The sequence below is a fragment of the Platichthys flesus genome, chromosome 1 (assembly GCF_949316205.1).
Source record: "Platichthys flesus chromosome 1, fPlaFle2.1, whole genome shotgun sequence".
Classification (NCBI taxonomy): domain Eukaryota; kingdom Metazoa; phylum Chordata; class Actinopteri; order Pleuronectiformes; family Pleuronectidae; genus Platichthys; species Platichthys flesus.
In genome coordinates this window covers 12,445,463-12,567,358 of record NC_084945.1, presented here as the reverse complement: position 1 = coordinate 12,567,358, position 121,896 = coordinate 12,445,463, and the positions used below count along the sequence as shown (strand labels likewise).

The 121,896-nt window shown below is 41.8% G+C and overlaps 8 protein-coding genes across 17 annotated transcripts in view; 6 read left to right on the top strand and 2 right to left on the bottom strand.

The window, feature by feature from the left end:
- Nucleotides 1-6,925: 6,925 nt before the first annotated feature.
- On the bottom strand, nucleotides 6,926-16,179 carry LOC133951048 (switch-associated protein 70-like). Its single transcript, XM_062385095.1, has 12 exons — nucleotides 16,043-16,179; nucleotides 14,150-14,290; nucleotides 12,805-12,978; nucleotides 12,479-12,703; nucleotides 11,835-11,981; nucleotides 11,553-11,661; nucleotides 11,270-11,451; nucleotides 10,147-10,254; nucleotides 9,543-9,709; nucleotides 9,230-9,428; nucleotides 8,660-8,756; nucleotides 6,926-8,197 (listed from the first exon to the last, which is right to left on the bottom strand). The coding sequence occupies exons 1-12, from the start codon at nucleotides 16,136-16,138 to the stop codon at nucleotides 8,079-8,081; spliced, it is 1,764 nt and encodes a 587-aa protein (XP_062241079.1). The 5' UTR covers nucleotides 16,139-16,179; the 3' UTR covers nucleotides 6,926-8,078.
- A 1,527-nt stretch (nucleotides 16,180-17,706) lies between these two features.
- ipo7 (importin 7) lies at nucleotides 17,707-32,512 on the bottom strand. Its single transcript, XM_062385094.1, has 25 exons — nucleotides 32,289-32,512; nucleotides 29,404-29,485; nucleotides 27,108-27,261; nucleotides 26,837-26,995; nucleotides 26,589-26,745; nucleotides 26,233-26,322; nucleotides 26,009-26,103; nucleotides 25,841-25,925; nucleotides 25,603-25,737; nucleotides 25,253-25,352; nucleotides 25,083-25,159; nucleotides 24,880-24,996; nucleotides 24,295-24,384; nucleotides 24,004-24,169; nucleotides 23,711-23,871; nucleotides 22,634-22,762; nucleotides 21,684-21,750; nucleotides 21,414-21,539; nucleotides 21,230-21,327; nucleotides 21,034-21,129; nucleotides 20,611-20,831; nucleotides 20,241-20,449; nucleotides 19,947-20,153; nucleotides 19,738-19,854; nucleotides 17,707-18,779 (listed from the first exon to the last, which is right to left on the bottom strand). Exons 1-25 carry the CDS (start codon nucleotides 32,370-32,372, stop codon nucleotides 18,682-18,684), a joined length of 3,120 nt encoding a protein of 1,039 aa, XP_062241078.1. The 5' UTR covers nucleotides 32,373-32,512; the 3' UTR covers nucleotides 17,707-18,681.
- A 1,751-nt stretch (nucleotides 32,513-34,263) lies between these two features.
- On the top strand, nucleotides 34,264-41,829 carry tmem41b (transmembrane protein 41B). Its single transcript, XM_062385093.1, has 7 exons — nucleotides 34,264-34,500; nucleotides 36,288-36,405; nucleotides 37,395-37,523; nucleotides 38,193-38,286; nucleotides 38,513-38,617; nucleotides 39,095-39,233; nucleotides 39,319-41,829. The coding sequence occupies exons 1-7, from the start codon at nucleotides 34,404-34,406 to the stop codon at nucleotides 39,486-39,488; spliced, it is 852 nt and encodes a 283-aa protein (XP_062241077.1). The 5' UTR covers nucleotides 34,264-34,403; the 3' UTR covers nucleotides 39,489-41,829.
- A 3,263-nt stretch (nucleotides 41,830-45,092) lies between these two features.
- Nucleotides 45,093-74,433, top strand: dennd5a (DENN/MADD domain containing 5A). 3 transcript variants are annotated; one of them, XM_062385092.1, is made up of 24 exons: nucleotides 45,093-45,289; nucleotides 54,037-54,108; nucleotides 54,921-55,030; nucleotides 55,613-56,297; nucleotides 60,149-60,336; nucleotides 60,789-61,100; nucleotides 63,360-63,575; nucleotides 63,676-63,910; nucleotides 64,308-64,458; nucleotides 64,613-64,706; nucleotides 64,906-65,010; nucleotides 65,344-65,475; nucleotides 66,028-66,180; nucleotides 66,298-66,385; nucleotides 66,483-66,570; nucleotides 68,721-68,849; nucleotides 69,369-69,490; nucleotides 69,598-69,743; nucleotides 70,267-70,385; nucleotides 70,473-70,654; nucleotides 71,198-71,280; nucleotides 72,005-72,128; nucleotides 72,262-72,430; nucleotides 72,977-74,433. In XM_062385092.1, the coding sequence occupies exons 1-24, from the start codon at nucleotides 45,190-45,192 to the stop codon at nucleotides 73,158-73,160; spliced, it is 3,987 nt and encodes a 1,328-aa protein (XP_062241076.1). In that variant the 5' UTR covers nucleotides 45,093-45,189; the 3' UTR covers nucleotides 73,161-74,433. The 3 variants fall into 3 exon arrangements, with proteins under 3 accessions (XP_062241076.1, XP_062241074.1, XP_062241075.1); XM_062385090.1 differs by lacking the exon at nucleotides 64,906-65,010; XM_062385091.1 differs by lacking the exons at nucleotides 54,037-54,108; nucleotides 64,906-65,010.
- A 1,129-nt stretch (nucleotides 74,434-75,562) lies between these two features.
- On the top strand, nucleotides 75,563-78,426 carry sinhcafl (SIN3-HDAC complex associated factor, like). 3 transcript variants are annotated; one of them, XM_062385089.1, is made up of 6 exons: nucleotides 75,563-75,714; nucleotides 76,806-76,966; nucleotides 77,071-77,170; nucleotides 77,269-77,383; nucleotides 77,996-78,146; nucleotides 78,250-78,426. In XM_062385089.1, exons 2-6 carry the CDS (start codon nucleotides 76,839-76,841, stop codon nucleotides 78,416-78,418), a joined length of 663 nt encoding a protein of 220 aa, XP_062241073.1. In that variant the 5' UTR covers nucleotides 75,563-75,714; nucleotides 76,806-76,838; the 3' UTR covers nucleotides 78,419-78,426. The 3 variants fall into 3 exon arrangements, with proteins under 3 accessions (XP_062241073.1, XP_062241070.1, XP_062241071.1); XM_062385086.1 differs by having other exon boundaries at nucleotides 77,993-78,146; XM_062385087.1 differs by lacking the exon at nucleotides 75,563-75,714 and having other exon boundaries at nucleotides 75,799-76,966; nucleotides 77,993-78,146.
- Nucleotides 78,427-81,690: 3,264 nt separating this feature from the next.
- scube2 (signal peptide, CUB domain, EGF-like 2) lies at nucleotides 81,691-101,713 on the top strand. Of its 5 annotated transcripts, none has more exons than XM_062385078.1 (23): nucleotides 81,691-81,943; nucleotides 82,417-82,533; nucleotides 82,824-82,949; nucleotides 83,252-83,386; nucleotides 84,240-84,365; nucleotides 84,486-84,602; nucleotides 86,553-86,642; nucleotides 87,340-87,456; nucleotides 87,590-87,712; nucleotides 88,662-88,778; nucleotides 88,935-89,057; nucleotides 89,363-89,479; nucleotides 90,448-90,537; nucleotides 90,678-90,800; nucleotides 91,456-91,623; nucleotides 91,986-92,192; nucleotides 96,490-96,660; nucleotides 97,644-97,811; nucleotides 99,044-99,205; nucleotides 99,305-99,502; nucleotides 99,601-99,753; nucleotides 99,855-99,934; nucleotides 100,540-101,713. In XM_062385078.1, the coding sequence occupies exons 1-23, from the start codon at nucleotides 81,856-81,858 to the stop codon at nucleotides 100,684-100,686; spliced, it is 3,063 nt and encodes a 1,020-aa protein (XP_062241062.1). In that variant the 5' UTR covers nucleotides 81,691-81,855; the 3' UTR covers nucleotides 100,687-101,713. The 5 variants fall into 5 exon arrangements, with proteins under 5 accessions (XP_062241062.1, XP_062241067.1, XP_062241055.1 ...); XM_062385083.1 differs by having other exon boundaries at nucleotides 82,414-82,533; nucleotides 91,989-92,192; XM_062385071.1 differs by having other exon boundaries at nucleotides 82,414-82,533.
- A 3,251-nt stretch (nucleotides 101,714-104,964) lies between these two features.
- On the top strand, nucleotides 104,965-110,225 carry tmem9b (TMEM9 domain family, member B). The gene is made up of 5 exons (XM_062385060.1): nucleotides 104,965-105,166; nucleotides 106,293-106,387; nucleotides 106,475-106,583; nucleotides 106,863-106,997; nucleotides 108,884-110,225. Exons 1-5 carry the CDS (start codon nucleotides 105,095-105,097, stop codon nucleotides 109,037-109,039), a joined length of 567 nt encoding a protein of 188 aa, XP_062241044.1. The 5' UTR covers nucleotides 104,965-105,094; the 3' UTR covers nucleotides 109,040-110,225.
- An 874-nt stretch (nucleotides 110,226-111,099) lies between these two features.
- dennd2b (DENN domain containing 2B) overlaps nucleotides 111,100-121,896 on the top strand; it is a 46,431-nt gene continuing 35,634 nt past the window's right edge. Inside the window, exon 1 of one of the 2 annotated variants that reach the window (XM_062385050.1) lies at nucleotides 111,100-111,182. The gene's annotated coding sequence lies outside the window, so the exon portion shown is untranslated. Of the gene's footprint in view, nucleotides 111,183-116,054; nucleotides 116,281-121,896 lie in introns of those variants that run through there. The other variant, XM_062385041.1, reaches the window with a different exon arrangement.

Here is a 121,896-nt window from a genome sequence, read left to right as displayed (position 1 = left end):
ATTTTAAAAGACTGTGGTACATAACCTGATGATAATGACAGATTGATAATGTTAAGTAACGAACTATCAATTAGGGGCAGAATGTCTTTAAGTAAGTTGGTAGGAATGGGATCTAAGATACAGGTTGTTGGTTTAGAACCTGAGATTAATTTGGTAAACTGATCACGGGTGATCAGAGAGAAGCTGTCTAAGTAATGGGTAGGATTCTCAGCCGTTTCTGAGATCTCTGTTCTGGAAAGACAGTAATCACAGAAGAAACACACATAAATCTCTTAAATTTAAGCTTTGAATAAACGTTCTCAATGAAAGAGTTTCAGCGAGTTGTCTTGGTAAACTCAAAGCTACCGTTATTATCAATAATTACTTCAGACTTTCTCTGCAAAACTCACCTGTACCTGTGTATTGCACCACAATGGACAACTTTTCAAATCATGCCACTGCTACCTCCACCAAGATTTTGGGGCAAAATGAGTCGGCGAAAAAACACACTATTTAAGTTTGGACGGGGATCTAGATTTTTGTTCCCCTTCTTTAAAATTGTGAGATAACGCATTTTTTTCATTTTCATTGCTGAAATCAGTGTGTGAAATAGTGCAGATCCAAATACAAACTAGTGAATCTTAATACGGGGTCTGTTGGGCCTTGACGGAGGTTTGTGCTCTCTGAATTATTTGATCCTTCAATGTGAATGCAACAATAGATTTGCACAGTCTAGCCAATGACACACAAACAATTAAAGCCTTTTGTGTCTTTACTGAATATAAAGATGAAGATATTGATATTGTAGAAAGATACTGTAGCTGATACATAAATCATTAACCTGAACAACAAACGGGAGGAAGTGTGAACGAGTCTCTTGAGGTCGCTCCCCAGCTCCTCTGTCTGGTTCAGGTTTCGGCTCCGTCACATTGTCTTTGTTTGAAGTCATTATGTTGTAGATTTACTTTGATGTTCTCGGACGTTGTCCTGCCGTCCACCCTAACATTATCCGGGTGATACTTGAATTTATTTTCCCCTCGATGCTGTCCAGGACCAGAGGAAGCAACAAAGACCCCAGATCACGATGCTCTCTCCGCTTCACCTCAGGATGATGATTCCCTGTTGGTATGCAACGCCCTTTTCACCCCACGCGTAGCCCTGCAAAACATCTCACCCATAAGCCTTTTCCCTGCAGTGTTGTCTAGTGTCAAACTGCTCTTTGGAAAACTTGAGGCGAGCATGATGTTTTTTTGGAGAGCTTGGAGACCATTCCTGTTCAATGATTTGCGCTTTGTAGACTCATAAACAGAGATGTGAAAAAGCTTCTCTGGGCTTTTTACGTCACCAAGTGTCTGTGTTGTGATTTCTGAGTCTTTGTAGCTGCGCGCCACTTGATGGGAGGATAACCACAGAATGAATTCATCTCTGTTTACAAACTGTTTGTCTGACGGCGCGTATAAATACGTAATCTCCACAAGAGGACTTTGTGACCCCCTTAAATCAACAGCTCTTGTGTGTAAGTACTTCAAGAAAAGAGGAGGTCAGTTACAACAGATTTGATTGGCAGATGTGTGAGTACACAGCTCCAGCAAGTTTCACGTTAGGAATTAAAACTATCGATGCAATAGATAAATGATTTACTCCAAACTTGATTGGCAGTCAGTAGAGCTCATTAGTCCCCTTAAATTGAATCGAGCCGCATCTAAATGAAACACACTCATAGATATCAGTGCATTAATGTGACTGATTTGTTTTGGGAAATTGGTGAAGATGTCAAAAAGCGCACTAGGCGGTGGACTAGAGGCAGAAACTTGGACTATGGGCAGAAAAGGTCTCTGGTTCGTCTCTGGTTTGACTCCACGGAGAAACAACAAAAAGACGAGCCTGGATTGATCTTTCCAAAAATCCAAGAGGATTCTCCCTACCCTGTCTAGTGCCCCTGAGCAAGGCACCTTACTCCCCCAACATCTGCTCCCTGTGCGCCGTACATGGCCGCTCACTGCTCTGTGTGTCCTGCACCAGATGGGTCAAAAGCAGAGGTTAAATTTCCCTACCTGCATGAGTGTGCCTTTGCCTGTCTGTGCATGTGTTTGGGACTATTCTTAATCTTAATCTGTCTCTCAATGTTAAAGGTTCAGTGTGTGTAATTTTAGTGACATCTAGTGGTGAACTTGCAAATTGCAGCTGAATACCCTTCAGCTCAGCCTCCCCTTACAAACATGAAAAAAAAAAAAAACTGTGGCAGCCGTCAGTCGTGGTGTTTAGTTTGTCCAGTCTGGGGTACTGTAAAAAAACATGGCAGCCTCCGTAGAGAGGACCTGCACCCAATGTTAATATAAAGTACTTAAATACAAAGGGCCAATTCTTGGGTAAAGAAACAATTTGTATAAATTTAGAGGAAACACACTAGTGAAAACATCACTAGGATTATTCATATTCAGTTTCTGCCAATAGATCCCTTTCACCTAAACCCTACACACAGCAAAGCAAGTGATATAGAAAAGTTCCTGGATCTGCCCCCTGATTCAGATCCTCACCAAACTGAATGGGTTCTTCCCTGACCCATACCAGGCCTGTGCCAAAAGTTAATGGATTCTCCCTTGTGTTCTGTTATTTGCTACTTTTTTATGATTTGCATGTCGAAGTTGCTGTAATTCAAGGGTAGATAAATATTAAGTGGCTGGGTCCCTCCTGAGGTCAGGCCTCAGGGTCACAAGGTTGCAGACTCTTGTTATGTTGGAAAACAGGACACCACATTTCTAGCCGCCATGTTTTTCTGGCCTCTTTGTTCGGCTTCATCTTTAGTAAAGATTTTCTCTGAATGAAAAGGTAATGAAACACCACCGCAGCTCTGAGCCAACACACGGTCTTTGGAGAAGATGATGACGGGTGTCTCCCTTTCCAGCAATGAATATCAGCCCCAGCCTGGGTGGCGTTGCTGAGCCGGTTCCTCGTGGTCGTGGGGAGGTTCGTCTCCGAAGGGAAACTTGACGAGCAGAGGACGAGCAGTGGGGGCTTCTCTGGGAGGGAGGCGCTGGTTGATTGTCCCTCAGTGTTCTCTCCCAGCTCGCTTGCACTGGCAGCAGGTGCAGAGCTGCAGCGGTCCAGCGTCTTGGCAGAGCTTCGGGCTTGTCAGTATTTAGACCCTTGCTTTAGCTCTTTCACGGAGATTAGGACCCCCAGCCACAAACAGAGGGGATGCAGGCGAAGTTATTCAGCAGGAATTATTTCATCCAGAGATAGGAATGGTGGTTTGGCAATTCTCCCCAGTTATTGATTTCATATAACTACGCTCCTCTGACATGGGCCACAGCACATCACATTCACACAAAATGATCGATCCACAGGTTTTTAGGAGACGAAAAGCAGAGCTGTTGCATCACCGTGACGTGAGTTGGGCGAGATCACCTCCTCTGAAAGAGATTTGTTCTCTCGAGGTCGGAGACAAGCGGCTGATGAAAGCGCCGGTTACACCTGAGATCAGCCAGGCTTTAGAAAACCCTGTGATCCTGTGTAACTCGGCCAAACGCTTCTCCTGAGCTCCGTGTGATTGGTCTTGGTCGGCTGGAAGCGTGCTGCTCTCACATAAAACGGCCAGATCAGACGAAGCCTATAAATTCAAGATTGCACGTATCTGTTGCTCGTGGACCCCTGATCTCTTCATGCACATTCACAGCTGCAGTGAAGCCCCCCCCCCCCCCCCAAATAATACTCCACTGACAGATGATAATGATTTATTTCATTGGAACTCCAAATTCCTATTGTCCATTTCCATTTCCTGGGTGCCTCTGCAAAATGTTGGTTCTCCCCATCGCTGGGGGCCCTTCAGGCTCAGCGGGCACCTGCTCCAGAATCCAAAGCCTCCGAGCGCTGATCTCACTGTGTCCACACACATCACATCATCGGGTCGCACCCTACAAAGCGGGATGATGTCAGCGTCCTGCAGCGCATGGGGGTCCATTCGGGAGTTTTTCAAATGCATGAGCTCCAGATGATCTTATCTGGACACCACCCGCTCGTCCACAAACAGAAAGCACAAATTACACATTTGATTTATAGCTTGAGGGTATGGCAGTGAAGGGGGGGTCAAAAGTTTACATTAACGTCGCTCTCCTTGACCCACTTAGAGGTTTCTTTGTCCGAGCTCCTGATGTTTTTACTCCACAGTGTAAGTGACCCCCAGTTTATCTGCAGCTCAAGCCAGAAGTCCATCCCTACATGTGAACATGCTCAGAGCTGTGAGGTCACTGTGGGAAGTCGCCTAACCCAGCAAACAGGCATCTGCCAGACAACATGTTCCAGCTTCAGTTCAGCTTCCATGAGGATATTTTGGACAGGAATTAGATGAATCGGTCACGGGGGTTAGCGTATTTTTTCGGACACATGGTGTGAGGGTGAGACAGCTAGAGATATCCTTATTCATGGAATGTCGAGGGCTTTAGCCACGGAGATTGGAAACTCCCAATTCTGAGAATAGTTTAAAACCAAAAGGCACCGCGTTCCTGGATATAAATACCTCTTATAGGGGAAACGTGAACTGAAGAACTATTTATCATATACTCCAGAGGTGCTATTCAAGACAAACCCTGCACTGGAATAATTTGTTTGAAACTTTTTGAACATTTCTTTATTCTACTTAATGCATTTAATGTTGTCTTGGGGCAGCAATTAAAGAACTGCTGCTCACACAAACAGAGACGTCCATAAAAGGAGATTACTTGATCTGTTCTGGGGATGAAGCACATTCCGAGTTCTAGTATTGGATTAAAGATTTGGACATTAAGTCTCAACGTGTGATCTTATCAGAAACCCACTGGTATAAAGAGATCTGCATGGTGTGGACTGTTGACTCGGGGTATGAATGCAGGTTCTTATCTCATCTCCTGCTCTGACAACCCTGAACTCAACTTGAACCGTCTCTTTGACTCCAGGGACGAATGAAGGTGGGTTGAGAGTCTTCTCATCGGAAACTGAAGACTCTCGCTGTGCGGGCAGACACGAGACAAACAAGTACCCACAGCCGATGGTTCCAGCCAGTTGTTCCTGTAACCTTGTCTTTGTCTTCTCTCACTGAGACGTGAGGGGGGGGGGGGATGACAGGACGTGTGCGTTAGAACAGTCGTCCTTTGTTGCACAAAACCGATTTGTGTGTGCAGCGAAACTGACGCCTGGATGCTGCGCGTCACGTGCATCAAGTGAGATGAATCTTGTTTTTGTGATATCTTAAAACAATGACGTCATAAGCTACAACACACACAGACCTGTCATGCAAACAGGTAACTGCGGACGCACTGCACCTCTGTCTGTTATGTGACGATTCCAAACACTGATGTGAATCTGGTGCTCTCCTGCTCCAGATTGAAGAGCTGCTCACCAGTGAGAGGAGCGTGTCGAAGGGCTCTGAGGTAAAATGAGGTCAATGAGGGCTGTGGCTCTAAAAGCTGAATCACAGTGTCTGAACCAATGTAACAAAGAGACTGTATTCAATACGGATCGGACACGTTGGGGCTGAAACCTGATCTGCTGATACACATCTGCCAGATTGAATCTGTGATTCACTATAGGACACTGCAAAGCTTTCTGCAAAACATGAAATCAATGATTCAACTGCTCAAAGTACAAGGCTGATAGTCTGTTTGTTGGTTGTTGGTACAAAACCAATGAAAAGTCGAGTTGATGATAAATTGAATCAACTGACGGGTTCGGGGGTCGCATCCTTCTGAGGCTGCATTTGAAGACTGATTGCAATCAAAGACTTCACTGTGCCGCTTCGAGGGCTCCTCCAAATGTGTCCTTCCTGTACTGAGTGAAGGAGACTCATATATTGTTGTTTTTTATTGTTGTTATATATTGTTATTTATATTGTTGTTTTATGTACAGTGCACCAACCACACCAAGGCAATTTCCTGTGTGTGCAAATTAACTGGGCAAAGAAAAGAATTCTGATTCTGATTCTGACCCTTCCCCACACAAAATATCCCATGATGCACTTCTGTGACAAACTGTTTTTCAAGACCGGACCATCTCATTTCGGTTTAGACAGGGTCCACCAAGGGCTGCAGCCCCTGAACTGAGACACAGCTTGTGACACAGACTCTATCACTGGCTGAAAATATAATCTCCAAGTAAACAACAATGTCCAGCCGCTTTAGAAATGATTGATCCTTTTGACCTCCATCAAGGAGGTTATGTTTTTCACCCCTGTCCAGTTGTTCATTGGTTTGATAAGCAAGATTGCACAGAAACAACCTAATTTATTCAAGGCAAATTGGTGGAAGGATGTGACATGGGTCAGGGAAGAACTCATGAGGTGCTGGTGTAGATCTGGATTAGGAGGCGGATCCAGGAAACTTTCTGTGATAGGGCATTTTTCAACATTTTCACAATTTCCCCAGAAAATAATTCATGTATCTTGATGAAATAACTCACGCTCAGGTTTAACGAGGGAACCGATATCTATGAGTGTGTGAAACCTGGTGCAAGTCGATAGGATCTAAAGGGACTGCTGGGTCTCGTGCTCTACTGAGGACCGTTCTAGTTGAAGAATAAACTAAATCAAATGAACCAATGACCCATCTTTTAATATGTGTGTCCTACGGAACAAAGAGTTCTGAGGTTGAGCGCCACTGACCTCACTTGGGTCAGAACAATATTCGTTAGGAGTAAAAATCCAGAGTATCCTGCAACATCTGGACAACGTGGCTCTTCTTATGAATCCCTCACACTCCTGGGAACAGTCAGGTAAAAGGCTGAAAAACACACTGAGGTTCCAAAATAGACTGAGGTTTCCCCCCCCCCCCCCCCCCCCCCCCCCCCATGAGCCTGTAGCTCCAGCTCAGTGAGCAACAGACTGAGGATCCCGCTCCTATGGCGCCACCCGGTGGACACGCTGCATCATGATCAGGAGGCGAACGTGTGTCACAACAGGTGTCTTCACTGGCACACACACACTTTATGAGTTTTATTTTTTTGTCATCTTGGTTAAGGCTTCAACAAATGCTACTGACTCATCTTTACAAAAGCATATTTTTAAAAACACATCACACAGCTCTTACACACAGCTCTTATCCATCAAAGGTCAGTACGTTTGTCACAGAGAGGAGATTTGAGATGGAGAGGAGCTGCTCCACTGAACTCCAATAGGGTTCTGCAGTATCTACAGAATGTATTTCTTTACAGTAAAAGCTATTGGAAGTGTTGCTCTTGTATGGATGTGTTCACGTGTAGACAATCTTTAAGATTAGTCAGCGTTAGATGTACTGTTAAGTGATGACAGTTTAAATACACTGTGTTTTAAAGCAGTCTGGAGAGATGGTTTAAAAAATTACAGAATTAAATTACTTGTATTAAAAAATAAATATTCAACTGTTTTAACTATCAATTTGCATTTTTTAGAATGTTGTGAAATGAACACTTTGTATTTGTGGTGACAGAATGAAGAAATGGACTATTGTAATGTGTTGTATTCATGGTATCTGTGGTGGCATTTTGATTTCATGTTGGATAACAGTATTTTGTATAAGGAAACTGGAAACAGCCTGATGAAGCCATGATACATGTTTGGGATAAACCACTGTGGACTGGAGTAGAGCTTGGACAGAAACTTAATCTTGTCCACACTGCTCTGAGCGTGCACACACAATAAAGAAAAACACAACACAAGAACGGACTAAAATTACCAAAGAAGAACATGAGCCGAGCAAAAACACAAGTGTTAAAGCATTTATGACTAAATTAGCTTAACTCACTTTTCTATCTGTGGATGAATCTATTGAATGTTGATGGACGGTTGAAATGTCATCACATGACCTTCATCCCCAGAGAAAACTAAGTGCTTGAACTTGATTTAAGTTTACTTTGTCACACTATTACGTCTATGGTCATGCCTTTTTTTTTTTAGATTGAACATAATTTAGAAAAAGTCAAAATGATGAAACGTAGTTAATCCAAACTGTACATTAAAAAGGAACCTCAGAAAGAATGAGTGAAACATGTATTTTGCAGTTGTCACGCGGCTCAGTAGGTTCACGTTACAGAAGCTCTGGAATGGGACCGTTTGGGCTCCACTGTCACTTTCAGTCCCTGAGCGTGGGGAGTGGTCACTGAGCCTGGGGCCCCTGGTTCTTCCTCTCCTGCCACGACTTCTTCCGGATCTCCAGCTCTGTGTCAGTGAACGAGGCTGGACCCCAGTTGGTGATTCTCTGAGGTGCTTTATCACCTGAAACACCAGGTTACAGGAGAGAGGATCAATGCCTTTTAACAAATGTAAAAAAATATCACTAAGAAGAAACATGTATGTTTGCTGTTTTGTTTTATTTTTGAGTCGGTCTGGATTTGTGCACTGACCGAACTGCTGCTCAGATGCACTGAGACTGTTAATGAGTCTGAAGTGAACCAGAGAACTACGGGGGACTGAGCTGCAGCCCAGTCAGTACACGACCAAAGTACTGTGCTGCCCCTTGTGTATATACAGGGTATCTGTAGCGTTCCCCAGGTTCAATTCAAGACACCTAATACCACATGTTACCTCTTCAGTACTTCAGTGGAGTTATCGTTACCACCGGTAACTATTGTCAAATACTAAGACAATTATAAAACTTACAAAAATACTTTCATCAAGTTAAGATTAGGACTATTTTCTACGCTCTGTAACGGCAAAACTGGGTTAGGGTCCCCCTACCTGGCTGGATGAGACGCATCAGCCCCTCATGTTTGGCCACCTTGTCTTTCCAAGACTTTGACTTGTTGGCTGCTCCCTTAAGCTTCCTCGACACCTCCTGTATATGAGAGCAAAACAGGGTTGGTTTCATGTGAGCTGAATCAGTGCTTAATCTTCTGCCTTAAACAGCTCTTTCAAACTCATTATTATATATTTTGAATATTAATTCAAAAATATATACAAATCTATAGACCTGCTGGAATATAAATAAACATATATATTATACATGCGCTACACAAAAAAATATACATTCAAGAAAAGTGAGCTATGAGAGGACACATTTTGTACAAATGTAGCACAAACAGAACTAGGTGAGGTAACATATATTTGTTGTGATCAATAATTCCAGTGTAATCTTTTATGCATTTCAAACATTAATGAACTTGGGGGTAAATATGTGTAGAACAGTTGAGTTAGTTGTTTTACCAGATGCATGAAAACTGCCTTTAGTCTAATAAAAGACTTTCTGATCTGAAGGGACAATGTAATTCAAATCAATGATTCTTTCAGAACTTCCAGGTGAGCCCTGACCTCATACTGCTCCAGTGCTCCCTGCCGCTCCCTCTCCAGACTCTCCAGCTGCAGCATGGCTGTCCGCAGCTCTCGCTCCTTGGCCCGCTGGTCGGCCACCAGCTCCTGCTTCTCAGCCTCGGTCTGAGACAGCGCCCTCTGCTGCTGCAGGTGGATCTGCTCCAGCTCGACCCTCTTGGCCGCCTCCTCCTCCAGCAGCCTGCGAGGGAACACAGCAGGGAAACTTCAAGGAGGAGACTGACAAAAAGAGAACATGTAAAAAAAGACATACCTCCTGTGAGTGTTAATATGTGTGCATGTGTGCGTGTTAGACCTGGCCTGCAGTTTTCGCATTTCCTCCTCGTCCTGCTTGGCCTGTCTCTCGTCCTCTAAGGCCTCCTCCAGCCGGTGGTACATGTCCTCCAGCTCCCGGACGCGCTGCAGGTACTGCTCCAGTTCAAAGGACTTCTGCGCCACCTGCCTCTCCATCTGCTGATGAACCTGAGCAGCACACACACACACACACACACACACACACACACACACACACACATACTTATCACTCATCTCCTACACAACTGTACATGCAGGGCTTGGAACTGAGCAAACATCTGTTAATAGTCAGAAAATCTTCACATTCCACACTGAATCTAACTTCCACTTTCATGTTATTTCATTTCCCAACGGCATGTATCAGTATAGTCATTCAATTATGATGATCTTAAACAGTCAGTGCATCTGACACTCGAAGATGACTCAACAACTATTTTTAGCTTGTTTCCTGGAAGGACAGAACAACAGACGGATGATTATGATGACTACTTTGTCACAAGATAAAAACTTCAGTTCATCATCTCTTTTCTGGCCCTTTGACATGACCACGTAACTTGCAGTTTATCACAAAGACCCTGCAGAGTTGTGGGAGGTGCAGTGGATACCATTTTCTCTCTCTCCAGGTCCAGCCTGTGGCGGTCCTGTAGGTCTAAATGAGACTTCCTCCTCCTGTTCTCCTCTAACACTGCTTGAGCTGCAGACTCTTCCATTTTCTGTAAAGCACAAAAGAGGAAAGAGTTGTTGCTTCTCTGCTTGACCTGGAGGTGTAACCTGGCTGGTAACAAACAAGACATTGTTTAATGTAATTTATCAGTAACATCTGGGAGTGTTTGGCAAAAGTTCTTTTAACAACATCATGTGACTTTTTGCATAACCATTAATTCGCCATGGAAATATATTAGTATCAAACCAAAACACCATCTGGCAGAGTGAAAAGAGAAGTGAGAGGAGGCAGATAATGTGCTGCAGATCTGAAACGACTGAGTTCACACATGTGGTCGTCTGATGGATGCAGGTGTCCCTGAATCATCCAAAATGTCTTTGCATAGCAAGTTTTACTTCCTTGTTCTTTGTCAACTTTCTGCTGCATCTTGTGTTAATGTGTGTGAGAGTGTGAGTGACTGTGTGTGTGTGTTTGTGTGGCTGTAGGAGTTGTCCCCTCCCTCGGGTCTTTAGTGAGTTAGATAAGTCCTCACATCTTTCCCCCTTGAGGATTATCTTAAACATCCAGACAAGATAGAAATTTTGTGTATCCTCTTAAGTTTGGTCATTTAGATCCAAAATGTTCAAGGTTTCCAGACAAATCGCGCATTTCTACTCATAGTAAGCTTTGTTTAATGTTTGATTACATCAAGCATTTAAAATTGGGTTTAAAAAATATATATTAACTATAATCTATAGTTAATATATTTATTTTATATTAACTATATTCATATTTACTATTCCCGTGGGGCCTTGGCGGAGGTGTGAGCTCTACTGAGTGGCACTATAGCAGAATGTGTTAGAGTTAGTGACTCATCTTTAAGCTCTGATCTTTATATATTTGTGAAGTTGCCAATTGTGATGTTGTATTACATTGCAAACAAGAATTCATTATATTTACAGAAGTTCAAAATAGGACTTTGGGGACACTGATTGGTGGTACACACTCTCCCTCAGAATGTTTCCCCTCTTCTTGTTTTTTAACCTTCACTTTTTAAGTTGTGGGAGTTAAACGTGGAGCAGTACCTCCCTCATGGCCTCCAGCTCTCTCTGTTTGTGCTCGTTGGCCACCTGGAGCCGCCTCATCTTCTCCTTCAGGTCCTCCTCCTCGGCGTGCTGCTTCTGCCGCAGCTCCCTGCGCCTCAGCCGCGCCTCGCGGTGAGGAGACGACAGCCCCAGCCTCAGCATCTGGATGCACGTCTGAATGGCTGCCGCGAAGCAAGAGCAGAACCACTGATTGATTAAACCTCCCCAACGATCTGACATGTTTGATCCATAACCGCGACATTCAAAGATGACTTATCAATACCTTGGATCCATTCCTGCTTCTTCTTTTTATCTGAAGCATTGATTTCGAAGCTTATGTCAGGGCACTTGATGAGGAAAAGGCATTTCTTCCCATCTTTTTCAGAAAGAGACTGAAGGAGAACAAAATATTACGGCTGCATTCTTCACTTTATACCAGATGTGAAAAACCTTGGGAACAGGTCATTAAAAAAAATATATTACTATTATCATATCATAATTGTTTTATTTTACTATTTAGTAAATATAGCTGATACATTATATATTACACATTAAAATTAAATACCTCTACACAGCAGTTTATGTCCAAAAGGATTTTTCCTTTCTGCTCCAGAAGATCCTCACAGACGAAGTAGGACAGGGTGTCGGGTCGAAGGACAAACCAGCGCTCAGTCCAGTTCTTCCTCCTGTGGCCCTTCTTCATCATGTATCCCTTCAAATCACAGAGTGGAGTTCAACACAGACACCACTCACTGAATCACTCTGCCATTATAAAACTAAACTACTCAGATGATTCACTAGAAACGGGGAGAAGTCCTCTGTCTCACAAGACAATGTCACTGTTCAGTAAAAATCTGTCGAAATAAAGTAAACAAGTACATAATAGAACATATCTCTTTGAATCTTTCTGTATTATGAATACTCTTGCAGTGCTTACAATCACATTTAGTTTAACTGGTGGACACCTGCTTTTTTTTTTGCTCCCTATCTTTTTCAAAGATATATTATAATTGCAAATCGCGTATTGAAAATATATATTTTTAACCATTTAAATATGAATTTAATAAAGGTTCTTATTTTGTTCTATTTCTTTCACAGTTTTCTTTCTACTCTGGGCTTCTGTGTTTTAGAGAAAGGAAGTTGGTGCAGTAGCAGCACAATGTTCAGAGAGAATCGATCACATTGAAAGAGCTCTTCAGCCAGTCAGACCTGTTTGAGCACATCCAGTATGAGCTCCTGGTAGACCTCATTGATGCCCAGGGACAGGGTCTGCTGGTTCATGCCCTTGCTGAAGTATCCCAGCCCCACCAGTTCGATCAGCTCCCAGGCGGTCAGGCAGTTCTCCGAGCCCAGCTGCAGCTTGTAATCTGCAAACTTCTCCTCACTCCATTCGCTCCCCATGGCCTCCAGCACCTTACGCAGAAAGTACTCAATCTAAGGAGATGGACGAGATATAATGGTGGTTAAATATCGAGCTTTCCGTTAAGACTGTTTCGTGCTGGGTAAAAGTATGACATCGTAAGACCATCTCTCACCTCTTCAATGATTATGACCAGTGGGTAGTTGTCTTCTGACAGAAAGTTGAAAATGCACCAGACCTTGAAAGCATCGTCCTGTGTGATGAGCAGATGTTTGGTGCAGATATTTTTCTTGAAACACAGGGTCCAGCACATCTTGTAAAAATCCTGCACGTCAAAATCCTCCCGCACCTGAGAACAAAAACCAGACTGCAGCATTCAGTCGGCGTCAGAGTCACACAGACCACCAGCAGGGTGCGTGTTTACAAATGCTAAGCAGGAGGCCGTTGTTTGTGTCCTTTCAGAACCCCCAGTCTGCAGGATGTGAGCTACAAACCGGATTTAATGAAACGCTTCATTTCTATTCAAGTCAGAGCCAACGAGAGGAGAGCAAGAAAACAGCTCCTGAGAACGAGGAGGGACAAGCTGTTTTCTAGCTGACATGAGAGTCACTTTTAGAACGCTTCACATATATGTGCTTGTATTAATAGATAGATAGAGATAGATAGATGTACTTGATTGATCCAAATTAGGAAAAGATTGTGTTGCAGCAGCATGTCAAGGGCATTGCACACAGGGCGAAGAACAAAAGATTAAATACCAAAGACCACAAAAGGACACAAGTGTTCAAAATTGCAGTAGTTGCTGTTTGCAGAGGAGAAGTTGGTAACATGAAAATAAATAAATATGAATATTGGATGTGCAGTAAAAATAGCTACCACAGCAAAACCTCTATCAGAGATATGGATCCTATATTTAACAGAACATTCGGTGCATTATATCTACACACATCATTTTCTCTCCTATCGAGCAAAATCCGGTCACAATTAGCGTGTGTGTGTGTGTGTGTGTGTGTGTGTGTGTGTGTGCGTGCGTGTGTGCGTGCGTGCGTGGTTGTCTGTATTGTATGGTGCTTTTCCAGTCAACCTCTCAAAGTGCTTCAACACACAGCACTTTTTTTATCACACACACCATAGCCATGCTAATAGAAGCTTCTTTGAGACATGCACTGTCAGCAAAGCCCCCAGCAACAATTAGAGGTTCTCTATCTTGCCTAAGGACACTTCATAATGTAGACTGGTGGAGCCTTTTGAACCAGTAACCATCCAGCTGAGAGGGAACACTGCTTACCACTGCACCTTCTCTAGATTTGTGATGTTGTTGATTTATTCTTTGATACAAGTTGCTCATGCTCTTGTTTGAAACATGTACTTTGTCTTAACTTTTTAGCGATTTCCTGAAACCTCCATTAACCATTTTTATAATGTGTTTGGTCCAACTCTTGTTTATGGAAATCTTTAACCACCATCATTTAATTTGTTGACAGCTTCACAAACCACTCTTCCAGCATCTTCATCCCCACCTTGTCCAGTATGAACTGGTTGAGGTACGGCATGTAGCCTTGGTTGGACAGAAGCCCTTTGTCGTCGTTTTTAAAATGTTCTTCGAGGGACACAGGGTCGTGAGGGATCTTCATCACTGTGCACAGGTTGTGAGACAACACCTGAAGAACCACAATATGAGCATTAGATGACAAATACTTCAAACAAGGGGGGTTTACACAGGACACATTACTGTACAGTTACACATTCCTGCTTAATGAACACACATTGTATGAAATGAAAAGTGACTCAAGATTCAGTGAATCAAGATTTGTCATGCAAAACCAAAACCCTTCGGCTGCCATGTACAAGCATTACTGGTCAAGCGTTACAGATGAACTTTCACTCCTCAGACTAAAGGTACTTTCTACAGGTTTGTTCAGCTGTAAGAACAGAGGACTACACCCAGACATGTTTCATTTTTAATGTACACGTGAGCGAGGACCAGAACCACCCCTCTGACGTGACACAGGGAGATGGTGAAAGGTTCTTAACTTGGCCCATCATAGAAAAGCCAAAGATCAATCTCCTCAAATATTGACTTTTAGAGTTCTCCTGGTCACTCTGTCTCATAATCTGGCAGAGGATGTGTGAGGGATGGAGAACGCTACAGGATTCTTGAGTCTTTGTCAGGCTGAGCACACAGACATCAGAGCCGGCAGGAAAAGCCATCCAGACCCGAGCTGTCACAAAACACCACCACCCATTTTCTTGAGTGTTAAACACACAGAGACAGAACGAATAAACTCAGATTAAAGGTTCAGCGTGTAGAATTTAGTGACTTCTAGTGGTGAAGTTGCATGTCGCAGCTGAATACCCCTCACCCTCAAAAGGGGATTTGTTTTTCCGGGCTACTTTAAAAAAGGTGTACCGTACAGAGGTACCAATCTCGACCCAATCTAAATATAAAGTATTGAAATGTATAGGGCCCATTCTAGGGCAAAGAAAACCAAAATTTGTAAAATTTAGATGAAACACTAGTATTCATTTATACTCAATATCTTCCAATAGATCTCTTCACCGAAACCTTACTCACTGAACCTTACAAATCGTTTTCCATGTCCCCAATTCAAAATATTGGGCACCTGCCCCTCTACAGGTCTCTGCACGGCCCTGCTTCAGGAAACTATCAAATCAAATCAAATTATTTCAAGTTTCATAAATAATATATTTACTTTCTATTATTTGTTAAATGTAAAATATAGTAAATTGTGGTTAAAGGGATAGTTCACCCAAAAATGAAAATTCTCTCACTTTCTATTCAGCGCTATGCCAATGGAGGAGTGGGTGAGGTTTTTGAGGCAACAAAACACTTTTGGAGTCTCAGGGGTAAACAGTGTTGCAGCCAAATCCAATCCATTCTAAGTAAATGGTGACTGATGTAATAAAGAAACAACATAGGAAAAACAATGTGGCTCTGTGGTGTCAGACAAGTGTCTGTTAGCCTCGACATTCAGGTTTGACTTGAACAGGCTTCATTTACACCTTTTTTTTGGCCCCACTGTCTGTGATCTACCGAGAAGGATTGTTAAAGGAAAGTATTGAGACATTTTCTGTTTTGTTTTTTTCTGTTGTTTTCTTACGTTTGAAGAATCGATCACCATTTACTTCAATTGTATTCGGCTGCAACACTCTTTACCCCGGAGACTCCAAAAGGGTTCACCAACCCCTCCATCTACAGAGTGGTGAGTATATAAATATAATTTTATTTTTTGGGTGAACGATCCCTTTAGTGAACGGTGATGGTTGAGAGACTTGTGACGTCAGCCTCAATGCTGGGGACAGATGTTGCAAAACGTCCTGATGTTTCACTGAAACTTGAGTTTATTCTCCACAGAGTCTGAGGAATCAGTAAAAACACAAGTGAAACTGACCTTTAACTGAGACTTGGAGACCTTCCCTCGACTGTCCACGTCCAGCGCAGTGAACGCGTGCCATATGGACTTCAACAGCTCCTCTCGCAGCCACATCTTCAGCAGGGACGGGATCTGAGGTGTGAGTGCGCGTGAGAGTGTGTGTCCGTGGTGGAGGGTGGTTTTCAAATATCCGCCCCTCATAAACGACAGCATGGAGAAGTGTGTTGACAGCGCCACCTAACGTTTAAAAATCCAATAAACCACCCTTCATGTTCTAAGACTAGAGTACTCGTGCTGGCTGTTAATGAACATGAGGATGTTAGCCCCAAAATGTATACTCTACGTTTTCTGATTTAAAATGTGGGCACTAATAAGATATTACAATTTGTCATCAATCCATTTGATTATTAAGTGTGCCTCAGGAAAACCTTTTTAAAAATACCCATCTTGGTTTAAATTTCACATTGTTGGTCCAACACTCCAAATGTTCCATTTACAATAACAGAAAAATAAAACAGAATTGTAATACATTGGTTCGATTAGCTCCAATCTGATCAGGTACATTCAAGCTGCTTACAGTTTAATTCATCACTAATTATAAAGTAATGTAGTTTAAAATAAACCAGTGTGCCAAATAAATACCTTTACCATTTATATTCCAAGTGCATTCGCTGCTGATGTATAAACCCACTTGCTCTGAAGAGTATTTAACATTCTCCACCTTATTCATTTGATATGTTTAGTAAGATTCAGTATGTAAATAGTTAAAATTAGCAGAGCTGCAATGATTTGGGTCAATTCAATCCAGTTTTATTTGGACAGTGCCAAATCACAACACACATTATCTTTAGGCACTTTACACAGTGGTGGAGACTCTGGCATCGAACTCGACCAGTTAGGTTGAAAGGACAGAAACTGGGGGAGAGGAGATGGAGAGAGGAGCAAAAAGGGAGGCAGAGGGTAAAGAGAGGGAGTAGACATGTTCCTGTTGTATTTAACACTGTCAGACTGGTTATGATGTCGTTGAAGACGCCTGAAAAATAAAGCTCAGATGGTCATTAACCATCAAGGGTTGGATTTTGTGAATATTTCACATTTCATCTGTGACAGTGAATTCTTTCCTATAGTAAAAGTGTCCGGGGGGGCGGGGATACACATTTATTTAACAAGTGTATTCCTTTGTGAGCACAGCCAGCAGTGTTTGATAGGCGCTAACTAAATAGTGTGCACACCCTACCTGTAAATACAATGGCCAAATACTTGAGGCACAACAGAAACATTTATTTGGCTGAACAGGTCCTCCTCAATATTTAATATGCACATTACAAACTTCGCCCGAGTGCTAATGTGATTATAAACACTTGAATTAAAGTATATTTTAGTATAAAAAGTAATAATGAATGTAGATACATTCTCAGTTAATCCTTGAGCCTTCCTAGAGTCTAAGTCCATAACTAAGACTGGATTACAAACTGCTTTATGCAGTATCATCATTCATGTCTCACTTACTGGATTCCACAGGTTTCAGGCCACTGTCTTAGTTATGGAGGCTCTGTAGGGGGCAGTGTTTCAAACCAGGCCTGTATGAACTGACGAGCACACGTGTGGTGATTCTGTGCTCACAGGAGAGCAGTGCCCTCTGGTGGACAGAAATGTGCATGTATAAGGAAACACACACGGTCATGAATTCCCTTAGCTTTTTTTAATATGTTGTTGTATATATAGATGGGTAATCCATACACCAACCAAAAGCTTGAGACCTTCACGATGAGTCCAATTGTACATGCTTCAAATGATGTATCCAACTGTACTTTCAGTGCTCACAAACACATCCTGTAAGCAAAGCGAACACCAAGAGCATTCTCTTTTTTTCCCCCTTGAATCAATGTTTCCGAGTTGCCCACTGATCCACTCTGTAAGCAGATGCGTGACAACCAGCCATTACAGAAGTCGCTTCCTGGGTAACAAAGTTACAGCGGTTTTCATTTTAAATAGTCTTCAATTAAAAAAATTTGCAGTCTGATACAGAAGGCTAGGAGACCTGAACAATATGAAAGTGCTAGTCATTAATTTACAGAGATCAGGCATCACATAGTGCTAAGAAGTATCCAATATGCTACATATGAATACAGCTGCTGACACCTTACAAATGCCTCTGGTTGTTTTTCAAGGCTACCTGAAAAATCAATAACCTTGGCTTGTATGTACATAAACGTGAGTGTTTATGCAGAAAATAACGTAGATATCACCACTACCAGAGGTATAATCTTATCACGGCCGTATGGCCACAACAGTGATAATGAAATATTAAGTCCCATTATCAATTTCTAAACTGTTAATCCCCCAATTTTGTTTAAGTGGGAAAAAAAACAAAAAAAGAGTTGCCGTCGTGACATCCCTTCCACACTGGGCTCCAGAAGACAACGTTGTTCAGAGCTTCTTCTCTTGCATCGTGCTCAAGTTCTTGGTTTGTTTTCCCCAGCCATTGGTTGCATTTTGGTTGCTTTCCCACATCTTCTGGTGCTATTTCCCCATTTGACAGATTGAAGAATGACTGAGAAGAACCAGTTCTGGAACCACTACTTAAGGGAACAACACAAGCTTTTTTTCACTTCACTACAATCAGTCACAGAGTAATAAAAAGTAGAACGGAGGACTCAATTCATTCCTGGAGCAGTGCCTCCAAAGTTGAAAGTAGATGGCACCACTGGCGGCGTGAACTTGTACCCGCCGTGTTTCTCGATCATCTTGGATTCTGAAAGTAGACGATAAGCAAAAGAACTTTAAACATCAGTTATCTTTCTCACTGTTCATATACTACAGCTTGTGATGAACACCTCCTAAACATTTTCATTTTAACAGCCATTGGTTAAAGACTGATTTCATTAGCAAAGATTTGTTTTCCTCTTTTCATAATTGTCCAGTGCATAACACAGGAGATTTGGTTTGTTAATGTTTTTATCCTGTTAAACTCCAAGTGATAGATAAACTGTAAAAAATAGTGAAGCCCTAAAATATAGTTCATGCTTTTAATTTGTTCACCCTTAGCTCAGGTGATGAGGCTTTATCTAAAATGTTCAGGTCAAACAAGCAGAATGATCCAGTATATTGGCTTTTTCTTATTGAATGATGATTACAATGAAATTCCTAATTATGAATATAAAGTATTATGTTTAACAAACTTGATTCAGTAGAGACCATAGACAGGATGGAGCCACTGTAGCGAGGTTCCACCAACAAATGCGCTTGATCAATCATGACGTTTCACACTAACTTATTAAAACCACAGTTACCAGAGACATGGACAGTAACATACATCAGTGTGATAAGAACTACATACGACTGAGCCATTTTTGAGAAAAATGTGTATTTCGACTTTAGTTTGTTTATTCCATGTCACATTTGTGAAAACGGATGCAGGGTTTATACCAAACAGTGAAGCCAGTGATTTAGATGCTGTAACTACAGGTTTGTGAGCCATCGTGTTGTCTTTGTATTCAGCCTATGGTCGAGGCTATGAATATTGTAGTGCTGCACTTACTCCAGGTCAGTATATGGATACAAATTCATTAAAGATAATTTTGTCAACGGAGAGTCCGTATAAATAACAAAAAACAAGAAATGGTACGATGTAAAAAGTTGCTTTATTGTGTCAGACAGAAAAACCACGTCAGGTTTTCATTGAAAATGTGAGCGTCTCAGCTGGTTCTCACCATGTGCTGCCCGTCTCTGATCTGCGAGTGTGCCAATGTCCTGAAGCTGTTTGCCCTGCTCCTCATCAAGGGCTTGTGTTAGTGCCTGGTACCACGCTGGGTCACGGCTCTGGATATCTGCATCACAAAGGCAGATTAGTGATTGATGTACAACATGGACACAAACTGATTCCCACAAGCTTTCATATAACACGTCCTGGTTGCCTTACTTTGTAGTATGGCTTTGAAGATCTGATACTCGTCCACCAAGTTGTCTTCATCATCTACAGCTGTATTGTAGCCTTCAAGTGCCGTCTCCTCAGCATCATCCTCCTCCCAGTCTTCATCGTCTCCGTCCTCTCCCGCCTGCTTTGCCAGCATCTCCAGGTACTCCTGACCCTCCTCGTCAATATCGTCTTCGTCACTGCCCAGCTCAGCTGCGTTCATTCAGAGTCATGTTAACACCTTAACTCACCTTGCAGATATGGGTTATGAAACACTTAATAAAATGATCTGGGCCTTACCATTGTCGTCCTCTTCCTCCCCATTTTCATCATCATCGTCCTCGTCATTCTCATGCTCTGCTCGACAGGCATAGGCCCTCTTGAGGCCACTGAACAGTAGGATGGCTGCTGGAAGAAGCTGACCAGCCACCTGGTTGATAGCCTGAGGTCTGTGGTCGAGGTCGATGAGGGCACAAAGTCCGAGAATGCACATCTTCCTGTCATGGAGGCTGTGAGAGGAAAACGCGGAAGAGCAGGATTTAATAGGGCTTCCCAAAATAACAGCTGTTACATTGCTGATGAGGATGAACATAGTTTAGAAAGATAATTTGTCTCCTGTTCAAATTAGGCCTAAGACTTTTGTCGTGACACTAAGGAACAGTTCTCTCACCCAAGGAAGCAGTCGACATCTTTGAGCCACTGGGTTATGAAGTGGTTAGTGATTGGCTCAGTGTTGTTGGGAAAGCGCAGGTTCTCCAGGGTGTTGAGGAGAAGAGGGGGGCTGTAATAAAGTGCTGCGATGGCCACCTGCAGGCACATGGTCCTCAGCTCGCTGGTTTTCACCTCCCGCGTCAAACGCTCCAGTGCAGCAGTCACAAACAAGGGAACAACCTGCAACAAGTTATTCCTTTAATAAAATGAAACCAATTACAACATACTTATATTAAAATTACATACAAAAGACATTATTTTAAGCTCTTAGCCAAGTGGATGTCGTTGTACATCCTGCAGACGCATGTTTAGAGCGTGTGTAATTCTCTCACTAGTTCAGTACTCTGAGCTAAAAATTGGATTATCTTCATTAGTCACTGACCTGATCAATGCCACGCCCTTTGCACTGCAGGATGATCACTTCCAACAGCTTTGCAGCATGGCACTCTGGATCCTCACCTGGATCACCTGTCAGGACCTGTGTGAAGTGACAAGCAAAGGTAAGCCTCACAACAACTGATCTCTGATGGGCAGAGTTATATCTCTTACACTACGTGTTCACTACTGCTGCACTTTACCTTCTTGCACATGCTGTACATAATCTCCAGGTATTTGGTGTCGGATAGGAGGGTGTCTGTGTCAATTGTCACATAGTTGTGAAGGAGGGGCATCATATCTAAAACAGAAATAGTAATTATTCCCTCATAGAAAAACATGGAGGTCGTGTGACTGCCAAAAACAAAGTAGTCTCCTGCGCCAGACCTGTGAAGTAGTCAAATCCATCCTGCTGGAAGACTTCGTACACCAATGGGAGGAGCTGCCACATCTGTGGCGACACCTGCTGGCAGGTCAGGCTGTGAGCCAAGGACAGGATCTCCTCATAAAACTCTGATAGAAGAACAAACACAGAAGTCAGTCACTGGGTAAATATAGTTTTTTATTGATGTCTCGTCTAATACAGGCAGACAGAGAGAGCTTTAGTGTTACATGCAGGTAGAATGTGGAAAAACCAGTGGAACCAGTCCTGCTTACCCAGTACATGTTGCTGCAGCACAGTGCCAATCACCTGCAGGCAGATGCCCTCTAGTTGCTGGGTGATCTGAAAGAAAACAGGGATTCAAAGGAAATTAGGATTTCAATCATTAGTTGAGACAAAGTTGTACAAAGTTTCATCTGTGAGCAACAGCATGTTGTGAATAATAAAAAATATTATGTAACTTCAAATACCAGGCACTTGATTAACACACATGTAGTAAATGATACATTTGGGCAAACATTGCATAGACTGTGTCTTGTGGAGCACTTATTAAAAACAAAGTACAAGAAATGTACTTAAATGTTTCAGAAAAAAGCACATTTTATCCAAGCGTAAAAAGGATATTTCAACGGAGTACTTAAAATATTCCTACTTTATATAACTAAATGATAAAGATTTTCAATTTTCATGATAGAATCTCTATAATTCTGACTGATTCCATTCATCATCCATTCTGGCCCTAAAATCAATGTTAATCAGTGTTGAGGTGTGGAACAACCTTAAAAAAGTTATTATTTTGAGTTTAATGTTCTTCCATGCATCAGTCCTGTGATTTCACCTGATAAAAACAGATTGGAGTAATTCCGGTTCTTTGTAATAATGTGAGGAACAAAGATGGCTGAAACCTGTATATGGTGGAAAATCCTCAGTGTAAAGCAAATCGAATTCTTGGCTTCCAGTAGCAGCAGTCCCATGTTTCAGCAGACATGGTGGCAGGGTGCTCCAATACTATTTCTAGTGCCTGCTTCAGCATCATTGAGTCATTGGACATGGAGAGAATAGAGAGTGTTCCCGGCAGTAAGTGGGTGGCTCGAGTGTGTGCAAGAACATTACAACAGACCAGAGCTGCTTCTGCAGAGGAGTGGCCCTGAGATGAGCTTTCAGCCAGAAGAGTGAGAAGGAGTGTGTGTATGTGGGCAGCATGCTTAGCAACTGCGATGCTAACCTCTTTATGGTCTTCCACCACACTTAGCAATGTGTCAATGGTGTTGAGGATGCCCATAGCGGTCACTGCCTTGTCATCTCCTCCTTCCTCATCAGGCCCCGTCTGAATCACCTGGTTGAACGTCATTGCCTGTCGAAGAGTGAACAGAGAATATTACGACTGCGTCTGTGGATTGTATTAATATCACGATATTTCACCATTAAGTAGTACATCCTGGAACCTAAACGTAGTAATTTGTGTGATTGTTTGGATTAGTCAGAGTGACTAATTTCTGCTGACTGTACTCAGTCTTGTAAGTAGGACAAAACATTCTCAATCTCAGACTTTTAGATATTTTATCCTAGGATTACAGTTCTTCAAAACAGCCTCCCTTTGTCAGCTGTACAAACATGAAGCCTATCTCTCATTCTATCCTGTTTCAGACAACTTATGCTTAGTGACATGGTGCATTATTATGCGGTTAGTCTCAATATGAAGATGGTAAATTGTGGCCATACATGGATACACATAGTCAGAAGCAATGCTCAGACTGTAGCATTCAAACCATGATTATTTGGTACAACACAGGTTGGGTCCTTGGATTCATGCTGCAGAAATCCAGATATCAGTTCAGGTTACGCATTCATGTCTTCAACTGTTCACGGTTTGTGAGTCTGTGCCAACAGAAGCCTCAGATTTCTGTTCTTGGCTGAGAGGAGTGAAACCTAATCTCATCGTCTGCTGTCGTCATCAATTTCAGGGTTTAACTTGTTGTTCATTCTGAGATGCGTTTCTGCTCATCCCAATTGTAAAGTGGGGTTACACAAGTAACCATATCTTGTGTCAGCTCCAACAAGTCTGTCCTTTCTCCTCAGACCTCACTAGTTATTTTATTTAATGGCAATACTCTGAATAAAACCTGGAGACTCCAGTGTGTGAAAATCCAAGAAGATCGGCTGTTTCAGAGATAATCTACCCAGTCCATCCGGTACCAACTGCCACAGTCAAAGTCACTGGCATCACATTTTCCCCCCCGAAACAGAGTGTGTGCGGTGTTCCTAATAAAGTGCTTGGTGGGTGTATAATGATCGTACTCACCAAGTGCTGTGTCATCTCCACTGCAATTGGAGTGACCTCCTCACTGTATTCACAGATCATCTTCTGTATGACATTGGTGAGATCATCGTTCTCCGTCTCCCTGACAATGTGCAGGAGTGCCTGCATCACTGGCCGGATGAAGGGGACGATGTATTCTTTGGCTGAAGAAAACCATGCATCGGTTTAGTCGGACATTTATTATCTAAACTACTGGATTACACTTTATAAAAAAGGAAAATCATCGTATGTAGTCCAGGTAAAAAACTATGAGCTGTATGACCGTGCTTTCTCACCTTTCTCCTGGTTGCTGATGAGGACCTGCAGCGCAATAGCTGCCTCCACCTTGACCGGCATCTCGTTGTCATTGATTAGACAGAGACGGGTCAACTCCAGAGCCGTCTGCAGGTTCTGGTCACTTTTGAACTTCACCTCACAGAAGTAATGGAGCACCCAGCAGGCCTGTGAAAACAGACGGGTTGAGAAAAATGTGGCGGGACAAATTAAAGACCATAAACTAAACTAATATTACAAGTTTGTGGTATTATAAAGCCACTTTATTCTGTCTGTTGGGAAATTGTACTTACTCTGGCTCTCATGTAGCCCAGTTCATTGCGAAACAGGGGGAAGACATGATTCTGGAGCATGAACTCCATCTGGTCTTTATATATTTTTTTCTGTGTGAAAGAAATAAAACTGTCAAATTTCACAAGACAGTCAAACACACTACATCTTTTACCCCATATGTTTTGCATTTTCATCCTTTACCGAAAGTCCATCTATTGCATGTTTGATACGTTCTAGAAAGATTCTGCTCAAATCAAAAGGAGGCACATCATTTTGACAACTTCACAGCATCAGCACTTGAATTTTTGGTTAATAGATAAATATTAAACAACGTGTCAAACCACACCTAAGTAGGCAAACTTGTTTTCATCATTCCCAAATATCCCACAGCTAAAACGACTTCTTCACAATCATCTCTTTAGGCACTTTGACCATTATTTACAAATGACTGCTCAAAAGGGTTAACACAATAAAGGGCACTGTGTGATGAATGTCCTGTTTGCTGCAATACGTTACAAATGCTCAACATCTGCTTCGCTCGGCAAGAATGTGTAGCATAGAGAAACTGTTAAACAGTGTAAATTAGTCTTTTAAGAGCTGGTTACCTTCAGCAGGATTTCAGCCAAAGAGCCTATCATATGGAGGGCACCATCCTTTTTCCTGGGGTCAGAGGCGGGATCAGTGAGGATCTGGTAGCAGTAGCCCATAGTCTTTTGCAGCACCTAAACAGAGATAAGCAAAAAATTGGATCAATCTTTAGCCTTCATTAGTTGAGGGAAATGTCTCTTACCAACTTATTTCAGCTCACCTCTTTCCTCTTGTTGCAGGCAGTGAACAGGAGTGTCTGGGCTGCTGTCGTTGGGGAGATGAAGTCCTCGAACACATCTAAAGGGGACAGCAGAGATTGAGAGTAATTGTTAGTTCTCACTGATGAACCAAATTACTTTTGGTTTACAGGCACCGACTTTCTCTGCTTACCAAATTTCATGCGGATGTACTCGTATGGATCCTCCTGCCACAGTTCCTCATCACTATCTGTGTAACACATGAGTGGGAAAACCACATCCTGGATGATGCCCTGAAAAACAAAATTAAGAGGTTACAGACAGGAAGTGGTGCGTAAACTATTTGTTTTTAATGTGTTATTTTGTCCAACGTTCTTGAACTGATTAACTGTTGGTTGAAAATGGATAATTAGTCATTGTAGAAGTATTATGGTAAAGCACTACCAATCACTTGAACAAATTCTTTCTGCACAACTAACATGACATGACTTTTCATTTGCAGAATTGTGAAACACTTCCGGGATATTGAACATGCTTTATTACCTGGATGTGTGGTTTGAGGTTTTTCCAGGTCAGAGCGTGTGCTATGCCCTGGTTGATGTAGTTGAGTGTCTGTTGGAGTACTCTGGGAGCCACATATTGCTTTTCCTTATACTGGTATAAGACTTTCAGCAGCACCTAGACAAACGCATTAAGAAATTAACTATGTGCATTCAAAATACACAGTTCATTCAAACTTTAGAGCAGGTGCAGCTGACATGTCATCTTCTGAAGTCCTCACCTGTTGTGCAGGAACTGCATATTCCTTGAGGAAAAGTTCAGCAAACTCTCCGTACTCTTTGGTTGTGTTGCCTGGGCTTCCATACCTGAATGCAGGATACCGTTAAGTTATTGTTGAAACATTAGCAGGATTTATTTAAAAAAAAGCCAAGAATCGTTAGAGGATTACCTTTCGAATAGGCGAGCCAAGATGTGAAGGGCCCACTTCTTACACTTCCACCATGGCAGCTCAGGCCGCTCATCTTCATCTACCTGCATTGTTTCCTGTACAGACCAAAGACCACGTCAGTACAGTCGGCTTGCGGAAGAATTTAATGTGTGCATCTCCGAAACAGAACAATGTCAGGAGTGACGGATAATATTAGGATGAATGAATTAAAATTGTCTCATTACCGGAGGAACATCTCTATCAACTACTGCTTTCAGGATCTCCATCCATTCTGTCAGGTTTTGTCTGTTGATGAGTTCCAGGGGAAGATTGTACTGGAGAGACAAACCAAGAGTCAGTGTTATATAAAATCCTAAATCATACTGTAATTAGATTATACCTACAGGTGGATATTATGAATAAAGAGATTTCAATGAACAAAGCAGGTGTATTTCAACTCTAGTTAGACTTTTTCAGCTGGGGCTGTGCTCAACTTTGTCGTAAGGTCATGGCAAGGTCTCGACCTCACTATGACCTTATGAAAACTTAAAGAGTTTGTGGTCCCGAGCTGAGAGGAAGGTGTTCGGTGTTGTGACATTACCTGGAAGAGGGCATAGAGGATTTTGAAGATCTGCTTCTGTATGAGGACAGAGTCACTGGAGTGGTCTGGGAGCAGCTGGATAAAACGATCTTTCAGCATGGGCATGAAGATGTGCATGGCGGCTACGAGAGGCTGACGCTCCTCTGGTTTCTTATATCTGTTTCACAAAATGGCCACAGGAGAACAACATTAACCTAATGTCATGTACCCACGATGTAATGTGAAATCAAGACTGAGAAATGGCGTACTCGTAGTTTTTGACAAGCTGGTAAAGGCAGAGCAAGATGCCCAGCCACCCTGCACTGTTGTCTGACTGCAGGTAGAAGCCGATCTTGTCCACAATGGCCGTCCACTTGCCGGGGTAGTCGTGCTTGATCATGTGGTGGATACATGTTGTCAACTGGACCCTGACGAGTTCAAAAGGGAAGGATGAAACAGGGGATCAGGAGGGAACATGGATTAACAATAAAATCCCCTGACCTCCTCTCACTCTACTCAGTCTACAAGGTGAGCGTTTACCTGATGCGCTCTGGGGAGTGGATGATGGCCTCTACGATGCTGTCTCGAATGAACTGCCTGTCCTCGTCAGGGATGTTATTGACAGGTGGCTCTGTGGCTGAAACTTCTCCGTCACTCCAGTGCTGGGTTATCATGTTCTTAAGGTAAATCACACCTAGATAGAAAAAGATAAAAAGTCCCACATGAGTCAGCCTTTTAATGGCACGTTCAGAGCCCAAACCAAACTTGTTGTGGTCAGCTTGGGCAAAGCATTCTGTGACCAAGATATTTAAAACGTTTGAATATTAAATGTATGCATTTATCATTAGTTTTAAGTGCGATAGATCAAAAAATCTCCCTCCCTCCTGTACTTAGCTGCCCATTAAAAACCTTGCGCTCCCCATTAAGCTCTCTAAACTCTGTTGGTGCACAACCAAATTTTTACCAAATTGACTGCATATATATCATTATGACTCCATTACGACACAGTAGTGTGATTTCAGAGCCGTGTGAAGCCTAAACTGGGGGAACACATTTTCCATTTGTAGTTCAGTAGATTTGAATGTGGCCCCAGAGTGTCAACTGGGATCCAATGCACAATGTGGGGCCCCACCCTGAGTTGTGTGGCTTCGCAGAGTGAGGCATCGGAGGGAGTGGAAGAGTGAGGGCTGGGAAGCAGACGTCAGACTGCTGACACAAATGTCCACACCGCTGGCGAGGCGATTTTAATCTAGCCTATCAATGCTGACAGAGCATTAAACCACCTACCTCTGCCTAATACCACCAAACTACACTGACGTCCCAATAATGGAAATCCACTGAGAATCTGTCCTTTAAATTCATTGACAGGGGGGGAATTTGTTGAAAATATATCTCAAATGACAAATAATAACATAATATAGGCATGACATAAAATTGGCATAAACATGGTAAACTACATACTTTAGTGTCAGTATTAGGCTTTAATTTTTTGTATTATTATTATTAGTTAACTGCGGCTCCAGACCAGAAGCAGGAACATATGTAAACTGTGCTCACTGATGAAGCCACAGATTAACCATTTCAAATGACCTCAATCTGTGTTTTAAAAATCACGTATTGTGGGTCAAAAAAATCCTAATTTTGTGCAAAGCTGTGACAATATGAATTTTAAGATTTAAAGTCCACATGGCAACACATTGGAACCTTAACTACGAGGCTTAATGACAAAAAAATAGAATGAACAGTTCTGGTAGCACTGCTATTTGCAGAATTCTTTATGTTTTGTTTGCCGAGTTTAAGGTTACATTTTTTTTCTGCCATCACAGTGACACACTAAGAGATAGAAGCTTAATGAGCCCGGCCCAAGATAATGACTAATACAGTAAATGTAGACAATGTACATACTTCACTTGTGACCATATTCTGACAGCTACTCTGAACACCGTCAGAAGTTCTCTTCCTACAGCTGGAAAAGTAATTTATTGCACCATAGCACCCAGCTCTAGAACTGCTTAATTTACTCGTACAGTTATTAATACTAGGGAGGCGGACTCAATGATTGTGATCCTCTCAGTGCACATTTTTGGAACAACTGTTCAAGTTTGTAACTCAGACCATTCATTCTTTCCCCCCCTTCCATCGATACAAATTCGACAGAGGCATTTTTGCTTAAAGCAACAGAGGCTATATTTAACCAACTTCATGTGTCCCCTGAACTTCAGCCTAAAAAAAACAGAAGTGTGAATCATGTCATCATCAATAAATTGTCTTTTGTGAAACCATTATATAAGTGACCTGTTTTGCTTGGGGTCATGGCAAATATCAAGTCCATTTCTGCTCTAATGCAGTTTGACAAAATTGGAGTCAGATGCACAAAAAAGCAGCAAGTCACAATAGATTCTGGGGGGACTTGGACTGAATAACATGACCTAACATACAATATTACTCTGAGCAGATTAGGTGGAGGGAAAAAAAAGATTTTTACCTTTATCCCAATAATAAATGTGTGCCTTCGCCGTTTAGGTAGTTTGGGAGAATATTTTTACTTTCTGCCTTCTTAGTATAACCTGTATGTATTAGGGCACATCCTGCACATGTTTGCATCCTCCAACTCAGCTTTTAAAGACCTCCTTCACCCAAATCTGATTAGACAAATCAGTTCATTGAGAAGATGGGCTGGTCCCATTCCAGCAGAAAGAAGGAACTCAATCTTTATGTCAAGTGTTTCTTATAAAAGAGAACCTGACATTAATACACAATGAATGTGTTTCATCTAGTTATATTTCATATCAACCTTGACAGAAGGTGAAAACTGTTGACAGGAGTAGAGACTCACCTGCTTGCCTGACAGGCAAATCCAGTTGATCAGACATGGTGACCCGCAGCAGAGTGGACACAAAGTTCACCTGTGTGTGACCCTATAAATCAGAATAAAAAACAGCTGAATGTAATCCGGTTACAAACAATATTTAGGAATTGTTGGCATTTTTACATCAAGTAAAAAAAAAAAACATGGACTATAGTCTCCTTTAGACCAAATCTATCATTAAAACTCGAAAACTTTGAGTTATCAGAGAAAAACAACACATTGAGTTGTTTAAAATGGTCAATTATCATAAAAACCAATGATCAGATTACCCAGCTGTGATCCACAATACTGCAAGTCATTTTAGCCAATACTGTGGCATTACAATAAATTTTCTGACCTGAAATAAGATTAAGGGTTTACAGATAAATCCATTTTCTTTTCCTGAATATAAGCTGCAATTTGTGTTTGCCTTAGAAATTGCAAAGGTGGAAAGTGACATGAGATGTACTGAGCGGTTTGTTTTGTAGGGATATCACCGTATGTCATTCGTTTTTGCTTTGAGCCACGCTGCAGCACCAATGAAGCATATTTTTTTAGGTGCATATAATGATTTAAGCATTTTGTTGACTCTTATTTACCATTCATTTGGCCCTTTTTCCCATAAAAAGAGCCACCACTAACGATGCATTTGTTAGTGGCAATATGCTCAATTCCAACCCTAGGTTTTTATTCTGGGACTCAACTAGAGTAGGTTCGCATGATTCACAGTTAGAAAAAAGGTTCTTATTTATTGTGAACTTCCTGTGATGCAGTCCCTTTGTCAAGCCTCTTAACTGCAGTGGTGAATATTAGCCCAGGCCTCCTGAAGCCTCCTTAAGGGCCCAAGTTCTTCTGATTGGCTGATAATCTGGCAGCTTGCTGAGGGGCCGGACACACAGTGATCGTGAGCCCCGCCTTATCCTCTGACCAATGTAGAAGTAAACTGAAAGTAACTGACTGGTAGCTAAAATCAAATAAAAGAACATTATGGAAACTGCAACTTCTCAAATTTTGTAGTGCAAGTTTTATCCCGAATCATAAATTGTTAGGGTTATCCAAAGTGGACACTTAATTCCCTGCAATCCTCAGACCCATGATAGAGTCCAATGAAGTGGAAGCAGAGAAATTTGTAGAACTGAACATGTATGAAGTTAACTAAGGAAAGTTCCCGAAAAAGGAAATAAAAACACAGTAGACTGCCACAAACGACGGAGGAATCATTGTTTGGTTGGAGCTGAACATCTACCATGACTGACATATTATGAGTTGATTATAAAAATAAGATAGACCTTACTTTGTAAAAACTGTTGGCCATGGCATTATGATCGGACTGTGTAACACTGTGTCTTATGTAACACAATCCAGGCATAAAAAAAATATAACCATTAAAAGTCTCAGTCCTGTATTCACTTAAATCACCATAACCTAGACAGGTAGTCATGATTTACTAAGCCGAATGTTCTTATATGTTGAACATAGAACATACTAAGTGATGATGACCCTGTTAAGGAGAACAATGTGCCCCCCACAGATCCTCACAGCATTGATTCCGTCTTGGATAACATAATACAGAACAGCTTTGGCAAGTCAGGGCTGGTAATAACAAATGTTATTTATTTATACATATATTGATAAATTGCTTATGCATGTAAAAGCACAGTAAGGATGTCTAACACATAACTGATCTACCTCAGAAGAAGATGCTTTGCTATTGATTGAGTTTGTCATTCTCTGCCTCAACAGAGATTAAAACCACTGAGAATCAGCCTTTAAATTGAGAACACATTTATTTTTGATAATTATTGATATCGACAGATGTGAATTTTCATAATAATATAATTATTGCCCTTATTCCCCAGTGACAAGTTGCGCAACAGCCTGCTGCCTTAATACCAAGAAGACGGAATAACTGTACCTTTAAAAAGGTAAAACATTAACACAAAATATTAATTTGATCTGGGATTTGTGACTCTACCCAGGAACGCAGTAAACAGGCTTTTAAATTTAATAGTTTATTCTTGGTCATTTCAATTATTTACAAACGGTTTAACTGATGGATTTGATTAATTTATTAAAGTATAGCAAAACTGGCGGTTGAGGAGAGACAACAACTTTGTAAGCACACAACATTGCTAACGTGCTCACATGGAGGTCGGCTAGCTTAAAACTCCATTTTGTGACGTTTTTCACGAAGTAACTTCACTCACCGAACATATATCAGGTGGGACTGAGGCAAATAATAGCTTTGAAAAGGTCGTTGGTGCTAATTTACTCAGTATTTTGAAATAAATCATCACTTCGGGGCTTGTCACAGTGACACGTGAGCAGCAGCTATGTAGCAGCACATCCAACAAGTAGCTCTGGTAGCTGGTGTTAGCCACAAAGCTACACATCACTAGCCTCCATTTGACATGCTCAGTGCTACATGCCCCGCGGCCACTCCGTTTATTTTACCTCTCGGGACACCGGTCACATAATGACGGTGCCGTGTCAGCGCTGGTATTAACCGTAACCCGGCCGAGGCTGCGTGTGACGAGCTAGCAATTACCTCCTGAGCATGACAAGAATGGTTAGCTTGTTTAGCATTAGCTACACAGCTGGCTCAGGCGAACACTGACGTCGGTTCCTGGAATCGACGTTATTTCTTATCGCGGCCGGATTCGTGTTATCGTCCCCGCGGTGGTGTTGGGGGTGAGGCCGTGAGCCACTGGGTTGTTATGTGGATCGAGTGGTGGAATTTCGCTCCGGCTCTGTCACGGGCAGCGGAGCGCCGTCTGCGTGATCGCACCATCTTGATGTTGTGAACGGCCCAGGCCCGAGCCGAGACCGCGCCACAACTGCCTTCACCATTACAGGCTCGCCTCAACTTTTACCTCGTTCAGCTGCCTCTCCGCGGCCTCCCGCAGGATGGGGTCCATCGTCCCCCGAAGGGCCTCGACCAAATGCTCGGGATCCATGGCGAACGCTCTGTTTTACGGCTCGGATTTTAATATTTCAGAGGACTCTCAATTCCCAGTCACTGCGCACATGGACGCACGGCTCTCCGGTTACCAGCGATGTGTCCTCCCGTGTCGAGGCTTCGAGGCTTGTGTTGATGACGTTTGTGGTGACGTCCAAACCCTCGCGAGCCGGCCGTACCACGTGACGGAGTCAGGAAATGGTTCGCGGGTTTGGCGTGCGATTCGAAATATAAGGGGCAGCGAAACTTAATGTAACCCCCCCTCACACGTTGTGGACTTAAGACTTTATTGCGCGCTTGTTTGCAAAAAATTAATCGTCTGAAACCCAACACTGTAAAAAAATATGTAATTTTAAATAAAAATGAATAAAATGATGTCCATATTTTACGTGTTAAATGTTGTCCCTACTAGTAACACAAGCACATTAACATCACAACCCTCTGCCCAATTTGTTTTGACCCCACCATTGTATCATAAAGACAGACACCATAATAATGAGTTCATAATTGATATATAGGCATCACATTTTTACATTACATTTACATTTTTCATTTACTTGACGCTTCCAAAGCGACTTACAATAAGTGCATTCAATCCGAAGATAAAAACCCAGAACAACAACAATTAAGAAAGTACAAAAAAAAAAAAATAAAGCAAAAATACAAAGTGATATAAGTAAGTGCCATTTAAGTGCTACTAAATTGTTAGTTTCAAAATTCACAAACATCATTCATTCATTTATTCGATTCAAAGCTTCACACACCAAAACCATGGTGTCATTATAACTGGAGTGCCAGCTCAGTCTTGGGATACCGCCTTGACCCGGAGGAGGTAGAGATGATGACTATAATAAGCAGTCATTTGTGATGAAAAACAGTCCCACCCCCAGCAGGACACCATCATATTACTGGGAAGCTCCTTTGGTCTGCCTTTGTATTGTTTAATGGCTTATGTTATATATTCTGCTCATAGTGAATATATTCTGGGATGAAGCAGTGAGAGATGCTCCTAAATTGAGTGAGGTGCTTCACTGGATCTTCGCTGATTTAGTGATGTCTCTATTTTGACTCTCCTCTTAGTTGCTGAGATTTCACTGTTGTGGAGCTAATTAATGTTTATTTAATTTCATAAAATGAAATCTTATCTTATGTACAGGGTCCCACACTATTTATACAACAAAAACAGCATTATGCACAAGTCAGAAGGGAACAAAGTGCAGGCAGGAAACTGTGATTTCGGCTTTGCACACTTGAGAAGCAACAGGATACTACAACTTTTAATTGGGCTATTTTTTTGAAGAAATACACTCTTCCTGGTATAACTAATGCATTCTACATAATGCAACAGATCTGCGATAAATCATCCTTCATAAAGCTTAACGTTCAGGTGCTGATGTTCCCATTTGATCAGTTCAAATGCTGCAATTTGTGTGACTACTGAACTGGGTCATTATTTGAAGAGATTTAGCTGTAGTTTGCCATATGTTCATTGTTTTGTAGGTGACAGAATAATTGAAAAGTAGAGTTTCATTCAAGCTGAGATACTGGCTGATAAAATAAAGACCCAGTGAGCCATGGAAGCAGCTCAAACTTCTTCAAACCCACAGGTACTTCTGCTGCAGAGAGGTACAGTGGCCGACAGAGATCAACGCACTGCAAATTACGCAAAGACATGCAAATAAAAATAAGGATGTTTTTTTTTTCTATTTGCTTGTGTTGAGCTCTCTCGGCCACTATAGGAAATCTTTAGAGGCCATTAGTAGCAATGACTGTCCTACACCAGTGGGGTGGGGGGGGGGGGGGGGGGTCTGGCATGTGAGGATGAGGAGGACTGCAGAGGGCGCTGTGGTGGGCTGCGGTGGATGGTGCTGCTGGGTGTGAAGGTAAAAGGTCAGCCTGTGTAACGTGTCTGTCAGCGGGCTGTCACAGCACCGGTGTCGGTCACCAGTCACTCCACCCGCCGGTTCCTGCTGTCGCTACACACTTCTCCACTGGTGCTTCAGCCGAACTCGACGTTAACTACGAAATAATGGCGAAAAAGCGAAGGGAGAGACGAGAGGCGGAAGGTTCGTCCTCGTCCCAGGACGAGGTGAAGCCCAACGACAGCGACTCCCAAGCGCTGAAAGGTGGGTTCAGACTGCGGCGGCTAACCGCTGTTAGCTCCTTCTCGGTTTAAAGGGGAACAAAGCGGAGGAAAGCAAAGCGAGCACTTGGATTTCGAAACGCAGCCTTGCACCATGTCTTCATTTAGCCGAGTGGTTGTTGTGAAGCTGGAGCTAGCAGCGAGCTGTAGAACCTTCAATGGCTGAGATGTTAGCTTGTATCCGCAAAGCTAATAACACACACGCTATGGTTTGATGAAGCAGCTATACAAATACACTTCAAACCGAGTTGGTGAGCTCTAGATGAGCTGTGGGTAGGATTCAAATAGCCCGAGTCAGCATGAGAACAAAATGTTAAATAATCGAATGTTTTTTGTAGCTGGATGTCTAACAAAGATCACAGGGTTTCATGCTTAATGAGATTATCTACTGAAAGAAGAGGAAGAATAATAAATTAAACTCTGCTAAAATACTCCATTACAGAACATCTGTCTATAACCTTATTCTACTACATTTAAAGTGTTCTTTCATGGATATATTCAAGTACCGACAAGTACCTCAAACATGTTGTGACTACAGTACTGTTGTCGATGTACTTATTATCATGTCACTGTTGCTAATGACGCGCCGGCCGAAAGGGATAAAGGGTAAACAAGGGTCACATGGGAAATAAGATCAGTCACGTAAAAGTACAACAGATAAACACACATCTATATAAAACCACAAAAAAAAGTTATGAATGAGATTCAGGGTAATTTCATTAATCAGAAGCACAAATCTAAACCTCCATTATTTCCCAGTGTCCACAAAACCTTCAGGGGAATTTGTCCACAAAGTCCAAGATCTTCCTATCAAAGGAAACTGTGACTTCAACAGTAACATATTTAGATTTACAATTTGTTCCTGGCCATATTACAGTCACCCTGTTAACCTGTATTTTCACCGTAATAATTGACATACGTTGTGACCGTTGTAGTACTGTTGTTTGCACTGTAAAGCCTCTTCATGCATGACCGTTTGGTTTAGGTTGCAAATCCTTTTCTAAAGGGTCGGCAGTACAAAGAGCTGCTTGTTCAACAAAAACCCTGCAGCAATACCTGACATATTATATCCACGACCATGACAGGAAGAACAGGAAGAACCCCCTCGGAGTTTAGTGACAATGCTTCTTGAAGCAAATCTTGTTTTTGATTCTATCAAGGCTATAGGACCCATAACGTGTTTTTGTGGGAGTTTTGTTGGTGCGAATTACCTTCAAAATACCATTCATAATAGTCTATTATGTTTACATAATAATTTATAGTTAGTTTAATTTCATAGGTTGCTCGCCTGTTAATTCACTACTGAGAGTGCTTTCTGTAATAAAACAATTATTAATCTTAAATAGCTAAAAATAACTTGAATACATTCTACACAAATAAGAGATAGCATTTTCAAAAAGGTAATTCTGTTCATTTTTTGTTTCAGTAAGTAGGTACTGTTAATATGTTATTTGGAATTAACCTCAGGCGTCTCTATTCATTTCTGTATCATTTCACTAGTGAGCTTAAGGTGATAAGCAAAAAGTAAATTTCTACCTACAGTATGAAATAACATCTTTTACTGACTTCTTAAATTATTTCAGTTGTCCCTTTCTATAAATCATTACACAGCAGATGGCCTCAGCACCAGCAAGAGTCTGTCTCATGGGGGAGACTCAGTTCTCTGTGGGGTTGGACTAATGATGCAAACTTCATAAGAAAATTACACTAGGCCCTCTGGTAGCTAGTTAGTCTGATTCAGGTATAAACTCTTTTTCTTCTTCCCAACAGAAGCTCAACATAGTGTGGGGGGCTCAACACGCATGTCTCTCCTCATTCTGGTCTCTATCTTCACCTGCGCTGCCTCAGTCATGTACCTGGTCTACAGAAACTTCCCAGAGCTTCAGGAGTAAGTTGCTTTTTGAATTATTCAACTTTTTTTATATGCAAGAGGTGATAATGTTTGTCTAGAAAAATATAACAGATTTATTTTATAAGGGGCTGTTTTATACGAGCACTGTTGGTGATGTTTATTATGGGTTAGGTTATGCTAATGATCCTAACTAAACCAGATGCACATATATCACACTAAAGGAAATGATTATTTCAGGATAATAGAAATGAAAATAAGTAATGTAAGATTCCGATGACCTCAAGTTTTGAGCCTTGATGTTAGTTGAGTTCCCCCACTGTGAGTCACAAAACTCTTTTGTTGAGTAAAAGAAGATCATTGAGATAAATCTTAAAAGTTAACCGGTCACCACACACTAAGAGGCTGGTGCAGTGTTAGAGCGTGACAGACCTTTCTGCAAATCGTTAAACTTGGTCACTGAATTGCAGCTTCACTCTCTTGTGGTCGCCGTTTTGTCTTGTCTCTCTCTACAGTTTCAGCTTCGTGGCGGCGAAAAATAGCTGAGAAATTACTTAACTGTGGCATTTTGAACAACCCATTTCTATAAAAATCTATATATTTATAATCAAATAAAAAATGTAAATCTCTTTTCTGGAATTTGACTGACCGGGAACATTTGAAAAGTAGTTGGACTAAATGAGACGTGTAGCAGTTTGACAAAATCTGAATTATGTATTTATACAAAACAGAACAGGATAAGATCAAGTCTTGAGCAACGGAGACGAAAAGGACTTTTAGAAATATGATCTTCGAAAGGGACACTGACTGTTTAGTTTGACTCATGAGATTAAAACGAATCATGTGCACCTCAGCCACTCAACGTTCCTTCTTTCGGAATTAGCCAAGCAGCAGAGACGAACAAAGGTGCAAGCTATTTCCAAACTCTGCTCATTAGTGTTGTCAAAAATGTTTGCATTGTGATGAAAACAAAGAATATTTGTGTAAAATGTATATGGCTGACGCTCTTGTTGTTTTCTTTTTTTCAGTGATGAAATGGAGAAAATCAAGATCCCTAAAGACATGGATGATGCCAAAGCTTTGGGAACTGTGTTGTCCAAATACAAGGACACCTACTACAGCCAAGTGTTGGTGGCCTACTTTGCAACATATATTTTGTATCCTTGAAGAAGATATATACAACTCTGACTTACTCTGGAAAATAAATACTTTACAGAATGATTTTAGAGCGCACCAGGAAAGGGGCTGCATTGATAATCTGTAATAATCGGCTCTCGGTCGTGGGATGTGACCATGACAAACATTAGTTACAGCTTCTTGCTGTTGTTGATTTTTGTCTGGAGTCTTCCACCAGGCATTCCTCAAAAGTATCATCATGTCTGGACTTACAAAACTGGTCCTGCCGCATCTGATTCATCTGAAACATCTTACCATCAGATGGAAATGATCTGAGTCATTCCTCACAGTGCCAGAAGTGTATGGTTGAAATTGAGCCAATGATACTGGCTCATAATTATGTCTTATCTTGTGTACTGGTATCTCTGTGTGAGCATTGCCTGGGATGGGCAGTCAAACATTAAGCTTCTCAAATTATAAACAAAGATCAGGTATCAGTTTCGTTGACCTTTGCTTTAAGAAAAACTGTAGAAACTAGAATGAACTGCTAAACATGGCAGGATCAGATTTTAGATAACGATCAGCAGGCTAGAGAGCTTTGAGGATTATGCTTGATTTATTTATTATTGCTGTTGATTTATCTGTTAACACTCCTCCGCCTGGGTGACTGTATGTTTTTGTTAAGCTGTTTACCTTGACGCTTTGGTCAGCCTCCAGACATTTGCAATCCCTGGATCTATCTTCCTCAGCATCCTGTCCGGATATCTTTACCCGTTCCCTTTGGCTCTTTTCTTAGTCTGCTTGGTGAGTAAGAACACTTTGAAATGTGTGATTGAAAACAACAGTTGCCATTTCGTTGCAAAGGGGGATGTAAATACACACATTTCCGTAGAGTTAGGAAAGGCTTGGTTTCACTTCTCCCAAGGCTACATTAGCTTATGTACACGCACACACTCATAGCTTGAGATTGTGATCCTCTTTACTTTATTGTCAGCTTCACCTACTGATCATGTGTTTTATCTGTTTGCAGTGCTCTGGCCTCGGTGCTTCATTCTGCTATATGCTGTCATATCTGGTGGGCAGACCGGTGGTCTATAAATATCTCACAGAGAGAGCACAGAAGTGGTCCCAGCAGGTAAGAGCTGTAACACCAGATGTACGGTAAACTGGAGGAATCTAAGTATAAACAGATTTCTCCTTCAGATGTTTGATTTTAATGATAATTTAGTTTTATTCATGTAAACACACAAATTTTGGCTCATTTTCCAGTCGTTATTGCCAGTGTGTGAGTGACTTACAAGGCTGAAGTTTTACCTTAAAGAATTGCTGGTTTTGTAAATGTCAACTGTTTCTTCAATTACTTTTAAAGACAAAACTTTGGCTTAAATTAATGATTATTGTCAATACCAGTGAATCTTGTCATTATTTTCATGATTAAGGAATTGTTTGGTTTATTAGAAAGTGAAGGAGCCAAGTGTCTCATTTCTTGTGTAATTCAACCATCTAACCAAATACCCAAAATATTCAGCTTATGATCAGATATAACTGTATAATTGTATTAGAATATTTTGAGCCTTAAAAAAAAACTTCTGCTCATGGTGTTGACCCATAGGTCGACAAGCATCGGGATCATCTAATCAATTACATCATCTTCCTGAGGATAACACCCTTTCTTCCCAACTGGTTCATCAACATCACCTCACCTGTCATCAATGTGCCTTTGGGGGTTTTCTTCATCGGTACCTTTCTCGGTAAGACTCTCTCCCTCCTGTTGTTTTTAATTTGGTATCATGTCTTACCAGTGACTCACCTGTGTTCCACCTGATTGATTCACAGGAGTGGCGCCGCCATCTTTTGTAGCGATCAACGCGGGTACAACACTGTACAAACTGACCACCGCTGGCGAGGCCGTGTCCTGGAATTCTCTGGCCGTGCTCGGCGTCCTCGCAGTGCTCTCCATCTTGCCCGTCTGCTTCCAGAAGAAGCTGCAGCAGAAACTAGAGTAGACCACTGTAAACACCTCAGAACCTCACCTGCTGGCTGATCCCGACACCCCCTTCACTCAGCTCAGGAACACGCAGCTCTCGCCCAAGTAGCTGCTGGGACTGGTGTGGTGCTAGTGGGAGAATCTCTGCCCGCTGGCACGAGCACTCATTGACTTCAGAATGCATGCAGTGGTGGGTCGTTCCTGATGTTGAGTAAAGTATAAAAAAAACTGGCCGCTGCTTGCACAAGTTTTTTTTTGTTTTTTCTGTGAATTATTTTGTTGATTATGGCACATTGCATTTTTTTTATTTATAATCACTGCTTATTATCATGATTCTTGCCAGACAATTAAAGGTGCTACTTGTAGTTTGTTGAAGTAGAACACATTATTCTGATACTCACCAGTTGTTTCATAGGACCTTCTTTTCATGGGGAAACTGCTGAAAGCAATGTCATCATCACCTTGCTCAGGCTTTTGCTAACAGCTTCCATCTGGCAGTAGCATATCGGTTACTTTGTCCTTTTGTAGCACCTTTGAAAGTCCACTTCCCTCTTTTAATATTTATTCTGACTTTTGTTTCAAATGTCAACGTAATGATGTGCGCCACCACAGCAATAACTGTCACACAACTTTTGAAAGTGTTTTTTTGTTTTTTAAGTCCCTTTTGATACTGGTGCTTGACTCGGCAAATGTACGCAGCGTGAGGAAAGGATGTAACTGCGGTGACGAATGACCGATCTCAGTAAATGCTACTTTTGTGGACATGTAGGTGAGTTCCCATGTTCTTCCTTGAAAGGTGCCTGGATCCACTGCGTCACAACTCCCTCACACATTTAACCTTTTTCCGTTCATATAAGTAGCTACTTGGACTACACACTGTGGATGTGTCTCCTCACAGAACATCCATGATGCAGTTTGCCAAACTCTAAGCTTTGCCCGATTCAAATGGGTGTTTTTAATGAGGAAGTTGGTGTGGATTATACCAACACATGCACAGTGATGCAGTGGGCAGCACTGTTGCCTATTTTTATGGAGTTTGCGTGTTCTCTCCGTGTCTGTTTTCTCCAGGTCGTCAGGCTTCCTCACTCAGTCCAAAGACATACAGGTTGAGGTCATAGGTTATTGGAGACTCTAAGTGAGTGTGACTGGTTGTTTGTCACTGTATGTTGGCCCTATATCGCTGGCGACCTGTCCAGTGTCAGTCCGGATTTGCTCTCAACAGTTAAGATATTGGATGGATAGTAGCAATCTGCAAAGCCAATTCATGTAGGTCTGTAATTTCAAAGATCACGGTTTAGATGGGCTCGCAGGACTTGTGATGGCGATCATAATGTTTAACACAGATTGGGTTTATTAGTCTCCGCCCCACATCTCTTGTTGTGCCAGTGTAGAAGAGGAGAGGTCTGTGTCAAGGATCATGCACCAGTGCCCTCTAATAGACCGCCAACGGACTTACCCTGCTTTACTGCTTCCTTCTTCACCAGCAGAAAGGTATTACGATGCCTGATTTATGTCCTCACATTGTTTTGAACGGCTCATTTCATCCTGTGCTATGAGAGATTACTGTTTTTTCTTTTCTTTTTCATTTAGATGTTTCTTTTGCGTGTGTACCCTGGTAACTTATTGCTGTTGCTTAAAAATGTTTCTGGACAGTTAATGCAGTGATTGTACATGAGGGTAAATCTTTTTATTTAATCTCTTAAAACATTTTTTTAGTCACAGTTGATTTAGTGCATTTTCGAGATTTCATGTTTTTATTTTAATGTCTTAAATATTCAGCAGAACTGCAGCATACTACTGTAAGACTATTAACCTTGTAAAACTTCAGTTGTACTATGGGAGGCTACTATTATCTTAAAATGAACTGTTCTCATTCAGTTCCATCCTTAATTGGATAACGCAGGACCTGCTCTTGCTTATCTGAAGATTGTTATCTTGGAAACTCCATATTTTAATAAGGTGATGAAGTCAATGACTCAATGCTATAAACTGGCCCTAAATGTTTATTTATTATTATTTTAATCGTGCTAGATAATCTTCGCATAACTCCATGATATTCAATCAAATGAAAAATGGTAGTTTGATTTTTTTTTTCTCCTGTTCTCTTTCAAATATTGAAACCTTTTCTGGACAAATACTCAGTTATTGCGTTTCTTTATCCGCTTACCCTGTTAAAGTAATTTTGAGGTTCTCCTTCTGTAACCCTCTGTTAACATTTCAAATATTAATACATATAGTATTATTTTGTACTTAGCAGGGATTTGTTGCAGTATGAAGTGTTTACAGATGCATATTTACGTCCCATAAAATTTGTGATTATTTACTGAGGAGCTTATTAAACGTCTGATGATAGTGTTTTATATAGGTTCATTGTCTTATTAATAATAAACCTGTCTTATTATTACGGATGAAGAATAGCTGATGCTACTAAGTATGAACAGCAGGTGGCAGCAGTGCCAACTAAATGTCCAATTTTATCTGTTTAATTTGATCCTATGATTTTCTCAATTTTCTTAGTCTGACCCACTGCTCACTCACTAAGTTTCTTATTCTACTACAAGCAAATAATTTTGATTCCAATTATTCTTAAGGACATGACATTCAACAACCTATAAATATTCAAGTGTGACTGTTTTTTAAATATGTTTATCAGGGGAATTTGTAGTCATTTCAAATACCAAAACAAATACTAAAAATAAATTTTTAATGAATTGATAAACTATTATGTTGGGATTAGTAAAACGAAATCAGTGTGTAGATATAATCAAAGTGACCTTTTTCTCTTCTTTGACATGTGAGGGCATTGTTTTAATAAGTGCCTAATTCTGTGAAACTTTGTTTATTCTTTAATGTAACCCGAAGGCTCCTGTTAAGATATATCTCCTCTGCCAAGGAGCCCTGGTCATATATATATATATATATATATATAACACTTAAGCACAAAATAGACAGAGGAACATACGAGAATCAATCAAATAGAAAATATAAATCCCATCTTAAAAACATGTGTTGGTAAAAAGATTAATTTGAACTCAACACTCCGATGATTAATGTGGACAAAGAGGGCTTTAGATAAAAGCCCGCCTTTTACAATTTTTTACAGGACTCTTGATAGAATATAGACTTTTACCTTTTGATCTGTGTAAAAGATGATGTAAACAGAGGGTGAATTATTGATGCCTACCGAGAAGTGAGTAACTTAAAATAACTCTCAGTCTCAAAGCAAAGCAGCCTGGTAAAGTGAAACGATGACTTTGCGAGTGTAGCTGCACTTTGGCTGCGGAGTATAAATAATCAGTGTAAGGTTCATGCACAAACAAAGCCTCATGTTACACTGTGGATTGTTGCCAGAGGATTACAGCTGTGCTGCTGCTGATGGACCACAATGCTTTTCGACTGCAAGGCTCTTCTGATTTCTATAGATGTGTCAAACTAAAAATAGTTAGTGTAACTAGAAACTAGGGAGAGTTCTTTCAAAATAAGAGATAATTTGTCCCAGTCAGAAAAAGTACATGTAAACTCCAAATGGAGTGTTTTGAAATATAGTTTGTGGAGTAATAACAGGAAGAGTGGCTTGTATATTGCTGAATTTGTACACTCCTTATTTTTTATTCTTAAACATTTCAGATTAAATGGTAGTTTGGGGATAAATCAGCATTTAGACATTTAGTAATGAGGAAAGGTTAAGGGGACCTTACTTGTTTTGTTTTTATCCATCAAATGATGTGGTCAGAATGGCCTCTCACTGGTCCCGGTGTGAGTGACATCAGGCACGTGCATTTTGGGGGGCAGGTGCTCAAACCAAAAAAAGGGCAGACATCGCCGAAATTGTTTATGAAATTAAAATGAATAATAAAAAATAAATAAAAAACACAGGATATTTTCAACTTATCTATTTTTGTTAACAAACTAACTCAAATTATGTAACACACTGGCAGCGTAGTGCCGGGAAGAACCGGGATGCGCCGCGGCCACACACATATTTATTTAATTTAATTTAATTTAATTTAATTAAAAAAAAAAGAACGCGCGCAAATCCTGCGCAGCAGTCCATTGCGCATTTCCTGCGCAGAAGCATACTGGGCACTTCCTGCGCAGAAGCCCATTGTGCACATCCTGTGCAGGAATTGCACGCGCAGTTTCTTTTTCTTTATTTTTTTTATTAAATTTTTTCCTGTTTTTATATTTAATTAATTTAAATTTACATAGTGTAAGATATTTAGCAATTAGTAGGAGATATCCTGCCAATTTTAAGAGCTCAGTATATGCCAGCTAGAAGATGGGAAGAGTCGGATTTGTACCCGGGTTTCTCTTGTTAGATAGCGACCGCCTTCCCGACTAGGCCACACAGCCTGATGATTGCTACGAGGAATTAAGCACAATAATAACATTGACAAATAATCACTAAAACTTCAGAGAAAATATTTTCTACTTTACTACATAAATTTGACAGCCTTACTTAAAAGTTACTTTTATATTTTTGGCTTTTAGATACTGGATGATTTAACATACTTTAAAAACCTATTGTTAGAGAATAACCCAGTTCTTTCTAACCTTGACTTTGGACGCCTTACAAGAATCACAGTCTGCTTTGATGTCCTGAGAATGCCCCCTGCTGGCTGCTGGGTTCCTCTGCTGCTCTAATTTGGTTTGTGCAGCTTGTGATTAACCAAAGTTGTCCATAAAAGAAAATCTTTAATATCCTTCAAGGGCAATTAGATGTACAACCAGCAATCATCAATTGATGACGGAGAGAGTAATTTTTATTCTTAAATATTGATGAATGAAGAAAAACTTGGGCTCCAGCACATTTCTCATCCAGGGCAAAAGGGCCAGTGCTTGAGCACCACTAGGGGTCTATCTGTGCACGTGCCTGAGTGACATCAAACAAACAGCCAGTCATTAAGAAAACAGTGGGTGTTCCAAGATAAAGTTGCAAGATAGGCAAATGGTGGTCACACTAAGAATGATTAAATTAAAAGTTTTTTTTTAAAGTCAAACCAAGACATCACACTGTTGAATAAAACATAATAAAGGTTACTTATATAGAAAATACATATAATTTCGAACAAAATCCTAACAGGCACGTTTAGTTCTAAATGCACAGCAGTGTATGTGGCATTAAATGGCTATGTGGGATAAAGACAGGGTTTAAGACAATGATTCCTGTGGTTTGGTGCAACATTTTAAATTAATGTTATATTAATTACTATCAAATTATCATTAGCACTGTAAAAATCCGAATAGTCAACTAGAATAATGCACATCTATAAACATTGCTGCAAATCCACCAAAGTCAGCCACAAGAGGCTTTTAATTTGTTAATCTGGACAGATTTAGTGTAACCTTCAAAAAGGAACACAGGCTTCAAACTACAATTCGATTGACATAATCCATACGTATGTAGAGAAACCAAAAAAAGCGGTGTTGTATGTGTTGCTCAGAAACATAATTATACTGCAGCTCCGTGTTTTACGGTTTGTTACCTAATTTAACGCGCTCGTGTTTTCGCTGCAGCGTTTTATTGTGAAGGAGCCCGGCCGGATGTGGTCTGTGTCAGCGCTCGCTTGTAGGATCCTGGCTAGCTTTAGCCTCGGTTGTGATTTTTTTCGCAGTATCGCAGCTGTAGCATCCATGATGGCAGCGAGAACCCTTCTCTCCCAGCCCCTCTAATATGCTCCCTGTCGAGGGGAGAAGGGAACCACCGGGCCAGTCTCAGAATGACCACCGGCTTCAGCTCCGGTTCCTGCCGGTTCGCAGATTATTTCGTGATCTGCGGACTCGACACCGAGAGCGGACTGGAACCCGACGAACTGTCCGGTAAGAGCGCTAGCTGTACGGGGAGGACGGGGGGTGGGGGGCGATCGTCGGGCTGGTGCTGGAGGCGAATAAAGAAGGAAGCGGCTCGTGTCGTCCTGCTAACGTGGTTGTGTGTGTTTTCACAGCATCTCAAAGTGGCTGTTTGTTCTTTACCATGTGTGTAACCACGGGATGCAGGTTACAGAGATGAAAACACAACACGGGGCCTCGCTCCTCTCCTCTCAGCCTGTTTGTTTGTACCGATCGGAACAGACAGGATTATGATCTCTTTTGTTTTTAACTTCAAAATATCATCTCCCTCCTGTTTTTCCTCTCCCCCACGTTCAAACATCAGATCGCATCGACGCCGGCTCTGCTCCGTTTTACGAGATCAACACTTTGTGGTGTTGATTGGTATTGTTTTAATCTAAACTGTGACGTCGCTGCAGTGTAATTACACGTGAGAGGTGTTGTCACCGTGGCTGTCACCGGGTTGTATCAAGCATCAAGCTGCCAGGTGCGCCAGGCTGTTAGTGGACCATGCCCCCCCCCCCCCCCCCCCCCCCACCACCACCACCTCCTCCACCTCCATCATCGACCCCTGACAGCATCCACCACACTGTGCATGAGAGCATCGTCTTTAACTCACCTCCACAGAGGGCACACCCTCCCCTCACCATCTTTTTCAATACACTAAGCTTAGACATTATTGTAAACACAGCACAGTGGGTCGTGACACACCTACCCCCCCCCCCCCCATTTGTTTCTGTGTCTCTGTCTTTCATGATTTATCTGCATGTGAATTGAGGCGAATTGAGAGGATGTGAATATCTGCACGAGGAAACGGTCCACGGATAGACAGGGAGATTACAGCATGGCAACACTGCTGGTTTTGTTCTAACAACACAGTTCACGGTTTATTTTTTCAGGCCGAAAATCACATTTGATTTCCTGGAATGGGCCACATAGCTTGGTTCTAATCTCAGGTACAGTTGTACTAGTTACAGGAACCAGTTCCTAATGGTACTAAATACTAATGGTGCTAATTATAGGTTAAATAGAAAGTGACCAGATGGCATATTTTCATTGAACTCTTTCAGCGAAGCTCGCACTACCGTGAAACGTTAACTCAGAGGACAGCAGTTGAGCTACATATGAAAAGTGTGTCAATAAACAAACGACAAAAGAATAAATCATCCAATAACAATTGAAGTAGTGATGTGGGGTTTAAATGAGTTTCTTAAACAATCTGTTTGTCAATAACAATCAAAACAACAGTCCCCCCCCCCCCCCCTGTAATTACCAAACTGTATTCAAATATTTGGTAATAATGGACTTGTAATATGTATTTATCATGTGAGGATATGTCATTTTAAACTGTTGGTAGTTTTAATATTTATTATATATATATTATTGAGTGTTGCTAGAAATGGTGCAGTTTTATTTCCTGTTTGTCTAATACCATTTTGTTATTTCTTATGTATGAGGTAGAGAAAACATGATAATTGCATCGCATCCCAAAATGTTTTTTCATTTCATTTTACGATATCATAATGTAAAATTTGATTCAATGCAACAGATTAATTAATCCGTGTTGCCAAATGGCAGTCTGTTATCTCTGTGTATCTGGGGCTTGTGGACTGTTTGTGATTATCTGGTATCATCTCCCTCACAGATAATGTCAGGGTTTTCCACACCATCACTTCTTCTAAGATAATATCCTGGGGAAACCCTGGGTTTCAATCAGTTCTACAACGACATAGTGAAGCGTCAACTCAAACTATGACACTGCATTTACACTCAAATGTAATAGGAAAGTACAGTATTGCAGTACTGTAGTATAAGAAAGTACTGATACTCAAGGTCAGACTGCTGCTAACAGTCATGGGTAAATCTACTAACGTGAAGTAGCTTTAAGCCTGTTCTTAGTAACTGTGTTAAGGTGTATAAGCGCTTACTCCTCATACACTCTAATGGCCCCTGACATTAATCCAATTTGTCTGATTCATTTTCTTAAATTCTTGTTAATACTATTATATATATTTTTTTTTTTACAGCACAGTGATAATAAGACGAAACTGTTTCTGTGTGGTTAACTGTGACTCAGCAGGTAGCGAGAGGTTTGCAGTGTTGCTGTTGTGGTTTAGTGAAAGTTTTTTTTCCTCCTTCAAGCAAAAACACTCAACCCATGCACTTCCCTTTTTTTTTTACTTCCTTTTTAATACACCTTCCCGTTTACGAGATGGGTTCATATTTACTTGAAACGATTAGAAGTTCAAGAACATGCTTGGCTCTATTTGGACTTGAGCTCAACCATGAGCAGAGCACAGGCGCATCTGTTCAACCAGACTAATAGTGGCTGACCACACTGACGTGGGTGCATCTGGATTGACATATTTTGTTTTCCTCTTTGTTGTTGTTCTCCATCCTCACTGATCATGTTTTCCTCAGCTGGAGATGTAGCTTTTTGAAAATGCTCAAGTGAATTCATTTGAAAATGTCAGCCGTGCATCAGTGGGCACAGAAAAATAACATAAGTGTATAATTATCCCTCATCAGTGTGTAGTTCTGAACAATGGCAGCAATATAGACAGGACAAGTTCTTAGAATACATGATTGAGTAATTCCCCATTTATTGGCATTCCCTCTCACCTTTTTATATGAATTTACTCATTAAACTGTTCCCAAATAACATCTTTAAGTTGCAGTTTTACTCTGCTATTTTAAATCAATGGTAAGGTCAGTTATAAAATCTCCTTCAGGCGTTTTTACTGTCTAGATACAACTGGAACCAACCCCATCGTTGCAGATACGCACTAACAGGGACTCTGTGGTCGACCATGGCTGACGGTGTCCTACTTACTTGCAAGACGCGGCTGTTTACTGTAGAGGCTTTAGGTGCTTGCCCTTATCTGCTGTTTCAGTTATGAGTTGAAGAGAGGAAATGCTGCGGAAATTCCACTTATACAGGTTACATATGTGCACGTCAGCCAAACAGCTGCTTGAAGGTAATCTAGATAATATACCTTGATCTTCAACACAAAGGTTGAGGTACAATTTGTGATAGCATTTTTTTGTCTTCACCATTTCAACATGAAATCAAGAATACTGTTGATGTTTCAAACTAAAATAATATTACTGTTGTCATTCATGTGAGAATGCAACCACATTCTTTAGAAAAGAAAGGTAGGAACTCGGTAATGAAGATGTGTCTCAATGAAACGAAACAGTACATATATGTGGGAAGTAAAAAAAGGTATTTAGTCTAAGTTTTGAGGACGTCTAGGCAAAAAAAACGTCTATGTTACCTCAGAATTGAGGATGTGTGGTTTCCTTTGTAAAATAGTGAATTGGATATCCTGAGATCTTAAACAAAATCTGAAGAGGACACCTCAGGCTCAGTGGAATGATATTGAATGGCTTTTTTATTTGAGCTGAAACCTTTATTGATAAGTCTGCAGTGAGAACATTTATCATTTAACACTTTTTATGGTCATAAAACTCACCAATATTACCAATTCACAGTTGTTGGAATGGGCTGCTTTTCTTTTTCATATCGGACGATGGACCGCCAGGCTTTTTGTTTGTGCAAAACAAAACTTTAGGGAAATTGTGGCATGATTGTTTATGGATGTAAAAAGGACCCCAGTGTTTGATAAACCCAACATAATAATCAATCCTATAATTAATCAAAACTAAAAAAAAGAGTGTCAGTTATATTCGAAGGACATATTAATGAAAATGCAGTATTCAGTATATAATAGCTTACAGAAGAATCATTGAAATCAGTGAACAAATGAAACAGATTGTATACACTCATTGATTGGTTTTAAAATAATAAAAGCTGCCCGGCCTTAAATTTTGCTTCCAAAAACAATGAATGAAATGATCCACATTAAACCCTCTTGGGATTCAACAGAAGCATGTTGAACATGATGGAGCGGTGATTGGTGTACAGTGACACACAAAGACAGGACGGAAACTTCCTTGAAGCGCAGTGAGGACCTGATTTGCATATGTATGACCCTGCAGCCTCACAGGCCACACTGGAAACACAGGGAGCTGAGGGACATAAGTACACTCGTACACAGGCTCCGCTTATTCAAATGCTAAATATCCTTTTGAAATTTCCAGGCAGCCTCGCTCCCCTCCTCAATCCTACTCTGCAAACAAATGAGGATCAATGGCTCAACGTGGAAGCTAGCTTTAAATGCATAATAGGTTTTTTCATAATTCCACTCCAGAGTTGTGTATTAATGGGCATGTAAAGCCTCCCCTGTCAGTGTTTTTTAATCTTGCTTGAAAATGTATCTTGGAAACGATAGAAATGATAGAAAATACTGCCCTTTCATTTGTTTTTCATCACAGGCTATTTCTGCTTTCAGAATTTAAAGCCCCATCTAGATTCTCAAGAGATGATGTTATGCGGCTCACAATTGGAGCTCTTCTGTGGCTGTAAAGGACTTGAGATTCTCCTGGTTGAATCATCTCTATAATGTGATTCTTTGATTTAAAAATATCAGAAGCTTACTGATGACGTTTACTACACTCCCCATGGTGCATTTTGACAACAAAGAGCCAATAGAAGAGTTACGAATTTACAGTGTTGAGCAAACTAACAATACAGAGCGTGGCTTTTCTTTGTTAATTTTTGGAATTCAATGAAGGAATTCAGCATCTATGACATTGTTGTATGACACTGTTGCCAGGTTTTGTTTGCAATGGCTATAAAATATAGACAAACCACAATTTGTTCGAGATAACCTTGGAATTGATAAAACTGGTTCACATAATGCACGCTTACATAGGACACTGTCAATGGTCGAGTAAGCTCTGAAAACGGTTAATTCCCTTTGGAGAAATGTCTCTTTCTCTTGCTCATCAGTTCGGATCCTTGTATTAACAAGACTTTTATCCTGGTACCTTTTAGATTTTCTACTGAAACGTGACGGTTCACATTCTTTCCCATCACGTCAGAGTAATTAAACCTGCACATTCTTGTCTAAAAGACTGTGGGCTGTCTTTGTTGGTTAAGTTTCTCTGAAGACCAACCCTGTGGCTGCTAACAGATGTTTGCTGAGCTGAACCTTCAGGCTGTCATGTAACGTGTGTTTGATATTTGCAATTCTCATCTCACTGATTCTCAAATTCAGGCTTTTTACGGAGGCAGAAACAAAGGGCAATGGGTGAAGTGCAGAAAGACTTCAATATAAAATGATATGATGGTTGAGGTCAATCACCCAACTTCATAATGTTGATGCTTAAAGACTATATGATGTAACATTAACAGGTTGGGGGTTGAGAGGGACTGTGCACTGAACTGAGAATTGCTGCCTAAGTATTTGTACAGATGTTATAGTAGCTGTGAGAAGAGCAAGAACAAGAAGCATGCTGAGCCTCTGTATATCAGTATTTTGGTTTCCCACTGGTTCAGTGTGATGTTTGAATTCCCTCTTCAATAGATTACAAACCCCTGTTTTGCCGAAAGCCTTCAAAGAAACATGATGCTGAAATTTTGGCAGCCCGCATGGTGTTAACCATAGATGTAAATGATGGATGACAGTGATGCTAGTGGCAGCTCTACTTTAGACTAATGAAAACTGGCACACCAACATCACTGTCGTTCAATGTTAATCTCAAATGAAAGTTTATTTTGTCTGACCAGAGGTTCAAAGCCCAATATTCAGTCTTTATCATATAAGATAGTTGTCTGTCACATATGAGAAGTCAGAACAGCAATTGTTGATTTTCCTGAGAAAAATGTATCATAAGATTATCCATTATCTAAATATTTAGATAATTTTTCTGTTGATTCACTCATAACTTAAGATCTGAAATGTAGAGGTAGCTTCAAATCCTTTTTCAACACTGACAACTGAAAAATCCTAAATCTGAGAAACTATTTGAGAAATGCCGTCCTCCATTGAGAAAACCCCACATTGTGTCCACTGTGAGTATAAACTGTGAAGACTGTGCGTTAAAACTGTAAGTGAGCGATCATGTCCTGTCAGCCGTGGGTCCTCTGGGTGAACAAGTGTTGATGTCTTTGCTGCTGAGCTTTTTTGAAGCGTTAGCGGAGTCTTCGCCTCTTTCCGCTGCAGGCTGTCGAGTGGACTACAGCTCTCCTTTTAGGGTGGTGCATCCGTTTCTGTCTGAGCAGAGTGAGCCGTGCTACAGGAGGTGTGAGGGTGTTAGCACAGGGGGGCTGCTGAGCGGCCACTGGTCCCTGGCTTAGAAACCAGCATGATGCCAGAGCTGACGCTCTACTCCCACTGCTACCGGTCCACACTCTGATGGCATCACAGCGCTATTTGATAAAGAAAATGAAAAATCAATAACATGTTTACACTTGAGAGGTTGCTGGTGCTGAGTTGACTCCCCACGCTCAATGGTTAGCTCCTTATTAGCATGCAAGACGTCTGCGAAGCAATCACCTCTGTTGGACGAAACAATTTTTCACTTAAGCCTGCTGTGAAGAACAAGGAGAAAGCACAATGTCAGCAAAATAAAACGCCTTCTAACAAAATTGCTTCTAATCATAACAACATCAAAATGAGTCGTGTTCCTGGCCTACTTTCCGAAACTGTGGGCAGTTTGCATATGAAAGTAGGCGACAGATTAAACCACCTTATCCTCAAGACAGTTACTCCCTCGCTAGGAACTTTTTCACTTTACCTAATGTGAAATAGTTTGTTGCTGCACTCAGCACCTCCTGTCTGGATGTGTCGACTGCACCTACTCGACATCGTTCTCACTGTTGGGTCAGGGCCAATAAACCTGATATCTGAATCGCTAATAGATTTTGTGTTCGGACATTGTTGGGCTCTTACCTGACTGAAGACAGCACCATTATTGCCCCTGTGTATGATTGTGTGAATTTTCAAGATATATCTCTATCCTATATAGGACTATAGACACAAGCTAAACCGTATATATCTCACAAAAGTAATTTATGATCATATATGGTAGGAAATCATGCACTAGGAAATCACAAAGTGATGTCATATAGTTTAGTAATGCGTTCACTTTAGCAAACAATAACATAAGAGACATGATCTACAGATTATTTAGATTGATCAATCATTAATAGTCATTTGTCATCGTCACAATATATACACAGTCCATTAACCATATATAATATCATTGACCTATTGATGATGCCATTTCTACTATACAGAACTTAGCATTGACTCATTGGGGTTTTAAAGAGCGTGCACGGGGAATGCATTGCCCCTCCGATGCTTTTCATTCTAAAAGTTACAATTAGAATTCACAGGAAAAAAAAATCTTGATTTAACATAATTGTCTTGTTCAAACAAAAGCAACAGAGAGGACGATTGTAATCTTTGGGGTGGAGAGATGAGTCAGTGTATCTCTCTGTGTGTATCTGTGTGTGTCACCACTGAGAGGTTTCATAAGAGCGATGAAATGGATTTTTCTCATCCCTGACCACACGGCCTGTAAAAGGTTGTGTGAGGAAAGTCCTGGTTTCACATCTCACAAGGCTGCATTCGCCTGAGAGCAGCTTGAGTTTGAAGCTGACATGGTGGAAATAGAAAAGAGTCGATGTGTGTCAGCACACATTTGGCTTTGACATGCTGCCTGGTTGTATGTTTCTGCCAGCAGGAATGTTTTATCCGTGCTTGTCAAATGTCCTGCATCAAGAGGACAGCAAAAAGCATTGCACGGCTCCATATAAAGGCTTTCTTTGATGTAAAAATGTTAGATAATCCAGCTCCAGGGATAGTCAGTCCACAGTAGAGGCCATTCACTGCAGAGTTTAACCCATCACCGTCTACTAATGGATACACGCATTCGATCAATCTGCCACACTTTATATATAAGAATGTCCTGTTTTTCAGTTGGAGAGCATCTATAGCAATCAGCAATCATGTCTACTTTGTAACTTGAATAATGAATGCCTCAGAGATATGTTTACAAGAATAAAAGCACCCAATCATTTCTTAAACAATTGGGCACTGTGAGGTTCAGCAAATGTTTAAAAATAACATTTTATCTCTGACTATTTAACAGCTCCGGATGAATATACATTTTGTGTAGTAGTTACAGAAGTGTGATATTACAAAATATATAATATAAAAATATTGAACCTGTGGTTTGATAATTGAAATTCTAAGGCTATGTTAAAGATGTTAATTGTTAGGATTTTATTATCGTCGGTGAGGGCATTATTAGCATGCTAACATTAGCAATAAGCTCAAAGCCTCGAAGATAATCCATATCAGAACAATATGGATCACAGACTGCGTATGAAGATGGATGACAGTTCCTCAGACTAGCCCAAAATTAAGCCAAAATATCTTGGATATGCACATTGCCATCTTGTGCTGGATTAGATTAGATTAGATACAACTTTATTGTCATTGCACAGTACAAGTACTTATACAACGAAATGCAGTTTAGCATCTAACCAGAAGTGAAAAACTAGAGTATTGTGCGATCAAGATGCTTTGGCTTCACCTTTGGGACGCGACATGTCGTCCATCTTTATATACAGTCTATGATAGGGATATACGTGATCTCCAGAAGAAGAAGGAGAAGAAACCAGACACAAAACAAGTTAATCTTTTATCATAATGCAACCTGCTGGCTTGAATTTGCACACCCACCTGACAGAGAAGCCACATCTGCGGGCAGCTTGTTCTGAGGACACAGCTGTCAGGATGTGTCTACACAAACTGAGAAGTGATGCTCTACCAGTTCAGAACCAGGCTTTTAATTATATTTTTGTTTTATTTGTTGTGTAGCTTTATGCCAGTATATAGAGGCTACTAAATTCAGAGATGGGGCCAGAGGAAAATTGGCAAATGCAGAAGAAGGTAACCCTCCCACCACACACACTCCTACCCCTCTTAGCCTGAACTCAGCTTTAACCCTTCAGCCTTTAACCTGGCACAATTTGTGTTTTCTCCCTCTTTTGTTCCTTCAAGTTTTGAGTTTCCACAGTTACTTTCTGCAAAGGTTGTGGGGACTTGCCCTCTCTGTTTTGCGCACTCTGATTTCTCTCCTCCTGGTTTCCCCTCCCTCCCTCCCTCCCTCCCTCCATCTCTCACTTCCTCCAGCAGTAGCTGAACGAGCTGATGTTTGACAATCACTGCTTCTGTTTCTCTCTCACACACACAAATCCAGCACTGCCTGTGCTGGCATTGCTTGGGCAATGTTTACTCTCCCCCTCCACTCTGAATGACTTTTCAGTGCTGCCTTGGTGTGTGCATCACTCCTGCTTTACTCTGGGCTCAAATCAACTCAGTTTGTCTTTTTTATGATTGATTATTTTCTGTGCTGTTTTGTATTGCCATTAAAGCTGTCAGGAAGCATTAAGAGCTATAAAGTTTGGTTGATTCACTTTCTCTGATGATCTGTTTGCACAGATGCCATTTGCATCATCATATTTACTCGATCTCTCTCTAGAACAGGATGCAGATGACAGCTTTAAATGTTGCAATACAATTTCCCTCCCACGACAAATATGCTGACTCGCTCTTCTTCCTGGAATTGTGCCTGGCACCTGCTTCTGATCAAAATGTTTTTATTTTTACACCTGGACATGTGAGCTTGGTGCTTGTCTTATTTGTGCTTTTGCTCTCTATCCCTCTCTCCCCCTCTGTCTTTCTCTTTGTTTGACTTTCAGGTGAGAATTTTGAGCAGAGTCCGTTGCGGAGAACCTTCAAATCCAAAGTTCTAGCCCATTTTCCAGAAAATGTCGAGTGGAATCCATTCGACCAGGATGCGGTTGGCATGGTACGATCTTTTTACAGTTTTAACACACCAACCTCATTCTTAAAGAATGTTAGCATGGCTGAATCTATAAATTGAAGACATTGAAATGTGTTCCACTGCTTATATATAATACCAACATAGAAAATAAGAAACATTTTGGCCTTAAAATTATGTAGTATTTATAAATCCTTTTTGAACTTTGTAGAAATTCCAGACAACTTATACAGAAGTAGCAGCATTAGTAATAACAGCAATAGCAATAGTAGCATTCTCTAACATCTCAAACTGTCAATAAACAAACAAAATGCTTTTTAGTAGGTAATGCTGGTAAGTATAACTTTGAACTTTTGGCAGGGCCCGCTGTTTCCCCCCTGTCTGCAGTCTTAATGATAAGCTAGGCTAATCACCATTTAACTCCATCTCTGTACTTACTGTGCAGACAGGAAGATGGTTGTCATCAAACTCTAAGAAACTGGCATCTTCAATAGGACAGACATAATTTACTGATGTAGTCTGTAAGAAATCTTCTCTTTTCAACAGTGATTTGTGTTCTGATGTGGTCTTTTATCCCTCTCACTCTGCACTCTGTCTGTCGTCTCACAGCTCTGCATGCCAAAGGGTCTGGCGTTCAGGACGCAGGTCGATTCCCGGGAGCCTCAGTTCCACTCCTTCATCATCACCAGAGAGGACGGCTCGCGGACCTACGGCTTCGCCCTCACCTTCTTCGAGGAGGTGACCAGTAAGCAGATCTGCAGTGCCATGCAGACTCTTTACCACATGCACAATGCAGAGCAGTACGACATCCTGCACACTCCCACCTCACCACAGGGACTCGAGGAGCAGCGGCACCAACCGACCCACCATCGTCACCTGCTCCACGCTGCACCCGCCATCTCCCGCCTGCAGCGCTTCAACTCATATGACATCAGCCGTGACACGCTGTACGTGTCAAAGTGCATCTGCCTGATAGCACCCATGGCCTTCCCACAGGCCAGCAGGAAGGTGCTGCAGCAGCTTCACCAGGCTGTGTCCTCTCCTCAGCCCCCACCCCTCCCGCTGGAGAGCTACATCTACAACATCCTCTACGAAGTGCCGATGCCTCCCTCCGGGCGATCCCTCAAGTTCTCAGGCGTCTACGGGCCTGTGGTGTGTCAGAGGCCGAGCACATCTGAGCTGCCTCTCTTTGACTTTCCCATGTGTGAGATGTTTACTCTGCTGGGGGTGGAGAACGTTCTTCAGCTGTTCACCTGTGCCCTGCTCGAGATGCAGATTCTGCTTTACTCACAGCGTAAGTAGCTGGTCGATGTTTTCACATAACCTTTAACATCTAGTCGCATCAGGACGCATTGATTACAAATATCCAGGCATCTGTCTCACATTACAACCATTTGAGAAAACAAAAGAGAAAGATTTTACTAATAGTAGAGACACACTTCATAAAACCTAGTATCTAAATGGATGGTAGAGAGGAAGGAGAGGAGGAAAATCATTTGCATAACAGCTGTTTATTGAGCATTATGAGGTCATGTGATCCCGGTAGTGGAGACTCTGTTAAGAGACGTATCAGTGTCATGATTTTAGAGTAGATATTGTCAGGGGACATGTTCATTACTACCAGATGAAGCTTAAGGCTTCCTCTCCGGTTTTACATTTTAGATGGATGGAAGAAAGGCATAGGTTAGTATTTACACAAAAAAGCAGTTACAGTTAAGATATTTAGTTTTATTATGCCATAAATATCATGATTAAATCTATTACTATTTTTTGACTTTGTAGAAACACAGCGGAAAACATTGGGATTGTCTTTGATAGGTTTTCATAAGTCCAAAGGTCTGCTCAGTTACAACTATGGCCTATGATGTTTTTTCAACCATTTCAGAAATCGGTAAAATCTAGTGTTTACAGTTGTTAATGTGCAGAGTCAAAGCTTGCAGAGTCTTTTACACGTGCAAGAAATAGTTGTGTCAAGAAAGAAAAAAACTATAGCTAAAATCTAAGCTAGATTTTCGTTTTGACGTTCAATCCCCAGATTCTTAATGTCAGAAAAGTAGATGATAGAGAGATACTGTATTGATCTTAAGAGAAATTAAGGCATCCAGTAGCACACAAAACAGTCAGATACAAGAGCATAAGAATAATAAAATGTCAAGGGGCTGGGATTTCTGAAGCTGTTAAACCAAATCATCATGTTAATGGTCTGTTTCACCAGACTGTCTCTCCATAAAGGTGCTCTGTTGCCAACTTCAGAAATGTTCAGCTTTAAAACATCCGGATGGTGTTTGTATAGGAACAAAAACAACAACAATAACCTGAGGCTACGACAAATGTTTTATATGCTTGGCAGAACTACTATCTAGGAGATTACATAACCTGTTGTATGTCTCTATTAGCGTGAAGTTGTGTGAGGGTGAGCTTGAGTAAATGTTAGTCCTCTCAGCCATTACAGAACTCACATGTAAGAGGTTTTTCTGTGAGCAGGAAGTTCTTTTCAGATCTGATTCGTCTTGAGTGTGATTGTTCCTTTTAACCAAACACACAGTAAGTCTGATAATCATCGCTTAATTTATTGAAAGCTTTTGATTTAAAAATGTTTTGATATTTGTTAGTACTTCATCAGCAGTAAATATTCAAATGAAGTCACATGATTCTTTGCTGTGTGTGTGTGTGTGTGTGTTAGTGTGTGTGTTTGGATCCCTTACAGCGGCGATACAAGGCAAATGGTTTACAAATCGCCAGGGGACAAGGGGGAGCAGCTCTTTAGGGGGAAAGCCATGGTGTTGCTAGGCATCCCAGAGACAGGGAGGATAGCTGGGATGCTGGGTGATCATTATTGGTTGGAAGTGACATCATGCCCTCCCCCCCAAGCGGCTCATCGCTGCAGAACGTGTGAAGGATGTTGTGTGGAGTTGAGCCCTGGCAATCCTCCACTGAGAAGAAATGAGGGGTTGTTAATGAAAGGACACTTAAACACTCTGAGGAGAGGGATGCTCTGCGAATAAGGAGGCAACTGAGTGTTATGTGCTTTAAATAGCAAAGTAATTCAAAACTGATTTCACAAGAAGAAGTAGAAAAAGACCTTGGCCTACACCTCCTCCGTGAAGCCATAAATAATATTCTGAAATGCTTTTCTGTTGCTACTTTCTTCCCTCGCAAACAGGAAGCCTGTCATGTGTCACTCATGTGTCAACAAATGGGACATCCTATAATTTAGCTGTTATGTGTTGTTTTATTATTTCGTGGACCTTTTCTGTCTTGCGAATTTGTCACAGGATTGATCAGAGGATAGGGCGATTGCAGTGTGATCTGATTTGAGGATGTTGCAAAAAAGAAAAACATTTCAACCGCAGAGATTTAGACTTCAACCGTAACTAAATTTAAAAGCACAAAATCGAGGCTGGGCCTCAGCAAAGTATGTTTTTCTCTGGCCTGAAGATACAGAATCAAGCTCTTCAATCGCAATCTATAAAATAAACACTTTATCTTACTTATTCCCTTTCTGTAAATTAGGAAATAGCATTGCCTTTCTCTGTTTTTCAGCTTTCTGATGCACCTCCATGACTCCCAAACCTGCTCTATAGTCTTTCTCCACTAGCCTCTTAACCACAGATTATCAATGTCCATTTGTGTGCTTTTATTTTGCCTTTTGCTTCTTACCAAAGGAAAATTATAAATAGTCAAAATCAGGACGTGTCGTCGCCTTTATTGAGACTGAAGCTGCTGAAGCAAGCGCAGGATTTTGTCCAACACGTTGCTTGATCAGAATAGTGCTGAGATCTAAGATCGATCGCAGTTTCACTTCTGTGTTTTCAGTGTATTTTTAACCTGCTGTTCTGCATACAGTTGCACTTGACTTGTAAACTGAACCGCACCTGCATCACTTTAAGTTCAGGCAGCAGCCTGGTTTGCAGTGAGGACATTTCTAAAATGGCCATGGCAAGTGCCTGTGGAAATAAAGCAGCAGATCTGAGATAAAGTGGTTTATTGTTTTGGTGACCCAGTTTAAGAGCAGACGGGTGATGTTAGTATTCTTGTCCCCATCCTGGGAGAGGAAGCCTGCTGAGAGGGGGCCCTGGCCGGTTTGGGTGAGAGTCTCTTCTCATGGGCCAGCACATGACCAAATGAAGGAATGGTATTTACTTTGGCACCATAACAGGAGAGGGTGAGCTGCTGCTTCTGCTGAACATACACTAGGTGTGAACAGGATAGAGCAGGAATGCAGATGAGGAGGACTGGACACATATTTGTAAGTGAAGGAGTCATGGAAAAGGAAGTTAATGTTCACCACAAGACCAGCTGACTGTTGCTGTGTTCACACAGCTGAGTCTGGAACCTCCAAAGGACGCAGGCCACCACAGGACCTCCTCCTCCCATGAAAGAGTTGGCTCTCACAGAGACTAAACTGTTGGCCGACACACAACAATTTAGAAAATGTGGATGTGTAAAACCAGTACAGTGTCCTCAAACTACCATCTAAATGCGGGGTAGGACAGTGGTGTGGTGCTGTATACTTAGCACAGCAAAAAGGTTCATGAATTGAATCTGGAGGCTTGCTTCCTGGAGTTTGATTGTTCTCCCATGTGTTTGTGAGAGATTTCACAGTGCAGTTAGCTCCAACCGTCCAAATACATAAAGACTGGAGAGAGTGCCATTACTGGAGGAGTAAAACTTTATCCGAAAAATACATTTTAGCCTGGAAATTTTCTTGGGGGAATGACACATGGGAAATGAGTTGTGCAACCCTATTATGTTTGAATTTGTCCTAAAAATGCACTTTTATACTTTTATGTTCAGATGTTATGAAGACTGGCAGTCTCGAGTAATACAGCAGCCGGGTTTTACCCTCCAGGCTTCAGTGTGGCTTATATCCTTGAAATTTCAACTAAAAGTGCCCTAGTTTTGTCCAATAAGCGTCGAAAATATCTCTTATCACTCAGTTGACCTAGAATTTAGTGCCTTTGAAACCACTAATTAGGGTAAAAAAAGCAATCACTCAGACCCACGACAATAATCAAGTCAGGAGATGCATCCTCAAATTTGCACGGTACCACACTATATCCTCCTCTGACATACATTTCACATGGTTACGACCTTTTCTTGATCATCCCTTGTCCGTTTTCTTTCTCTTTTTGTCTGAAACAGATTACCAGAGGCTGATGACGGTGGCAGAGAGCATCACAGCCTTAATGTTCCCCTTCCAGTGGCAGCATGTGTACGTTCCCATTCTGCCCGCCTCCCTCCTCCACTTCCTGGACGCGCCTGTGCCGTACCTCATGGGCCTCCACTCCAACGGGCAGGACGACCGCACCAAGCTAGAGCTGCCACAGGAGGTACACGCACCATGGTGTCTTCTTACACTACGTTTTAACACAGCTCTTAGTTTGTTCCTTTGCTGAATTTTGAATGGCTGTAGTTTGCTGCTTAATTCGCTGTTATAGGATTTCCATGCTTCGGCATTATTAGCTTCATTTTAAAACCTCCTTGTAACATCTACTTAGTTACAGCATGTCCGGTGTATATGAAGGTCAGTTACTGTCCAGCCGAGCCGCAAGTTTGCTTCATCAGTCATTAGTTGGCTCATTAGGAAAATGCTCCTTAGTTCGCCGTTGCAGATGTATAATAAGTAGAAGTAGTTGCCAGACATGTCCAGTAAATCATAAATTGATTTAAAATAGGATTTGTTGAATTAGTTTTACTGTTTATAGGACTTGAAGGACTAGTTACAGTGATGATACCACTGTTTTACCTGTTTTGTTTTTTTCTCTACCTTGTCTTCTTCCAGGCTAACTTGTGTTTCGTGGACATCGATAATCACTTCATCGAACTTCCCGAGGAGTTGCCCCAGTTTCCCAACAAGCTGGAGTTCATCCAGGAGATCTCAGAGAAGCTCATGTCCTTTGGCGTATCTCCAGAGGGAAACATTCAATCCAGTGACAGCCAGGTGAAATACCGGGGCCTCAGATCGGTTGACATGGTCTCAGACAAGCGCAACGGCAACCTGGCCTCGCCCCTGAACTCGTACCTGCTGAGAGAGAACGAAACTATCGCCAGACTGCAGGCCCTGGTCAAGAGGACGGGTCTCAGCCTGGAGAAGGTGAGAAACCTTACAAATAAAAAAATCGGCTGCACTAACAATCATGTGTTATGTATTGGTCCAAATGTTGCCTTCAGGCTTAACTGCAAACAAAAATTGTGAACAAAGACAATAAAAGTCCCATATGACAGTGATGTAATATGTTATGTAATGTAAAAGCTTCTCTATTTCACCAAGACAGAGTTCCTTATTTTTGAATCTTTGAGGCTAGATCAAGGCGGTGAAATGTTTTTTATTAAAAATGATTGTCTTTTTGTTGGCATGTTAATATTCCGCTGTAAATACAATCTCTTCTCAAATGAATTGATATATATGTGGAATTAGGTTTTGACAGTCCTTAAGGATGTAGAGGGCCAAAGATTTGAAAATGAATCTCGCTGATTAATCTTAATACTGTGTGAACTAAAAAGAACGCAAAGTTTTATTGCATTGCCGCCCAACTACCGTACTATCACTGGTGCAGTAAAGCACAGTAAACAAAAGGGGGCGCCCTTCTCTCACAATGGACAGGAAGTGTTTTGTCTGTAAAGACAGAAAATGATAGTTGTTTTTATATTTAATGTTTTTTTAAGTGCTTTGAAATTGACAAGTAATGTGTAGAGTTGTTTTGATTCAGTATTTTAATGTCTGACATATTTTGGTGCAGATCATTAGATGTTCTTTTCCCCAAGGATTAATTCATAGATGTTGATGAAAAAATCTATCACATTAAGGGGACTGATCACTGAGTGTGTGGATGTGGTGCATCTTTTGGTTTTAAAGAGACTGTTGGGGGTATTTGCTGTACAGTGTGCCAGGTTTTATGTGTATGTGTTGAGCATTGACAGTGTTTTATTATGCATCAAAGAAACGTCATCATTTCAAAGCATCAGCTCCAGTTCCCTTCGAAATGCTGCCTGTTGATATCTCACAGCCTTGACGACAGAAACACTTTATAAATACTGAGAGCTGTGCAATCTCATTTCCATTAGAGTATCTTACACACAGTATTCAGCAGTATGATGAATTAATCGCTCTGAAGACGATGATAGATGATTGAATTGGCTGATAATGACAGGAAGTCTGTGTGGTTGCAGTCTAATATGCCTGTGCACTCGTGCCAGCAGCAATTAGAACATAGTCATGAACAGATAAGCTAATTGTCTGTGTAGTTTTCCCAGATTTGAGGTCAGTCCTTACTTTTAATTAATATTATCTCAACTCAAGGGAGAGGCGGTCTCGTGGCAGAAACTTGGACTATGGGCATAAAAGGTCTCTGGTTTGTCTCTGGTTCGACTCCACGGAGAAACGACACAAAGACGAACCTGGATTGATCTGTCCAAAAATATAAGAGGATTCTCCCTACCCTGTCTAGTGCCCCTGAGCAAGGCACCTTACTCCCCCAACATCTGCTCCCCGTGCGCCGTACATTGGCTGCTCACTGCTCTGTGTGTCCTGCACCAGATGGGTTAAAAGCAGAGGTTAAATTTCCCTACTTGCATAAGTGTGCCTGTGCATTTCTGTGCATGTTTTTGAGACAAATAAATGAATGTATCTTAATCTTAATCTCACTGCAAAATTAGCTTTAAGGGAACAAGTCGTGGATTTAATAGACTCTTGCTCTGTGTCATTGGGTTGTGAAGTATTTTTCATTTATGTGTACACACGTACATCGGCTGACTTTGTCCAGCTGATGAACTGAAATGCTAAAAAAAGAGCTTCATCTGCAGCCTGCGATAACAGACCGTTAAAGGATCATTTTATATGTTAGATGCCCATGCGGAAGGGGACAGAGCCTTTAGTTGGGCCTGTCTTCTGAAAGCTTATGGATACTGACGAAACAGACAAAATGGAGATGTACCAAAATCGTGTGTGTGTGTGTGGGGGGGCAGTGTAGCCAGAAGTTCAAGCGAGACGTCCGTGAGACAAGAAAAAGAAAATTCAGCAGTGGCTGCTTTTGCCTCTTTCTCAAGAGGATCCAAATCACGTCCTTCACATTCGTCGCCATGTTTGTTGTCAAACACTGGATTCTGTACTGCCCTCTAGTGATTTTTTTGACAACTATGCCAACATAAAGGACTCATGGAAGTACGGAGGCAGTGATGGTTACATAATGTTTAACAGACGCATCTCTTTTCGTACGTTAAGGCAGAATAAATGAGCCTTACGACAACATGACAACCAAACAGTGTCCTGCTTCTTTTCTACATCTCACTTCCTGCTCACATGCTTTCCCCCCTTTTATCTAACCTCTGTCTTTCCTCTGCGTGTGCACATCAGCTGGAGGTGAAAGAGGACGCCAGCAGCAATAAGGACTTGCGGGTTCAGTGTGACGAGGAGGAGCTAAAGATGCACCAGTTCAACGTCCACTTGCGAGAGGTCTTCGCCAACCGATTCACCCAGATGTTCGCCGACTACGAGGTGTTTGTCATCCAGCCCAACCAGGACAAAGAGTCTTGGTTCACCAACCGAGACCAGATGCAGAACTTTGACAAGGTACAGTGGAAGAGAAAGCTTGATATTATCACACTTGATGTTATTCGATTTTTTTTTTCTACCATTCACTCACATTCATTTCCAACTTTTCCACGCACAGGCCTCCTTCCTGTCCGACCAGCCGGAGCCCTACCTGCCCTTCCTGTCACGTTTCTTGGAGACGCAGATGTTTGCCTCCTTCATCGACAGTAAGATCCTCTGCCATGATGACGAGGACAAGGAGCACACGCTGAGGGTGTTTGACTCCCGCGTGGACAAGGTCCGCATGCTGAACGTCCGCACGCCCACGCTGCGCACATCGATGTACCAGAAATGCACAAACATTGAAGAGTCAGGTAAGGAGACCTGGAAAGTACTGTCCTCACATGTATCAGTATACCTCAGTTTTCTGACTTTGGAGAAATACCTGGAAACTGCGTGATTGGTTTGCACTAGTAAAGCTGCAGGTTTTAGTGTGAACATGATCAGCTTCACCATAGTTTGTTAACTTGAGACAGTAACAAATTTACCTCTTTAAAGTTGAATTATTGGTTGCTGCCTAAACAAAGGTTACTGAATAAGAAATTAGAGATAGTTAATTGAAGATTTAAAAGGTAGAACAACCACAGAATTTGACTCCCTGATAATCATCCTTAAACTTGTTTATCTTACCAGTCCTACATGATGAGTAGTTCCAGCTGTTTCTTCATTCTGTAATCTCACCGACGACCTTCGTCTCTCTCTCATCCACAGAGAAAGCCATCGAGTTGAGAGTGACAAAGATCGATCACACTGCCCTCCACCCCCACCTGCTGGACATGAAGATCGGTCAGGGACGCTACGAGCAAGGCTTCTTCCCGCGGCTGCAGTCTGCCGTGCTCTCCACGGGGCCCGTTTGCAACAAGTGATTATTTCACCCTAATATCACATAAAAATCTGCAATGCCATTTATTTCTCATTCTTAACAAACCTTCAAGGCCTTTCCTCGAATTAGATTTTGTCAGCTGTTTTCAGATTATTGTGGGTAAGGTTGATCCGAGTCATGTTTTGTGTCACAGGTGGACCAAGAGGAGTGCTCCAGCCCAGTGGAGGCGGAGGGATCGACAGAAGCAGCACGCTGAGCACCTTTATTTAGACAATGACCAGAGAGAGGTGAGAGGGCCCCACAGTGTTTTCTCGCCTCAGCTCTTAATTAAACACATTGATTGGCCGTGCTTCGTTTTCTTTGTTCATTTTGCATGACGTGTTCTCTGTTTACTTTAACTTGAATCCATCCTCTCTCCCCATCACACCTTTGGTCACTGTCTCTTTTTGTTTTTGTCTCTTTGCACTCCCGCTCACAAACTCTCAGCATGTAGAGTGCATGTTTCCGGAGCTGCAGCTCCTGCTGTTTCTTGACTACTACTGGCTCTCTCAGTCCTTCAGGCCCTGTCTAAAATCAGTGACAGTGGACTTGGTATGTGTTGGTAGTCGTCTGACCACATGTGCTGTTCACCCATGTGGCCTTTACCTCCCTGTGCTTCCTTCACCACCACTCCACCAGCATCTCAGCTTTAATCTGATTATCCATGTCCCTTTTTTGATTAACGAAATTGTAATACTTTTATTTCGTTCTCATGAGTTTCACCCTTCATTGATTTTGATTGTATTGGTTCGGCAAACTTAAGTCTGGCATAATTATTAAAGCATAGATCTGGTTTATACATTAAGAAATGAAATAGTCTGTTTATTCGTTCACATATGTTTCTCTGTGACCTGATTGCTGACTGCGATCTCTGTCTTCTATCAGAAGTACATCCAGGAAGCCAGAAACCTGGGCACGACCATCCGACAGCCCAAACTGTCCAACCTGTCGCCTTCCGTCATCGCTCAGACCAACTGGAAGTTCGTAGAAGGGTTGCTGAAGGAGTGCAGGAACAAGGTTTGACTATTTCTGCGATGTGATTGATGCTGTGTCACATTGTTTTAATTGATTACAGGGAACCACTGCTCTGATCTGTTAAGAGTTTAGCAGTGAGATTGTGTAAAGCACTGTATAACATTCACAGAGAATCAATATGATTTGGGCCTTGCTACTATCTGAAATTGTAAAATGTGCCTTATTATGGTAAGAGCAAAGTCATCAGCCTGTGTTTTCCTTACGTTAGTAGAGTAACATTCCAGGGAGCTCTTCTTTTTTGTTTAAGCTAAATAAACACCAGGTTTTGTTGAAGTCCTGTGTGGAGCTTCTTTAACCACTGTCCACACTTTCTTTACTGTTTCGACCAAGACACACACACCCAAACCAGCACAGGTTTCATATGTTTACCTGTGTTTATTAGTAAACACTTACTTTTAAAGCTTTGTATTTTCATTAGTCTTATTTGTGTAACTTATGTTTCCTACTGCAAAAAAATCTTATTGTGACTAGATGGAGGCTAGCAAAAAGAGCATGGAATAAAATAACTCAAAAAGAATGTTTATTAATCTGCAGACCAAGCGTATGCTGGTGGAGAAGATGGGTCGGGAGGCCGTGGAGCTGGGTCACGGAGAGGTCAGCATCACCGGCGTTGAGGAGAACACTCTGATCGCGAGCCTCTGTGACCTGCTGGAGAGAATCTGGAGCCACGGGCTGCAGGTCAAACAGGTCAGGACAAAGAGATCACTGCGGTGGCCATGCACCTGATCAGTTCTCACAGCTCGTGGACGTAAAGTTCCCTCAGAACAAGTGATGATGCTACAAAATGTTTTCTCTCTCTTTCAGGGTAAATCCGCCCTGTGGTCCCACCTCCTGCACTACCAGGAAGGCAAAGAGAAGAACAATGCCACTCCCGGTGGTTTGGGACCTCCAGGTAGAGAAAGCACTTCACTTTATGAACCAAATGAATCACTCACTCTCATTGCATTACACATAGGAAATGCTTTACTCCCCTTTTTTCCTCATACCAGGTTTCATTCATGACACGGAGAGACGCAAATCTGATGGTGGTGGATCTGCCATGCCACCTCTGAAAGTCTCTCTGATCCAGGACATGAGGTGAGGATGACTGAGGATCATTTCGACATGAACTAATGTGCATTTCAAATAGAAAAAATGAATGGATGATGTCTCTCAGTTTAAGTGAATAACTGTTTTTAAGTGTATGTGCTGCGGGTCACTATCGGAGGTAAGTAAGAATAAGACTGCCCTCCTGTGGTAAACTGTCAAACAACTTGCCCTCCTGTTTTCCCCTTTATAACTGGTTTTATGTACATTTAGTTGATGAATAACTAATATAAATATTAAAATCTTATGAATTACAGCTAAATATTAATTAAATCCCACCTGAGAAGTTTTAAAAGTAATGCAGCCTCTAATTGACATGGTTCTTTCAACTCTATTTTAGTAGCAAATATTCAAGACAAACTTCATTACACAAGCAGGTAATTCCATACAATAGTAGAGACCACAGTTGAACTCAACACTATAACTCTCATGTTAGTTATTCAATTTAGCAGTGATGCAGTTATATAAAAAGCTCTGACCCTCTTTCTTATTTTTTGTATATATTTGACCGTAGCTGAGAACAGAAACAGAAATCCTCTGCCTGATATAAACAAGGAACTGCACAATCACACAACCACTGCCCCAGACCCCAAGGCCAATTTGGTGCCCCAATTTCCCATAAATGTTTTTTACTCTGTTGTACTTTGTTTATAAAACTCTAAAACTACTCCGTTCCATGGCCCTGGGAGCTGTTGTGGCTCACCTGCCTCTGCTGTCGCCGTGTTATCCACCATACCCAACCAGAGCAGAGAAATCGAGGCTTGTGGTGCGTGAAGACGGCTCAGAGCGAATCTGTGTAACAGCGAGTTACTTCCAGCCTAATTACCAGACCCCCGCCAGACTGACTGAGAAAAGAGGAGGGGGTCAACGTAGGGCACAAACACACAGCTCTGCTCCGCTGGCAGACAGACCCTCCTCCACACTCGTGTGCACGTCTGACTCCATGATCGTAAACAGAAGCAACCACTTCCATCAGATAATGAGTTTAATAATTAATTATATTCAGGCAGAAAATATGTAGTAAGGGGGAAAATTGGGGGTTTTAGCTTATTAAATGTTATGGTCTCATATCTGTGTCACACAGAGTTTTCTACATAAGAGATTATGGTAATAGTGTAGATGTTTTCCTCTGTTGTCATGGAGATAACAATCAGAGGAAACTAGGTTACGTGGTTTGAGTGTAGAGGGTGGAGACAGAGAGGGGGTTGGAAGGTGAAGGAGGAGGAGGAGGCATGAAGAGCTCTTAGCAGACGAGCCGATGACACAGGTGGAGTGGAAGGGAATGTGTCTGGACATCGGAGGCATGATAGTGGCTTGGAGCGATGGCATGGGACCGACGTGCACACTCAGAGTCTGAGAGGCTGACAGAGACAACCATGTACCAGAGACTCGGGCTGAATATAGCAGGAGATAGACAGACGCGGTGAAATTATGAAGCTTCATTAAATACTAATATGATTACATTAACTCTTACACACAGGTATGATTCAAGATGTCTTGGAAAAACAAGTTTATCCCTGTTTTTCCCTAAAATAAAATATGGTGTTTTAAGTATTGATCTTCATCTTTCAACTATGGAAACTAAATATATTATAAATTTGTTAAATAAGAACTTCAACTTTACTAAACTTTATTGATCCCACGGCAGGGGTAATGACTTAGAACATGAGAACATTTGAAAGTATAGAATTGAATAAAATAGGAAATAGAATAACATAAAAAAGTTCTAAATGATATTACAGAAAATATGTACATAAAATGCACCTTTCATTACAGAATATTAAAGGTATATAATCACACTTGTAAAGTGCAGTGGCAGAGGATGATTGAGATTTGTGCATATGTATAAGGAGACAGGGAAGTAATATATAAATGTACTGTATATGCATATATAGACTGATACAAGTATATGGGCATGTATATATAGTATAAAAGAGTACAATATGAATATGACTATAAAAATGGAGAGTGGGGTTAAGTCAAATGCTAGAATCGGAATTGACTACGATAATCAAAGCATATTTTGGTATTTTGACTATGAAGACTCTTTCACCTAACGAAAATAGGAACACAGCTTTTGTGGTTGTGTACAAGCTCCAAACCTCTGCTGACCTCTCGAGCTGTCGTTTACTTTTTTTCAGACACATTCAGAAACTCAGTGAGATCAAGACGGATGTGGGCAAGGCCAGAGCGTGGGTTCGCCTCTCGATGGAGAAGAAGCTGCTCTCCAGGCACCTGAAGCAGCTGCTGTCAGACCACGAACTTACAAAGTGAGCGAAACACCACACTGCTGAACCCCCACTCCGCTGTCACTCACACGGACATATCTCTGTAGTAGTTAGATACAACAGTGAGTCTCACTGGGACATATTGAGGTTCACATTTCCTTCTTTATCTCATCCTCGCCTTCTTTTTGTGTTTGTGGAGGAATGTCTGTCGCGTATGAAATGAAGGTGACGTGTGATCGACCCATTTATTATACATTAACTCCCTTGAAATTGCAAAGCATCACACAGCAGTCCACCATCGCATCAATAATTCACACCTCTCCCCTCTTCATAATTGATATCTGAGCGGTGAACTAGGTCAGAAGGATTTCTGTCTGCCTTTGTGACCTCCCGTTGCCGATTGTTCTACTTTACATCAAATGAAAACACACTTTGTTATTCATTTGCCAAAAAATAAATATGCCCTCAAAGATTTGAAATATTGAAAATGGAACAGATCATTTAATGTTGTGGGCAGAAGCATTAACATTTATTTTCAACAAACCTTTTCTTCTTTTTTAGAAAACTGTACAAGCGCTACGCCTTCCTCCGCTGTGATGATGAGAAGGAGCAGTTTCTTTACCACCTGCTGTCCTTTAATGCCGTGGACTACTTCTGTTTCACCAACGTCTTCACAACCATCAGTGAGTGCTGACAACACGGCCAGAAAACAACCTGGGTGTAGTGTTTGGGCTCTTATTGTATGTGTTTTTGTATTTAATGTGATATTTCTCTCCTCCCTGTGTCCCAGTGATCCCATACCATGTGGTGGTGGTTCCCAGTAAGAAGCTGAGCGGCTCCATGTTCACCGCCAACCCCTGGGTGTGCGTGTCCGGTGAGCTGGCAGAGACCGGAGTCCTGCAGGTCCCCAGAAATACTCAAGAGATTACTTTTGAGGTTGGTGTTGATCGAAAATCGGCAGCTGTGTTTCCACCTTGTCCTTGTTTACCTCCTTGGGTGAATTAGCACAAAATGTATTAACTTCAAAGTTTCTACACAAGCACTTGAAGAGTTACAACTTTCATGCGTGAAAAGAAACCCGTAGAACCCATCTCCTTCTCAACTCGAGGCACACATTTATCAATCTTAGAAACTGGACTTGATTGGCACTCACATGTCTCCTTCAAGACATATGATATATATATATACATATAAACTCCCCCATCGAATCCACATGGTCTCAGCTACACATTGGTTGCAGTTACAGGTTTGTAGCCATATTTATTATTGTACAGCGAATAAATAATCCTACCTCCCCTTTGAAACCACATTTATAAACCAAAATCCAACCAACCAATCAACAAACTGACTGGAATTAACCTTGAACAATATATGGTTGTTGTCTCATGTTTTGAATTACATCTTTTGGCATTTGACACCCACCTGCTTCTTTCCCACTCTCTCTCTCTCTCTCTCTCAGTGCCAAAACCTGGGCAAGCTCACCACAGTCCAGATGGGCCACGATAACTCGGGACTCTACGCAAAGTGGCTCGTGGAATGCGTCGTGATCCGCAATGAAATCACGGGGCACACCTACAAGTAAGCACGCCTACTGAGGAAAAGGCCCCTGACGTTATTTTGACGAGGCGGTTCTCAAGAGCTGAACCGGCTGTGTTTGCCGCACAGGTTCCCGTGTGGCCGTTGGTTGGGGAAAGGCGTGGATGACGGCAGCCTGGAGAGGATCCTGGTGGGAGAGCTGATGACCCCCAGCTCAGAGAACGACGAGAGGATGTGCCGCACACCCCCAATGCAGCAGTCCCCGGGGATGATGAGGAGGTTTGTGACCATCTCACCGAACAGCAAACCAAGTAAGTCACTGCTGCACTGCATACGTCATCTGTGCCCACTCAGAAATAAAAATGTTCCTTGTTTTAACCTAAATTTGAAGTAGAGTCTTTTTTTAAGCTTTGATGCTTGTAAACGGTGCCAAAATGAGTTGTTGGTAACCGAATGGTAGGAACGTTGTCGCTGAGGAAACACATTGGCAGGAGAATTGGTGCTGTAATAATTCAATGATGATTTTCCAAGACGGGCGGTTGAGGGTCACCATGACCCCACGCAAGTTACTGTGTACGTAGCGTGTTTAGTTAGTCATGGTCACGATACAGGTCATATTTGAACGGTTCTGGATTTGACTTGGAGATAGTTACTGGTAGCAGATCGGGTTCAGAACAGAGCTTTGTGAATATGGGTTTGCGACCTGACGCTTTGTTCTTGATACCTTCACTACTAAAAATTCTGATGTGAAAATACAATTCCCAAGGAGATCAAACCTAGATGGTATTTATTTCTCTGTGAGTCTGCGTGTATTGTCCTACAGCCTTTTTCTTTGCTTCTTTCCTCTCAACCAGAGTTAAACACAGGTCAGATCCAGGAGGGAGTGGGAGAGGCCATCAATGGGATCGTGAAGCACTTCCACAAGCCGGAGAAGGAGGTGAGCGACGACAGTCCAGACAAGCCCCAGCCTGTACCTCTATTATTCATCACGTATTAAGAACAGCAGCTTTCTGCTCTGGTGGTCCACAAGCCCCTCTTTAGCTGTGCCCTACCTGGTATCATTCACATTGTTAAACATATTAAAGGAGACTTCTTACCGGTATTTAGGCATGGACATTAAAGAGTTTGATGCTTGTTTCCAGTTCTAGTGACCCCATCCATGATCATTATTATTTATCAAAGCAGTTGGAGTAATAATTGGAATTCAGGAGGAGGAGATTCCTATTGAAGTGTTTTAGTGTCTTGTCACTTGCCTGGGAATAACCGGTTTCAAATATCAATCACTGTGTATTTTCAGCACAAGGGATTATTGCAGGGAAACCCCCCCCTCACTCTCGCTTTACCTCTCGACAGAACAATGGCCGCTGAAAATAACATTTATTCTGTTGTTTCTGTATGTTTATAGTTTTAATGTTGAACATTATGAATAATATATCTGTTATTTCATACGCCCTCGTGCCTCAACCATATGTCTTTCAATCTCCAGTGCCCATTCACCCTTTTCTTCCTGCATATGTAGCAGTTTGTTTGGTGTTTAAATGAAATAGTTTGACCTTAAGACCTTAAGAACTTTTATTGAAAAGTTCTCTGTTATATTCTTCAGCATCTGTACTTTCTCTAACGATATGAATTCTCTTCTTGTTGTTTTTTGTGCGTCACAGAGAGGCAGTCTGACTCTCCTGCTCTGTGGGGAGTATGGCCTCGTCTGGGCTCTGGAGCAGGTTTTCCAACACGGTTTCAAATCACCCCGACTCTTTAAGAATGTCTTCATCTGGGACTACTTGGGTAAAGACTTAATATAATTTCTCCCTGATTAAGTCTCCCAGCCAGTCGTACCATTAACTCCATGTCTCGCAACCCCCTTTCCTGTCCCCCTCATCAACAATGAAGTCCTAAAAATTATATTCTATTTTAACAGAAAAGGCACAAGTGTACTTTGAAGGTGCGGAGCAGCGAGAGGTGACTCCAGACGAAAACTGGCAAACCAGAGTTCGCCACTTCTGCCGCTTCATGCGCGCCATCAGCAACACATCCAGAAACATCGGCAAGGACGGGAAGTTCCAGATGCTTGTGTGTCTGGGTGCAAGGTAGGCAGGCCGCACTCGCTCGCCCCATTCTCAGAATGTTTACATATAGTGAACACTGTCAAAATTCATTGAGGAAGTCCAGTGTTCAAAGTAGATTGTGTGACATTTTTATTGATCTTGTGGTGATGCCACAAATCTCCCTGCTAGAATGTACTAAAATAACAACTGAAACAATGAGGCTGCTGTGTCCGACCCCTCAGCCTGACCACAAGAGTCAAGTGAAAATGATCTTTCCTCAGAGGATTCTTCGTGTATCAAATGTTTTAATGATTTCCTTTAGTTTGTCTGTAGAAAGGTTTATGTCTTTGTATTCAGTGAATAATGATCTCGTCTTTTTGTTTCACAGCTTTCACAATAGCATTGCAGAGAGAAAATGGCAATTTATCAATAGCGATTTTTATCCAAACTATACTGTGGGTTGTCTCTAAAACAATTTTTTCCACTGCCATGGTTTTAGGTTTTTCTAAGTGGGAAAAAACCGACAGATCCATACATTCTTTCAAGTTGCTTGTTTGACTCCATGCGTCTGCTTCCTGCTTCTCGTAGGGACCATCTGCTGCATCACTGGATCGCTCTGCTCGCAGACTGTCCCATCACTGCTCAGATGTACGAGGACATGGCACTGATTAAGGATCGCTCGTTGGTGAACTCTCTGATCCGAGTCCTGCAGACGCTGCAGGAGTTCAACATCACTCTGGAGGCTTCGCTCGTCAAAGGCGTTGGTATCTAAACCAAACCAACCATCCCAATAGATGCACCGGAGGAGGAAGATCACTGGGGACCACTGAAAAAGAATAACAGAACCTTTTATATGCAGAACCTGACTTGAACAAAGGACGTTTTCTGGCTTATATTAAAGCTACTGTTACATTTGCCATATATCAAGTGCAATGAGCCTTTCAAGATACCTTGTTATTTTTATCCTCGACGATGTTGCCATTAGATGTTAAAAATATGTTTTCTATTATGAATCATGATTTTCAAATTATTGACTTGTGCTATAACGTTTCATTGAAAGCTAAATATTTTCATTGTTATCGTGAACTGCTGACAATGGCTATATTTAAGGGAAAGCGAGGAACAAAACTGTTAATATATTTTCAGAGAAAAACAGTATTATTTTGTTAAACCAGTCAAGTTGCTTGCTCTGTCGTCAACTCAGATTCCATTGTCATAATGCAGAGCTTAAAGCAAATGATGTAGAAGTATGCTTTATAAGTATGCGTGACCGGGAGGTTTGTAGAGTGGACCATGATTCACCTACATAAGAAAAACAAGCCCATTACATTTGAGCCTTTCCCTGAGAAATGTACGAGTATGCAAATCTTTTACATGAATTACCTTCAGAGAAAATGTTCCTTCTTGCATGTTGAGACTTTGTGATTTAAGCCTGTTTCCAGTGATGGACATTGATATTCAGTTGGATAAAGGAAAATAGCCCAAGTCTTTGGTTTGTGTTCCAGACACACATCCCCCCAAGCGATGCTTTGCCCAGCTTTCTGTGCAAAGTTGATCACAGTCACAGCCTCTGTATAAGTACCTCCAGTCCCCCCCCTTCCCAGCCCCAGCCCTTACACTACATCTGCCCTCTTCCCTGCACACAGCGTGACGGCCTCTGCAGGCTGATCTCCTGCTTCCCTTCAGATTTTGTTATATCATGGTTTCTTGCTATGCAATATCCAGAAGAGAAAAGTCAACCCCCCTCAAACTCCATGTTCTGGTGTGTTGAGGTAGAACCGGGCCCGCCTCCGTTACATCCATCGAACTTTACTGTGCAGAAAAAGAGATTTGATATGTGAAGGACTTCTTTTCTGTGCCAACAATGTCTGGAACGACTGTTGTACTCGTGTACAACCCACACATGAGCATCTTGGGAGATATATATTTTTGTTTTTCCAATACGGTTGTACATTTATTGACATAGCTGTGTAATGTAGTGTTTACTAAGTGAGCAACAGTGTACAGTGTAAAAATATATTAAGAATAAAGCATCTGTAATGCGTTATAAAGACTTGTTTTTATTATATTACAGCTCATTATCTGGTGGATGTGAATCCTCAGTGGAAAATATTCAGATCATTTCAGAAGTTCAATTTTCTCAGATTCTTAAAATTGTATTAATCTTCAGTGATAGTAAACAGAAAACCTTTGATGTTTAGACTCGAGAAAAAATACTAAAATCTGTTAAATTCCCTTCAGTAATAGTGATATAGAGATTTTCTTACAATTAAATAATGATAAAGATAATGCATAAATATAATACATGCATACTAAGCTGGTTTTCCACTTTTCTTCACTTTTTATTAGCTATTTCTATTAAGTTTTAATATCTTTTTAAAATATTAAAGGATTCACAATTGTTATTTGCACTCCCGGGTTTAGTCTAAAGAGTTTCTTGGCCAATAATAGAAAAAAAAAAAAGAAGATAATTGTTAGCTACATCACAAATTTAATAACTCGTCTCCACTTTGTATTTATTACTTCGAAAAATATCAACGAATTCCTCATTTCAACCCTGAGCCCTATTTCTCTCCACACCTAAACTCTCTGCTTACTCCTGCAATAACTGAATTTGCACATCTTGTATTCATATTTTATTTATTTTGTCATATTCCCATCTACCGCATTACATTGTCTACTGCAACTATGCACACTTGTCTCTTATTCATATAGTTTGTCATCTCTTGCATTCAGTCTGCTGTTTATAGGCTTGTTCTTTGTTCTATTATATGTAGTATTTTACTGTGCATCATTTACTTAGTGAGTATGAACACTTATCTATCTGTGTATCTATATATCCGGCTCATAACTATAATCACTGTGAAACGCGTCACAGCATTCAAGTGATCTAGTCCGCATTTTGTTTCTTTGTGACCATTCAAACTGTTCTGTTGCGCTTTCTCAGCTGAGAACATGTAAACAAACTCTTTCGCGCCATTTCAGAGCGCTGTTTTTTCTTGAAAGCGTCGGGCCCGGTGGCTTGTGGGACTTTGAGTTTAACAGGAAGCGGTGGAACACCGGGAATAGCCGGAGCTCTCACGCTCGTTCAACTACACCTCCCGGCGTCCACTGCCGTCGAGGGGCTCGCGAGGACGACGGCAATTGGTTGGCTCCAGGTTCAAACTGAGCGTCTGCACTCCTTATATGGTCCGAGTGTGCGTAGCCCTTTCATTACGGCTCTTTATGCTAACGACATGCTAATGCCCAGCTGTATGCAGCGGTAGTAAGAGCATGCGCAGTGCGGGTCGAGGACACAGCGAACGAAGATTCAAAGTTTCTGTCCGGTAAGTGCGCTTTTATTTCTCTCCTAAGGAAATTACAACGGTAAGATTCCGCCGGTTTGCTGCGTGCGGGACAGATGCGTGAGTGTGCGTTGTAGCCGTAGCATGCCGTGTGCGTTACCGCGTGCTGCGAGCCGAGCGTGCGTAGAATAACCGACAATGGGATAACGTGGAAGTGATCGAGAGCGTGGCGTGGCGGAGGTAGCAGCATCGGCTAGCTAGCATGCTAACGGCTAACAACAATGAGCTGCGTTTGGCGCTCTAGCGGGTTAAAGTTTGACTTGAAAAGACACGACGGGTTCGACGCGACTTTTCGCGTTTTATCGACTACACGCACGCGCGGTGTCGAGTCGACAGCGGTGCGTTGTGTGGACGCGTGTTTTATTGGTATTTCAGCGAGCAGCCCGGTAGCTTTTTGTTTTACTTCTGAGAGCCCCGCCGCCGCTTTTTGTTTGGAGTTTCCACCGTAGACACATCCACGACCAACGCGACACATAACGGCGGTTGCATCAACGATCGCTGAGCTTCACTCATCAGTAAAGTTTCTAACGCATTGATCCACGTTCAGCGCCGTAACATCGACGACAGTGAACGATAGTAAAACGTTACGTTGTTTTGTGGGTGTAACGTGCCTGTGAATCACCGCACGTTGACCGGACGGAGCGTGTGGAAGTTTGGGACTTTAACTGTTACCTAGCTTCTCGTGAATCTGTTTCTTCGACGACGCGACCAATCAACACTATCACAAACCGAGTTTTATCATTTTAGTGTTATGTCGGTTATTTGTTCCTTTGATGTTCCTATGACCGGGCTTTAAATTCCTGGCATTCTTGGACGTTGTTTGTTCTTCAATTTCGTTGTATTCGGTTGTTGATCGTTGTTCATGTGTTGTTCTATGAGCTAAATATTGCTTTACATATAACATTTTGAAGTTTTTAAGCGTTATGAATGACTTCTGATCGTGTGTGTGTGGCCGCGCTCGTGTAGGGACCGCCCCCTTCTCGGGAGTAGACGTGCCAGCTGCCTGCAGACCGACACACGGTGTTTATAACCAACACAGGCACGATTACCGAGCTTTGTTTTTTCTTTTGCAGGTTTTTGCCTGAACACGGGCCCACAAAAAGAATATGTTTGGCTTCCACAAGTCAAAGATCTACCGGAGTAACGATGGCTGTTGCATCTGCAAGACCAAGTCCTCCAGTTCCCGCTTCACAGACAGCAGCCGATATGAAGAGACGTTCAGACTCTGCTTTGGGTAAAAACACTCATTCATTAATAAAGTGCGTATGTGTGATGTTTTTTTTGTGTGCATATTTCGGAATCCAAACTGAAGCTGTTTTGTTTAATTTACTTGTCCAGGCTTTCAGAGGATCGTGTCGGGGACATCTGCAATGCCTGTGTGTTACTGGTGAAGCGCTGGAAGAAGCTGCCTCATGGTTCTAAGAAGAACTGGAACCATGTAAGTGACCTCTCCTCACTGTGCTGAGTCAGTTTATTTTTTCCTCCCTGATCTTGAATTGTAAGTTGACTTGGATGTTTTTGCCTGACCTGATGCAGGTGGTGGATGCCAGAGCTGGGCCAGGCTTTAAGATGACCAAACCCAAGAAGATCAAGAACAGTGATGGGAAGAAGAAAAGCAAGCTAAAGAAGCTCCACAAGTTAAAGAGACAAAGTAAGTTGTTTTTAAATATTTACTAATATCCCCACATATGTTTTAGAAATGTGTTTTATTCACTGACTTAAAACTAGTGATACAACTGATTGCTGATTTAAAATATGTAGGTCACAGTGTCTGTTTTCTTCCCAGTGTCTAGAGGTGCATCTGGTGGTTCTTTGAGTTAGGGCACATTCTCTCTAACTGCATAATATCAGGGTTTGAGTACATTTTTCAGTTTTAGAAAAGTAATTTGCATGAATTTTAATAATCCACTGGTTTATTTTTTAATAGAAAAAATAACACTGATTTCCTGAGTGTGACGTGATTATTTTCTGCTATAACACAAAACAAGACACGTTTTTTTAGCTGTTGGATAGTTTGTTAATTTTTCAATAGTTGATTCTATCGAATAAAAAATGATTAAAAATTTCTAAAATATATTCATAATATTTTACAAATTGACAAATTTAGAAAGATGTGAAATTCTGAAATGACAAAGACAATGTATAGATTGTTGTCTTTGTATTTATTTGCTGTTGTTATTTAAACGCCATAACCAATGTTGTCTCTGTTTGTCAAACTCATCTTCCGACTATGTTTAAGCGTTTGTTTTCTGTTTCCAAGCAGACTCTGACGCCCACAGCACCACCTCCAGTGCGTCTCCTGCCCAGTCCCCGAGTTACAGCAACCTGTCAGATGATGGTTCAGACATCGAGTCCAAACAAAGACGCCCAACTCCCTCCACCTTCTCTTTCCTGGACAGAACCTACTGGAAGAGGTAAACTATAGCTTGAATTATCAGGGGGAAATGTTACAGATTTGACATTTATTTTTAAGATTGATTACTCAAAGTGTTTTCTTTTATTTGTGCCCCCTGTTAGGCAAAAGGTGTGCTGTGGGATTGTCTACAAGGGGCGGTTTGGAGAGGTCATCATTGATCCCCGACTCTTTAAGCCCTGCTGCAGTTCCACAAAACAGAAGACTCTGGTCTCCACACCAGTGTCCCCACACCTTCCAGACCCACTTCCTCCACAGCTCCCAGAAGCATGAATGAAACTTGGTGATTGCCTTTGTTGAAAATCCTCCAATAGGGTTGTCCACGGCATTCACCTGGATTTGTCTCCAGTGGCAGACCTCTAATCCCCACTCCCCCTGTTAGATCAGTTTGTTAGATATTTCTTTTGTACGTAATATTCCTTTTTTAATATGGGTATTTTTTTAAACTTTTGTATAGAGTTAAATTTCTTTTTTTATATAAAAAGCTAAAAAGTAAAAAAAAAATCTTCTCACGGGCATTAGTGTTATTTATAGAATGATGCAACATCTTTTGTTGAGGCTCCGTTTATGATTCTGTATTGTTTATTGTTTTCGGATTGTGTGATCAAATATCTGGTCACTTTTTTTTTAATATACATATCAAGACTGTTCCGTTTTCATAATTTGTCAAATTGTAAGTGTGCATGTGGGAGACACCAGCTCTTTCTAATACCAGCTGTTTTGTGTGTGTTGAAGTGGCTCTTCAACAAGTTGCTGCGATGTTTTGTCCTTTGTGTTTTGCTCCATGTGTGTGAGTCTGTAGGATTTCTAGTACACAGAGGGCTGTTGGTGACACCAGGGATCATTAGTACAACTGTCCTCTGAATAGGGAATTAATGTGTATAGAGAAGTTTTCACATCTTAGGCATGCCATGAGTTTGAAACACCTTGCAATCTGTTCAGCAGTGGGTTCACATTGACTCGGACTGATGTGGTTAGATCATGCATGCAGTACATTCCACGTCCTTCCTGGAATGACTAAAGCAGTGTATTTATTTCTTTTGTACAGCCTACAATGAAATGACAATGCATTTTGTAAAGCAAATGATTTTTTAAATGAATTTTGTAAATAGTGTTTTGGCTCTTGGTAAATCTAAGCCCTTTTTCAAACCACTACTTCTGTAAAAAACAGTTTGAGTGTCTGAGCGGCGCTGAAAACCTATTTTTACGCTAATTTAGCAAAGCTTTTAATCACATTTTCATGTCTCGTTATCTCAGGCACATTTCACTAAAGGCCTGCAAAGCTGTAGCCTATGCTCTGCAGAAAAATACGTGAAAACTGCAGGAAAACTCTCAATTGCAGCATCAGTGGGCTGCAATATTCCCTCTAATATTCTGTATTTGTTCACTAACGGCATGCAAGGGTCAGAACTTACAGGAATCACATGGTGTGTTTTATGGCTTAACATTTTGTAGCGCGAATGCTGTCAAAGAAAATGTGAGATTATCAGCGCTGTGATTTACTCAGAAAAAGTTCAAACTATGCAGACATTATGAATGTGAGAATTTCTCTGGGATTTCTGTCACTTTTGCTGTAGAAGTGTAAAGTGGTGGATCCTTATTCAACCAAATTGACTTGTAAAAAGCATCAAGTATTTCAGCAATAACTTTACATTTTCCTAACCATGATTCATAACTGTCTGTTTATTTTCTATTTTAATGTTTCTCATATTGCACAGTTTTAGCGATGGTATGCTTACTGTCTCAAATTAATAGTGCATTGAAAACGGTTGATTTTTCTATCATATTCTTTTTATTTGCATTATTGTAACCAATTCCAAACTTCATGAATCGACAGGCGATGCTCTGTTGCTTAATATATAAACTTTTCTGCGGCAGGGTAGTTAAATAAATGCTGAACTTGTTATAATATTCTTATTAAAAGGAGAGATGCTGCTTCCTTTTAAGCTGGAAAATAAGCTTGTTTTTTTGTCCTTATGGAGTTGCCATATTTTTTGTGCGAGGTACATCTTTGGGATGTAAGATGTGCCTTAAATGAATTACCTGACTTTCATGTAATTTATATTAATTTATTACGAAACTTTTTTGTTTAACTGAAACGTTTGAGACAACTGTTGTAGAGCCTAGAAAGTCTGTTTTTATTTTGTGCACTTCTTTTGAACATGCAATGAAAATGTTTTTTATATGCTTTTTTGTATACTGTACCACAAACTAGAACTGTATTGTAATAAAAAGAAAATCAACTCAAAAAGAAAAATTGTTTGTGCTTATGTTCACCAACAGGGGGCGGGCAAGAGCTGCAAAGCAGTCGTGTTTTTCAGTGAGCTCATTCACATGAGACCCTTCAAATGTAGAGTTTGTTTTGGTTATTTCAGTTTCACACATCACTTTTTAATTTCTTTTAACCACATGTATGACCATGTTAAGAACTCTGCTACATTGCTGCAGCCAATACACTACATTGATATAACTGGTAGGTTAAACATTTTTTAGAAAATCCAGTTTTTTAAGATAAGGTGACTCGTTTTGAAGGCATGAATTATTCATAAAAACTGTTGTGACTGTCTTTGCGTCTACAGGGTCACAGTTATTTTCTTTCCTCTTATCTATTCGTAACAGTTTGAATTAGCCACTTGTTATCTGTTCGATGACAAATAAAACCACACCAACAGAATGTGATTGACTTGTGTGTTATCTTATTGTATATACTTCCACAACAGTTTATTGACATGTCTGGAGCTATCCCACCTTGCTCTGAGGCTAACTTGAACGTATTTCCCGCTAGAATTGTCACATTTACGATTTACAGAGGGTAATTAAACGCAGCGTAAGAGCCATTGTGATAAACTTGCGTTGCCGTGCAACCACGCTAGGTGCCATTCTCGAAGTAGCTCGTAGCTAAGTTAGATACATTAACTAAGATCACGAATGTTGTATGTATGTATTGTGAGTATGTGTTGTTTGTATGTATTGTAAGTCTGTATTGTGTGAATGTTTTGTAATTATGTATTATGTGTATATATTGAGTTTGTACTGTGAGTATGTATGATGTGTGTGTTTTGTGATTATCTAATGTGTGTATGTTTTGTGAGCATATATTGAATATGTAGGTATTGAGTACCTATTGTGTGTATGTACTGTGTTTACATATTGTGAGTATGTTTTGTGAGTAAATATAGTATTTATTGTGTGTATTTACCGTGTTTATATTTTGTGTGTATGTTTTGTGAGTATATTGAGTATTTATTGTGTGTAGGTACCGTGTTTATATTTTGTGTGTATGTGTTTGTCACAGTTTTTCACAGTTTTAAGACACACTCGATCACGTTGGCGCAATAATACATTTTCCGGTTTCTGATTTCAAAATAAAAGACCTTTCCAGCGGTTCAATCGCATAACGTTTAACACATCCTCGCGGCGCTTCCGGTTCAGCACCGGCGATTTAATTGACTTGACGCAGCTGTCTCCTTCATTTTTTCTACGTGTACGTGTACGCGCGCGCACGCTCTCATTCTCGCTCTCTTTTAAACACACACACACACTCACACACACACACACACACACACACACACACACACTCTCCTTTCTCTTTTCAAAAGCCCCTTGTGAGCAGATTGACAGGCTAGAATGAAAATGAGGCGGACGCTCGCTCACGGCTTCAGTGCGTCCGCGTCCCTTTGAGCAGACGTCTCCACTTGGATCATATCACCATGGGACCTGCTCGGGCTGCGAGGGACTTTTGTTTGTTTTTGCTCTTGTTAAACAGTCGCCAAAGCGCTGCGCTAACAGAGACTCGAGGTGGGACTGTAGTGAGTGAGAGTGTGTGCGTGTGTATGTGAGTGCATGTGTTGTGTTTTTGCAGTCGTGCTACTTTACGCACGCTTTGAGGAGCGCGCTCTTGTTGTGTCTCTCCACTTTTTCAGTTTCTCGGCGTGTTGCTGCGTAAAGTGTCGCCATGGGATTTAACGTCCTCCTTACACAAATACGGTTTTTAGGACAGGTTTTGTTTTCTGTGTAACTTATTAACTTCCAGGTTAGTTCACCCAGGACGTTTTAAATTCCCTTCTGTAGATTACTACTATTACTATTAGTAGTAATAGTAGGGAGTTGTTATTGTTGTTTTCTTTTTAAGTTAAATCTGATTTTCAGTCTGCTGTCACAAACGTGCCCGACTTTAAAGTGCCCACATGATAAAAGTCCCAGCAGCTGAATGATGGCACTGTTTGAATGTGTTTGTGGGAGATAATTAAGACCCGTGTGGATTCCAGCAGATCCATGTGCAGAGGGAAGTGATGGCTGTCACATTGATGCTATTTGTCAGACCACTCCAGGCTCGTACAAGTGCACGTGCAAAGCAGGATTCCGAGGAGATGGAAAACACTGCGAAGGTAACGTGTCCCCTCTTTGATAAACATTCTTATCTGGTCTCCACATCCATCACATTTGGATGTTTAGGCTCTGGAACTTTTAATATGAACATGTTTTTTAATATTCACATCACCATGTTTATTCCACTGTGGCATCGTTTAGGGCCTTTTTCCTTTTTGTGATATCTGTGATGTTTAACCTTCTTATTCTTGCATCACACACATTCTCTGATTGACGCTATGACTGTTTGTCCAAAGACAAACCTTTTGGACTTTTGATCAACATTCATGTGTGTGTTGTGGCTTTGCAGACACCGATGAGTGCGACCTGGAGTACAATGGTGGCTGTGTACACGAGTGCAACAACATCCCAGGAAATTATCGTTGCACTTGCCACGACGGATTCAATTTGGCACATGACGGACACAACTGCCTAGGTAAGAGCGGCCAATGACCACTGAGTAAATAATCTTTGCCATGGCCTGAGGAGCTCATGTCTGTGTGGGCTGCTGGTCGGGAAGTTTTCTCCCACACACCCAGACTCCTTCTTCCACAGCTTTAGCCCAAACAGTTTGGGTTTTGCCTCGTCCAGCAATTTGAAACACTCACAAACATTTATGCTCCAAAATCTTTACGTTTGGGGGGGGGGGGGGGAAAGCCTTGATTGCATTTGCAGTGTTTGTGAACATGATTTGTACAAACACCGTTGAATCAATGCGATCAATCCTCTGTGCTGCAGATGTGGACGAGTGCAAGTTCAACAACGGTGGCTGCCAGCACACTTGTGTCAACACCATGGGCAGCTACGAGTGCCGCTGCAAGGACGGCTTCTTCCTCAGCGACAACCAGCACACATGCATCCACCGCTCTGTGGGTGAGTGAACTAACATGCCACTTTTTATGTGAACATCTGTGAGCCGGACAAATTCAACTTAAACATATTCTCTGGCCCTCAACAAAAAAAAAATCATGAAATCAGTGTCTCACTCATTTCTAAAAAGAGGGTTTAAGGATTGTTTGTGGATGCTTGTATGTGCTAATTGTCTTCAGCCATTTGGGGGAAAAAGGGGGACGGGGAACTATCCAGCAATTTCTCTAATGCTCACTTACAAATCTTCAGTCTGACAGCACAATGAGGGGTGACAGGTTCAAGCTGGCTCCCGTCACTGGGCTTTTATCCGCAGCAGCAACATGCTGTGGGAAAAAGGATCTCCGAGTCCCCGGAGAACAAAATAAGTTAATAACTGCGGCACTCGGGTCTATGTGGTCTGTGTCGCAGATTTGTCTGCAGGGCCTTTGTTTTGTCTCCTCGATTGAAGTCAACTTAAATGCAGGCACTTTCCACTCCATCGAGTCTTGACAGCCCTTTTAAACCCTGTGGACCTATCCACTCAGCTGTGACTCATCTGGATAAATGGCGTTTTCATAATCTCACTTTCCTGCTCAGAGCGTCGTGGAGTAGGATGCAGACTCCAGACCAGTTTGCAGAGCTCTGATTGCAGGGAATTCATTTGCAAACAACTTGCAGAATCAAAATTTTCTCTCTAGATGTGATGAAATGATAAATAACCCCGGGTTGGTGTTTTTTTGAATTGTGTAAAGCCTGAGAACAATCAGTGTCTTTGAGGACGGCGCACTAATCTCTCACTATGTGTGCCTTTGTGTGGAGCCGGTCAGTCACTGTAGGAGAGTTTCATTGTGTGCCCTCTCCCTCGTTCTCTTCACAGAGGGCCTCAACTGTATGAACAAGGAGCACGGCTGTGCCCACATCTGCAAAGAGACGCCCAAAGGAGGCGTGGCCTGTGAGTGCCGCCCAGGGTTCGAGCTGGCCAGGAACCAGAAGGGCTGCATCTGTACGTGCTCGGTGGCATGAGGCTAACTGCACACCTATACACACACACACACACGCACAGTGGGCTTCAAATGGCACGCTGATCATTTTGGCTCACGCTTGCATGTTGTTGCCCCCGCAGTGACTTGTAACCACGGCAACGGAGGCTGCCAGCACACCTGCGAGGACACGGAGAACGGCCCCATATGCAGGTGCCACATCAGGTACACCCTGCAGCCCGACAAGAGGTCGTGTGTAGGTAAGCGTGCTGTGCGTCGCTCCTTCAAACACACTTTCCATTTTTAATACACTCCTTTTTGAAAGCATCGCATCTTAATCTCTCTGATAGGTGTCTCCGTATTGTCTTTAATCCAGGAGCTCAGTCATTTTCAAACTCCTGCTGTGCAACTTTACGTTGTTTAAAGTCGCACATCCCTGATGGAAAATCCTAAAGGTAGCCTAAAGTATCTAGAATATTTCACTTTTTGGATTTTTCTAAATCAAGGGGCCATAAAGGGGGCCACATGTTACACAGATAAAATAGATGTCCATCATCCATGCAGGATTCCTGATTCAGTAAGATGCTCATTTCATTCTTTGTTTACTCTTCGCTCAAAGCCACACGTCCTTGAATATATATTTTAAGAAAGTTGTTCCTTGTTAAGGCACATTGTGTACTTCAAAAAAGCTTGGGAAATCAAAACTCTTAATAAATTAACATATTTATGTTGGTAAGTGTCTTCAGGGGCCAATCAGAAACTCAGCTAGGACCAGTGCCCCCTGACCACGCCCCTGTTTCAATTTGATATTATGGTGATATAACAAAAAAATATTGTACTATGAACGGTTGTGAAGATAGACATTCCTAACTTAAAGTCCACTTAGCGGAATTTTCACATCCCACCATCTTCCTCAGTGAATGAAATTCTGAGCAGGGTGGATCTAGGTTGAAGTCAGGGGGAAAGAGTGGATCAAACAGAAACAGAAAGCTGATGAGAGAGGTTTGATTCATGTTCTGGCTTCTTGTTTGTGATAATTGTATTTCGGTAGTAAACATGGTTGAACTCGACCTGAGCTCGGGGAGAGAATATTCCAGGAACAGCTCCCACTTTGTTTCTTCAGTCAGTCAGAGACTATCTTGATGAGTGACTGAAATCACAGTAACTGGAACTATCTCCCTCTGTCAGCTCTCCTTGTTACGCACTGTGCCTGTTCCCACACAGCGGTTATCAGGGACAAGGATCCACTGTCAGTTATTGGGTAATATCTCTCCCTGCAGCAGCAGTGTGTGTGAGGTCCGGGCATATCAGTGCGACGTTGTCTCCAGATTCTCTCAACTGATGTGCTGTGTTGTCTGACACGCGCCATGCCACTACAAGCTGAATATCTCGAGTGTACACATGCATCTGCTTACTGAGCGGTGGCCGACACAAACAGGAAGTCAGCAGAGGAGTCACAGTGTTTGTGTTGTTTCCTCGTCTGTGCTTGTTTGTGTGTTTGTTGGCTGGATTGTGTTAAAAAAGTACCAAACCGATTTCCATGAAACTTTGTGGACGTGTGGAGCATAAGGAAGAACAAACTAGATTCTGGTGTGGATCCGGATCTGGGGGCGGTTTCAGGAATTTCTTTTCACTTTCCTCAACACTTTCTCAGTAAAACATTATATAATAGGCGCTCTCTTATATCTCCACCCTGGCCCAACAGTCCCCGTATGAAACCACATTTGGATTCAATAGATCCTGATTTTTATTGACATCTGCACCGAAATGCAAACATTCATTAATCAGTCCCCTAAACATGCCTGATTTTTACTTTATTTGATTCTCTGAGAAATCGATGAAAATATTATTAAAGTCCAATTTCGTTCAAATTTTTTGAAAGTGAAGAATATTCCTGGATCTGCCCCTTGATCAGAATCTGCTCCTAAATGAAATGTTTGCTTACTGGACTCGTACCACATTCTATCACCTAGTTTTGTGATAATCTGTCCAGTAGTTTTTGTGTTATCCTGCTCACTAACCAACTACCAGATTAACAAACAAACGCAGAAGAAAACATGTCCCTTGATGGGATTTGATTGAATTTAAGCGGACAACTGAGCTTTGTCGGAGGGATGTGCTCCAATGAGTGCCAATCCAGTTTTTTTTTTTTATGTAGTGATTTTTAGTTTATCAGTCTTAGTAATACAGGTTGTGTTTCTGTGTCTCAGAACGGGATGAGGCCACCACCGAGCCCTCGGACAACAACGCCACATCCATCACTGAGGTGGACAAGCGGGTCAAGCGAAGACTGCTGATGGGTAACGATTGCACCCTCCTCCATTCAGGGGCCTGACTTTCTGTTTTATGTGACGGCGCGTCGAGCTGCCAGGAACCACCGAGGGGTGTCGAACAGGGGAGAGGAGCAATGTCTAGTAAACCCCAGGCATTCCTCAGCCGTTTGGAGCAAACTGTGAAATGACTGTGCAGTGGCTTCCTCGCCCCCAGCTTCCACCCTGAATAACATGCATTTGTGACAGTGTGGTACATTTCACATTTTCCTTCCATTTGGGGAAGGGCAGCGTGTGAATCTCGTCTTGTATCGTTAGTATTTATCAGTGGTGTGATTCTGGGTGGGTCCACACATGAAAAACAAGATATCTTTGGCACCAGCTCTGGGAGTCTTGCCCTGTGTTATAGATAATACATGTTAGCTGTGATGTGTGGCTAACCTATATGTGTGTGTGTTTTCTCTACTGTTAACTATACAAACCAGGCAGCAGCGCTTCATTCGTCTGTTTCCACCAGCATTTATAAATGCGCTTAACAGCATCTAACAGTATTCAAAAGCATGAGAAGAAACTGTATATTTGATGTGATGGATTCTCGGGTGTTTTTAAGAATATAATGTTCAGTAGATCAAGGTTCTGTTTTGTTTAGGTTCTAACATCTGACGTTGGGAAATAACGCACAACCAAAGTCATTCACACACAATCATGCTTTGTGTTGCACTTTCAGAAACCTGCGGCGTGAACAATGGGGGGTGTGACTGCACCTGTAAAGACACAACCACAGGCGTGCGCTGCAGCTGCCCCGTGGGCTTCACCCTGCAGCCGGATGGGAAAACATGCAAAGGTCAGGCTGGCAGTCCCCCCCCCAAAAAAAAAATAAGAGAGCACGAGTGTCTTGGTGCTGCCGCCCTTCAGCTTTGTGCATTTGGAAGTGTTGTTCCAGTGTTGGTGTCAGGATGTCGCTTTGTTTCCTGCAGATATTGACGAGTGTGAAATTCACAACGGCGGCTGCGATCACTTCTGCAGGAACACCATCGGCAGCTTCGAGTGCAACTGCAGGAAAGGCTTCAAGCTGCTCACAGACGAGCGCTCCTGTCAAGGTAGAAAATCAAATCCTTCTCCTGTCTGTTTACCTCAAACTCTGCACAAGCCAATAAAAATCAGTTGGGAGTAAATGTATTTGCTTAAAACAGATGGAATAGAAAGGGACATCATGACTTAAGGTGTTTGTGACATCCATTGCTCATAATTTCATCATCTTATAATGATCATTTTTAAGTCTTGATCTCTTTTAAATTGTTTTTCTAAATTGATTAGGCAAGATTTTCTTTCTTTTGTAACTTATCAGAATATGTCGGCGGGTTTTACTTCAAGGTTGAAAAATGGCAACAAAACATCAAATATATTTTACCTTGGAAAATATGTTTTTGTCTGCATTTGTTTGATAGTTAGCAGGATTTAGCTAAAGTACTCAATCGATTTCCAAATTCCACATTTTGTGGAGGGGTGGGGCATGAGCCAAAGAAGAACCCATTATATTTTAATATTCAGAGGGGGAGCCAGGAATTTATTTTCCTCTCTTAAAAATCATTTTTCGACATTTTTGTTGTTTTTTCAGAGAAAAATGTATGGATCCTACGGAAACAATCTGGCATGTTTAGGAGACTGATATTTATGAGTGTGTGTGCAATTTGGTGTCGATCCAAGTAAAAATCCAGATCTAGTGAATTTAAATGTGGTTTCACGATGGGACTGTTGGGGAGGTGTACGCTCTCAGAGTGCTATTCTAGTTTGGTAATGTGGCTACTGCTTCATTTACCTTCAGATCAGAATTTATGTCTTTAATGAGGCTTATCTGATGCATGTGTAAATACATAAAGGAGTCTCAATGAGTTACTACCTCCAGTGGCCCTGTACACGTCACATTTTCCCTCAGTGGGAAAGTGCAGGATCAAATGCTTATGTGTGTCTGTGGGTGGGAAATCCCTCCTCGTGAAGATTGCAACTGGCTGCCCTGCTATTATGTCATCTGTCTGATTCTGATTACAGATATAGATGAGTGTTTTTTTGAGCGGACATGTGATCACACGTGTGTGAACTCCCCCGGTGGTTTTCAGTGTCTGTGCAACAAAGGCTTCACCATGTATGGACTGGCCCACTGCGGAGGTGAGACCCTGTTAGGTGGAGGGAGGTATACATAACAACTTGAGCGTAACACACAAGTGCTAAAAAGCATACAAATGTGAGTGCTCGCTCATTGATGTGTTGCTGTGAAATGGAGCCTGTAATCATAGTAATGATTTTTCTTCTTTTTCCTCTCAGATATAAATGAATGCAGCGTGAACAATGGCGGCTGCGAGCAGGGTTGTGTGAACACCATGGGTGGATTTGAGTGCTTTTGCCATCCTGGCTATAAGCTGCACTGGAACAGAAAGGACTGCATCGGTAAGCTGGTGCATCTGTTGAGTGCTGCTGTTCTGTCTGTGGAGCAAACGTGATGCAGATCTGTGCCACATCCAACATTCTGCACTAAAACCTGGGGGACAAAAACAGGAGATACTTTGAATTCTGCTCTCTTTTTTTTCCTCTTTAATTCTCCGTCACCTGATTTGTCTTGTGTTTTGAGTGAAACATCCAAAGTGCATCGAGGCTGTCGGAGCTGTCAGGACGCTGGGCCGTGTCTCGTCCTCGTTTGTTGCAATGAAAGGTTTTCTTTTTTACCCTCGAGTTTTGTTGTGGTTTCCATCTAGAGGCTGAGGGTTCACCACCTGCCAAGCCGCCCTCTAAACCCACCTTGAACTGCAGTAAGCAGGCGGGGGGGGACCGCTGCTTCCTGACCTGCCAGTCCCAAGTTCACATCACAAGCGGTGAGTTGGATGAATCAGATCAACACACCTGGTCAGGCCACGATGATTTGTGTGATTTCTAACTTGATATCCATAAAATGAGCTCTGCACGGGAGAGAGTTTCATGCTGAAGTTTCAAGGTTTGTACAAACTGCAGTCAAAGAAAACTAAATCATTTCACCTTGAGATCCATTTTTCTTTTTGAAGGTTTTCTTCTCATCAACCACGAATGATTTGCAGAATTACTGAACACACACAGCACAGGAATCACTGTCAGTTTTGTTTCATCGAGTATAACAAACATAAATATTATCCCACTTTGCTGCAGTTCGTCAACATTTAAATAATCATTTTCATTTGTGCAATGTTTCAAACAGATACGTTAAGATACAAAAATATCTAAATTTTTACTTTGATTTATCCTCAATGGCTAAATTGTTTGGCTTCCATAACACTCCTAGTTCAGGATACTGATTTGAAAATGTAGTGGGACAAAACATTTCATAGATACCAATAACAGGCTTGATGTGAATTGCCTGCTGAAAGTGCAGACTGCTAGAAGTAGTTATCTACTTCCTTAAAGTCTATCTAAATTAAACTTGGGGTATTTTTGGTTGTGTCTTTGGTTCTCATGTTAACTTCAAACAGGGATGACTGGATGTCAATGGAGGTCGGACACAGTCTATCATACACTGAGGCTCCTATACAGCTTCCATGGTGAATAATAAGATGAATGACTTCAGTTCATATGACGGGACTCTCCTCAGTCAAGTGCCAATAAGACTCAAACAGCACAGAACAGGTTGGGCATCTCCTGGTGCAGATAGGTTCTAGCAAAGTGAAGTTAAATCATGCTAATGGGAATGAGTAAGTTAAGCTGGTCTACCCCTGTGAACGGTCGGCGGCATCTGTCCGCAGAGAGATGGTTTCGTGTTCCTACATGCTTCCTATTTGCTCTCTCACTCGCCTTTTGTGGCCCTGACTTTTAGGGACGGAGGATTCCTACACGGTGACCTGTGGAATGCCTTTGCCCTGCTTGGCTGACGCACAAAAGAACAACAGTGGCTTGCATTGCTTGGGCAAGTACAAAACATCCCAGATTTACATCGATCTTTCCGCTCTGCCGCACAAAACCGGAACTCAGGAAACAACTCAGGCTTTCCTTGCCGCCAGGTGATATAAAGGTAGATCAAAATAACAAGATTTGTTTCTGTTCCAGGTCCAGAAATGGCCGGTGCTCCGCGCATTAAGACAACAGCCACCTTTAAGTCGGGCACTGGGAAGTGCAACTTGAAACGAAGTCAGGAGAAACTGAAGGAGAGCTTAAACGCTGCACATTCAGGTACAGAGGTTGCCACACAACAACCCCAAAACATCCGCACACGAGACAGGATGCAGATAGACAAGCTTTAGAGTTTCAGCCTCTTCGTGGTGTTGGTTAGGAAAACATTTTGGGTTTACCGAGAACTGTCAGCATCTAAAACCACAATCTTTCGGAAGATAAAGCAGATCTGAAAGGCTGTAAACCAAAACAACCCAAAGGCAAATGTGAAAGAAATTTGTGGCTAAAGGGATGTGGCTCAGCGCCGCACTTTGAATGGCAGTGACAGGGGCGGATGTAATTAGCCGTAGCATGACATTCAGCTAGCTCAGACCCAGCTATCATTCAAAGGGCCCACTAATCCAGATTGGTACTTACATCTAATGGGTTCCTTCCTGACCCATAACACATCTTTCCACCAAGGTTCGTAATAATTCATCTAGTAGTAAACAACAATCATAAAATATATATAAATGGACAGAGGTGAAAACACAACCCGCTTGGACGAGGTCATTATTTGGAAGGCCTGCTTTTAAATTCATATTGTCATTCAAACATTTTCAATACTGAGGTACTGAAAATTTCTTTAACAGTTGTGCATTTGTGTGTGTGTGTGTGTGTGTCTCTGCTGGCTGTGGCGTGGTTGTGGGGGGGTGGTCGTTCCCTGGGTCCACAGATAGCAGGTTCCCCTTCACCGAAAACGTCCAGTTCAGCTACGTGAGCCTGCGCTGCTCCTCGTCCGGGCAGAGGACGCGCAGCCGCCACGGCAGGAGAGCCGGCGAGGAGGACGGCTCCTCGATCACAGCTGAGTTTGAGCTGGACGTGAACCTAGAGGAGGTAACAGGTTGGTTGGTCGCGCTGCACTTCTTGCCTGCTCTGTGACCTCTGTTCCTGGTTCTCCAACTCTGTCTCTCGCCGCTGTCCGTTCGTTACTAATCCAACCAAACTGTTAAAGTATCTCCTGTTTTGACTTGGTGGTGGTGGTGGTGGGCTCTGGATGTGGGGCGTAGGGTCAAAGGGGCTTTTGTTTTGTTCTCTTGAATTCTATCTGAATGGTGGTCTAGAGTTTCCCTCCCCTGACTTGTTTTTAATGTGTGAATGCCTGAGCAAGCTTGTGGTCATCCAGGAATGGACTCAAAGTATACTCAAGGTGTGTGTGAGACATTTTGTGCCGGCAACAGTTGTGTTATCACGTTCCTCTCCCAGCAGAGGGCTGCGACCTGAGCTGCGTGCGCCGGCGCTCGGAGAAGAGGCTCAGGAAGACCATCAGGACCCTGAGGAAGTCCATCAACCGGGAGCAGTTCCATCTCCACTTTGCCGGCTCCGACTACGAGCTCGCCAAGAATCCCGAGCAGCCAGTGGAACTGACGGGACACTGTGTGGGCGGAAAGGGGCTGATGGGCAGGAAATGTGGTGAGTTTGATTTTTTTTTTTCGGTTTACCTTCAGTTCCCTTTGTCAGTCAGTGCAGGAGGAGATGAAGTTCGGGACATGCCGCATTCAGCCAGCGTTCTGTTCATCTCTGCAAAGCATAGAACCCACCACTCGTGTTGCACCTAAAAAGGCAGCGATGCCTGTGGGTTGGCCCGACGCACACACACTCGACTCCCAGTCACGACTTTAAGTAATTGAAATGGTCCATGCCAGCGAGATATATTTAGACTGGCTGGTTTAATGATTGGATTCGGAGCAGGTGTTGGCCAGATGAGTGCCGTATTTGGTTTGCAGACATGCCATAAAGAGCTGGTTGGAGGGCAGAGCGAGCTCGCGTTGAAGAACAGAGGGACTGTTGTTGGTCTTCTGCGCCCGTGAGATCTTCCAGCATCTCCCTCGGATAAGAGCGTAACGTGGGGGCCGCGGGAAGCCCCCTCCTCCCCGGTGGTTGCTGCCTCTCGAGTTTGGGTTTTATATACAAGTTGTGGTGGAGAAAATGTTCATTAAATACGACCACACAATGTCGGCATTAGAGCGCCGAGGGCTGGCATGTGTTTTTTCTGGCCGTGGGCAGCGTGTGCCCCTGGTTTGGGGCCTCACAGTAAGTTTTTCTTTGCCTGCCGCACAGCCTCTCAATATCAGCGAGAGGAAACCGGTGCTTTTCTTCCGCCATGATGTCTAAATATTTACTCAGTCGACATGCGCTGTGTTCGACACATGCCCGTCTACTGCCAGTGTTCGAGAACCTGATGTAGCCATAGGTCTTTCATAAACTCCACACACACGTTTCAAGTCACATTTTTGTACCGTTGATGGACGTGTTATTGTTCTTTGCGGGTTAATTGGAAACCAAAACACTCCTGAAGCTTTCCGGCAGACATCTGAGGTTGTTGAAAGAAAATCATCAGCTTTACACATCATCAGCTTTAAATTTGCAGCACTTCTCCTCGTAACCGCGGTTCTTTTTTTTCTTCTCTTTTTTTTGCGGGGGGGGGGGGCTCGACATCAACATCAAAGTCTCTGCCGCTGATTGGCTGCGCTGATGTGATTTTAACCTGAACTGCCCCTGTGTGCACTATATCTCTCAGTAACACAGGTCTTAAGTGTCTTGATTCCTTAACTCCCCGCTACGCTTTCAGGTCAACATTAAGCAGTCTATTGGCCGTGGCAGGGGTGTAGACATGTAATTTGGGAGAGGAGGCGGGGGGGCTGAAAGGCATTCTTCTTAACCTCCAGCTCTTTAAAGGAGCTATATTTTCCCCCTCCTCCCCCACCTCCAGCTCTGGCTTAGCTCGGAGCGCAGTTTAGTCCTTTTCAGTGCCCGTTCCATTGAAAACACCCTTTTGGGGTTTGTTCTCACTGCCTCCGAGGGACGACAGCACAGCATCCCTATGCATTTGGAGAAAATATTCTTTTCTGTTTTAGGTGTTTTTCTCCTTTTGAATCAGTGTTGTGATGCATTCAGGCTCCTGTTTGCATCAGTTTTTACTCCAGGACATTGCCTTGTTTCAGATTTTATATTTATCATAAAAGATACGATAAAGCCGACTGATTCTATAAATATTTAGTTGTTCAGTTATTTGTTACTAGAGATTATTTGAAAAGGAAAACGAGAGCGAAGTGCAGCAGTCGAGATCGGGATCCAGAGATGACGTGAATGTCGCCCGTCCACGCGCTAGCGTCCGTTTGGGCGAAGTAGTCGACTTGTTTGCGTGTTTGTTTTAACATTGAAGATGTTTAGGAAGTCCTGTTGATTCAAGCTGGCAGTTTGAGTGCTGCGTCCCCCCTGCCCCCCAGCTGGGGCCACTTTGCATGACCCCCGGCAACTAAACTGCTGAAGAGAATTGACTTCAGCCACACCATGGGAATCAATTAGCATCAGCTGTTTGGGCCTCCGCTTGATGGGCGCGAGCAGCGATTGGGCCAAGCCCGAATGGGGGGATTCAGAAACCTGACCCCTTTTATTGGGTTCAGCTTCTAACCACTGTGATACCGTAGTGTTTTCCTATGTCATCAAGTAGGCAAAGACTGGGCCCTTGAATAGAGGTGAAAGGTCTTTTAAACCTCTTTGGGGCCATCAATTCGAGGACTCTATAGAAGCGTCCTTTGCATTTGAAAGGCTTCAAGGTTTTTTTTCCTTTCACTCTCACTCTCTCTCTTCTCTCACTGCTTCCCTCTGTCAAATAAAAGCTGTTAGGGGACAATGCAGTGATGGCTCCTCGTGGTCTTTTTAGAGTAAACAATGGGCTCCGAAAAACGGACCGCTCTTGAGAGAATTACTTTTTCGTGCTTAAGAGGGAAATCAAACTATTTGCTAATCTGGATCGACATAAAGCATGTGTGTGTTGAGATGGTGGATTCTCTGCTTACAGGCAGCTTAAATTTAAGGCAACAACGCATTTTGCTGCTAAAGACCCGGGACTTCATTGATTTATTGTTGTGTGAGATCGGCTTCTGTTTTCAAGTCAAGTTCTTAAGGCCCGCGTAGACAGAGGCAGTAATTCTCAAATTAATTACAGACATTACTCTGAATGGGAGGAACCAGGGCAAAACTGTGATTTAGTCCCTGTAATCAAGCCTTTGCACTTTGGTGAGATAAAAGGGAAATCCTCTCTTTGATTTGTTTCTATGTCTGAGGTGAGGGTGCGTACGGTGCTTATGGTTTTAAAGTTCCTCTCCGATGCACCGGCATGGCGATGTGTCAGATGTAGGGACACAAAGGCAGCTGTGGAAAGCGCCGCTGCTCTTTTGTCTCACAGTCTCAGTCATTTTGTCTGGTTTCATTAGGCTGTATTCTACACTTGTAACCTGTACGTTTTGCATTGGTTTTAAAATGATTTTAGTAGTTTATAAGGCACTACTCAGACTTACACCAAACTCCTGTGCAGAAGGCCCCTCAGATCCTCTGGTTCTTCTCTTTAAGTTGTTCCAGAGGCAGAACCAAATCAATTTTGATATGAATGGGAAAATTCTCATTGAGTGTCCCGGCCAACAGAGCAGGGCTGCAGACATGTAACAATTTACAATGAAAATAAAGAAAGAGTTAGGGTTCGGGATTACAGAATCACAAAAAACATAAAAAAAATATTCATTCATTCATCTAATTCATTCTAACCAGAAGCTCTGCAGTTCGATCCCACTCCACCCCATCTGTCTGCCGAAGTGTCCTTGGGCCAGATACTGAACCTTGAATTCCCCTCGAAGAAAAATAAAAGGGCTGTGGCTATAACCTGTACTGTAAAGCACTTTGAGTGCTCAACAAGACTAGAAAAGTGTGATTTTATACAAGTCACAAAGGCAACAGGAGACAGTCAAAACATCCTCTGCCATATTTGCCTGGTTATGAGTAGTTTTAAATCACTTTAGATGCATCTTATAAGACAAGTTGGCAGAATACTTATTTACAAATCCTAATTCATGATTATCTCATACTCCTGAGTATTTATTAGTATTTCTCTGTTCACACCTATGGAGAGCATTTAAAGCTGAACTGCTTCCTTCTCAAAGCACTGTGCTCCGTTTCCTGCACCTCAGTTTAAACCACATCTAATACGTGTAATATTCATGGGTGGGAGCAGATCCCTCCAAACTGTCAACTGATCAGATCAGTAAATATCTTTTAATGTGTTATGGGCGGTGAATAATGAAGTGGCTGCTCTTCATTGTGTTTATCCAGTCTAAGTATGTACACAGTTCTGTTTGGTTACACTTAAGAGGTGTCTGATGAAGTCCCGGTTACTTTACATTAATGGTCTCGTCGTGCAATTGAGCCGCTGTATTTGCAGTGTAAACGTGCAGTGTGGTTAGGGCTGTTTGGTTTTGTGTAGCCAGGGGCCACACTGCTGTATTTGTGGATTCCCGTCAGCTTTTCACGCCTTCTATCTCCCCCCCCCCCCCTCTTATGATGTGAGGAGTCGAACGCCGGCTAACACTGATCCCTCCTAAAGTGATGTAAAGCACAGGTTCACACACGCCACTCTGTTGTGAGACTCTTTAAGTGTTTGTTTTGGGTTTCTGTGAAGAATCTTTGATTTCACCGCTCTTAAATAATTAGCTTAGCGATGACAGTATTCTTTCAGAGAGGATAAAGATGTGTTCAAGTATTTAGACACATGGCTCACCAGAGCACTAAGACCCAACCATCAACGACGGGAAATGACGAACAACCACAAACATGGCAAAACTAAGCTCAATTTGCTTTGTGTCTGTGTGCGTGTGCTACAACTAAGTGATTGAAGTAATCGCCTTTAATCCGTCTTTCCTGTGTTGTCTGTCAGTGAGGTGCAGTGTGGGTACTTATTACGACGCAGACCAGGGACGGTGTGTGCTGTGTCATGCGGGGACGTACCAGGGTGAGGAGGGACAGACGTCCTGCGAGGTCTGTCCCGGACCCGAGGGTAGAGAAGTGTCGAAGGTGGTCGGAGCTCGAAACATGTCCGAATGTGGAGGTGAGTCAGTGTTCAGCAGACGGAAACAGTAACTAACAGGATTTTTTTTATGTATAGAAAAACTTGTTTGTCTATGTAATATAATACTTGAAGCCTATTGTACCCCAAAGTGCTCTCACTGATAGTTGACTCAAGGCACAGCTGTAAGCTCTCGTGTTAGAAAATCAGTTTTTAAAACCAGTGGTGAGATGTAACAAAGTACATTTATTTAAAACTCGCAGAGCAAACATCAAGCTATTCCCTTAAAGGTCGAAGTAAGAGCTATATTCGATATTTCAAAAAATACATATCTTTAATTTTGGCACTTGGTGTTTCCTCTTGTCTGTAGTAACAATAGTGTAAATTGAATAGCCCTTAAGAAAACAAAGAACTTGGCAATGACACAAATGCATGAGCCAAAGCGAAACATGTTATAACATCTTGAACAAATAAAACTGTAGAAGCCATAAAAGCCCAACATGTAAATCAGTGCTCTGTGATTGTGAGCCACACAGGAAGCGATGGTGCCGTGATACAGATCTTCCTCTGGCAGATGTTCTGCTCTGTCTAAAGTCAAAGACGCTCCGGCTCAGATTTGAAAGATGGATTTGAATTCAAAACACAAAGTCTGCTGAATACAAAGCCCAAGGAGCCACCATGTTTTGGTCTCCTCCCGTGCTGTTATCGCTAAAAGGCTAAACCCCCGATCCCATCTCCTCTGACAGACTAAACAAGAAGAGCTATCAGCAGACTCCCACTGGCACCCAGTTTGTATTAGTCCCCCTGAAGACACAGTGGGTGAGGTGCACTGGGAGATGGCATCGTTCCATTAGCCTTTGCTTTAGCTTTGTCACTGGCTCTGATCTTAACAGATCAGGGGAGTTTTCCTCATGTAGCGCACTCTGAAGGTTTTGAAATCAAACTCATGCATCTGTCGCAGTTCCGAAAAGTTGTGTGTGTGTGCGTGTCTTCTGTGTATTGATCCAATGTTTGTGTGCGTTCAGGTCAGTGTTCCCCAGGCCAGTACTCTCATGACGGCTTCATCCCCTGCCTGCCCTGTCCACTGGGGACGTACCAGCAGGAGGTGGGCCGCACCACCTGCTTCCCCTGTGGAGGGAATCTTGCTACCAAGCGCAGCGGTGCGCTCACCTTTCAGGAGTGTGAGACCAAAGGTGGGAAAGTCATCTGTGTTGATGCAGGGTAAAAAAAACTTCATTCAGACCTGCTATTAACATCCTTCTCACAAGTGGACAGCTTTAAGTTCAGGAGGGAACCAGGACGCTGATCATGTGGCCCACATTCAGAGATGTCCCAGGATGTATTGCTGTGCTGTGTGAACATAAATATCATCAGGGCCATATTGAGGAAACGCCTACTCAGCTGTTTCAATGAACTGAAAATACTGGTTCTCTTTTCAGTGTTTCCCATATATTGATTTATTAGTGTCGACGCTCCCCCTCACTCTCATAATTGTCTCATTTGGTCTTTGCAAACAGAGATGACAGACAGTACATGTTTATTTGCATATCAAGGGAAATTAGATCAAAAATGTTTACTCAAGATACAAGTGGAGACCCACTCTTAACCCCAGGTGTTAACTGACGTACCCTGAGCCGTCCACTTTTAAATGGATCATGTCAAGGCCAGTTCTAATTTTGTTTTTGGGGTTTTCAAGGTTAGTTTTTGTTTAAGTGAGATGACACAAAAACAACTGAATAGATTTCCATTCAAGCTTAGTGGCAGGTTGTGGATTAGGGGTCGGATTCAGGAATTTCGTTTTCACTTTATTTAACATTGAGAGATTTTCACCAATTCCCCAGAGAGTTGTGATTCTTGATGAAAAAGAATCAGGCTCATTTAGGGGGCCTGTCTGGTTGGGGGCCTGTTGGGTCGGGGGCCTTGGCTGAGGTATGTGCTCTACTGAGTGCCAGTCTAGTTCTAGTTTCTTGGCTTCACATAAGTGGAGGGATTAGATGGACTGTTTTTAGCTGTGAACGTTTATGAAGACCTGTCAGGTTTATAACATAAAGTTGTTTTTAAAAACTCTTCTTTTACTTGACATCACATTAGTGTCATACAGTTTCTGAGTTTATGGATCTGTTTTGGGTGTTGACAGAAACTCTGCTGCCCTCTGCTGTTGACTTATTGTATGTACGTTATGGAGTTCATTTAAAACGAACACACTTAGTAGGTTTCAGTCTTTCATGAGCAATGGCAAAATATGTTTTTTAAATTCTTTATTTTCTCTTTTTTTTCTAGATTTATGTATTATCATAACTCTATAATGGCATTTGTAAAAAAAAAGCTAAAATGATTAAAAGCACAGATGCAAAGACACAAGCAGTGAATATTAGAAGCTATATATAAACTAACAGCCTCCTGCCGCTGTGTTTGGCTCCTGCAGTCCAGTGCTCTCCAGGTCATTACTACAACTCCAGCACACACCGCTGCATCCGCTGTCCGACGGGCACGTATCAGGCGGAGTTCGGTCAGAACTACTGTATGGCCTGCCCTGGAAACACCACCACCGACTTTGATGGCTCGACCAACTTCATGCAATGCAAAAGTATGTATGCCTGTGTACAGTAGCTCCTCTGAAGCACGCACAGGGAGAAAATACAGCAGCATTTTGGGGTAAATTGCTGTAACTGTGTTTTTTTTACAGACCGACAATGCGGGGGAGAGCTGGGGGATTTTTCCGGCTACCTCGAGTCGCCAAACTACCCCGGGAACTATCCGGCCAACATCGAATGCACTTGGACCATCAACCCGCCGCCCAAGCGCAGGATCCTTATTGTCGTCCCAGAGATCTTCCTGCCGATCGAGGATGAGTGCGGAGACTACTTAGTGATGAGAAAGAGCTGTGAGTTTGAACTTATCACGAAATTCAACCTGTTGTGGGGTTTAAAGCAGACATACCACAGTGCGCTGATCACAGATGCTGACATCCTTACCTCACAGCTCTGTCCAACTCTGTGACGACCTATGAGACCTGTCAGACGTATGAACGCCCCATCGCCTTCACCTCCCGCTCCAAGAGGCTTTGGATACAGTTCAGGTCCAATGAGGGAAACAGCGGGAAAGGCTTCCAGGTCCCATATGTGACATACGATGGTAAACAGGAATATGACATATGATTGCAGCCTCTGTCTCTCACTAAAGTCTGTTAAGATGTGTCACACTATAGAGCGGTTTATGGACTTTATCTGTTTCAGAGGACTATCAGGAGTTGATCGAAGACATCGTGAGAGATGGAAGATTATATGCTTCAGAGAATCACCAGGAAATACTCAAGGTATCCAGAGTTTGCCCCTTTTTTATAAAAGAGCATCATGTTTTGTGTTGCATCTAAAATTGTTATCAGAAGGGAAGGAATTTTGTAACTTGCAATGATAATTGATATACAATCAAATCTGCTGGACATGCGATCAAGTATACAAATATTTAGATATTTATCAAATATATATATTCAATATCAAAAACTTTAATTCTATAGCTCTTATCTAAACAAGGTCACAAAGTGCTTTACACAATACTGGGGCAGTTTTCTGCACCAGTTGCAGTCGTGACACTGAGAATTGACTGTTTCATGGAAATGGTTCATAGCAGTGGTCCAGACGTGAGAAGACAAAGGCTTGAATAAGCTTCACAGGTCAGGAAAAGACTGAGCTGGTTCAGTTTTGGCTCCAGTGTATTTCTTTGGTGAACATAACAAGATAAAATAAAGTTTTTTACATGGGTGTCTCTCCCAGATGTGTGTATCTGTAAATCCTGTATTTTTATCCAGTGAAGATGCAGCCCCCTCTGTTGGTGACATGTAGACATACAGACTGCTGCTGCTGCCATGGCAGTTTCTCTTCATATATTACATGTAATTAATGAACGACATCTTCTCCTCAGGACAAGAAGCTCATGAAGGCGCTGTTCGACGTGCTCGCTCACCCACAGAACTTCTTCAACTACACAGCTCAAGAATCACGAGAGATGTTCCCTAAATCCTTCATCCGCTTCCTGCGCTCCAAAGTCCTGAGATTCCTGCGCCCCTAGGAAGGGTTCTCACCATGTGTCTGGATTATAGATTAAATACCGGCCCCTGTATCAGCTTTTTTTCCAACTTGCCTCATAAAGAGTATTCTGTAGTTATCTGTTTTCACCTAGTGGGATGAGCTGACAATAAATTTTGAAACAGTTATCCTAAGAGAGAACAAGACATGACAAGCAAGTGAATTCCTAATGGGAGCTTTTAGAGGGAGAATAGATCTTCATGAGCATCCTCAGAACGGAAACCAGGTTCTCTTTCCTCTGTTTGGAAATTTGGAAACAAGTTTAAAAAAATGGTAAATAACTTCTTTTAGATTTTAAAGTCACGTCCCAGGATTCACCAACTGCAAGTCTGTATCTGAATATTGCTTAATATTCTACATGCCATCATTTTGAGACTCTTGTTGACAACATTGTGGATTAAAGAAAAAAAGGTAGCTAAACAGATGAATGTCAGCCAGTGTATCTATAGTTTGAACTTAGGCTACTTTCACAGGTAGAGACGAGTTGTTGACAGAAATCCTGCAAAATGACAGAAACAAATATAGCACAATGTTTTCATGGATAAATTGGTGCCACTAAAGATGTAGTGGCACCACAAAAGCAATTATCCTGATGAATCTTTTGTATATGATGTAAAAAGCTTTAGGTGAAACGCTAATGTAATGTAGCAAGTACATACATTTGGAAAGTATAGCATTGCTGCAACTGCTGGTGGCTTTTTTGGGGTTTTCCCCCCAAAATTTAAATAACAGTGGCTTTAATGCATTCATGAGACATCAGCTGCCTCACCAGTATGTGTCAGTACATTTTGTATTATGAACTAGCAACCAAAGACAACCGCTCACTCGGCAGAAAGTCAGAGATCTGCGAGTGATGTGATTTGAGGTCAGAGACCGTGGAAAGAGACGAGACATCCTGTAAAATAGAACTGAGCTATTCACCTGTCTTAGATGATACGTGTTTGTATATTTTCTATGGTTTTGTACATCTAATATGCTGTAAATAAAGATAGGAAACTTATTTTATGTTATTATTCCTCTCTCTCACTTTTTTTCGAGCACAAAGGGAACTTATAAATTGCCTATATGACACAGACACACGCATGACACATGCATCCATGGAAGGGATTAATCTTAATCCTCATCGTTGGACATTCATCCACCTGGCACCCGAATCCACTCCAGACAAATGTCATGCCAGCGGTAGGACGCACAAGCATAACCACAGAATGAAATCACATGTATTACTGTTGGCCTCATAAACCCCATTCCCTTGCTTTAAGCGATTGGCTCCTGAATGTTATTGGCAGACAACAATCAAGTTAAGTCAAGTTTGTCTGTCCCCGGCAGCTAGAGTCAGCGTTGTGCAAGTTCACACCTCTCATGAACTAGTTCAAAGTTCAGTTCATACACGTAAACATGAATAGTTAACGTTCATAATTCACCATTTAAATTCGGAACTAGTTCATAGCTCAGTTCATTTCATAGTTTTAAGGTGGAAAGTGAGAATGAAAGACTTAACTTGTTAAAGAAAACCTTATCCATCATTACCCCTTGACTTTACTGTCGGAATCTTTATCAGACAGTGTGTAAAAATCCCTCTCTGCTTTCTCTTGCCATCTGTATATGAGACCGAGAGCTGTTGTGTCGCAGGTATGGCCTGCCCCTTTAAGGAAAGTTTGTAGTGTGTGACGTAGTGCACCAGGGCATTGTGGGAAAACACGCCAAAAGTGACGGACCACCTAAAGGGGATGCGAGTGTGGCTCCTGCTGTATATCCGAGAAATGAAGTGGCCGCATTCCAAGTAAAGAAACATCTCCTCCTCCTTCTTCACGGAGCGGTCCGGACGGCTGGTTACCGGCCAGACAGCGAGCCAAGATAACCAGTGACAGGGGCGGCTCATGGTACAGGACATAGGAGACTGATTTATCATGACGTGACACATGCAAAATCTAAAATCCTGATGGTTTGACGTGAAAAGTGGTTTGCCTCTTTTCCTCCGGGAAGCGCCGCGGCCACAAACACACAAGCACATAAATCTCCTTTGGGGGGGTGACGGCTACAGGCTTGCGTAGGTTAGTCACCTGTGAAGACCATATAATTAACCCCTGAACCAGTGCGGAGAAATGAAGATGACGTTGAAAAGTTAAATATAAAAAAATTAATATAAAAATGAATATAATTTTTTTTTAAATTTAATTTAATTTAATTTAATTTAATTAAAAAAATTAAAAAAAAAAAAAAAACTGCGCGCGCACATCCTGCGCAGAAGCCCATTGCGCACATTCTGCGCAGAAGCCCACTGCGCACATTCTGCGCAGAAGCCCAATGCGCACATTCTGCGCAGAAGCCCACTGCGCACATCCTGCGCACAAGCCCACTGCGCACATTCTGCGCCGAAGCCCATTGCGCACATCCTGCGCAGAAGCCCACTGCGCACATTCTGCGCAGAAGCCCATTGCGCACCTTCTGCGCAGAAGCCCATTGCGCACATCCTGCGCGGAAGCCCACTGCGCACCTTCTGCGCAGAAGCCCACTGCGCACCTTCTGCGCAGAAGCCCATTGCGCACATCCTGCGCAGAAGCCCACTGCGCACCTTCTGCGCAGAAGCCCATTGCGCACATCCTGCGCAGAACCCCAATGCGCAGGAATTGCGCGCGCAGCTTCTTTTTTTTATTTTAATTTAAATAAAAAGATTTCCTTTTTTTTTTTTATATATAATTAATTTATATTTACATAGTGTAAGTTATTTTATAGGATAAATCCGGCACACATATTACAAGCTTGAAAATGGTAAGAGTGAGATTCGAACTTGGTTCCTTCGTGTTGACAGACGGACACTCTTCCGACTACGCCACATCGCCTGATTACTTCCAAGTGGTACTATAACCAAATTATCCGTGTCATTTTATGCTGCTTCAAAGAAAATACTTTCTACTTTATACATATATTAGACAGCCTTACTTAAAAGTTACTCTGATATTTTTGGCTTTTAGATACTGAATGATTTAACATACTTTAAAAACCTATTGTTAGAGAATAACCTAGTACTTTTCAACCTTGTCTTCGGACGCCTTACGCCGGGTTCACACCGGACGCGGAAGCGACGCCGAAGCGCCGCTGTTATGAGCCTGCAGATAAACGGCATTTCATATGTTGTTTTTCAAGCATAAAAATGACACATGTTGGGATGCTGTTGCAGTTAATTTTGGAGCAACAAGTACTTCACTAAACTGATTCCCAGTCTAGTGAATGAATCTGGAATCTTCTCTCAAAAAACATCCCCCACCATAGGGTTTGTAGTGTGAAGCTAATGAAATGTGTTTTATAAAGATGTGATCGAAAACGTCAGACCGAGTGAATCCACTTTATTTCAGCATGAGCAGAAAAAAATGAAGGGAGTTTCATTTCACTTCACATCAGTTCCTCATAGAAGCATGCTGCATACAAAGAGAGGTATAAAAAGCTACTCATTTTGGCAGCATAGTAGGGACATGCTGATGTCACCACCCGACCCGTGGCTCCGTGGACAGGCAAGCCAGCATCATTGCCAGGGCCGGCTCTGACCAGTGAGCTGAGCTCCCAACTACGGTTCGGAGCCGAGACACTGGCCAGAGAAGAAAACACTTGGAATACGTTGCTTGTTTGGCCTGCATATGTGTGCCATGAGTGATGGATAACGTAGTGCGAAGTACAGTTAGTTGATTCAGGTTAGGCTACATCGCGGACATTTTACGGGCACTGAGGAATGACATGGTGCAAGCATTCGATTTAAACAGCGTATCCCCTGAGGAGAAAGTGTTAAAATGTCTTGAACTGCCATTTCACAAACTATAACAACAAGCTGAACACTGTGCAAAAATGATTAATGAACACCTAGAAGCTCAGTTTGTGTTGGATCTATTGTCTTGTCACCTTATGTACCCCCCCCCCCCCCACACACACACACGCACGCACACACGCAAGCACCCACACAAACATTACTGTTACACTATAGTTATCCCAATGTTTACCAGCACGTCAAAGGGTGCGCTCGTTTTCCCCTCAGATACTCTTGCACAGGAGCGGGGTGTACCGCCGCTTGAGTGGGATTGATCGTGTTTCCTCAAAAATCCTCCGAACCAACCGACCCTTCGATTAATTGATCATAGATCTGAACACCCGACCAATCAACTATAGATCGATCCCACATGTTGTTGTATCCAACGTATCACCGCTCGACGCGTCTTCGAGCTCAGAGAATCGGTGTGTCCCTGTGCACAGACCAACCGCCCCCACCCGGAAACTGCCAGTCAGCTGCCAGGAAGCAGAGGCTGTTAGCTGTTAGCTAACGCTGTCACTTGTCCGGTGGTTGATCACGAAACAGCGGGAGGGCTGCTCTTTAGAAACTCAACATCCCATTCAGCCTGAACATGAACAACGTGTTTCTGCTCCAGGTTTTCTCTGTGACTTGTTTTGTGCTGTTAAGCCAAGCGACAGCAAAGGTAAGGCTAGCGTTAGCATCACACAGTGAGGAAATGGTGTTAAGAGACGAGAGGAAATACCAATCTCTATCTGCCTTCAGGACCAATGATCTTTCTAGTGTTGACTGCTCAGTTTAATATTAACACGGTTAAACTAACGCCTGACAGCCTGAGCTAACACATGAGCGGCGAAAAGGTCGCTAGAGTGATGCTAATGGTGCTAAATGTGAGCTTTATCTAATGGCTGTCAACAAAAATATATCCATTCAATCACTTATTTAAATGGATCACCGAGCTGGTGAATGTGAGCAGGTTTTATTTGAACCGGATGTAGCTTGAACTGGCTCATGTGTGCATTCTATAATCTAACATGATCACCAATCAATCAATATGTGGCACGATACAAAAAGGTGACATGGATTTGGTTGATATGCACAACAACAACAACTGTGATGCAAAATGTCTGACTTACCAAAACCTAAGGTGATGTACTGTGGTTAAAGTATACAGATGTTCTTCATAAGTACATGTACTGTATTGTAGTGTAGAAGATAATTCACATATTTGAGTTAAAGTACTCATTATGCAGAATGGCCCACTTCAGAATGACATATTTATATATGGATGATAATATTGTATACATGAGTGTCTTGAGGTTAAAGCCTTTGAAAAACCAAATCGTACAGAGAAACGGCAGCATTGGAGGCATGGCAAGTCAATAATGATATCTCTAAATCATATACTGATATATCATCATTTATTTGTTGACCATACTTAAAATAACTCACCTGGTTCAGTGATTTAAGTTTTCCAATAAATGTAGAGGAGTAAAATGTAGACTCTTTGCTTCTGAGCTGTATTGGAATAGAAGTGTGTTCCACCACTGAAAGCTACAATTAGAGCCAATGAAAAAAAGTCATGATGATGATAACGCTATTAGCAGTTTTATTGAGAATCATATTGTAAATAGCAAAAAAAATATGAACTCAGCAAAGGCCTCATATATCTCAAAGAATACAGAAGAAATGGGAGGAAATCCGAAAACATAGAAACATGACCTTAATGGCCAGATTCAACTCTTACGTGTGCTATGTGTGAGTCTTTCTCTCGTGGGATGTGTTAAACAATTACAATCTTTCTGTTACAGAATTCCGAAGACATCCGCTGCAAATGCATCTGCCCACCATACAAAAATGTTACTAGGGGGAAAATCTACAATCAAAATGTCTCTCTCAAAGACTGGTATGTTAAAGTTCTGTCACAGCAGGTCCCTGAATGTTTATTTCCTGCGTTCCACAATCCTGCCAATGTTATCCTCTTGTTTTTCAGTAACTGCCTCCATGTAGTTGTGCCGATGCCTGTGAATGGAAATGATGTGGAGGCGTACTGTTTACGGTGCGAGTGTAAATTTGAAGAGAGGAGCTCGGGAACCATTAAGGTGACTTGACACTGAAGTGCCTGCGTCAGAATGTGGGCGGTTGTTGATTTGTCACATTTGTCACTTATATAATATAACATTTTCAAATTACGAGGATTGTAAAGGAAATAATTTTTTTTACCATTCCTCATGTTCGTCTCTTGTGATTAAATCATTGAAACATTCAAATATTGATCACCTTGCTGACAATTTGTTTCTTAAATCACTCTGTTATCTATGTTTGGGTCATACATGTGTGAAAGGAAGCCACACTAATCGTTGATCACTGTGTTTCTTCAGTTCACCATCATCATGTACCTCTCCATTTTGGGACTGCTGCTGCTCTACATGGTCTACCTCACTCTCCTGGAGCCCGTGTTGAAGAGGCGTCTGTTCGGACACTCACAGCTCATCCAAAACGACGATGATGTCGGGGTATGTGTTTCTTATCACGTTGCAGCGTTGCAAGATACTTTGAAGATGATTATGTTTCTGCCTGACCCATTGTAAACAGTTACTCTTTACAGTGTGTATGTGTGTGTGTTTAAATAACGTCCCTTTGCACAACACATCACGTGGGATTCACTCGTTTCTGGATAACATTTAACATGGTCATGTGTTCCTGCAAATCATTTTTCAAAACCGTGTGTGGGCAAGAAGTTAAATATATGGATTTATGCTGGGTTATTAAATACCTCAAATGATTGCTGAGTTATTGTTATTAAACTTTTTTATTAAATGTTAAACAACATATATTTATTTTCCAGCTTTTCAGTTACAGACAATTTATTTAAAGTTTTATGTGAGTGTAACAGCCGCTAGTTCAAGCAGTAGTGAGTAGTAAGATCATTTAGAGACACAGGTAGTGATGTGGAGTTTTAAAAAATGTTTTCCCACTCCGTAGCAGATTTTAATGTCATGGGAGAGCTCATTAGAGGATCCAGTTACCACAGTCACTGACCAAGCAACTATAGGTGCAGGCAGCTTTATCCATCACTGAAATATCACAGAAATTATAGACTAGGCACTAAAAGACTAAACTCTTCGGCTGGAATCATGGTTGTAAGAGCATGGGCTTGACTCAGACCTGGGACAGGGGCAGTAGGGCTGTGGCAGTAGTGTAGTTGGATGAGATCTCTTCTTGTAGTCATGTGTCATTGTCCTTTTTAAACTGAAGCTAATCAATGTTACAGTAACAGACCTTTCATAGGCTGTCGTGTAATTTTGAATAGTCTGGAAACCTTTACAACTACTTACCAAAAAAACATATAACCAGGAGAGCTCAGCTCAAGTGTTGGATTACCAGTGCTGGTACTGGCCCATTTGTATTCACGAATACGAAAGAAAATTTGTTACTGACAAAACCTGAAGGAAACTGGGGTTTAAGATAAATCCTGCAACTGCAGCACAAAGTCTGATTTCTTGTCTCAACCTTATCCTCTATTTCATTCCTAATTATTTAATATAAAAAGCACCAGTAAAGAGAAGGCAAGCCGTTTGGTTGGATTCACCAAACTGACTGCCTTTGCCTGAGGGTAGAGAACTGAGCAGCCGCGCTGAGCGTTGTGTTTTCACTGGCAGAGTTCAAGCCAGAGGAAGTGTTACATGATAGGTCTTTCTTAAAAACCAGCAACAGACGTTTTACAGTGGTCAGCATCATAGTGAAAGACTGTTGGTCGGTTCCCTGGTTATGGCGCAACAACACTAAAACCGAATTATGGTATTTTCTAATTTATCTCAGTGGTTTCTCAAAATGTAGAGATAATATTTGTAACACAGTACCTTGCTCCTGGATTATATCTTAGACCCAAACTGAAAGAGACAGATTACCAGAGAAACAACTCAAACCGGAACTGCTGCTGTTACATTAATTACAGAGGAAAGGGTGGGCTTGTAATGTTTAGTCAGTGTTTAATACACAGGATGCACAACTGATAATGATCACTCAAGAACAAACTGCTCTCTGTGTCCAAATCCTTTATTATTATTACAATATTTTTTGTTTTCTCTAATAACCACTTTATGCATATAGCACTAAAACAAGTCTAAATGTACGTTACCAACAGATAATAACAATGTTTATCTGTGATTCTGCTGCTACTGATGTGATCCTTTTTCAAGTGCAGATTGCGTTATAGGAGTGCAGTGATAAATCAATGGCACCTTAAGTTGATCATTAAAATCCACTCTAAAACACTCACCATTGTAGAGCTGCTAGCCTAGAGATATAGTCATTCTACTGGTGGATCTTGTACCAGTCTCAGAAAATGGACTGGGATTTGTCCGGCAGCATCACATCTTTGTCCTTTCTGGGTTTTCAGGACCAGCAGCCTTTTGCCAACGCTCACAACGTGCTGTCTCGCTCACAGTCTCGACCCAACATGCTGAACAAAGTGGAGCACGCCCAGCAGCGCTGGAGGAGGCAGGTCCAGGAGCAGCGGAAGTCTGTGTTCGACCGCCACGTTGTTCTCAGTTAAAACTGCTGCGTGAGCAGGAGTTATTGATGAAGGAGGAAAAAAAGAAAACAACAAAAAAACACTGTGATGATCCCTCAATTTCTATCACTTTTTTTCTGTCAATTGTTGTTTGTGTCTCTCATCAAGTGTGATGCATCTAAGGTAAACATGGGAAAAGGGTCCTCTGCAGATGGGTAATAAAAGCTGACCACTTGTTTATAGTTTGCAGGCAGCCCAAGAGATTAAAGTGAATTCAGTCTTTTCTTTTTGCACAATCTTGAATGAAGAGTCTTAAATAACGTTTCCAAAAAGCAGAATTCAATCCGCCTGCGGTCTAGTTTGCAGAAGTGCCAAGTCACCAGATAATTTGAAATTAAAACATTGATGGCCAAGACTAATAAATGGGAGATAAATTCAAAACTTTAAAGTAGATTCTTCACTCACTCTTTATGCAACCTGTCAGAGGACGTCCCTTCAGTCCAAAGCGGACTTTCAATTTTATAAGCCAAAATGGCTTTCAGAGAAAAACGTCCAGATGTTGGTTGGTGCCACTTTTCATGGCTGGATAACTGGCGGCAGTCCTGAAAAGTTAGCATGTAGATGGTGGGTGTTTTCATCCAAAAGCTAATATAAAACTTGGAACTAACTGCTCTCACCACAGGGGAAAAAAGTAGTGTAATAAAATAGTAATCCTTCAGCCTTCTTTGACTAAATGCATGTTTTATAATAAATCCTTTATAAACATGTCTCCAATCCTGTATTCCTACCGCTATGTTTAACGTCTCCTAACCGGTGTGACATCCATCGATTCATGCATTTACATTAAATTCGATGTTTGTGAGTAGTTTCACTGAACCTTGTTGCAGAAATCGGATGCAATTTCTTGGTGATGTCATAGTGAACGTAGCTGTGCTATTGATCCTCATTGAAGACCCTGTTGAAATCAGGGCCCTCTTCAAATGTGTAGTGTTTTATTTTGTCACTTCTTTGTGCTTGGTCTACAACCGGATTTCACATTAAAAGTCCCTGTTGTTCGGGGAGAGCTGTGTTTTTCGAGCTCATAGAAGTTTTATTTTGTGAGTAGCTGGGCTGTGTACACGAGCAGAGTGAATGAAGAAACATGGGTGGAAGATGTTTTTGAAAGGGTTCTTGACTATTGTACATGTGATACCTTTAACTTTGAAATAAATTTATGTAATAATTGTGATTCGTACATTTGTGCACTTCCTCCTTCTTTTGCATTAGCTGCAGGCAAAACCAGCCACTTCTCTTTTTCAGTTGGAAGACAAACCAGTTTGCATGAATTCTTATGCACGGATCCCTCTGTAAATCCCCTTTGGCGACAATCTGATCAATGTGTTGGCATCAGATTTCAGATTCAAAACAATATGACTCAGTATCGTGAAATACAGATTGCTATGAAGACTCAACAAGGGATGTTGAATCATTCATTTGGCTAAAAGTACCTTAAACCAGTGGTTCTCAAACTCTGGTCTGTGGCCCACTGCCAGAGGATCCATGAACCATGTCCAGATTCATCCTTTTAATTATCATGACGAGTTCGGTTTTGAGATTTGTAAAACTATATTTAATAAGTATCGAATATATTTAGTAGTACAGGTGTAGAATGAGGGCCAGAGGGGGTCCCTGGAATATATTCTATCTTGTAAGGGGGTGGTCCTTGACTGAGAAAAAATTGATCTCTGCTTTTAACAACTCCAGCCGCTGTATTCATGGCGTGCTGCTAATTTCCAGACAGAAATTCTCCGGTTACTTTTATTAACTCTGAAACATCTGGAAACCACTGGACGGGGGGGGGGGCAGTGAAAGGAGGCCTCATTAAAACCTGTTGGACGAAACAGTGACTCCATTAATTAACTTAGGCTGTGTGTACACTATTTGATAAACCCAGACTATCAGCACACTGATTTTCATACAGCTGCGTCATCGTTTCCTGAGCAGTCCCCCCTTTTCTTCTCCCTCTCCCTCTCTCTCTCCCTCTCTCTCTTCCTCTCTCTCTCTCTCTCTGCATGCAGTTGAACTGTTTTCCACAGGAGAAGAAAAAAAAGAAGTCAGTTTGCAGTTTGCACAGACAGAAAGCGACACAGGCTCTGCCACAGAATGGATCACTGAGCAAAAACTCTGCCGCAGCAAAGAAACACAGGTAGGACTTTGGTTTCAGCACATTCAATGTTCAGAATGTAGAAATGTAACTTTTAAGCCACTTGGATTGGTGGCATCTCTGGTTAGTTTGTGCTCATAACAGAATCTCCTTGTGCCTCACACTCTGTTGTATTGTTGACAGCCCTAAGTTATTCACAGACACCGACTCTGATTGACGCTGGTAAACTATTTAACCCACTGGTTGATGATTGGGTGGGAAAGTGGGTCTCTCTCAGCCTGAGTGCTGCATTTGTAGTGGACATCCTACAGGGGGCGCCTCAGCCTATGAATTTGATAGGTCCATACTAATCCAATCAACGTCTCCAGCAGCTCCTCAGGTGTTGTTCACCTGTGTTTACTTTATTATTCATGTTACAACAAGTTTCAGTCCGGTTCTCATTGTTGTTTCCAAAGTGCCACAGGAACAGACACACAGGGTGGCACGGCTTATCTGTATTAGGACTTTGCGTTGACTTCCATTCATTGTGCACGGCCCAACCAAAACCGTATGCCTAACTTTAAACCATGACGAGTGCATGACTGACTCTAATGCTTACCCTCACCACAACTCACATCTGACCACGAGACTTAACCAGGAGCTCAGGAATTCAGTTTTGCCTTGTTAGGACCAGGTCCAAGGAGGCAAAACTGAATTAACCCTAACCCTAAAAACTTAACCATTACATCTCAAGGCCTCGCCCTAACCCTAACTATATAACCAACCCTTTCAATTCATTTGGACCAGTGAAAATGGGCCTGACAACTATAGAAAGACAAGCACACACACACACATCTTAACACTACATTTGCCTTCAAGGTTTCTCAGCAGGAAATCAGGCTGATGTTGTGGCTGCTCTGTGGTGAAAGGCTCAAATATGTCAAGATAAAGAAGTGACCTCGTGTTAAAAGTTGTTCTTCTCCGCTCCGCAGTGTTTTTGACTGTAGCTGCAGCGATTCCACAGTCAGATGGTGTTACTTGTTTCTGAGGGACACATTGGGATACACACAAGGAAACTCTCATCCTTGCCAGCACATATCCTTAAGGTTAAATGTAATTTCCTTATTTCAGGGGACGAAAGATAGAAGGATTCAGTAGATGGCACATAAACTGCAAAATGGAGTACATGAAAACAACAACAACATCAGAGCAGCCAAAACAGGTTTTAAATGTGCTTGGGCCTGTCGTCTCTTTAAAATGAAAAAAAATAGATAACCGAACACTCCTGATTCCAGTTTACTGCGTCTGAACAACAACAAATGAATCAACTTCAAATCACAACACACGTGATCTCAAGGCACTTTATAGTCAGTTTGAGACTGAGACTCTACATCAGGAAACCCACAATGACATTACACTAAGTAAAGTGTGTGTTCAAATTAAGTGATGGTGTTATATTTGTAATGTCAGATCATCTGGGATAGAAACGTGTGCGTCCTCACAGGACAAGCTACCGTCTCCCCTGTCAGTTTGTCTCTTGGCCCTTGAGCAGGAGTGTTGACCAGACATGTCAACTCACCCACATTAATCCAGGAGTTTAAGAGCCGCCTCAGGTCTGTCTCTCAGATTGTGGTTATTACGATAAAAAGTGTATTTTATTGAAGCTGCTGCCAATCATCGTGTGGTGTCGTTGGCTTCCTGCTCTTCTCAAACCGGTCCAATGTTTGCGTCGGCCACCTCGACCCCTCGCACCTCCGGAATGTGCGGGAGCTGAAAGAAAAGCTCTGAGATGAATCTGAGGAGTGTAGGTGGCAAAAGCCGCACAGAGCCGCGGAATAATCCCCCTGAATCCCAGAGGATTTGGGATTCACGCTGGATCCTCAACAAACACAAGAGGTTTAGAGATTTCACATGAGCTAATAAACACTTACTCCTTGTTACTGTGGCTTGAGCAGGTGAATTTTCATGTCAATGGAAAAGAAAATCAGACATTTCCAGCGTCAGAGCACTGCGGTCAATATTCTAACTTTTCAGATAATGTAAAACAAGGTTTATAGAAGCTGTTCGAGTTTTGTGAACGTATCTGACTTGTTTTACTTGGAGCAGATGAATGCTGTGTTTTGGTTTAAACTCTGTTTGATGCTCCTATGTCACGCAAGAGGAGGATGTGGCTTTTAATGAGGAATCCAGATGGCTCTGCCTGTGATGATCAATGGAACAATGAATTCCACGAGTTAGAGCTTAGGTTACATTCTGGTAAAACGTCCAACAAATGGAGAGAGGAGTCCGAGCCTCTGTCTTTTGTGCTGAGACACTGAGGACCCGCCGTGATTCTCAGGAAGGACGGTCTTTACGAGACCTTGAAAGGTTCTGAGTGGGTCTCGGAGAGAAAAGCTGCACAGTGGCAGAGCCGTCGGCTTCCTGCTGACTTGATGTTACGAACTGTGATAACGGATGTCTGGGTTTTGTGACTTCCTCTGTTCCCAAGTCTGTGGGATGATAAGACGCCCCCAAGAGACAGAGAGCTGTGGGTTTTATGGACGAGCCGCGCTTTGACATACGCAGTAAAGATGTTACTTGTAGGTGTACAGGCAGATACCATGACTGGAGGAGGGATTGTTAAATATCATAAAGATTTCGATGGGATTGTTTGATAAAAATGGAAAATCTTTTGATCCTTTGCAGTAAAATCTGTCCTTGAAAACAGTTTGAGCTTGACAGTTCACCTTTTGACCTTGCAGCCGACAAACCACTTCCTTCTTTCTTTTTTTTGTTGATCTCTTGTGATTTATATCCCCCCAAATATGTAGCCTCGATTGACAAAAGGAGATTATTTATTTATTTTGTTGATGCCTTACATCTTGCTTCTGTCTTTTCTCATGAAGCAGTGGGATACTGTGTGTATAAAATAACGTATCCCACTTGTGCTGCTGTCAGACAAGGGGCTGACCCGTGGATATTCTCCTGAAACAACCCCGGTGGGCCTGTAGGTGAGGATGCAAATGTGCTCGTAAGTGGCTCCCGACATTCTCCGGAGTTTGTCCTGCCATCCCAGTGTACGCGAGGCAAAACTGACAAACACAAAAGAAAACAACTTGGAAATACAACAATATTCAAGAGCTTTAGGTGAAAAAGGAGTTAATTTGCTGTAAACAAAAAACCTGTGATTTCCACGTCCTGCCTCCTGCTGCTCTGCCCCCCCTCACCTAAATGCTCCGGACATTTCCTTGTAGTTGTGCTCGCATCTGACAACCTGGACAATCTCCCTCTGTGTTCTTGAAATGTGAAAGGCAAACTCTGGAGAATATCCATACCCCACTTTTCCAGACAATTAATGCCTAAGAACTGCTTGGTTTTTACAGTTAAACCGATGGATTCATGGATACAGATCACTTGACATACTGTATATTATAGATGTTTTTTATAATTCCTCTTGCTGTTGTCTGGTATATACAGTTCACTGAGATGCTTCACAGACATCACAGAGATACTCTTTATTATTCAGAGTGTGCTCCAGAACCTCAGCAAAGAGAGTTGTTACATTTACATTTTTGTGGATTCTGCTAGTTTAGTTCAGCTCTAAAGCAACAACACTGTCTAGAGATGTGCAATAGCTGGAGGAGACTGTGCACATTTACTTAATCACTGTACTTAAAGAGCAATTTAACACTGTTTCACCGTCGACTGCACCAAGTGTTCCTGTCGGGCATGTTTGGGTGGTTTGCGCTTTATTGCACCTATAACCACAGGTGATGTCACAGGGTCCTGGAGTTCACCTGTACAGTACATCAGTTAGAAAGTTAAACCACAGGAGGTCAGAATGAAATAAACGCTCAACCAGCCTTTGTTCCTCCCATTTCTATGCATAACAACAAAGAGGAGAATGTACATTCACACACAATGTATTGTTCTCAAACACAGTTACTATTTGGACATACTTGTTTTCTTTTTATGCCATCAACTACCTTGCAGATGGAAATATCGCCCTATTGGTTATCTTATGGTAAATATTTTTAGGAGAACTGCAGTAGCTAGTACATGCAGTGTCTTGTGTATTAGTGAACTAAATCTGCAAAGTAACTGCAGCTGTTTTATAAATGTTGCCGCAGATAAAGTAAAATATTTAATAATATTTCATGGTAAATTTAGTACTGAAGTAGTTATTTATGAATAGTAAAAGTACTTAGTAATTACATTTAGCGCTAAAACACTTAGTAATAAATAAAATGTGTACTTAAGATAAAATAATAAGTTAAAAGTACTTAGTAACTCGTTTTAGTGTGATCAAATTTGTACTTGAGTAAAAGCGCTTGTGTAAAAGTATTTAGAGATTACATTTAGTTCTACGACCTAAACTTGGTAGGTTACTTGAGCAAAAGTGCTGCAGTACAAGTACTTGGTCGCACATTCATCATGTCTGACAAATGAAAGACATCTTTGTGTGGGTGAAATGTATGTGTGGAGCAGCGGAGGATCGGAGCAGAACAATGTGTTGCAGTTCTGCTTTCAGCGTCTTCAGCTGGTGAATATTCATCTGCACTCCCCCCCCCCTCCTCAACCCTTCAACCCACCATGACAATAAACAAGGAAAGAGAGAGAGAGAGAGAGAGAGAGAGAGAGAGAGAGAGAGAGAGAGAGAGAGAGAGAGATGATGGATAGATAGATAAATAGATAGATAGATAGATAGATAGATAGATAGATAGATAGATATGTAGAGGGAGATATATATATAGGAAGATAGAGAGATAGAGAGAGGTAGAGAAGGCGAGAGAGAGTGAATGGCTGAGGAGAGGGGCACACACAGGGGAAGGTGGGGGAGGGGGGGGGGCAGGGGGCAAATCCCAAGAAAAGTTGAGGAGGCGAGGGGGGGCAAACAACCCATCTCCATGGCAACAAGTCCTGCCTCCCCTCTGCAGCAGCACAGTGGTCTGTGCTCTATGGTCTGTTTCTATGGTCTGTGTCTGTGTCTGTGAAAGAGGAGGCTGGACTCTTTCTGTCGGTTTTCTTTGGAAAGACATGAGTCGGAGTTCACTGAGGAGGTCCAGGTGTCCTCTGGAGCGGCCGGAGGGGTGCAGCGCGTAGACGAAGCGGGATCTGTGAGACTCTGAAGGATTATAATCCGAACATGTCCGCGGCCATGGACGTGAGGACGAACTCGGAGGTAACTGTTAATCCGACGCGTTAATGACGAGCCGCTGCGGGAGGGTCACACGCTGAGTTAGTGGGGAACGAAAACACACCGAGAACTGCAGCTGAAGTTTAAACAGGTTTAAATGTAGTCCTGGACTCACTGTGACCATATTTGGTCATCGACATGCTTAACGATGAAGTGCAGAAATACTGTGTGTGTGTGTGTGTACACTGGTTTTTGTTACTTCTTCAGGACCGTATCCAGCATAAGCCTTGTCGGGACCAGTAGCCCACATTGGGACCAGTTATGGTGGGCTATGAATTGATCATGGTTAAGTTTTGGATAGGGTTTGGTTGATCTGTCCACAATGAATGGGTTTCAATGCAGTGTCCTTACAAGGATGGCTACAAAAACTTGCAGGGAGTGCATTATGCCAATTAGTGTCCTTACAACTATAGAGGGACAAGTTGTGTGAGTGTGTGTGTGAGTGTGTGTGTGTGTGTGTGTGTGTGTGTGTGTGTAGTTTCTCCTTTGAATGAAGTGTTCCAGTAGAGTAACTGGCAGTGACTCTGTGGATAGTAATTAGTCAAAGTTATTATCACTGAGATAAATAGACCAGATAACTGAACTGAACTTTACTGAAGGACCCAACAATTTGTGGATTTGTGTTTTTTGTATATTAATACAGATTTTATACAAGAACATGCAGTTTTAATTAACGCTGTATGTGCTGTATATATGTTCATACAATGAAAGCCGATACATACAGTACATAGGGGAATGTTGAAGGAAAAATTAAGAATCTTTGATCTAAGTATGATGACTAATATCATTCTGTGAAAATACTCCATTGCAAGTCAATGTCCTGCATTGACTTGCAATCTTTTGTTTCTAATCAGGAAACTGTACTGTAAAATATCAGGAAATAGTGACACTTTTATTATGTTTTAGTCCAAACTTCTAAAGTTTTGAAAATCAATTAAGATTTTTGTGAATAAATAAATAAATATAAAATTGAAGGAAAAGCAGCACATCCTTACATTTAAGAAGCCGAAATCTTAAAACATTTGGCATTTATGCATGAGAAATAACTGAAGCTACTTACAAAATATTTGATGACATTCCATTTTAGCTCGTCTTCTATGTATAACTAGGTACTAGATAATCAATAACACAATGTTAAGTATATTTATTGTATTATGTCTTTGTACATTATTTTATAAACTTAAATAATTTAGGCCATGTTTTAAACAACAAGTCATTGTTTTTTTCTTAATTTACTCATTTCATGTTTAGGTTAATTTGTCACCTGATTTTTGATGCAGATCTAGATGCATACAGATACAAAAATGTGCATGATGCAGATCATGCACATTCAGTAGAACAACACTGAATCTTGCTGAGTTAATTGTATGCCTACCATGAATGTTCTTGAGTGTTAAACAGATTACATCTAAATCCTTATGATCTTATTCTTTTGAGTTAATGCAAACCCTATAGCTGCGTTTCCTTCAGCTTTCTTTTCTCCCAAAAACCTCCTATTGTGCAGATCAAACATGACCTGGCCCTCTCACTGGACGGGACTGTCAACAAGAAGCTATTCAGGAAGTTCTTCTCGTTGTCCTTGAACAGGAGAAAGTCTGGGCTGTCCTCAGCCACTTTTAAGGCGACAAATTTTGTCTTCCTGGTACTATTTATCCATCCATGATTTACTGAGGATACATGGTCGGGCGTCCATGAGGGATGGCCTGATACTGCAAACCACAGAGCAGGAACAGGAACATCTCTCTTTGTTGACATCTTGCTTAACGGTACCTCAGGTCTTTTAGGTCCAGACAAATACTCTTGAGTTTGAGAAATCATATGTTTAGCTACCTCTATGCTTGGTGTCCACAATACTCCAGAGTTTCAAGCCCCAAAAAATCTGTGTAAAACACTGTTGGCCTGTTTTTAGTTAGAAAACTCTGGGGTTGTGTATTATTATGGATGGACAGAAATAGATATTTTTTAGAACAATGCTGTGGACACACATTTATGCTTCCTGTTTGAGTTTTAACAGTCACGACTCGACTACCTGCAGTGAGTGGAAATAATGTTAACCTTTACTTTCAGTGACAGCCACAATAATAGCTAAATAGACAATCGGCTTCCTGTTTACTCTGGAAAACAGATTCCCAACGGTCATGTGATATTTGTTTTCAGGTGTGTTAGTAGAGCTTATTTCTGATATTTGTTTGGATTGGACTGAGATTGTTGCTGTTATAAAATGAAAATGCATGTGGATTATAGCCTCATATTTGTGGGGAGTACTTCTGTAACATATGGTTTTAGCAGATTTCCCAGGCAGGGATCTTATTCAGATCACAAATCAATCTCCCTTCACTTTACCCCAAAGGTCTACTAAAGATATCAGCCACTGAGAGAAAGTCTCCTTCGATGCCAAAAAATCTGCTTCCACATTTCATTTCCTCTCCTCGCTGCAATTGAGCTGATGTGCTGCAACCTTAAGATAATGTGATGTTAAATTGCGTAGATGTGGGTTTTTGGTCCACTTTAATGATATGATATTAGTGCCTGGCTTTTGTATGTGGCAGTAAAGAAGCAAGTTTCCCTATATCCTCAGTTTAATATTAACATGTTTCAAACTCTCACATCTTATTCCAGACCAGTTTCTTAGATTCATCTTATAAACATCTTCACTACAATTATACTAAGGTTGGAGGTGGCTATCCCAGAAGTGCTTACTTTCCGTACTTTCTGCGTACATGTCCACTAAGAGTTGCATTATCGTTTTGGTCACATGTGTTTAATTAAACAAGGATCTGCATTGGTCTGGTATTCTACGCATTTATACCCGATCCCACATTCCATTCCTTTCCATGTAGTTGGATGTATTGTACCTGGAACCCGCAGTATGGATATCCGGTGGATGATGACATTTACGTCACAAAGACCGTAGCAGACTAAACTGATGCAGAAACTATTAATTCGCTTTAACAAGTGGGGTTCAAGTGGGGTTTGTGGGAATCCCAGTTACCTTGGCTTGCAGGTGGCAATCTCCTTACTCTAGATTGGCTGTCAAGTAAAAATAAGCAAGCAGTTACTCTGTTATTTAATGCCCCCCCCCATTTACTGTATTTTTGATTGGGGTTTGCAATTTCAGGGGTCTGTGTGATGTGCAGTCTGTTTTCTTATAGACCTCGATTTTTAGCCTTCTTGTAAAATAGACAGCTGATAATATATAATGTATTGCTATGGGTTGTTTCTTAGTATTAGAGTATTATTTTAAAATATACTTTCAAACAGTTAGAATGAATGGTAAAACTTGCGCAAGAATTGGAAGCCAGTGGAGACATAATGTTTTCTGTTGGTTCCTCCACCCCATTCTCATTAACACAATATCTCAGTAATTTCTCTCAAGTGAATTTCCAAGTTTGGCACAAATAGCCAGTAGTACTGAAAGATGAACAGATACGAATTTGGTGGTCAAAGACCGAAGTTCAAGGTCCCTCTGTTGTCGCTAAACACATTTTTGGCCATAACTCAAGAATTCATGCAGTATAATACCTTTTATTAAATTCCGTCTTTATTAAATTCCTCTTCCCTATTATGTAAGTCTTGAGTGTATTATATGTGTCTGGACAGACATGTGTGTAAACTGCAACTCGACTTTGATGGAAACATACAACTGCGTGGGGGCATATGAAATGGTTGAGCATAATCTTGATTATGTATGAAGTGAAAATTAAGTAAGGGATATTACAGCTCATTGTCCAACTTCCAACAAATAAGTCCAGTCTTCTAACTTCAAACTTTGAACTTGTTTTAAGTTGGTAAGCACTAACAAAGGACAAAGGATATGTACAATCTTTGTTTTGTTGACTTAGTTAAACTGACCCTAACAAGAATATATCTTATCAACCTCTTATGTCCTTGAGAAATATTTGAGTGTCAGGAGTCAGTTCTGTGACACAAATTCTAGCCCCCCCACTCAGCTCATAAGCTTGTTTTCCACATGCCTGCCTCCGCAGCTGTGCACGCTCATATCTAAGTTACACAGAAGGATTTTTCCTCTTCTCCACAAAAGAGAAAATATGCCATGATTACTCTGAAAAAAGCTTAAGTGGCCAAAAAGCCTCCAAGAACTAGTTCCACCTGTTCAATTGGGCTATATATCGGGAGCATGGCTACCATGCAGGGCTAATTATACAGGTATGGCTACGTGCAACTGCCAGCAGCATCAACCTCTGTGGTTTTCATAGAAACAGAGAACCTGCCATCCAGAAATTCGGGATTATGAATACAACAAATGAGTACATATAGTATATCCAGAATGAACCACAATCTTACAAAGTTTCACATGGGAATTTCTAATAACCTGTTTGACCTACAGTACAAAGTTGTCTCACATGCACAGTTTGAGAGTGTTGTAAATGTATTTGTGTGAACTGTATTATCCTGTATTATCAAGAGCTGGATTCTCCTCTACCAGGATATATATGCGACTCAAGTCCAGCATTGCTGTACTGACATGATCTGACTCAATCAGCTCAAGTCTTTTTTTGTCCATGGGGAACAAAACTGGTCTTTCTGCAGATATTGAAACAATGAATGTGTGGGCTCATACACTCATGCCTGCCAGTGAGTTGAGACGTGTGGAAAGTGTTGAGAATTTGCAACGATTTTCGCTCCTTCCTTTCTCCATTGCTGGCTTGCTTGGCCGCCTAGAAATTCTGCGGTGGTCTTAAAAGCCTTGAAGCTATGTTGCTGATCAGCAGAAAGAGACGACCAGGTCAGCCAGAACTTCGGGTAGAGTAACAAGAAACAGAAGAAGGAGACAGCATTAGACTCTGTTTGCTAAAGCTGTTGTGTTTGCTACTGCATGTGTCAGGATGAGCAAAGGTCTTAGATTCCCAGGTTATCGAACATTTGTCCATCACAACGTCACAAGATTGTTGCATAACATGCCTCCACAGACTGAACATCAGGTGCCAGGTGCTGAGAGAGTGCATATTTCTGTGCAGCCTTTCTTGAATGAGAAAGAGTCTCTCGGCTCTGGGTCCAGGTGTTTCTGACTCTCTTCTTTGTTTTCTTTTACCCTCTGAAAACATTCTTTAATATTTTTAAATCGACCGCAGTCTGATGGATAGGGCAAGTATAAGTACATTCCTGAAAGTAGTGGAGAGAGCAGTCTATCAGATGATCTGTCAAGTGTGACAGGCCCAAGGACGTGTGGAATCTATTTTAAAATATATTTTACCTAATTGAGTCTCTCCTTTTCACACACATGCACACATTCACAGACACACACACACACAGCTGATAAAAGACTTACTTTTAACCATGTCCCTTTCAAGGTCGTGTTGAACACAAAGAGCTCTTTTATTCCAGCCGGAATAGTCTAATGGAGACTGTGTTGTAGTCCCGGGTTGAATATGCTCATGTTGCTGAGGAAAATATGTGTCATTGATATGTCTCTCATGTAACCATTTAGTACTTCTGGACATAACCATGACAAAACCATGACAAACCCTGAAATGGTTATGCTGGGTCATAAAGATGATGGTGTTGAATGTCTTGAAATGACAGTTTGGCTTTTTGGGATTTGTTTTTAACTAAGAGCCAAAGATGGGAAAACTCATGGAT

Coding starts and splice junctions, on each gene's coding strand:
- LOC133951048 (XM_062385095.1), bottom strand. CDS start 16,138: ATGTGGCTGCGAGAGGAGCTGTTGAAGTCCATATGGCACGCGTTCACT. Junction 8,757..9,229: donor GAGCACTGGAGCAGTATGAG/GTCAGGGCTCAC, acceptor TCTCATATACAG/GAGGTGTCGAGGAAGCTTAA. Junction 8,198..8,659: donor GATGCGTCTCATCCAGCCAG/GTAGGGGGACCC, acceptor CTGGTGTTTCAG/GTGATAAAGCACCTCAGAGA.
- ipo7 (XM_062385094.1), bottom strand. CDS start 32,372: ATGGATCCCGAGCATTTGGTCGAGGCCCTTCGGGGGACGATGGACCCC. Junction 25,353..25,602: donor ACCTCAAACCACACATCCAG/GTAATAAAGCAT, acceptor TTTGTTTTTCAG/GGCATCATCCAGGATGTGGT. Junction 20,450..20,610: donor GATGTCGACTGCTTCCTTGG/GTGAGAGAACTG, acceptor TTCCTCTCACAG/CCTCCATGACAGGAAGATGT.
- tmem41b (XM_062385093.1), top strand. CDS start 34,404: ATGGCGAAAAAGCGAAGGGAGAGACGAGAGGCGGAAGGTTCGTCCTCG. Junction 37,524..38,192: donor TACTTTGCAACATATATTTT/GTATCCTTGAAG, acceptor CGCTTTGGTCAG/CCTCCAGACATTTGCAATCC. Junction 38,618..39,094: donor CACAGAAGTGGTCCCAGCAG/GTAAGAGCTGTA, acceptor GTTGACCCATAG/GTCGACAAGCATCGGGATCA.
- dennd5a (XM_062385092.1), top strand. CDS start 45,190: ATGACCACCGGCTTCAGCTCCGGTTCCTGCCGGTTCGCAGATTATTTC. Junction 66,386..66,482: donor CGGTGGTTTGGGACCTCCAG/GTAGAGAAAGCA, acceptor TCCTCATACCAG/GTTTCATTCATGACACGGAG. Junction 68,850..69,368: donor TCAGACCACGAACTTACAAA/GTGAGCGAAACA, acceptor CTTCTTTTTTAG/AAAACTGTACAAGCGCTACG.
- sinhcafl (XM_062385086.1), top strand. CDS start 76,839: ATGTTTGGCTTCCACAAGTCAAAGATCTACCGGAGTAACGATGGCTGT. Junction 77,171..77,268: donor CTAAGAAGAACTGGAACCAT/GTAAGTGACCTC, acceptor GACCTGATGCAG/GTGGTGGATGCCAGAGCTGG. Junction 77,384..77,992: donor CCACAAGTTAAAGAGACAAA/GTAAGTTGTTTT, acceptor TCTGTTTCCAAG/CAGACTCTGACGCCCACAGC.
- scube2 (XM_062385071.1), top strand. CDS start 81,856: ATGGGACCTGCTCGGGCTGCGAGGGACTTTTGTTTGTTTTTGCTCTTG. Junction 82,950..83,251: donor TGACGGACACAACTGCCTAG/GTAAGAGCGGCC, acceptor TCTGTGCTGCAG/ATGTGGACGAGTGCAAGTTC. Junction 97,812..99,043: donor TCAGGAGTGTGAGACCAAAG/GTGGGAAAGTCA, acceptor TGGCTCCTGCAG/TCCAGTGCTCTCCAGGTCAT.
- tmem9b (XM_062385060.1), top strand. CDS start 105,095: ATGAACAACGTGTTTCTGCTCCAGGTTTTCTCTGTGACTTGTTTTGTG. Junction 105,167..106,292: donor TAAGCCAAGCGACAGCAAAG/GTAAGGCTAGCG, acceptor TTTCTGTTACAG/AATTCCGAAGACATCCGCTG. Junction 106,998..108,883: donor AAAACGACGATGATGTCGGG/GTATGTGTTTCT, acceptor CTGGGTTTTCAG/GACCAGCAGCCTTTTGCCAA.